Raw genomic sequence first — 144,179 nt, 5'->3', positions numbered from 1 at the left:
TCCACATCTCCTCCTAACCCCCGGACCGATTTAAACCAGAATTGGTACATACATCACTTACTGTCTGGAAAGAATCGCTGCTGGGGGCAGCAACCACCAATCAAAGTGACGAATTGTGACGTTAAAAAGGAAGTGTAGCCCACGACGCGTAGGTACCAAGAATTTATTCACCCAGTACCGGAGGGTGAGAGCAGTTAGAGACTAGTAACACGTGATTGCAAATCTTTACGATCCCGTTTCCTCACTGACAACCCCCACAAACTGATGTAGGGAAAAACCTTTATCGTTTGCTACATTCTCGCTGTTCACGCACTAAAAGTCCCGCATCAGGTATGACGTTTTAATTGTTACTTCTTTGCTACAAACTCTATTCGCAAGAGATTTCACAGACAGTATTCATCTATTTTGCTGAATGTGTTAACAAAATTACGTAACTGTATGACGTCTTAAACTTTGAGATGCGTGAAAACGAAACTGCAGGGCGAAATGCACTAGAGATACAGGTAAAGTATATCTATAAATATATGTGAAATATGTTAAATATAAGTAATACGCAGGTATGTGGACAAAGCAACGAGTAAAAAGCTCCTCCAAAATCCTTGGATCGACAACAAAGATACCTAGAATGAGATTTTCACTCTGCAGCGGAGTGTGCGCTGATATGAAACTTCCTGGCAGATTAAAACTGTGTGCCCGACCGAGACTCGAACTCGGGACCTTTGCCTTTCGCGGGCAAGTGCTCTACCACTGAGCTACCGAAGCACGACTCACGCCCAGTACCCACAGTTTACAAAGATACCTGTTGTCCTTACTACTTATTATCTAAAGAAAGACAGACACAGAAGGGGAAAGAGGAGATGGACACAGATAGGGGAAAGGAGGAGATGAACTGAGAGACTGGGAGAGGGAAACAGACAGAAAGGCAAAAGGAGGAGAAGGACAGACAGAGGGGATGAGAGGAAACGAACAGGGAAAAGGAAGAAGAGAAGATGGACAGAGGGAGGAGATGGACATAGAAATGGGGGGACATTGCGTTGGACAGTGAGAGGGGGGGAGAGGGGAGATGGGCTTAAATGGAATGAGGAGGAGACAAAGGAGGAGGAAAAAACTCCATCTCATTCTTCCCCTTCTCTCTGCCCATCTCCTTTACTTGCTCTGCCAATCTCCTTCTCTCCTCTTTCTCGTGCATTTCTTCCTGTCCTCCCTCTGTCCATCACACATAATGTCCTTCTCCTCCTTCTGTTCATATTCTCCTCTTTCATTTCTCTATTCCTCTCTGTCCTATTCTTCCCTCTCTCTGTCAAACTCCACCTCTTGTCTTTCTGTCCATTTCCCCTTCCCCATCTCTCTGTCCATATCCTCCTCTCCACTAACTGTCTCCATCTCCTCCTAGCTCCTTATCTTTCCATTTTATTACAACAGCCCAAATGTGAAGCAGCTGTTTCTTCTCTCCAAAAGCCAGTCGGAGTGGCCAAGCGGTTCTAGGCGCTACAGTCCGGAACCGCGCGACCGCCTCGGGCATGGATGTGTGTGATCTCCTTAGGTCAGTTAGGTTTAAGTAGTTATAGGGGACTGATGACCTGAGAAGTTAAGTCCCATAGTGCTCAGAGCCATTAGAACCATTTTTCTCTCCAAAATACTTCTTCCCAGATAATAAGTAGTATGTGTATCAAGTGCTGTTATCGATTCATGGATTTAGGAGGAGCTTATTACTAGTGGCTTTGCCCGCATACTCATGTATTACATATATTTGATATATTATGCACATAGTTATACATATGCTTTATCTGTATCTGTAGAATTTCGCCCTGCAGTTTCGTTTTCATGTATCACAAAGTTCACGTCATATCTTTTGAACTATATGTCACATAATTATATAATGCTGTGTGTACATTGAGCTGCGTAGATAGATACTGTCTGCAAATGTCTTACGAATAGAGTCTGCAGCAAAGAAGTATTAAATTTAAATGTCATGTATTATGGAACAGATTTTCACGGAACTCAGTGTTTATGCTATCATATCTCCTGAACTGTATATAGTACGATGACATAATTTTGCAGATTCGTGTCGGGAATACAATTAGTTCTACAGAAATAATAAATTAGAACGTTATGCCTGATGGGACTATTTTACTCAGTCAATAACGATAATGTAATAAGCGATAAACTTGTTTCCTTTCGTCATTTTGAGAGAACAGGCAGCGAGAAAAATTTTCGTAAAAGTTTGAAATTATGTGTAATGTTTGCTACAAGTCACTAAGAGCTCTCTTTCTCCAATACTGAATGAATAAATGCGGAGTATTTGGATGTCATGGGCTACACTTACTTTTCATTAGCCACCCGCACTCCCACTCTTTCGATAGACGGGTGGCTCTAGCCTCCACAACGATTCTTTCCAGACAGTAAACGATACGTATATCTATTTTGGTTGAAATCGGTCCAGTGGTTTAGGAGCAGTTACTGATGAAAAAAAATTCCCAAGAGTTGTGCGAGATAAACGAAGGTTAGCAGGCGCTTTTCTATATCTGACAGATGACGTCTGTTGAGACTTCGTGCCTGCTGCGTGAGAGTGGCGCTCGTGGAGACACTACGAGGATGCAAATAAGGTTTGCTTATACGCGCTGTAACGGCCGTGAGCGTTTGTTACGTGTGACATTGGTCGTAATGAGTTGATATTACTCAAGAATGCCTTTAAGGCGACGAAGACGCAATTAACTTGTTGCAACCAAACGTTCTCGTCATCACCGCTGCCAGCAATCACGTACAGTGGCTACATTCCGATCAGTCTTTCTGCAGTATCTCGGAGAAACATCAGTTTCTTGTAGCCCTATAACACGATCACGTTCAAACTCAGTGAATTTTTAATAACGGTGTCTTTGTCGCCTTGAAGGCATTTGTAACTAACATCTACTCAACACATCCAATCTCAAAAGTAGCTAACGGTCAATAACATTACGGCGGGTATTTAACCCTTTCATACCCGTATTTTTTCTGGAGGAGGAAAACTTTTTCTTTTTGTTGTAATGCTCTTAAGTACTCCCTCTTCAGGTCACTAGTGGCCCATCGGGACCATCCGACCGCCATGTCATCCTCAGGTGAGGATGCGGATAGGTGGGGCGTGTGGTCAGCACATTGCTCTCCTGGTCGTTATGATGGTTTTCTTTGACCAGAGTCGCTACCATTCGCTCGAGTAGCTCCTCAATTAGCATCACGCGGCTGAGTGCACCCCGAAAAATGGCAACAGTGCATGGCGGCCCGAATGGTCACCCATCCAAGTGACGACCACGCCCAACAGCGCTTAACTTCGGTAATCTGACGGGAACCGGTGTAGCCACTGCGACGAGGCCGTTTGCCCGTAATTCTTTTAGGTAACTTTTTAATGATTTTTGATGCAAGATTTATACTAAAATGCGTACCCGTTTTCAAAATATACTTTATATTTGGCTTCTTTTTATGGACAAAAATAACTAAGTATTTGAAGTACTCACTGTTGTAATAAATTAGCTGATCATTCGATATTTACCACGAAAAATAACAATATTTATGTCCATTTATACAGTGGAATATGGCTACCCAACCATTTCCGTGTATACTGGCGGTCACAAGCTGCTGCACAGAGCTACATTGACTTGTTGACATTTTTATAGAAAAGCCTAACAGTTTGTAGCAGTTGTAAATGATAGAAAGATGGAACATTCACCAATGTGTACATGAGTTTTCCAGTGTGGAAAAATATTTCTGCTGCAGCTAAATGAAAATAAAATTTTCCATACACAACTGCAGCCAGAGGGCCTGAAAGGTTTAAAGTAGACCTGATTTGCACCTTCATAGTGGCGCCACTAGCGCCACTTTTATGCGACTGGCACGAAATCTGAATGGACAATTTCTTCCAGATGTAGAAACACGCGGTGTGTTTTAAATCTGCATCTATGATTCCAAATGGCATCGTTAAGTATTACTGGGTTCTTTGAGCTTCCGGGTGCATCAATGATGATGTTTACATCGCTTCGCGTAGTTCCGAGTTTGGCTAAGGAATTTCATTGGCGTTCGTGTTCCTGATTCGTCGTTTGTTTGATGTACAGAACAAAAAAGCGTCATGAGTTGCGCTACTGCATTTGTTTGTGAACAACGTGTTGTGTGTTTTGTTTTGTTCTGTGTATAGTAAAAGTCTTGGCTATGTAACACACTTTACATACTTCCTCAAGAGGGAGGGGAAGAAATACGGTAAGTTTACAATGCGGTTAAAATGGTTCAAATGGCTCTCAGCACTATGGGACTTAACTTCTGAGGTCATCAGTTCCCTAGAACTTAGAACTACTTAAACCTAACTAACCTAAGGACATCATACACATCCATGTCTGAGGCAGGATTCGAACCTGCGACCGTAGCGGTCACACGGTTCCAGAGTGTAGCGCCTAGAACCGCTCTATCACTCCGGCCGGCACAATGTAGTAGTAGCATTTTTTCCAGTAATTATTATGAATTTCTTATAGCGCCATTTTGAGTCATTTATGCATTAGTATGTATGAGGTATGTGAAAATGAATTTGTATCATAAAAGTGTATTGTGCTTGTTCTAATACAGGGTGAGGTGGAAGGGACGGGTGTTTTAAGAACAGGTAGCATTCGTACTCAAGTAATAGGAGTGGGGGAAATGATGTGGTCACGTGTTTGGTGGCTCCTGCCATTTTGTCTTGTCTAGATCATGGGGCCGTGGACTATGCAATATCGTGTGTTTGCTTACGATAATTTTGTACGTGATAATGAGTCTATTGTTGTAGCTGAGTGTAAGTTTCGTCGCCACTTCAGTCTTGCGAGACATGATAGTGTTCCCACTAGTAACACCATTTCCTGTTGGGATGAATCATTTCATTTACGAAGAATAGTGATGAGTAGAAAATCGCCAGGGCCTCCTCGCTCAGTACACAGTGTAGAGAATGTCGAAAGAGTTCGGAAAGCCACACTCCGTAGTCCTGGTAGATCTGGTAGGTGACATTCTGCTGAACAGTGCCTCAGTAACCGCTCAGTAATGTGCATTTTGCATATTGATCTAGGATTTTATCCCTATGAAATGGCTACGGTGCAACAATTTATCCCTAGAGATTATGTACAGTGGCTAAATTTTGCTCGAGATACAGAGGCCATACTTGAGCAAAATGACAACATTATTTTGTTTATGAGTGATGAAGCACATTTTCATTTGAACGGCATGGTAAATTAGCACAACAGTCGTTATCAGGCCAGTGAAAATCCAAAACTATTCCTTCAGAGACCATTACATAGTCCCATTGTGGCTGTTTGATATGCTGCAATCGATACAGATGTTATTGGTCCATACTTTTTCCAGGAAGATGTCGGGAACACTGTAACTGTAACTCCGGAACGTTACAGGTAGATCATCACTGAATTTTTCCTACCTGAACTAACAAGGAAACGTATTCCTGTCCAACAAGTGTGATTTCAACAGGACACACTGCAAGAATGTCAATGGAAGTTATTTGGGCTGTTTTCCGTAGTCGCGCCATTTACCGTTTTGGTGACAGTAGTTGGGCTCCTCTTTCCCTGGACCTGTCCATGTGCGACTACTTTTCGCGCAGTTACCTCAAATCACGTGTATACAAGCATAAACCATGTACACTAGAAGGACTGAAGGAACCAGTTCATGTGAAAGTCGTTCAGGTTGACAAAGCGATGTTGAAGAAAGTGAAAGCCAACTCCCAAGAGCAGCTTGAGAAGTGCATCACTGAAAATCTGAGAGACGTTGTTTCCAAACATTAATTTTGTAAATGGCAACATCATTTGACTATTATTCGGTAAATAAAAAAAATTTGAAGCGCAAATAAAGATATATTGTTTTTTTAAACATCCATCCCTTATGCCTCACTCGTTCTAATATTTCGTAGTTTTCATTGTTGCATCATATTTTCTTTGTAGGTTAAACATGAACAACGTGAAGCTCTATGGGACAATTAAATTCTTCTTCTGTGTGGCGATGGATCTGAAATATCAGACGACGAAATTATTTCGGATGATAAGATTGACACTGACGCATCAGTGCAACAACCATTGCCTCAAAAGACAGAAGTTGAATTGGACGGTTTAGATGATTCTCTTACTGATGATTTAACTCCCCTAGCTGTATCGCTTGAAACGTTAGGGGCAGTAAATGCAGACTGCTCAAGTTATACGTGGGTATGCAAGGACCTGCAGGCTATGGATGTTAAGTGTGCTGTGCAGTTTTAAGATCCACGAGATGAAGAACAGACTCCCTTCCAATATTTTGAAAGTTTTATTGATGAGACTATGACTGACAATTTAGTTACACAGAATAATCTATACTCAAGGCAAGTGTTAGGCCAAAGATGTACTGGGGAAATGAGGAGAGCTGTAATCAGATAGCTGACATGATGCCATTCTGTCTATTCTATAAGTTGAGGAGGAATCTGTATCTGAAGGACAATGCAAATATGTTACCCAGGGATCAACTAAAGAAACATTTTCTCAAAACTGAAGTTCAAGACTATAATAGCACTGATGAATTTATTATTCCTCTAAAATCACATACTTCTATGCAACAGTATAAAAAATCAAAGCCACACAGATGGAGCATAAAAATATTTGCTTGAGCTGGTGTAAGTAGCTACATACATGATTTTGAACTGTATGTTGTGAAGACAACAAACACTTCAAGTAATTCTGAGCTAGAAATGAGAGGAAATGCAGTGATGTGGCTGATTGAGAACTTGTCTAGGCATGCCAATTTCAAAGTCAGACAACTGGTTTACTTATCTCAGTCTAGCAGTAAAGCTCAGAAATGAAGGAATACATATTGCGGGAACCATCAGAAACAACAGACTGGGTGGATAACAACTGAAAAATGATGTAGAGATGAGAAAGAAGGCAGAGTAACCTGTGATTACAGGGTAGATGAAAAAAAATTATAGTTTTCAAATTGTTTGACAATAAGTTGTCCACCTGACTTCTACTTCTAAAGGCAAGGAACCTGTGTCAAATGTGGAATGTTGGACTCAAAGAAACAGATTGTATGTAGAAGTTCCATGTCCCAACATTGTGCAGGAGTATAATATGCACACGGGAGGGGTGGACCTCCATTATATACTGGTCCAGGTACACCAAATAAACATAAAATGCAAGAGGTATTATCTGAAAACCATTTTCCATTTCATAGCTATGGCTTATGTGAATACTTGGCTGCTTTACAGGAAACATTGTGGTCACAAAAATGAGAAAAATACACCACGCCTGAAGTTTTGAGCAGATGCAGCAAGTGCCTTGCTGAAGAAAAGGGTTGGTACATGAGCAAGAAAGAGAGACCATCCACCCACAGGCTCTCAAAGACCATTCCCTCCCAAAAGAAAATTTATAGCAATTCGCCCAGTTGCTGACATTCGCTTTGACAAAGTGGGACACTGGCCAGAGCATTTAGATTCAGAATCTAGATGTAGGCTTTGTATAATGGCTTATGCAAGAGTCAAATGCTCCAAATGGAACGCTGCATTGTATTTTAACAAACAAAACAACTGTTTCAGAAATTTTCATTGTAAATAAATCAGTAATAAATCAATTTGTAGCATGATTTTGCGTTAAAAATAAATGAGGTTCAAAGAAACGTGCGTTGGATTCCTTAACTAAACAATTCTGAGCAGAACCTCCTCATTCATTAACATATCAAACCACCTAATTTTAAACATTCGTCTGTAGCACCACATCTCAAAGCTTCGATTCTCTTTTGTTCTATGTCACCCTTATATATATGTTTGAAGCATGGATTAGACATAGTGCATCCTGTAAAGTATGGGATGAAATACCAATATACTCATGAGCCAGAACTGCCATTGCCCAACTACTGCCAGTTACATAACAGCGTGACTTGCACTGACTGAGTTCTTAATGCGTGTTGGTCGCGATTCTAACACTGAGTTTAACATGTAAATTTTATCTCTGTTATACAGAGGCAGTTGCAAGGGCAACAGAATGTCTTTGAGCTAGCACATTGAGTGGAACGCCGGGGAACACCCCCCCCCCCCCCCGCCCTAAGTGGATACTACACAATGATCTTGCTAAAAGCCGAGAGGCTTAGTACACCATACTATGGTACATATTAAGTCCACATTAAAAAGAAAGAATCTAAATTACAAACTCATATATTTACACTAATTACCTTAAACCTAAGTGAGAATTATGGTGAATTTCAGTGACAGTGATGTCATTTGGAATCATTATTTTATTTTTTAACCAATAGCTGCAAAAGAACTTATGCAATTCAAATGGCATATGTACAACATGCACAGTAAATATTCATTACAAATTTTTTTTTTCATAATTTTTTTTTCTAAACGCGATGCACAAAGGTTTAAATAGATACCCCCATTTTTAATTGCTGCTTCGTATTCTGCAGAAAAAATACATCAGTTTTGCCTGCGACATTTTTCTTTTCGTTTTGCGACAGATGCTGTCATCGGAAAAATCAAAATGGTTAGAAAATCGTATGTTTCAAAATTCTATCCAATTAAACTTGAGTGAACTGAACCCCCTCCCCACCCCCCCTCCCCGCACATCCACCTTCCGAGGTTAGGACGGAGATCAAAAGTTTTAATGGGAAATGTTGTATTCTCCCCCGACAAAACGAAAAGGAACTGATCAACGCACTACTGTGGCCGAGTAGCAAACAACGACTTACTATGACAGCCAGTGCAGTTCCATTAGAAGTTTAGAAATAATTGCCTGTCATACCCACGCATCGTGGAGGTGAAGAGTTAATTGCAATGTCACAAACAGCATTTTGAAACATACAATTTTCTACCCATTTTGATTTTTACCATTACAGCGCCGATTACTGTTGCATAGCGAAAAAATGCTTCAGACAAAACTTTATTTTTTCCCTTCATAATCTGGAATAATAAATGGAAGTTCCCAATGAGATTGTTATCATTGGATGTATCCCTCCGGGACGAACAGATTTTAATTGCAAATTTTGGGTCCAATGTGTTGAGATTTTTCAAAGTCTTCAGATAAAGTGAACACCCTGTATGCACACATCGAATCGAAACAATTTGTAGTTAAAATTTATTCGTCACGGAGGGCGACATCCAATGATGCCGAACTCGACCGCCCACCCCAAAATCATTTTATTACGCTTAATAAGTGCAACTGACCCTGCCGAATGGCGCAAAGCTATTATACTTGAATCTTTGAAGTTCCCAGACAGCTCTCATTTTTTCTCTGTGAATCCTTTTTAGTTCTTCAGTTCACTTTATGCCTGGTCTGGTGGTGATTTCGTTTCCTGATAGTACTTCCTCTTCGCAGTTTCTTTCTTGTCTGTACGAGTTTCTGCGGAGAATGTCTTATACGAGGTTTTCTTAAGACCTTTTCAATCTGATGGATCCGTGGTACGGGTTTCAGGTGTTTTACATAAGTATGAATGGGAAATTCCTAAAAGCACCTGAGTCACCAGAGTGATCTGTTTGAATTAGTGCTGGATTGGAACTGTCTGAGGGTAGATACACACCTGAGTGCTAAAACGGTCCTAATGTAGCCCTTCTATCATAGTGTTCCATGTTACAAGGTCTTAGACGTGAGTGGAAGATGGAAGCTCATTCATTGACTCAGGTACCTTTTAACACGTTTTCTTGTAGCATGCTTTGCCTGGACCGATTTCCCGTTGTCTTATAAGCTGGTGTCTAAGGTTATGTCTACGCTCGTATTAGTGGAAAATTAATAGTGCTTTTATTAATATTTATGTCGGTAAGCGCTGATTGTTGTACAGTGGTCAGCATGAGTGGAGGGGGAATACAAATCATGTCCAGAATACACAAGGAAAACGGAAAAATCCAGATGAATATAAAAGGGATATATCAAAACAGCTCGCCTCAGAGAAGAAGAATATTCTGACTGTGGTGGTGTTGGAAGAAGAGCGCGAATGACCCTTTTCCTTGAGCGAATGTGCAGTTAACAACGGACTGTACGTCCCTGAACAGACCTAATTAATCCTTTATAGAATTTAACTAATTTCATACGTTGGCTTCCAAAAATGGACAAGATGTACATCAACAGAGGATCACTGATGTATGTGAATTGGGCAAGAACCGGCCAAGAAAAGAAGAAACCATACGCAAATAAAAAAGTTTCAGATATTACGTGCTAGTACATTAAATAAAAGCAGAGGCTTGTAGAGAGGCCTATTTCAGGCTTTTTGACATATCTGGTAGCAGAATAAGACGTTTACGAAATCACTTGTTGGAAGTAAAATCTCACAAGCCTAAGCAAGGTCATCATCCTTCTTCTTTAAAAGTGGAGGGAATTGATCTTTTCCAAGTAGAGGCACATATAAGCTATTTCAGGCAGTTACACTTAACCTGCAACAGAACTTCCTGTTGCAAAAATATACAGCCTTTTTAAAGAAACGTATAAGAGTTCAAAAATTAAATATGAGTTCTATTTTCGCTATTTCAACGAAAATTTCAGTATCGTTTTTTGCAGGCCATAGCTGGACACTTGCTATGAATGTGAGGAGAAGAAAAATAAGCTGAGAAATAGCATTGATAAATGATAATTCAAAAAGAGTATTTGCTGAGGAGTTAACGGTTCTTCAAAATAAATCTAAAAAATTTCCAAAGACTTCACAAGTGAATGAACAAAAATCTAAACAGTGTGATGAGAATCAGTGTCTTGTTTGTGATTACATGAAAAATCTTGAACTGCCAAATATTCATTTTCAGGGAATTTTTATGTGAGACAACTTATCATAAACGATTTCTGCGTGCCTAACATGAACACGTCTAGCTCCCTACTACGTATACGACAAAGGAGAAGTCGAGAAAGGGCCAAACGAGGTTACATCCTTTTTGCTTGACGACATCAATGATAATGTCAAGTCTGATGTCCAGGAGCTTCATATTTTTGCAGATAACTGTCCAAAACAAAATAAGAACCACACCTTGTCGCATTCCTGCTTAGCCCCCAGAGACTCTGGCCGATTCGCCTTGTGACTGTCCCGTCGGAGGTTCGAGTCCTAGCCGGCCGGAGTGGCCGTGCGCTTCTAGGCGCTACAGTCTGGAACCGAGCGACCGCTACGGTCGCAGGTTCGAATCCTGCCTCGGGCATGTGTGTGATGTCCTCAGGTTAGTTAGGTTTAATTAGTTCTAAGTTCTAGGAGACTGATGACCTCAGAAGTTAAGTCGCATAGTGCTCAGAGCCATTTTGTTCGAGTCCTCCCTCGGGCTGGGTGTGTGTGTTTGGCCTTAGGATAATTTAGGTTAAGTAATGTGTAAGCTTAGGGACTGATGACCTTAGCAGTTAAGTCCCATAAGATTTCACACACATTTGAACTTGGCCTTGTGACTGGAAGTTCAGAGTTAAAAAGGGTCCAATAGAAAGAAAAGACAGTATTTATACAGTGATGAATATCTGTGGTCTCACTTGTAATTGATCTCAGAAGGTCGAGAAACTGTAACGGTGGTTGGCATACTTCCTGACATTAAAATCTTGGGGCAAATGTACTATGATCAATCAGTGAACTCACTTGAGACCAGTAACGCTCCTCATTATGAAAGAGAACATTTCAACAGATCCAAGTTCCATTATTTTGAGCCCTGCAGTGAGTTGAAAAGCGTTGTGAAAGCACCAGATGCAATCAATACCGACACATGTTTGCATTTCACAAAACGTTACGATTGAATCCTTCATTACAGAAAGCCTACCCATCTGGTAAGATACTGCTTAAGAAAGTCAGTCTGGATGATATTCAAAAGCTGTACCGCAGTTTTCCACAAGAGAACTCTGACGTATATGAAGAAATTTTACAATGGCCCACAGTGTCTGGTGAATACTATGATTTCGATGACTGGTCACTGCAAGACCATTATTAGCATATTGTTATTATTATTACTATTATTATTGTTACTGGACGGCAGTTTGTTCTCTTCCACGCTGTGCAACAAAATCAAATGATCGGCGCCCTGTAATGCCACTTTCGTGCTCAGCGATGTTGCGGACAGCAAGATGTCGACACATCCGAAAAATAGGCCACAGATCAGAAACTCCAGTGAGCTATAACGATCCTTTGTCGCCTCCTCGGTGGAGGTTAGAACCGCGATACCCAGCGTTGAAGGCATGCGGTTTTGTTATGAGTGGCCGAGGGAAACATTTCAGACACCTTCCTGTCAGGAAGGTCGCAGTTCGTAGTAATAGATGGCAAATCATCGAGTAAAACTGAAGTGATATCAGGTGTTCCCCAGGGAAGCGCCCAGGGACCTCTGCTGTTCCTGATCTATATAAATGACCTGGGTGACAATCTGAGTAGTTCTCTTGGTTGTTCGCAGATGATGCTGTAATTTACCGTCTAGTAAGGTCATCGGAAGACCAGTATCAGTTGCAAAGCGATTTAGAAAAGATTGCTGTATGGTGTGGCAGGTGGCAGTTGGTGCCAAATAACGAAAAGTGTGATGTGATCCACATGAGTTCCAAAAGAAATCCGTTGGAATTCGATTATTCGATAAATAGTACAATTCTCAAGGCTATCAATTCAACTAAGTACCTGGGTGTAAAAATTACGAACAACTTCAGTTGGAAAGGCAACATAGATAATATTGTGGGGAAGGCGTGCCAAAGGTTCCGTTTCATTGGCAGGACACTTAGAAGATGCACCAAGTCCACTAAAGAGACAGCTTACACTACACTCGTTCGTCCTCTGTTAGAATATTGCTGCGCGATTTGGGATCCTTACCTGGTGGGATTGACGGAGGACATCGAAAGGGTGCAAAAGAGGGGAGCTCGTTTTTTATTATCACGTAATAGGGGAAGAGTGTGGCAGGTATGATACGCGAGTTGGGATGGAAGTCATTAAAGCAAAGACGTTTTTCGTCGCGGCGAGATCTATTTACGAAATTTCCGTCACCAACTTTCTCTTCCGAATGCGAAAATATTTTGTTGAGCCCAACCTACATAGGTAGGAATGATTATCAAAATAAAATAAGAGAAATCAGAGCTCGAACAGAAAGGTTTAGGTGTTCGTTTTTCCCGCGCGCTGTTCGGTATTGGAATGGTAGGGAGATAGTATGATTATGGTTCGACGAACCCTCTGCCAAGCACTTAAATGTGAATTGCAAAGTAATCATGTAGATGTAGATGTAGATGTAGATGGAGACACATCGTCGCTCAGAATTGACACCAAGAAAACTCGAGGGGTGGCATAATGGGAGTCAGTGATATGACCCCTTCCCTTAACGAGTTGATTACCACACATTTCGCTGTCGGAAACGACAGTTTTTAGTGCAGAGAGCAACAGGTAACGTTCTTGACAACTTTAGACACTGTTGCCATCCCCTGAGCATTTCAACCCTGCTCTAAGAAAACTGGGTTTTCAACCTCATTGAAAGTGATATGACCCGTTTGGAGTGTAGTGCGACTGCAATTTTTGCTCTGGTATTCAGGGTGGTATCGCTAGGGACCGTTCAAACCAATCGACGAAATTTGAACATGATCCGAAGCAGCAAAAGGGTTTTATTCTTTCTCAGTGTTTCTTTTTCGCACCCTAGATCACGATGTGACTGAATAAAACGGCAAAAAGTCCCCGTTCGGAAACATCCTCGGTGTCACACACGCATCTTTGTTGGGGATATTAAAACTGTACCTGTCGGAAACTGGCACCCATTTAGTCCAGCAGTTGCTCTAGCGCCTAAAGGTAGGTAAGCCCCACTTATGGAGTGTCAAAGTAGTTGCCTAACCATCAGGTGTATGACACAACACAAATGAATTTTATTTTATCATTGAAACCCCAGGTATACTGCAACATGGCGCCAATAATTAAACTGAGACGGATGCAATTTCATTCCGCTAGATCGAATCACACACACATCAATTTTTCTTATGCTGTGAGAATGTTCATTGCTATTTTCATGAGTTTTGTAAATAAGTATTGTTTTATTTTATTATTTTTTGAAAATGTATTGTCCATTGTAAATGACTGTTAATCAACGTATCTGCATCTCAAGAATGCCATCGACCAACTGCGACTGCCTCAAATATTATGCCCAGCGCGCACACAATACAACGATAATTCAAAAACCTTCTATGTGTGCATTATAACCTTCAGTAAGTGATACTAGTTCTGAAACCTTGGATGCTTCTGCAGTTTACTGAAATCATATTGACCTTTTCTATTTATGATCTGCGACGACGAACATTCTCTGAGGACATTATGGCTAACTTATCAGGCAAATCGTCCTCGATCCCCAGGGAAGGTACTTCTAACCTAAAAGAAGCCCATGTACACGCTACACTTACTCCGTATACTAGTAGCGGCCTCACGCATGTAGAGCGCGACTGACCAATTAAGGAGAACCCTATAGTTCTGCCCACGACAGTGGAGGTCCAGAAGTTCGCATTCAATACCATCGAAAAGTCGTCTGAGCGTCTAGTCCAGACCTACCACTCTGCTCAAAACCAGAGGACCGTGACCAACGCTATTTTTTTTTTTTTTTTTTTTTTTTTTTTTTTTTTTTTTTTTTTGCCATCAGTGTTCTGACGACTGATGCAACCCGCCACGAATTCGTCTCCTGTGGCAGCCTCTTCATCTCAGAGTAATTCTTAAAACCTATTTCCTTAATATTTGCTGGTTCTATTCCAATCTCCATCTTCTCCTACAGTTTTTGACCTCTCCAGCTCCTTCTAGTACCATGGAAGTCATTCCCTGGTGTCTTAACAGATGTCCTAACATCCTGTCCCTTATTCTTGTCAGTGTTTTCCACATACACTTTTTCTCCCCGATTCTGCGAAGAACCTACTCATTTCTTACCTTATCAGTCCATCTAATTTTAAACATTCGTCTGTACCACCATATCTCAGATGCTTCGATTCTCTTCTGCTCCGGTTTTTTCTCAGCCCATGTTTCACTACCATACAGTGCTATGCTGCAGAAGTACATTCTCAGAAGTTTCTTCCTCAAATTAATTATGGCCTGTATTTGATTCATCTTATCATTGATATCCTTTCACCTTGAATTTTAGCTCCACTCCTGAACCTTTCTTTTATTTCCATGATTGCTTCTTCGGTATACAGATTGAAAATTTGGGGTGAAAGACTACATCCGTGTCTTACACGCTTTTCAATCCGAGCACTTGGTTATTGGTGGTCCACTCTTATTATTCTCACTTGGTTCTTCTACATATTGTATATTGACCGTCTGTCCCCATTTTTCTTAGAATTTCGAACATCTAGCACCGTTTTACATCGTCGAGCACTTTTTCCAGATCGACAGACCCTATGAACGTGCCTTGAGTTTTATTTACTCTTGGTTCCATTACCAATCGCAACGTCATAATTGCCTCTCTGGTGCCTTTACCGTTCCTAAAGCCAAACTGATCGTCATCTAACACATCCTTGATTTTCTTTTCCATTCTTCTGTATATTGTTCTTGTAAGCAACTTTGATGCATGAGCTGTTAAGCTGATTGTGCGATGATTCTGGCACTTGTCAGTCTTGCAGTCTTCGGAATTGTGCGGATGATATTTTTCCGAAAGTCAGCTAGTATGTCGCTAGACCTATACATTCTACACGACTATATGAATAGTTCTTTTGTTGCTACTTCCCCCAATGATTTAATAAATTCTGATGGAATGTCATCTACCCCTTCTGCCCTATTTGATCTTAAGTCCTCCAAAACTCTCTTAAATTCCGGTTGTAATTATGGATCTCCTACATCTTCTAAATCGGCTCCTGTTTCATCTTCTATCACATCAGACAAAACTTGCCCCTCATAGATGCCTTCACTGTACTCTTTCCACGAGTGCACTCTCTCCTCTGCAATTAACAGTGGAATTCCCGTTGCACTGTTAATGTTACCATCCTTGCTTTCAATTTCACCGAAAGTTGTCCTGACTTTCCTGACCATGCTGACCATGTCCTTCCGACAGTCATTTCTTTTCCGATTTCTTCACATTTTTCATGAAGCCATATAGTCTTAGATTCCCTGTACTTCTTATTTATTTCATTCGTCAGCGACTTGTATTTCTGTATTCCTAAATTTCTGTATTCCGAAATTTCTGTATTCCTAAATTTCTGTATTCCTATATTTCCCTGAACATTTTTGTACTTTCTGAAGCATTCTTCTTTTACCCATGGTTTCTTCGCAGCTACCTTCTTTGTGAATATGTTTTTCTTTCCAATTTCTGTGACTGCTGTTTTTAGAGATGTCCCTTCTTCTTCAACTGCACTGCCTACTGAGCTATTCCTTATTGCTGTATCTATAGCCTTAGACTACTACAAGCGTGTGCCGTCATTCCTTGATACTTCCGTATCCCACTTCTTTGCGTATTGATTCTTCCTGTCTAATCTCTTAAACTTCAGCCTACTCTTCATCATTACTACTTTGTGACCTGAGTCTATACCTGCTTCTGGGTACCCCTTACAATTCAGTATCTGATTTTGGAATTTCTGTCTGACCATTATGTAAACTAACTGAAATATTTCCATATCACCTCCTCCTCTTGTGATTCTTGAACAGAGTATTCGCTATTACTAACTGAAATTTATTACAGAGCTCAATTAGACTTTTTCCTTTCTCATTCCTTGTCCCGAGCCCATATTCTGTGTAATGTTTTATTCTACTTGTTCCAGTACAACTATATTCCAGTTCCCCATTACTATTATATTTTCATCTCCCTTTACGTCCTGTATTACCCTTTCAATATCCTCATATACTTTCTCTATCTCGTCACCTTCAGCTTGCGACGTCGGCATGCATACCTGAACTATCATTGTCAATGTTGGTTCCCGCCGATTCTGATAAGAGCAATCTTATCACTGAACTGTTCACAGTAAACACCCTCTGCCCTTCCTTCCTCCTCATAACGAATTCTACTCTAGTTACACCATTTTCTGCTGCCGTTGATATTACCCTACACTCATCTGACCAGAAATCCTGGTCCTTTCTCCATTTCACTTTACTGATCCCTACTATATCTAGATTGAGCCTTTGCATTTTCCTTTTCAGATTTTCTAGCTTCCCTACCACATTCACGCTTCTGACATGCCACGCCCTGACTCGTAGAACGTTATCCTTTCGCTGGTCATTCAGTCTTTTTCTCATGGTCACCTCCCCCTTGGCAGTCCCCTTCCAGATATCCGACTGGGGGCTATTCCAGAATCTTTTGCCACTGGAGAGATCATCATGACACTTTTCCAATTCCAGGCCACATATACTTTGGGTACAAGCTATGTGTATCTAGTGCAGTGGTTTCCATTGCCTTCTGCAACCTCATGCCGTTGACCATTGCTGATTGTTCCGCCTTTAGGGGCAATTTCCCACCCCAAGGACAAGAGAGTGCCCTGTCCGTCTGCCCACTCCTCCACCCTCTTTGACAAGGCCGTTGGCAGAATGATGGTGATTTCTTACGTCGGAAGTCTTCCTCCGCCAGTGCTGATTATCAATCGAAATTTAACCGGTGGCTGGTGTCGAACCTGGGACCGAGGACGTTTTCATTACTAATCGCAGACGGCACGCCTAGACGACGAGTGAAAACCCAACCATGCCTACGATGTTACATGTAAACAGCCTGCATCCAGCATGCGGTGCCAGTTGTCTTCACCAAATCATCCATCCGCGGAAAGGAGACAAAGATGTCCTCAGAACCCAAGCGGCAGGCGTCATTCGTGCCGACATGTTCCACTGCATGCAGCCGGTTGCAACCACTGGGCTCAATAGTCACCGGCAGCGCCTCCTCCACATCACGGACTAAACCCTCAAGGCAAACATACCGAGTGCACACTAGCAATCTTTCCCGCGTTGCCTGCTATTTCTTTGAGGGGCTCCATCATCCGCCTAACATTGGAGCTCCCTATGACAAGCAGAGCCACCCTGGATCGATGACCTTAGCAGTCTGGTCCATTCCATCCCACAAACCAACCAACCTCTGCACTTGTTCGTACTGGGCAGGAACATCGGTTGCTGGCCCAACAGGAGAGGCAACCCATGCTGGTTCAGAGTTATTATCACCTCGTATCTCTTGCTAAGACGTAGAGAGCCAGCGGCGCGGCCTGGTCCCTCTTTCACCTGCCGTCCAGTGACACACGAAACCACCACTGTCCGCCACCAACTCTCGAATGGGGACGGATCGGTCAGATGTTGAATATCAAAAGATGCAGGGACACCTGGGTCATCAGGGGATTCCGACGGCAGCGAAGGTGTCGCAGGTTTTGTCACCATCGCCCCGATGTCGCCGCAACTTTGAACATTAGCCAAAAGCACGTGGACGTTAGCCAGCGCAACTTCCAGCTATTTAAGGACAGCAGCCGATTCTCCTTGTGTCCGCTCACGACAAAAAAAGTCCCTAATCTTATCGTAGTGTGTAAAAAATGGATACAAGGTCTCAAACCACGCGGTTTAGCCGCACGGTCAGAGGCGCCTTGCCACAGATCGCGCGGCTCCCCCCTTCGGAGGTTCGAGTTCTCCCTTGTGTGTGTGTTTTCTTAGCGTAAGTTACTTTAAGTTAGATTAAGTGCTGTGTAAGCCAAGGGACCAGTGACCTCAGCAGTTTGGTCCCATAGGAACTTACCACAAATTTCCAAGGTCTCAAATGGCGCTACTGAGTTTGGAACGTACGCATAATATAACGAGGAGAATAAAGCAACAATAAAAACTATTCTGCAGATTTGTCCTTATACCCTGTTTCTTAAACAGAAACAAATTTCTCTACTGAAGTGGATGTATCTATAGTTACCTGTTACTAGAAACTCTGTTTACCCAAAAGCTACTGCACGAGATAAGTATGCCAACGAGAAGGCACTGATCGAAACTGTATGCTGTGTAGCAGCATGAGATTTGAACTTAGTGGCGTGACGTGGAGCTTCTGGCGTCGGGAAAATTACACTAGGAAACCGGTTTACATAAGGATATCCACCAAGATTCACGCAAAAACAAAAACTTAAAGCAATCTGCTAAACACTAGTGTACACAGTAGAAAACAATCTTTTGCAGACGCACGTGAAAAAGAAAAAACAGAAACTAAAACAAATTACTGTGTGTCAGACAATTGCTGCAAGCTACGTTACGTCTCAGTGACACATCACGCGAAAGTTACTTAAGTTTTGCGCACCAGTACATTAAATATATAGTCTCGGTGACAGGATACTTCCGTCACGCAGAGCTTCCTTTTTGCTCCTTCATTGTCTTCTATATCTACGAAACCCACAAAGTATAGAGAAGGGTTTCTAAAATTGGAGTAAAATTAAAGTGTTTCGTTATTTCGTAAAATTTTTAAATGTTATTCTGTAGTTGATCGTATTATGGGGTGCTGCATGTCTATAAACACCGCCCCGTAATTTTCTGTTCCGCAAAATAGTTGTCATTTGCTGTGTTAAATTCAGAATTGGTACGTGTAGCAATTACCTGATCTAAACCTAATTTAAGCAGGTATTAAATATGACTCGATGGCAACCAGTAATCTGTTGACAGTCATTCTCTCCAACAGTTTATACACATGGCAGTGTAATGATGTGGGTCTATAATTTTTCAGGATCACCGTGAAAAGTTTATGCATAAGGTTTGAAAAAGGCTGTCACTAGGCTTTTCCTCCAAGATTTTGGTAATTTGTCTGATTTCGTGCATTTGTTCAAGGACTTCACCACCCATTTCCTTGCTGTGTTACCAAATGTTTTAATTTGATTATCTCCATGTCGTCAAGCGTATTAACTTTACCACTTTTTCGCTTATTTATTAGTTTGTCGAGACCCTCTATGTCAAATGGTTTTGACAGATCTTTTCTCTTGTTCAGCTCGCTTCTCGAATTTCTTTTTCCGATTTATGACGTTTGTGTTATCACTTTCGTTGGGTCATAGGCGTTTAAGGTGTTTTGTTCTGCATTAAGGATCAGAAATTTTATCCAGCCTTCCTTCTGTCAGGAATACTAGAGACGGTATTTTGAGCTTTTGTGATGGTTACTTGGCTGAAGGGATCTTGTTCACAGAGATCATAAGATTCCTGTAGCTGCTTTGGGAGCAGGTCCTGGTATGTACACTGATCAGCCAGAACATTATAACCACCTGCTTAATAGCCGGTATGTCCAGCTTTGGCGTGGATAACGGCAACGAGTCGTCGCATGAAGCCGTGAGGCTTTGGTAGGTTGCTGGACGGAGTTGTCACCGCATCTGGACAGACAAGTCACCTAATACCCGTAAACTGAAGGGACGGGGGCGATGAGCTCTGACGCCACGTTCAATCACATCCCAGATGTGTTCGATCGATTTCAGAGCTAGCAAACTGGGGGCGCAGCACACCAGTTGGAACTCACCACTGCGTTCCTCGAGCCACTCCATCGCACACCTGGTGTTGTAACATGATGCATTATCTCGTTGAAAAACACCACTGGCATCAGGAAGGGATGTACGTCGACTGCAACCAGTATACGACACTCATTGGCCGTCATGGTGCCTTGCAAGAGCTCCACTGGACCCATGAATGTCCTCGTGAATGTTTCCCAGAGCATAATGTAGCCGCCGCCAACTCGTTTCCGTCTCGCAGTACATATGTCAAGTGGCTGTTCCCCTGGAAGACGACGGATTCGCACCCTCCCGTCGGCTTGATGAAGAAGGTCCCGGGACTCAAAAGACCCAGCAACGCTCTGTCCAACGACCAGTACCGAACGTCAAGTGTTCACATCTGCCATAGTTGCCGATGCCATGGTGTTCATATGCACATGCAGAAGTCGTCGTCTGCAGAGGCCCCTTCGTTCGGTGCATTGTGTGTTCAGACAAACGTTTTTTCTGCCCGGCATTAATGTCTGATGTTACACTGAAGAGTCAAAGAAACCGGTGCACCTGCCTAATATCGTGTAGGGCCCCCCTCCCCCGCCAGCACGCAGAAGTGCTGCAACGCGATGTGGCATGGTCTCGACTAATATCTGAAGTGCTGCTGGACGGAACTGACACCATGAATCCTGCAGGGCTATCCATAAATATGTAAGAGTGCGAAGGGGTGGAGATCTCTTCTGAAAAGCACGTTACAAGGCATGCCAGATATGCTCAACAACTTTCACTCTAGGGAGTCTGGTTGCCAGCAGGATTGTTTATACTCAGAACAGTGTTCCTGGAGCCACTCTGAAGCAATTCTGGACGTGTGGGGTGTTACATCGCTCTGCTGAAATTGCCCAAGTCCGCCGGAATGCACAATTGATATGAATGGAATCAGATGATCAGACAGGATACTTACGTATGTATAACCTGTCAGAGTCAGGAGTCCCATGTCACTCCAACTGCACAGGACCTACACCATTACAGAGCCTCCACCAGTTTGAACAGTCCCCTGATGACATGCAGGGTCCATGGATGTATTGTAAGTAGGCTGTTTATGTTTTCTTATTGGCAACGTTACGTAGCGCTCTGTATGAGAATCACTGGCTGTGCTGTGTGCAGTCTGTGGCTAGTTTGCATTGTTGTAATACTCGCCATTGTAGTGTTGGGCAGCTGGCTGTGAACAGCGCGTAGCGTTGCGCAGTTGGAGGTGAGCCGCCAGCAGTGGTGGATGTGGGGAAAGAGATGGCGGAGTTTTGAAATTTGTCATGAACTGCTATATATATATTATGACTATTAAGGTAAATACATTGTTTGTTCTCTATTAAAATCTTTCATTTGCTAACTATGCCTATCAGTAGTTAGTGCCTTCAGTAGCTTGACTCTGTTATTTAGCTATTGAACGCACTGGGTGTGACCGGCTGCAGATAGTAGCACATGTCGGAACGAATGACGCCTGCCGCTTGGGTTCTGAGGCCATCCTTGGTTCCTTCCGGCGGCTGGCTGATTTGGTGAAGACAACCAGCATCGCACGCGGAGTGCAAGCTGAGCTTAATATCTGCAGCATAGTGCCCAGAGTCGATCGCGGTCCTCTGGTTTGGAGCCGTGTGGAGGGTCTAAACCAGAGGCTCAGACGACTCTGCGACTATAATGGTTGCAAATTCATCGACCTCCGTTATTGGGTGGAGAACTGTAGGGCCCCCCTAGACAGGTCAGGCGTGCACTACACGCCGGAAGCAGCTACTAGGGTAGCAGAGTACGTGTGGCGTGCACACGGGGGTTTTTTAGGTTAGAGGGACCCCCCCTTGGGCGAAACGATAAAATACCTGACGGCTTACCAGAGAGGACATTATCATCGTTGATAAAGAACGTCCGTCCTCAGAGACCAAAAACAGGAAAAGTCAACGTAATATTGGTAAACTGCAGGAGTGTCCAGGGCAAGGTTCCTGAATTAGTATCTCTTATTGAAGGAAATAGTGCGCATATAGTATTAGGAACGGAAAGTTGGTTAAAACCGGAAGTGAACAGTAACGAAATCCTAGACACAGAATGGAATATATACCGCAAGGATAGGATAAACGCCAATGGTGGAGGAGTATTTATAGCAGTAAAGAATTCAATAATATCCAGTGAAGTTATTAGCGAATGCGAATGTGAAATAATCTGGGTTAAGTTAAGTATCAAAGGTGGGTCAGATATGATAGTCGGATGCTTCTATAGACCACCTGCATCAGCAACCGTAGTAGTTGAGCGCCTCAGAGAGAACCTGCAGAACGTCGTGAAGAAGTTTCGTGATCATACTATTGTAATAGGGGGAGACTTCAATCTACCAGGTATAGAATGGGATAGTCACACAATCAGAACTGGAGCCAGGGACAGAGACTCTTGTGACATTATCCTGACTGCCTTGTCCGAGAATTACTTCGAGCAGATAGTTAGAGAACCAACTCGTGAAGCTAACGTTTTAGACCTCATAGCAACAAATAGACCGGAACTTTTCGACTCCGTGAATGTAGAAGAGGGTATCAGTGATCATAAGTCAGTGGTTGCATCAATGACTACAAGTGTAATAAGAAATGCCAAGAAAGGAAGGAAAATATATTTGCTTAACAAGAGTGATAGGGCACAAATCGCAGAATATCTGAGTGACCACCATCAAACGTTCATTTCTGAGGAAGAGGATGTGGAACAAAAATGGAAAAAATTCAGAAACATCGTCCAGTACGCCTTAGATAAGTTCGTACCGACTAAGGTCCAAAGCGAGGGGAAAGATCCACCGTGGTATAACAATCATGTACGAAAGGTACTACGGAAACAAAGAAAGCTTCATCATAGGTTTAAGAGTAGTCGAATCATAGCTGATAAGGAAAAGCTGAACGAAGCGAAAAAGAGCGTAAAGAGAGCAATGAGAGAAGCATTCAACGAATTCGAACATAAAACATTGGCAAACAATCTAAACAAGAACCCTAAAAAGTTTTGGTCATATGTAAAATCGGTAAGCGGATCTAAATCCCCTATTCAGTCACTCGTTGACCACGATGGCACCGAAACAGAGGACGACCGAAGAAAGGCAGAAATACTGAATTCAGTGTTCCGAAACTGTTTCACTGCGGAAAATCGTAACACGGTCCCTGACTTCAGCCGTCGCACGGACGCCAAAATGGAAAATATTGAAATAAACGATATCGGAATTGAAAAACAACTGCTATCACTTAGTAGCGGAAAAGCATCCGGACCAGACGAGATACCCTTAAGATTCTACAGTGATTATGCTAAAGAACTTGCCCCCTTTCTATCAGCAATTTATCGTAGATCGCTGGAAGAACGTAAAGTACCTAGCGACTGGAAGAAAGCGCAGGTCGTTCCCATTTTCAAGAAGGGTCATAAATCAGATGCGAATAATTATAGGCCTATTTCGCTTACGTCAATCTGTTGTAGAATAATGGAACATGTTTTGTGTTCTCGTATTATGACGTTCTTAGATAATACAAATCTCCTTCATCATAACCAACATGGATTCCGCAAACAGAGATCATGTGAAACTCAGCTCGCCCTATTTGCCCAAGAAATTCACAGTGCCGTAGACACTGGCGAGCAGATTGATGCCGTATTCCTGGACTTCAGGAAGGCATTTGATACGGTTCCGCACTTACGTTTAGTGAAAAAAATACGAGCTTACGGAATATCGGACCAGGTTTGTGATTGGATTCAGGATTTCCTAGAAGAAAGAACACAACATGTCATTCTTAACGGTTCAAAATCTGCAGATGTAGAGGTAATTTCGGGAGTACCGCAGGGAAGCGTGATAGGACCTTTATTGTTTACAATATACATAAATGACTTAGTTGACAACATCGGTAGCTCCGTGAGGCTATTTGCAGATGACACGGTTGTCTACAAGAAAGTAGCAACATCAGAAGACTCGTACGTACTCCAGGAGGACCTGCAGAGGATTAATGCATGGTGCGACAGCTGGCAGCTTTCCCTAAACGTAGATAAATGTAATATAATGCGCATACATAGGGGCAGAAATCCATTCCAGTACGATTATGCCATAGGTGGTAAATCATTGGAAGCGGTAACGACCGTAAAATACTTAGGAGTTACTATCCGGAGCGATCTGAAGTGGAATGATCACATAAAACAAATAGTGGGAAAAGCAGGCGCCAGGTTGAGATTCATAGGAAGAATTCTAAGAAAATGTGACTCATCGACGAAAGAAGTAGCTTACAAAACGCTTGTTCGTCCGATTCTTGAGTATTGCTCATCAGTATGGGACCCTTACCAGGTTGGATTAATAGAAGAGATAGACATGATCCAGCGAAAAGCAGCGCGATTCGTCATGGGGACATTTAGTCAGCGCGAGAGCGTTACGGAGATGCTGAACAAGCTCCAGTGGCGGACACTTCAAGAAAGGCGTTACGCAATACGGAGAGGTTTATTATCGAAATTACGAGAGAGCACATTCCGGGAAGAGATGGGCAACATATTACTACCGCCCACATATATCTCGCGTAATGATCACAACGAAAAGATCCGAGAAATTAGAGCAAATACGGAGACTTACAAGCAGTCGTTCTTCCCACGCACAATTCGTGAATGGAACAGGGAAGGGGGGATCAGATAGTGGTACAATAAGTACCCTCCGCCACACACCGTAAGGTGGCTCGCGGAGTATAGATGTAGATGTAGATGTAGATGTAGCTGGCAGTAGTGGCGCTTGCTTTATTACAGTAGCTCGAGTAACCAAGATTTTTGTGAGGTAAGTGATTTGTGAAACGTGTAGGTTAATGTTGGTCAGGGCCATTCTTTTGTATGGATTTTTGAAAGTCAGATTGCGTTGCGCTAAAAATACTGTGTGTCAAGATAAGCACAGTCTCGTATATAATTCTTCAAAAGGGGACGTTTCATATGGGTGGTGTCTATTTTGGTCACGATTTGAGTTGTAAGAATAGCCTTGTCGTGTCCAGTTATTGTTTCTGTCGTCACGTAATTGTGACGTATGTGACCTGTAGTGATTGTTTTCCTGTTTTCCCATCCGGCGACTGTCTGTGTCAATTTCTAATTCTTGTAGGAGTCCCTGAAAAGCTTCAATGTCGTCTTTGCAACGTCCTGCCAAAATAATATTTCTTAAATGTTCAGGCAATTTCATTAAGCAAATGCGGATGAGTTCTGAGGGGCTGTGTGGGTTTGACAGGTACTGATTCTTGCGCAACATGTCTTCAAAATATTTCACAAGACTGGAAAATTCGGATTGTTCGAAATGTTTCATCATTATGATGCCACGTTTTAGTCGGTCTTGTGTAGCTTGAGACCAATATGCTGAGAGGAAGGCATGATAAAATTCTCCTTCACTGTGACAATCGTGAATGACCGATCGCATTCTTACAGCTGGTTCATTCTCTAAGTAGCCACACATAAATTCTAATCTGTGCTGTAATGACCAGTTGGGAGGAAAACAATGAGAGAATTGATGAAGCCATGCTCGTGGATGAATGTCGTTGCCAGAATTCTTAAATGTTTTGAATTTACGTGTAGTAATGAACAGCTTATAGTCAAAATCATCGTGTCGGCGAGTCGCATATCGGTCATTGTTAGGTCGTGTCGGCGGTTCCATCTCAAAATTCGGTGCACATTGCCAATTTCTTTCATAACTTCCGAAATGCCCTGTGTTATTATTTTTCGGCTTTTCCGTATTTCTAAGTCCCTCTTCACGTGTTGGAGCGCGAGTGTCCTCTGAAATTTGTAATTTTTGTATTACTTGTGCCAACTGATCTTGTACTTCCCGGATTTCTCTTTTGTACTGTATATAGATTTGATTTTGATTGAATTTCCTAATTTGTTCGCACTCTTCTGTGTCATTAAAGACTACCGGTTTTGTGTCATTCAGATTATCATCTACCTTCGTAGATAAATTAGTGAACTGATCCGAAAGTTCGGCTACTTTCTCCGATAGTGTAGTTATTTCCTCAGTGTGTTTCTCTGAACCAAGTTTCAGAGTATCTACTGTGTCCTTTAAGTTTTCCTGAGTTTTTGCAAGTTACTTAACCGAATCGGTAGATGCAACTGAGTCAAATTTAGCTTGCAAGGTCTCATGATTTTCATGAACAATAGTTTGCAGTTCTTTTAGGGCTGCTTCGTGATTCTGTAATGCATTTTCATGCCGCGAAAAAATAGGTTGAAAATGCTCAAAAATTTGAGTTTTTACGTCATTACAGACTTTTCGACATTTCGATTCAATGTTATGTAATTCAGTAGTTAAATCTTCACGTGTTTGTTCAAGAGTTTGTTCCAATGAGTCTAACTTTTGAAGCTGTTGCTGTGTTTGTCTCTGATTTTGTTCCATCGTGTGTAACGTTTGAAGTTTTTGTCCCATTTGTTTCTGATTTTGTTCGAGCGTTGTGTCTAACTTTTGAAGATTTTGTTCCATTGTGTCTAACATTTGTAGCCTTTGTCCCATTTGTTGCATTAACTGTAATAACAGTGCACTGGTGTCTGAAACATGTTCCTCAGTGCTTTTCGGCAGTGAAGTTGCACCGGCAACATTCACATTTTGACAAGCAGAAAAAGTGTCTTGACTTATTTGAGACAACAGTGAGGACCCAAAACCTGAGTCTACAGTAGTTGCAATATTGTGGTCTGTCATTTCGGATTCCTGATGCGAGCTGTTGCCGACCGATCGATCGATAATGCTTCCCTGTTCACTACTTGTTTCACTGTCTACACCATTATTTGCCGCCCGCTCCATTTCCCTATGCACTATTACCAAATTACTACTTTGAATGTCTGTTACTTCATTACACAGTGGTGCTGATAAGCTACGCTCGTCGTCACTATTATTTCTCTGTTTACTTTGGAGCCTAGTGTTACGTTTTTCACACGCCATTATTGTCACAATATTTCACACGATAACACAGAAAAGCACAATTTGAAGAGCAAAAGTAAGAGAACACATTAACATAGCACTGAAAATAATATCTAGTTAATTGCAAGCGCAGCTGCGAAATACTTGCTGCAAATCTACATGCATGCCACAACTGTTTTACCGTACAACAATGAAAAACTACAACTACAAAGGAAATTCTCTCTATAATTACGCGCTAGCAATAAACAAAAGCTACACTAATTACACAAACTACAAGAAAATATCAGAAGATTCCAGTGAGGTATCCTCGGCTAAGGGTCGACATATGAAACGTCCCCTTTTGAAGAATTATATACGAGACTGTGCTTATCTTGACACACAATATTTTTAGCGCAACGCAATCTGACTTTCAAAAATCCCTACAAAAGAATGGCCCTGACTAACATTAACCTATACGTTTCACAAATCACTTACCTCACAAAAATCTTGGTTACTCGAGCTACTGCAATAAAGCGAGCGCCACTACTGCCAGCTAAATAAAAGAGTCAAACTACTGAAGGCACTAACTACTGATAGGCATAGTTAGCAAATGAAAGATTTTAATAGAGAACAAACAATGTATTTGCCTTAATAGTCATAATATATATAGCAGTTCATGACAAATTTCAAAACTCCGCCATCTCTTTCCCCACATCCACCACTGCTGGCGGCTCACCTCCAACTGCGCAACGCTACGCGCTGTTCACAGCCAGCTGCCCAACACTACAATGGCGAGTATTACAACAATGCAAACTAGCCACAGACTGCACACAGCACAGCCAGTGATTCTCATACAGAGCGCTACGTAACGATGCCAATAAGAAAACATAAACAGCCTACTTACAGTATGAGGTTGTCTCCATAGCCGTACATCCTCTCGATACAATTTGAAACGAGACTCGTCCAACCGGGCAACATGTTTACAGTCATCAACAGTCCAATGTCGGTGTTGACGAGCACAGATGAGGAGTAAAGCTTTGTGTCCTGCAGTCATCAAGGGTACACGAGTGGGCCTTCGGCTCTGAAAGCCGATATCGATGATGTTTCGTTGAATGGTTCACACGTTGGCACTTGTTGATGGCCCGGCACTGAAGTCTGCAGCAATTTGCCGAAGGGTTCCACTTCTGTCACGTTGAACATTAGTTGTTGGCCCCGTTCTTGCAGGATCTTTTTCCAGCCGCAGCGATTTCGGAGATCTGATGTTTTATCGGATTTTTGATTTTCACGGTGTACTCGTGAAATGGTCGTACGGGAAAATCACCACTTCATCACCACCTAGGAGATGCTTTGTCCCAACGCTCGTGCGCCGACTATAGCAACACGTTCAAGCTCACTTAAATCTTGATAACCTGTCATTGTAGGAGCAGTAACCGATCTAACAGCTGCGCTAAACATTTGTTGTCTCGTATAGGCATTGCTGATTGCAGTGCCGTATTCTGCTTGTTTACATATCTCTATACTGGAATACGCGTGCCTATACCAGTTTCTTTGGCGCTTCAGTGTAGTTCAGCCACGGTTCGCTGCCTGTCCTATTTTAACAGTCTGCCCACCCTTGGACGTCCAACCTCTCTAATGACGGCTGGCCACCCAACCCCACGACGTCTGGACATGGTTTCACTTTGGTTTCGCCACGTGTTGGAGACACCACAGCATCTACATCTGCATCTACATCTGCATCTACATGTACATCTACATGGATACTCTGCAAATCACATTTAAGTGCCTGGCAGAGGGTTCATCAAACCACCTTCACAATTCTCTATTATTCGAATCTCGTACAGAGCACGGAAAGAATGAACACCTGTATCTTTCTGTACGAGCTCTGATTTCCCTTATTTTATCGTGCTGATCGTTTCTCCCTATGTAGGTCGGTGTCAACAAAATATTTTCACATTCGGAGGAGAAAGTTGGTGACTGGAATTTCGTGAGAAAATCCCGTCGCAACGAAAAACGCCTTTCTTTTAACGATTTCCAGCCCAAATCCTGTATCATTTCTGTGACACTCTCTCCCATATTTCGCTATAATATAGAACGTGCTGCCTTTCTTTGAGCTTTTTCTATGTACTCCGTCAGTCCTATCTGGTAAGGATCCCACACCGCGCAGCAGTATTCTAAAAGAGGACGGACAAACGCAGTCTCCTTAGTAGGTCTGCTACATTTTCGAAGTGTCCTGCCAATAAAATGCAGTCTTTGGCTAGCGTTGCCAATAAGGGAGATGCAACAAGAAGAAGAATATTTTGAGCAATGGGAAAGGTTGCAGGAACTCGACTTAACCATTCAGTTAATTTTATTCATTTCGGGCGTTTTGTCTTTGTCTCGTTTTTACATTTCCATTTGAACAGCAAAAAAAGTCAGAAGAGCTAATAGGATGATTTAATGGTAATTTAATTACAAAATAGAAATCTTGGAGATATAACTGCCACTGTTATCACATAAAACGAAAATAGTGAATGGTACCGTAAGACGTTATCATGACTGGTAAAAAATATGACCTGACTGACTGTACTTATATTTATTATGCTCAAAATAATAAATTGTACTTTGTTCCACACAATGTAATGTACAAAAAAGAAAAAAAACGACATTTCATCCAGGAGACTACTATCACTGGATAGCAGTGAAAAAACTTTGTTTCATGCTCGCCGCAGCAAATGCTTTTCGAGGGATTTTTTTATTTTATATTATATTTTTTTGCTAAATATCCGACGTGTTCTGTTTAAAGCCACTGATCAGTTTTAGCAGTGCATTAAATGGTTGAGTGCACTTCTTTAGTATACACGGCTAAATAGGCTACAGAAGTCAGTGTATCACCAATGGTCAAGTTGGCCGTACTTTCCCTATACAGAGCTGTACCTCCACACACGGACAGTAGGCTCACTGATTCTACGTACACTGTATGTGTGTCTAACTGCCACTGTCTCCTGGACGGGTTTACAACGATAGTACGTTGATGATTACAATGTTCTGTCTGATGAGTGCAGTTTGTCCTGAACTGTCGGAGAATGACAACCAGCAAAGAAAATTTTAATGGCTTCTGCAGAAACATCATACTCCTTCGGTACGGCGCTTTATTGAGATTATATATGCGCCCACATTTAACCTTTTTTTATCAACAAATAGTTTCTTTGGTACATAATTTGGCGGTTTTATGTGTTTGGGAATGCTATGCACACTGATTTCCAAAATTGTTCGGCTGCTTGTTCGTTCACAAAAAGGAAATCATGATTGTACCCTTGTCGCCACCTCTCATTGTTAAAGGATAGGGGACGTTTGCTATCGTGGAAGACGAGCTTGTGATAAGTTGCTGTGCAGTCTAGTACATCTTCCCTGTTTGTATTATCTTGTTGATTCCCTACACATGACCGTCGCTTGTAGCACTGTATGCGCTCAGGTTGTTAGGTTTTTTAGTGCGAATATTTCTCTAGATGCTTACATAAAGACATAACTGCGCAGGTAAACTGTACTGTGATGAGTTTAGTACTTTTTTGTTCTCGCTGCCTGACTAAGCAAATTTGGATGTCCAGCTTCACACAAATTGCGCTTTTATACTATGTATGTGGTCTGTGCGCTATCAGTTTCATTCTTGGTCTTTCGGAGTGTCAGTGTTGGGTGCCTCTATGATTTCTGTAACGCGTACTAGATGAACTTCTCTTGTCTGATTTAGATCGTGCAATCACTTACACGATATAAGGCCTTCTACACCGATGGAAAAAACCAGCAAAACCAAAAGATAATTAATGTAGAGTAATGCACTTTTGGGAATACATTTGTCGAGGTAACGTATGTAAGTGATTGCGGGTTAATGTAAGCGCGAGATAAGCCATTGGTACATTAATATGAATGCAAGCACACAGACTTGCGTGCACTGTGCTGTGCAGGTGACTGTTGTCAGTTTGTGGTTGGAGTTTCATGTCTGTTGCACTTGGCCTCTCAATACAGGGGCGGTTAATGGGCTTTGCGGATGACGCTCGGAGATGTCGTCTGATGGTGCACCATGTATGCTCGATTGGAGACATATGTGATGATCGGGCAGGCCAAGGCAACATATCGATACTCTGTAGAGCATGTTGGGTTACAACAGCGGTGTGTAGGCGAGCGTTATCCTGTTGGAAAACACCCCTGGGATGCTGTTCGTGAATGGCAACACAACAGGTCGAATCACCAGATTGACGTACAATTTCGCAGTCAGAGTGCGTGAGAAAATCACGAGGGTACTCCATCTGTCATACAAGATCACATCCCAGACCATAACTCCAGGGACAAATCCAGTATGTCTAGCACGTAGACATGTCGGTTTCAGGGCCTCAACTGGACTCCTGGTAACCAACACATGGTCATCACTGGCACCGGAACAGAACCAGGTTTTATCAGAAAACACATTAGACCTCCACCCTGCCCTCCAATGACTGTCGCTTAATCCTACTCAAGTCGAAAATGGCGTCGGTTTGGGGTCAGTGGAATGCACGCTATAGAGCGAGTGCTTCGGAGCCGTCATTGAAGTAACCGACTTGTAACAGTTCGTTGTGTCACTGTGGACCCAACTGCAGCTCAATTTGCTGCTGCAGCTGCAGTACGATGCGCCAGAGCCATACACCGAACACGATGGGCTACCCTCTCGGTAGTGCCACGTGGTCGTCCGGAGCCCGACTTCTTGCAACTGTACATTCTCGCTACCACTGCTGCCAGCAATCATGTATAGTGGCTGCATTCCTGCAACGTCCTCCTCCAATACCGCAGAGTGAACATCCAGCCTCTTGACGTCCTTTTGCATGACCTCGTTAAATCTCTGTGAAGTGTCGACGATGACGTCAACTCGCCTCGTCCAATCTCAAAGGTAACTAACACTCACGACCGCTACAGCGTGTATTTAAAGCAAATCTTATTTGCATCGTTATAGTGGTACTACTAGCGCTACTCTCACGCGATTGGCTTGAAGTTTTAATGGGCATCGTCTTTCAGATGTAGAAACTCGCCTACCAACTTTCGTTTGTGTCGCAAAATTCGCTCTTGGTGTTGCAATTTTTTCCCATCAGTGTAGATTTACAGAAGTATCATAAAGACTGGTTCTGATGAGGAATTTTGAGATTTACATTTAGCAAACATATGAATGCCTTAAAAGACAAATACTCTGATGCTTTTGGCTTTGGAAGGTTCTGGAGAAAAGTAGCTTATAGTTTCAAGGGTACGTTCGTTAACTATGTAAATTAGTCGTATTTTTATTGGTAGAGAGTTTTCTCTTGTCCCCACGAATTAAATTGAGGCATATGATGTAATTTGTTCACTAAATAGGGCCCTGGCAATATTGTGACAGTTGACACGGAACAGGATTGCTAGAAACAATGGCTGTGGCCGTGGATAATACCCTACCATGTGTGTCAGCCGCATACCGAGAGCAACGGTATGGAGCGTCAGCTCCTCGCATGAGAATAAAGAATGCATACGGCTACCCAAACGATGGCTCAGACCATCGAGCAAGCTTTGAGTCTGCGGTGATGCCTCCCCCTGTTGATACTAATGCCGCAATGAAATAAATATCCTGATGCTGTTGGATTTGGAAGGTTTGGCTGATAAGTCTAGAGATAATCTGAGGTACGAGACGACGCTATTACGTCTAGAGCGCCTGAAGCATCTGAAGCATGGTCGACTGGGTATAAGGTTTGGCTGATAAGTCTAGAGATCATCGTCGTACGGGACGACGCTATAACGTCTAGAGCGTCTGAAGCATTGAAGCATGGTGAGCTGGGTGTAAGTTTGGGCGTGATTGTCTGTTCCAGAGACGCATGATGTGCTCGTGCTGCAGGCATTCATCAGGCCCAACCTGTGTGATAGCGCATTGCGATATACTATATGGAATTCTGGGCCGAAGGCGTCACGCAGAATCAAACCTTCCATTGCAGGATGGTCAACTCTATGAACTGAATTTTAGAGTGAAACTATTATTACTTACATTCTCCCTTCATGATGGGTCTCCGTGTTCTAACATTGGTACCGCCATTAATCGTTGATAACTTTGGGAGTCACATCTTTGTAGACATAAAGCTGTTGGAACAGCCTAGAAAGAAGCAAGGGTTGGTGAAGAAACAGTCGAAAGGCAGTAGTGTTAATATATGCAGGCATTCATGCTTAGTTGCTACTTCAGTTATGTTTATCATGCAGATAGGAGTAAATATTGGAAACTGAACGTTTGTTGTTATTTTCGACCGGACATGTTCTATCAGTTTGTATTAGACATCATCAGTGGTTTTCATGTCCCTTATTATTTCCGCAGTCCAACGGCTCGGGTGTAAACACTAGATGAACACAGTACAAGTTTAAAATTAAATATGTGCCACAGTTTGGCGTTTCACTGAACATATCGTTGTTCGCTGTACATTGCATTTGACCTTGCTGCTGGAGTTAACCCACACGAAGCGTTCAAAAATGTAATCCAATGAAGTTCTTAGTTTTGATGCACAGTTAATCGGAAACTTAAAATGTGTTAATCTAAGGCTTATGCAAAGCCAATGAGTACACTGAATCAATAGGTAACTTAAAAGCTAGTGATGATGGTGAATACGATGAAGAGAAGTTCAGTTGGAAACAATAACAAACCCTCAGTTGCAAAAAATACGTGATATTTATTCTTTTCAACACTGATGAGCCAAAACATTATGACCACCTGCTTAATAGCTTGCTTATCGCTTTTTGGCGCGAAATACCTCACTGACTCTGCTCGTCAGGGATCCGACTGTTTGTTGGTGGGTTGGTGGAGGTATGTGGCGTTAGCTGTACACGAACTGGTTATGTAACTCATATAAAAAGCAGGCCGCTGACTTCTGTACGCGGTGATGGCGCCCGATAGCGACCCAGATGGGTTCCACTGGATTTACATCAGGCGAATTTCGTCGCCGGGACATCAGCGTTAAGTTCACAATAGTGCTCCTAAAACCACTGTAGCACGGTTCTGGCTCAGAGACAAGGGCAGTTATACTGCTGAAAGATGACATCACCGTCGGGAAAGACATCAAACATGAAGGGACGCAGGTGGTTCGCAGCCCTCAGTATGTCTTCGATTACTACCACAGGTCCCATGCAAGCACATAGCATAATACTGCTCCCACCAGCCTTCAGCCGCGGCTCGCTGCACGTTTCGAGCCGTCGTTCACCTCGATGACGGCGGTTTGGAGACGACCATCGACCTAGTGTAGCAAAAATGTGACTCACCCGAAGAGACGACACGTTTCCATTGATCGATGGTCGAATCCCAATGGTCCCGTGTCCACTGCAATCGTAATTGACGACGTCGGTGGATCAACATTTTAACACGTAGTCGTGGTCTGCTGCGGAGTTCCGCGTTCATGCTCTTTGTACGTGTGGAGATGCCACAGATCACCTTCTATTCTGCTTTGCACAGCAGACAAGGCCTCCGAACCCCACGTTCTGTGAAGAGTCGTAGACGTCCAGCCTTTCAGCGCCTAATGGTAGTTTCACAGTCCTTCTACCTCCTTCCGTAAATGCTCACGACAGTAGCACGTGAACATTCGACCAGCTTTGCCATTTTAGAGATACTCGTTCACAGACTCTGCGTAGTAATAATTTGCCCTGTGGCAGCGTCTCTTATCTCAAAGGATTTTCCCATTTGCAGCGCATATATATTCGCTAGGCTGATCCCCCGTCCACCTTTCGTCCGCTTGCATACTTTTGTTGTCGCGTCACGTGCACGCAACGGCATCAAACGGCATTCAACGTCGCGGGTACAGCGGTCATAATGTTTTGGGTTATCAGTCTACATTATAGCTTAAAGTCTGTTAATACTTCGTTCTCTTGATAGCTGTGACCTTTTAAGTTCTTCGTTCGTAAACCAGTGAGATGTGGGACACGTGTGCACTTACCTTCGAGATAGTGTGCTAAGTAGCTTCTGTTTAAAGTGGTGTCATACGTTGACAGTGGCTTCTTCGTCATGTTCTTCTGGAGAATTATAGGATTTGTGTTTATGCTAACCATAATTTCTGCGTTTCACACTGCTCATTTCCTGCTACGCCTTCAACTTGTTTTTCACGTTCTAGAGTCATTATTTTGCTAAACGGTGGAGCTAGATTTAGTATGTTCTTACCGTGTATTCCACCTATAGTAACTTTACAGTCTATTCAGCCGAATAGAAGTTGGCACTCCGGTGTGTACTAACAATGTTTAGAACCTCGGTAACCGCCATACTTTAATTCAGCGGAACTATTTCGCGGAGTTATGAACGGCTGTTGTGTTGGTACTGCGGCTTCGGCGAGGATTCCTGTTCCTTGCTTTGTATCTTAAGCCAACTTAACACTTTCAACGTAGACGGTATCATGTGGTAGGCATCCTAATTCCAATGAAATCAAAAGTAATCTGCAAAAGCTGGACTGCAATGTATCCAATCGTATTAGTGGGTTCATTTACTGATGTCGTCCTATATGACACGAGTCTGTTAGGCTCAGGCTGGTGATTCGTTAAATGGAAATTTTTGTTGATGCGTTTGTACCTTTATGCATGGGAGAAATGCTTTGTGTGTATTCATTTCAGAGAAAATAAATTTCGTTGCTATGAACGAACCCACAAGTCTGTCTTATTGACAATGCATAGCAATTTCCAAAATGCTACGACAGAACAGTACACACAGAAATATCAGTCGACAAAGTAGTAAGTACCCGACTGCATTAACGAGAAATCTCGTGGAATAGTTGCCACTGAAACTGATATGTGGAAATTCTGATGATAAATAACGTGAACTTCATAGACAGCAAAATGTTCATTTTAATTTCATGATGGCCTTCCGCCATCAAAGAAATCTGAAGGCAATCTAGTCTGTCAGTTGGACCTTAGCATGGGAGCAACGAGCGAAGGTCGTCAAATAAAAAACACAGAACAATCAGGCGCGTGTTCCGCTACGTGGAATATCAACATTCTAAATGTAGTGTAGATATAAAAATAAACAAATAAGTAAATATGTGGAATAAAGTACGCTGTATGAAATTATATGCAATCAATTATAATGCAATTTTTAACTTAACAAGGCATTGTGAACGAATGGAATTTTTTGAGCGTTGCACTATTATTTAATCTTATGACTAAAATCTGTCACACATGTTTCACATTTGCAGAAAGGTAATCATCTTACACGAGTCGATGGATACATGAATCACCTCTAACGACTTTGTATTTCAACTATTGACTCAAATAGTATGCAGAAGCACAGTGAGAGTAAATTAATAGAGATTTACATCGATCAGTTTGCCTCCACATGAAACTTGGTTAGCGAGGAATAAATCTGAATTAACATAATTGGAATTTTAACGTTCCATTGATTTGGACGACACTATAGAAGGATTAGTAATTCTAATGTCCGCCTCGATAGCTGAGGTGTCAGCGTGACGGAGTGCCCTCCTACGGGCCCGGCTTCGATTCCCGGCTAGTTCGGGGATTTTCTCCGCTCAGTGACGGGGTGTTGTGCTGTTTTCATCATTATTTCATCCCCATACGGTGCTCAGGTCGCCCAATGTGGCGTCGAATGTAATAGGACCTGCACCTTTTTTTTTTTGTTCGATTTCGTTCGGTGCATCTGCTCGGGGCGAACGTCGTAAGACACGCGTTTAAGTTTGTCGGTGATCGGTTAACTCAGTTTTTTTATTACAGAGGGCAGCTAACCCTCTGAACGAACACGCTGAGCTACCGTGCCGGCACACCTAGGCGGCCGGACCTGCCCTGCAAGGGGCCTCCCGCCCAATAACGCCAAACGCTCATTTCCATTTCAATAATTCTGATGGTCAAAAAAGCTAAGATTAAGGTGAGACTTACTGAATTAATTATGGTAGAGGTAAAAAATAATATTATTGAAGACTAATCTCCCACCTGATCTAAAAATAAGGGCGAACATACGTTGTCGTCATCATCTCTCGTTAAGAGAAGCCGGTGAAAAGTATCAATGACACTGAAAGAAAGGGCTACGTAGGCCACCCACTTATGGTTTTCCCATGTACGTTTTGCAACCAAGGGGCCTGTCCGGACCATTGTAAACGACAGGAACGAGAATTGTGTATTCTGTGCCGCGTTCCCACGATTCACACGGAGCTGTTATCCGCCTTTGAGATCTTCGTCCACGAAATCTGCAATGTTGGGTCGTTGAGATCTCGCCGAGATGAAGTCAGAAACCAGACTTGTGGAGAAAGTTTCAGTTCGTTGATTCGCTACCGGCAACCAAGACATGTTATGAGGCATCACCTGATAATACAGTCCTAAACTAATTATCACAACAAGCTTCAATAGTTAGTCTAACACCGCCACGTCAGGAGACAGAGAACGGGTATACATTCGCGACCTGAAGTGAATAAAAGACCTGTAGAATTAATAATCAGATCGGTTTCTCTATCAGAAAGTATCTCAGTGTTTTTTAAAACTATGTAGTTTGCCGCATCTGCAGTGGACTCTCTTCATCCATCATAGCAATAATCAGGAAAATACTATAACCCTCTTTATTTATGTATTTATTTTCTGTGTTCACTTTACAGGATGTCCGTCCCATGTTTGATGGCAATAACAAGTTCATCATTTGATACCACACAATCCCCTTTGGCGCAGATTTGTTCCATTTTTTAATACTTCCGGAAGGGTTCGGAGTCCTGTAATTGTCTACCTGTGCTTTTAGTACTTCTTCCTTCATGGAGGACTTTATTTTAGAGGTACCAAAGCGACGTTCCTGGTTTTCTGTGCAGGAAAAGGCATGGTTTATTTACGATAGTTCTTCCGTTAGTGGGAGAAAACGACTTTATGTATCAGAGAACAGCTTCCGAAGTCTTTTTTAAAAACATTCTCATGTTAGCCTTAAAGGACTTCCAAGTTGTTGGATGAAGTATTAATTGGGGAAATGTGGCATCTTCAAACGGGAGAACTCAGTCACAAAGAGCCAAAGTAGCACATCAACATCTTATGTCGGTTTTATTGTTTTATAATGCATTCACGTAAGAGTAGTGATTATGAGAATTACATGATACACTGAGCACAGCCAGCTAAAGCAGACCATTTATGAGCATGCTCTGGCAATGCCTGATACTAATGGGATGCTAAGTTCGATTTTTCAGCGACCTATCATAACAGGTAAACAAGAACACGAACGTTGCATACTACACGGGCAAAATCAGAATATGTTAAACATACACACTTCGATTACGCTCGCTTGCTACAACAAAAAGACATGAGAGGCGATCGAGACAGACTAGCGCCTCACCAATATAAACCATGATTATGGTTACAGGCTTTCGTTGCCTCGGCAGCCGGCACACGAACAGCCACACAACGTAATGACCTTTTCAATCCAGCAGTGGATGCCGCTGGAGCACTGACACGTCACAAATGCGGCGTAGACCAATAAAACAATATCTTAAGCTACAATCAAGAAAGAATATCAGCTCCCTTCCTCTACATTCCCGGCATTCAATCATAGTACTTTTTTTTTGCTGCTGTTAAGAAACTATACCGTCAGCAGAGGAGAAAGCATATTAAAGCTGCACTGCCAAGTAGTATTGTATAACTTAATAAAGACCAGTGGTAATAGTAACTGAAACGTTGATAGGGTGTTTTATAAGACGGATCCATCTACAACGCAGAAGAATTTTACACTACTGGACATTAAAATTGCTACACCACAAAGATGACGTGCTACAGAAGCGAAATTTAACCGACATGAAGAAGATGCTGTGATATGCAAATGATTAGCTTTTCAGAGCATTCACACAACGTTGGTGCCGGTGGCGACACCTACAACGTGCTGACATGAGGAAAGTTTCCAACCGATTTCTCATACACAGGTAGCAGTTGACCGGCGTTGCCTGGTGAAACGTTGTTGTGATGCCTCGTGTAAGGAGGAGAAATGCGTACCATCACGTTTCAGACTTTGAGAAAGGGCGGATTGTAGCCTATCACGATTGCGGTTTATCGTATCGCGACATTGCTGCTCGCGTTGCTCGAGATCCAGTGACTGTTAGCAGAATATGGAATCGGTGGGTTCAGGAGAGTAATACGGAACGCCGTGCTGGATCCCAACGGCCTCATATCACTAGCAGTCGAAATGACAGGCATCTTATCCGCATAGCTGTAATGGATCGTGCAGCCATTCCTCAATCCCTGAGTCAACAGATGGGGACGTTTGCAAGCAACAACCATCTGCACGAACAGTTCGATGACGTATGCAGCGGCATGGACTATCAGCTCGGAGACCATGGTTGCGGTTACCCTTGACGCTGCATCACAGACAGGAGCGCCTGCGATGGTGTACTCAACGACGAACCTGGATGTACGAATGGCAAAACGTCATTTTTTCGGATGAATCCAGGTTCTGTTTACAGCATCATGATGGTCGCATCCGTGTTTGGCGACATTGCGGTGAACGCTCATTGGAAGCCTGTATTCGTCATCGCCATACTGGCGTGTCACCGGGCGTGATGGTATGGGGTGCCATTGGTTACACGTCTCAGTCATCTCTTGTTCGCAATGATGGCACTTTGAACAGTGGACACATTTCAGATGTGTTACGACCCGTGGCTCTACCTTTCACTCGATCCCTGCGAAACCCTACGTTTCAGCAGGATAATGCACGACCGCATGTTGCAGGTCCTGTACGGGCCTTTCTGGATACAGAAAATGTTCGACTGCTGCCCTGGCCAGCACATTCTCCAGATCTTCCACCAACTGAAAACGTCTGGTCAATGGTGGCCGAGCAACTGGCTCGTCACAATACGCCAGTCACTACTCTTGATGAACTGTGGTGTCGTGTTGAAGCTGCGTGGGCAGCTGTACCTGTACACGCCATCCAAGCTCTGTTTGACTCAATGCCCAGGCGTATCAAGGCCGTTACTACAGCCAGAGGTGGTTGTTCTGGGTACTGATTTCTCAGGATCTATGCGCCCAAATTGAGTGAAAATGTAATCACATGTCAGTTCTTGAATAATATATTTCTCCAATGAATACCCGTTTATCATTTCCATTTCTTCTTGGTGTAGCAATTTTAATGGGCAGTAATGTATGTAAATTGGTAATGCAAGTTTATAGTCTTACAGAAATTCGGGTCATAGGACAACTCTTTTCAACCAACAATACACCGATTACGATCTAAAATTTAGCATTGTCACTCGACAAAGAGCGCAGCATCACCTTATAATACAAATATTCAAAATGAAAATCTGTTCCTTGTTACGGCAGAAAATGAAACATCATGCAGTATCTGACCAAAAGTATCCGGACACCTATTAATAGGCATTAATATGGGTGTGTCCACAATTCACCTATATGACGGCTTTATCTCTGCTTGACATACTTTGAATGAGGTGTATTTATCCCTTAATTTCGGCCGGAACACACCAGGGAATTTTTTAGAACTCAGTGGAACAAGTCGGCATCGGAGATTTAAAATGCGGCTCAATGAATAGAAGTCAATGACATTTCAAGCATTTAGTATTTAAATCCGTGTCTCATGGCACTTTTTTTTTTTCTAACTCTTGCGGATATCGTAATTGTACGTGACCCCTTGGGCCAGGAATATCTTCATCGTCATACATCGCTAAATTTTTAGTTAATACTGGACGCACGTGCGCAGAGCAGTTAGAATGCAACTGTTCGAACATTGTAATCATGAAGTCATATCACGAAGGCTACCGACTTGTGCCGAAATGTACAGAGCAAAGCTAGCGAGCAAAGTGACGCTGCTACGCGGACAGAGGATAGTATCTGTTGTTTGTATTAAATCTTGTCGTTTTGTTGTTTTGACTACAAGAAAATATGTTTTAAAACCCTGAAGTTCAGAACAGTATTTTGTAAAACATGATTTTTTACTGTAAATTTTATCAAGTTTTCAAAAACTTGAACTGATGATTTCTTTGGCTGGAGATGGTGGGGTGGAGGGGGGAAGGGGCTGTATGGTTGATGAGGTGCGTTACAGCACCTACATTTTTTTAAATAAGCCCTGAGTTGTCGGAATGTCTGTGGAGAAATAGTAGCGCATTAATACTCAAGAGCCTGAACTAGAGAAGGAATGATGTTGCACGTTGGGGTCTGGGACTCTTTAAATCGTCGCAGACGTGTTGCAGTGGCTTCGACTCGGGATTCTGTACGGACCAGGCCATTCCCTACTGTTACTGTCCACAAAGCATTGCCTCGAAATGTTGCTTTATGACAGGGTGTTTTGTCATCCTGATACAAACAATTCTCGTCTCCGTAGTGTTCCTCTTTCTACTCAGTACACAACACTGCAGAACATGTTCATATATTTAAGCATTTAACTTTTTATTAAGGGCAATAAGGGGACCATACCTCAACCACGAAAAACACCCGCATACCGTAACACCACTTTCTCTGTACTTCACTGTTGGCCCTATATGTAATGGAGGTAACGTTCTGATGTTATTCATGAAACCGAAACACTTCCATAGGATTGACACTGGATACAGAGTAATTCATCACTCCAGATCACTCGTTTACAGCCTGCCACTGTCCATTGGCGTCGCCCTTTACACCACTACAATCCTCGCTTAGCACTGAGTAAAGAAATGTGTAGCTTATGAGTAGCTGCTCGACCTTCGCGCCCTGTTCTTTTTAACTCCCTGAGCAGAGTCCACAGTCTTTTTGCTAACTCGACTGCTGATAGTAACTTAGAGCTCACGATTTATTCCAGTGTACCTTATCTGATTCTCATCACTATACGAAATCAGGTTACCTTCCATTCAGAGGGTGTTGCACGCAGCGACTGTTATTTTTGATTTGTAAATAATAGAATTCAGCTATCAGTCGTCCTGTGGAATTTTTATTGGCAGATCTAGATTTCAGCTAGAAACTAGCCATTCTCAATGCACTATCAGTTTTGGTCAATGCATGTAATGCCTGTTGGTCGGGCTTTGTTCACAGTTCATTAAATACTATACGAAATATGCAGCGTAGGCACTAAACTGCACATTCTTCTTCGAGCACCGACCCTGTAAGTTTATTCCACATGATTCCGTAAGAATAACGTAGCTGTTCTCCCAAACATTCCCGCTTCAGTTACCTGAGATTTTCTAGCGCAGTTTCGTTATACACTATCCTGCTGTTCTAACACCGCGTCTCTGCACTCGTTCTATGACTGCCGTCCTTAAACGGCTACGTTCATTCTGTATTATGGCATTTAGCAATATATGGGGCGATTCCGTCATCAGGTTACCAAAAAATGGTTCAAATGGCTCTGAGCACTATGGGACTTAACTTCTAAGGTCATCAGTCCCCTAGAACTTAGAACTACTTAAACCTAACTAACCTAAGGACATCACACACACCCATGGCCAAGGTAGGATCCGAACCTGCTACCGTAGCGGTCGCGCGGTTCCAGATTGTAGCGCCTAGGACCGCTCGGTCACCCAAGGCTGGCTCATCATGTTACAAACTTTCAGGGATGATACTGAAGGGTAAATGTATAGTTTGACTTAAGAAACCAAAATCGGAAACGAAAAAGTCTGAAGTTATAAACGAAAATCGTTGTGATAATTCAGGAATAAATGTGCTGGTACTGTTGTTGTTAACATTATAGGGTATGCAATTTCACATGTTGTACTATGTATCAAAAGCAGGAAAATATGTCTACTAAATATGTGCTCTAAATTGCATACCTTAAGAGTTATGGACACTTGTTCAGTAGAAAAGATATGTTTCACAGAAGCGGAGTTGAACAGGTGCTCGCAGCTTTTAAGATATTCATTTTGGGAGCTCATGTTTACCATACTTGTTTTGGTCCGCACTAAAACCTCTGAAAGTTGTCTGTCCTAAAATCTTAACAACGACAGTTCCGGTACATCTATTCCACAGGCAGAGGTATCAGAACGATTTTGGATTATAACTTTCAACTTGGTCGTTTCCGGGTGGTAGACCCTTTACCTCTGAACGATACCTTTATCCTTCCCCATCATCCCTGAAAGTCTGTATCAACATCACGGAATTACCGTGTCTCTAAACGTTGTGACATACTACTGGTCTACCAGCACTTCCACACACCCATATTTTGATGGAACCACTGTTAAGGACAACGAGTGGAAATACTGTCCTAGTTGCCCTGCATATTCGGACTGTCATCCAGGGGCGATATGTACCTATAGCCAGCAGCATCATCGAAATGAGAAATAGTTTACTTCTATTGAAAACCTTAGCGTTGCTATCACGATTTCATTCAGAATGTCTGTCGTTACTTTCGTTTGTGTATAGCATTGCGTTTTATTACTCAAAACTTCTTCCTACTAAATCAGTTGTTTGTGTATAAACTCCGCGGGATCGCATTTTGATTATCAGTCGACATTTTGCTAAAACGTCGAATAGCCAGCCGCTGTGGCCGAGCAGTTCTAGGCGCTTCAGTCCGGAACCGCGCTGCTGCTACGGCCGCAGGTTCGAATCCTGCCTCTGGCATGGATGTCTGTGATGTCCTTAGGTTAGTTAGGCTTAAGTAACTTCCTGGCAGATTAAAACTGTGTGCCCGACGGAGACTCGAACTCGGGACCTTTGCCTTTCGCGGGCAAGTGCTCTACCAACTGAGCTACCGAAGCACGACTCACGCCCGGTACTCACAGCTTTACTTCTGCCAGTACCTCGTCTCCTACCTTCCAAACTTTACAGAAGCTCTCCTGCGAACCTTGCAGAACTAGCACTCCTGAAAGAAAGGATAATGCGGAGACATGGCTTAGCCACAGCCTGGGGGATGTTTCCAGAATGAGATTTTCACTCTGCAGCGGAATGTGCGCTGATATGAAACTTCCTGGCAGATTAAAACTGTGTGCCCGACCGAGACTCGAACTCGCTGCAGAGTGAAAATCTCATTCTGGAAACATCCCCCAGGCTGTGGCTAAGCCATGTCTCCGTATTATCCTTTCTTTCAGGAGTGCTAGTTCTGCAAGGTTCGCAGGAGAGCTTCTGTAAAGTTTGGAAGGTAGGAGACGAGGTACTGGCAGAAGTAAAGCTGTGAGTAGCGGCCGTGAGTCGTGCTTCGGTAGCTCAGTTGGTAGAGCACTTGCCCGCGAAAGGCAAAGGTCCCGAGTTCGAGTCTCGGTCGGGCACACAGTTTTAATCTGCCAGGAAGTTTCATATCAGCGCACACTCCGCTGCAGAGTGAAAATCTCATTCTAGGCTTAAGTAGTTCTAAGTCTAAGGGACTGATGACCTCAGATGTTAAGTCCCATAGCGCTTACAGCCATTTGAACCATTCTTTAAAATGTCGAATGCCTTTCGAGAATCTTGGAAGACTGAATTCAGCATTTGATCTGCGTCTGCTACTCGCAAAACATCGCGTGCGAGTTGTGTTTAACACTAGTGTACGTTCCTAATATGTGCAAATTTTTATTTGTAGCTTTCCAGTAGCGTCATAAAATCTGTGTTCAGAATATTTTCTAGAATCCTGGAATAGAAAAACGTTAGAGATATTGGTTTCTAGTGCATTGCATCGTTCTTTTACCCTTTTTACAAGCAGGGAGTGACCGCTTTTCTCCGGTCATGCGCTAATATTCGTTACTGTGAAAGTTCTACCTAAATACGGCCATCAGGATATTCAACGCAAAAAACTAATGCGAATTCTATCAGGCCAGTGCCTTGTTTGCTTTTTGTACTGTTAAACATTTTTCAGTACCAAGGGTGTCTATTTCAGTATCATCCATCTGTGCGTTTGTGCGATGGTCAAACAGCGGGACTCTAGTAGAATCCTTACGTGTAAATTTATTTTTCGTTGTTCAGACTAACTCATAAAAAGCTGATCAGTGCAATAGCGAAATCATGACACACGTCAATACGCACACGTCAATACACACACTGAAGGAAATAGTAAGAGTTACACTGCGAAGCACCAGTGCGATAGTCCTACAGGAAGACCAAGCGACAGTTTTAGCTTGTTATGGCCACGCGTATCGTACCACAAAAAGTATCATATTTCTTAGTGGGTCTTCGTTCACTGGGGCAGGAGTGCTGACTCTTGCACCAGATTGGAGTTTTTGAGAAGCACACTTGGATGTAATATAGTGATATGCATATCGACGGGCGCATTGCGTTTCCTTCGTTTCAGATGGGCTTTAGCGGGCTAGTGGACGTTTATAAAATCGTCACTCTCTCAGACTGCTTTCCACATGGTAACTTCACGTGATAAATGTGGATGTTTTTCGACTTAATTCTTGGCCTATAGCAAGTATGACCGGAAATTCACTTCAATGAGAAGCTTGTTATATCTCAATTTTTTTACACTCAGCTTATCTCACTTTAATTTTTTTTTTTAATTTCAAGTACAATATTATTTTTCTAATGTGGCTTTGAGATACTGTACAGAAAGCACATGAAGTCAGTTCATTTCAGTGTGTGAGCGCAGCCACCAGTACTCAATTTTTTATTTGATTCCTTAGCCGGCCAGAGTGGCCGAGCGGTTCTAGGCGCTACAGTCTGAAGTCGCGAGACCGCTACGGTTGCAGGTTCGAATCCTGTCTCGGGCATGGATGTATGTGATGTCCTTAGGTTAGTTAGGTTTAACTAGTTCTACGTTCTAGGGGACTGATGACCTCAGAAGTTAAGTCCCATAGTGCTCAGAGCCATTTGAACCATTTTTTTTAAATTCCTTATAATAACTGGAAATTTAGATTGCTTACACTGATAAACTTGCAAGTGGCACGGTATCCATATTAGAATTTTAAATGAAATCGCTCAACGAGCTCATGTAATGCATTGTACCTTGTATGTAAGGGACAAATTGTACTTGCATTTATCTCCTGCAAGTGATTTTCAGACCGTAAGGTAAGTTTGACGCTGATGGAGTTAGTCCAAGATCTTCAGGCGGCGGAGAAGAATGACCTAATTTATTAATATTGGTCATATAACAGAGATTTTCAATTGTTAAGCACTAGTGGGATATGGATATCAATACACATTTTTTAAGTTTACGTAATCTATTTAGATGCTTGTTCTTATGCTTCCAGATAGTGAATTTGTGTTTAATGTTCTGAAAGCCTTTACTGCCAAATGATTTCCGCCTCTCCCTGCCGGCCTGTTTTGTGTAAAATTGCTCTTCTCATCATTTTTGTGCTCAGACAGCATTATCGTTTAAAACTGTGTCTTTTATTTGCCGGTATATTTCTGGGCATTAATAATGATTTTAATCTTGCATGAATACGAGACTTGTACTTCACAGGATGGATGATTATGTACAACACATATGTTACATACTTTGCTAGTGCTGTGTGTGTCAGATGATGGGGTTTCTGCCTTGGAATATTTCGCGTAAATAAAATTCAAGTAGTGTGTCAACAGATTCTGTCATTGCGCCTGCTGAATCATGTATTAATTTCCCGCACAGTCAGTCGAAAGAGTGACATTGTGGCTATATATAGTAATATACTGACTATTATGTGTTTGTAGTCAATTCGTGAAGCAGCTGATGTTTTATGCAAAAACAAAGAGTTGATTTGTTTTTATCGTTTGAAAGTGCAGGTGATGGGTTTGTAACTGATGTGCTCTTTTGCTTCTCTTTTCGACTACTTGCAACATATCTTAATGCAAATAGACACTGCAACTTTCAAGCTGGATAACTCTGTCTTGCAGAAAGAAGACCTCTTCCAGTATGTGACGCCCAGCACTGTAGTAGTGATGCCATCATACTGAACGCAGCCTTGAAGAGAATTAGTCAAAAATAATTTCCACAACACAGACTCGCAGTCTCGTTCTGCGGCGACGCTTACCTTGCAGACAGACATAAAAGACATGAAATTGATTTGGCATCATCTTTTGCAACCTCATGAGGGTAAGTGCGGAATATTGTATTCAGGTTAAGAGATTCTATCAGCAACTGTTGAGGTTAATTCATTCATATTATTCCCGAAAAAAACTTGCAACATATTCAGGGCATTGCAGAGGTGTCGTTCGGGTCAAATATCATCTGTGTTTATGTTCAAGCGTGGTTTCTCGCGGTGTTTTCGTATTTTTTTCCAACCCCTATATCTATTTGAGCTGAGCTGAGCGGAAGCTGATGTAACGACACTCATCGCCGACAAAAAGAAATCGAATGCTCTCGTGGCCTAGTTTCAAAGATAGTCTTGCTTCCAGAGGGTCGATAACAGAAACAGTTCTCCGTTTGCTTAAATAAGCCGATCAGCTATCGATTTGAAAAAGTAGTGGAAGTAAAGCTGCATCCTTATATTTATGTTCCAAATCTTTTTATTGCTTGTGAAATGTTAGAGTTACGAGAGGTGTGTGCACGTGAAGAAACCTTAGACTTTTCCGATACACCGTGCGCTGTAAGTATGGCAAGCCAGGGTGTAAAAGGGAGTGGGAATATTCGTCGTTCGTCCTCTGAGTATCTGTACAGGGACTCGACGATGTCGCCACTCACGTAAGAAGCAATTGTACGTTTTAACTGCGTTTCAGAAGAGCGGCTATCAGAAGTGCCAGCCCACTCGGCCTCGAGACGCCTGCTGTGTAGGCTTCCCACCGCGCACAGGTATACATAAGGCCCGGCGCGCAGGCGCCCGCTGACACACTCCGCCCTGCGCCGCCGCCGCCATGACCGCCGCCGCGCTCTTCGCCTTCCTGCTGGCTGCGGCCGCCACCGCCGCCTCTGCAGCTCCCAGAGGACCGGAGCGGCTCATCACCAAACTGCGTGAGTTCCCCTTCTCACTCTCACCCACTCTCATACTGCACAAACTACTTAACTGTAATTACAGAAAGGAGCATTCTGTAACTGGAGAAGCCAATGATCTTGTTTCGTTATGTGCACAGTACAGACTAGATCACGTTTTCTGTACCTTTTATGACCAGTTTCGGCCGCAAAAGGCCATCTTCAGATTTGCAACTGAAATACAGAACGGTTGCTACCGCTGGCGTCAGCTCATATGCGTCGTTACAACTGAAATGGTCCTGTATTGAAAACCTGAAGATGGTTTAATAGGCCGAAACTTGTCATAAGACTGGCATAAAACATTACTTAAACTATCTTCTTCTTCCTTTCTTTCTAGGTTAAAACCTGTTTTATTCAATACCTCTCAGACTGCCCTCAGTTTGTCACTTCATCTTTTCCTTGGATGGCCAAGATTTCCTTTACCAGCTGGTGATTTATTTTTTATTATTTTCACAACCTTTCATTCATTCAGGCTGTTTAATTGTCCGCTTATTCACGTTTCTCTTACGTATCCACTCATTAGTGGAGTCCCCTTCACATCCTCTTATAATTCTATCACTTATCTCGCAACCCTCCAGTATCTTCCTTGTAATCCTTTGCAGAATTTTCATTTCCCTGGTTTCCAAAAGTCTCTTCGCTTTTTACGTTTCCGGCCTTACCTCAACTGTGTATATCATAACTGTTCTAACTGTTGCTTTGCATTTTCTTGCCTTCGCATCTTTTACTCGTACGCTTGTTTCTCCGGACAGTGTCATTTAAACACCCTGTAACAATGTTTGTTTTAGCTACTTGTTCTCCAACATCCTTTTTGACATTTCCTTTGCTGGACTGTTCAATACCAAGATATTTAAATATCGTTACTTGCTGAATAATTTTTCTTCACTTTCAGTTAGCCGGCCGGTGTGGCCAAGCGGTTCTAGGCGCTTCAGTCTCGAACCGCGCGACCACTACGGTCGCAAGTTGAATCCTGCCTCGGGCATGGAAGTGTGCGATGTCCTTAGGTTAGTTAGGTTTAAGTAGTTCTAAGTTCTAGGGGACTGATGACCTCAGCTGTTAACTCCCATAGTGCTCAGAGCCATTTGAACCATTCACTTTCAGTTTGCATCTAACTCGTTCCACAGATGTGGTTGGACATTTGATTTTATGAGTGGATATGATCATATTTACGTTTTTGTCTGCCACATTAAGTGTATGTAAAAGTTTCTGGAGGGTATCTTCACTGTTTTCCAGCAGAACCGTATCGTCAGAATTCCAAATGATTTTCATTTCTGCGTCCCACTTTTCATAATGACTACCAGCCAATACCTTCTTTATCACCTTGTCGATAATTTTATATAAAGATGACTGGCTCAAAGAGTCACCTACTATAATACCGCCATTAGTTGTTCTGCAGCTAGTTAACCTGGGACCAGTTTGATTTAGACTATATTGCACATAAACAACCAATTCCTGTGGACTGGACTGGAGAACTCAGCATCTACTTAGATTCGCAATGAAGAAAATTATTTTAAATAGAGAAAAATTAGGATGCATTATGTTAAAGTTTCACCGATTCAACATTTTATTTAGCCATAATTACCTCTATATTTACACTAGTTTTCAAATTTAAGCTTCAAACTTGCAACGGCAACACAAATCCTTCATTCGATGAAACTCCGACAAGTTGTGATGACTTTGTCACTGAAGAGCGTTTGAAATTTCTAGGTAGTGACTCTGAACGTAGAAATTTAAACAATTCTATAGTTTTGTTTTGGACCTTCAGGTAACTCTATAGGAAAGTATTCGTTATTACATGTTCCTCGGCACTTTTACTTTAAATTTTACGTGTTTTATAATAAAATAGATTAGCCGTGACCGTAGGTAATACAAAATTTTTCTTGGGTGTATCTTTATCCATTTACACTATGTTATTCCCCAAGAAACCTTCCAGCGCCTGACTGAACGTTTGCTTTTGAGAGTGGAAGCTATCATCAACACCAAGGGTGAGCCAACACCATACTGAATTCCAGCATCACCGATGGAGAGCGGCACGAACTTGCAAGTCATTTTCAGCGAGGTGTCCGGATACTTTTGATCACATAGTGTATGTATCTCGTTGTGTGATTCATATACTATAGTCCGCTACACCACCTAATGTGGTTTTATGCAAAGATACTATGATTTCAGGTCATGTCAACACGAGGAGAATTTCGAAGGATGTTAACACATCTCCGGTCTTGTCTCTGAATAAAGGAGCTATAGTTGAAAGAAGGGCCTCATTTCTGCGCGCGAAGCGACTTAGTCTTTCGAGGTGTGGTATTTTCTTCCGGCAGTGTATATCCACATATATATCCCTTCGCTTTTTAAACAACTTATCGATTTCTGGATGTTCAATACACAACGTTAGCTTGTTTTATGCGGGGCTGTCGATCGGATATATGTCTAAAAACTTCCCTGTATTGTCATGGACATTGTAGAATGTGATAAATCTGCCATCTCAGTGGAACACGGTAAAAGTAATGATGCATTACACATGACAAACACTTCTTTCACTTGAATCTAATTGTTAGTTTTTGCGACATGCGTTGCAAAATATCTGCAATTAGGTGTCAAATATCTGAAGTGTCTGACGTACGCACAGATACAAAAATGACTATCAAGTACAATCAACACATGGCTAATACCTTTTTACACTACATGACAATCGAGGTCTATGTATGAAATTAAAATAAAACAAAGTAAAAGTTACGTTTGATGGATACAAGGATCACATACGGCGATTTAAATGTTCTAGTACTTAATACATTCTTAGTTTCGTTTGCAAGATGTGCCGGGTGATCAAAAAGTCAGTATAAATTTGAAAACTTAATAAACCACGGAATAATGTAGATAGAGGGGTCAAAATTGACACACATGCTTGAAATGACATGGGGTTTTATTAGAACCAAAAAAAAAAAAACATCCCATATTGCTAGCCGCGTGAAAGATCTCTTGCGCGCGTCGTTTTGTGATGATCGTGTGCTCAGCCGCCACTTTCGTCATGCTTGGCCTCCCAGGTCCCCAGACCTCTGTCCGTGCGATTACTGGCTTTGGGGTTACCTGAAGTCGCAAGTGTATCGTGATCAACCGACATCTCTAGGGATACTGAAAGACAACAGCCGACGCCAATGCCTCTCGATAACTCCGGACATGTTTTACAGTGCTGTTAACAACATTATTCCTCGACTACAGCTATTGTTGAGGAATGATGGTGGACATATTGAGCATTTCCTGTAAAGAACATCATCTTTGCTTTGTCTTACTTTGTTATGCTAATTATTGCTATTCTGATCAGATGAAGCGCCATCTGTCGGACATTTTTTGAACATTTGTATTTTTTCTGGTTCTAATAAAACCCCATGTCATTCCAAGCATGTGTGTCAATTTGTACCTCTCTATCTACATTATTCCGTGATTTATTCAGTTTTCAAATTTATACTGACTTTTTGATCACCCGGTATTTCTAGAACTTCGCTTCGGCAACAGCTACACTGAGTCACCAGATCCTCTAGCTTGTAGCGTAAAATGGCAATGATAAGACCTTCAGAACAGCACGCGATTGCAGACGTTTTGCTTCACGGATGTTTGATGCTTGATTAACACGTTTTACAGTGAGTCTTAACCACGGATAAACTGTAATCTTGTAACAGTATTACATACCTTAATAGCTCATGGCTTGTTCCGCAAGCTACTGTACAGTGCGTAACGGAGAGTATTTCGCACCACTGTTAGCGATTTTCTGTTATTATATTCACGCACTGGGCGATGAAAAATTGTCTACCTACATTCCTCTGTAAGCGCCCTAATATCTCACTTTGTTCTCAAAATCCCTACGATGGAGGCATCGCATTTATCACATAGTCTTCCTTGAATACCGTTCCCCTAAATACAATCATCATTTTCTTAGGGCCTTTGTCCCATTGCAGCACAGGGTCAGCCTTGTTACTGTAGATTTGGCGATGTTAGTGCGGAGGATGGCCGGATGCCCTTCCTGTCGCCACGCCGACTCCCCCCTCCCCCCTCCCCCCTCCCCCCTCCCCCCTCCCCCCTCCCCCGCCCCCCTTGCGACGGAATTACTGTACCCCATCTGTCTGCGTCTAGTGTAAGCTGTGAACGTTTTCAAATGTCTGCGCCTCGTGTAACTGAGGTGAGACATGGGGACCATCCCGGTATTCACGTAGTAGGAAAACCGCCTAAAAATCACGTGCAGGCTGGCCGGCACATCTGCCCACGTCGTTAATCCGCCGGGTGGATTCGATCCGGGGCCGGCGCGCCTACCCGAGTCCAGAGAACAGCGCGTTAGCGCCCTTGGCTAACCTTTTTGGTCGTTTCTCTAAATACAATATCTGATCAAAAGTATTCGAACACCAACATTTATATGGAGTGTGCCCATACGATGGTTTGGGCACTGCTGGGAACATTTTCAATATGTGAATGTCACCCTCAAGAGCCGAAACTAGAGATGACAGTGATGCTGGACGCTTAAGTCTGGAGCCAAGTCGAAGTTCTGACTTAAGCCTTTCGTTGGGTTCAGGTAGGGACTCCGAGCAGTCCAGTCCGTTTTCAGGAATGTTTATGTACACAAATCATTGGCTCACAGACGTTGCTGTATGACGGAGTTTATTGTCATGTTGATACAAATAATCGTCGTCACTCATCTTTTTCTCTACTGTACGCAGTCACAATGATGTAAAATGAGATCCTTCCGCATTTAGCGTTTCCTTAAGCGGAATAAGGGGACTACACTCTAACCACAAAAAACATCTTTGTGCCATAACCCTGCCTCCTCCACGCTTGACTGCAGGCACCACACATTGTGGCAGGTAACGTTCACCAGACATACGCCAAGCCCACATCATTCCATCTCATTGCCACGGGTCATAGGGCGATTCATCACTCCAATTCAGCCGCTTCCAATCTTCGACCGTCCTGTGACGTGTGTCGCCTGGCACTGACTAAGGCAACTTTTGCTTACGAGGAGCCACTCAACCATTGTACTCAATTCTTTTTGAATAGCTGTCTACAATCGTTGTGCTACCTATACGCCTAGTAGCACTTTGCAACTCACGAGTGATTCCTTTCATCGAATTTAAGCGATCTCTACCATCATATTCCTCAATGCTCGATGATCCCCGTCCACCAGTACAAGACGTCTGCCGCGTCTCAGTGTCGCTTTGGTAGTTCCTTCGCGTCTTCACTTCACAGTCACTCCACCAACTGTCGACCTGGGCAGCTTAAAACTGGGTAAAATGTCTCTGATGTATTTGTTACTCAGATGACATCCAATGACTAGCCCACGTTGAAAGTCACTGAGCTCTCCAGACCGAACTGTTATGTTGCTACTGCTTTTCTACTGGCAACTCGTACTCCCCTCCTGTTTCTACTCTGGAGGGTCCAACTGCCGTGACATTTGGTACTCGGTCCCCGAGACATAGTGGTGTCCGGATACTTTTTATCAGATTATTCTCAACATGGTTTCAACAGAACACCGTCGCTCTTCCTCCAGAGATTGTGATGTAAATTTCCCTAGCAATTCTTTGCATTTTCGTATGGGTTGTGTCGACCTGCTAGGTTCTATCAGTGCATTTCTTAATTCTTTCAATGTCTGCTGCTATGCCTACTTAAAGGAGACGCCAAACACTGGAGCAATACTCTATAATTGGTCCCACAACCTTCTAGTACGCGATCACCTTCACAGATGCACTGCACATTCCAAGAACCCTACCAACAAATCTTTCTCTTTCTGTCCCTAATACTGAATTCACGCATTCATCCTGTTCCATAGCAATTTTTAGTATGAGCCTAAATATTTAAAAGACATTACGTACTCTGGACGTTTGCCACTGTTGTTGCAATCGGATACCATGGGTGTCACCCTCTCTGTTCATACTGCTGCTTTGATTCTTGTCCCGCAACACTCATCTGCAAAGTAGACTGTCACATCACTGAAACGGCTGCGTCTGCTTATTTTCAGCCTCCTGGTTCAAGACTTGCAGCAGGAATGATCCCAATCTGAATGAGTGCATCAGGCAGATGATTATGGAGACCGTCGGCAAATCAAAGAATGGTGAGTATAGAATTCCTCTTTACCTATAATTGCAGTTTATAAATTTGTCGTGTTTGTAATGGGAACTGTGTAATTGAAGCGGTATTTGATTTCCAACACATCTGGGAAAATTCTTTTATCCATTCCGCTTACTAACGTAATTTACCAAAACGTCGAAATTATCTCATTTTGCTAGTGCTAAATTTATTGGAAGTTACTGACACAAGGGTTCTTTTAGAGATAGTAATAGTATGTTATATGATCTGGAAGCTTACTATGTAGGAATGAGTTAAGCTTCCGAAACCTGGAGTATCTAACTGATGCATCTGATAACTAAGACGGTTAGAGTTGTAACTGCTGTTCTTGTTCACACAAAAGTTAAGTGCGATATATTCGTTAATGTTTCCCAAACAAGCTTTCAATTTTTTAAACTCTGCTGTGGTACTACAAGTTGGAAGCTTAACTTGATGAGACTCAATATAAAACAAGTGGCACACTGTAATTCGTACTTATCATAGGCATGCACACCAAAACGCCCCAAAGATGATATCTTTACATCTCTCAGCAAAATGTACAAGTGTGAGTTAAGAAAACTTTTATCTTCACAGTGGCTGAGGCACACGCCAGAGTCGCTCTTAAGACTGTAGAAAGTAACTTGGCCTTGTTTTTAGTGGGTGTGACATCAGTATAAATAACGCTCTCATAGATAGTTGAGGATAACCCAAACTGAAGCAAAACTTTCGAGCCATTTAAATCTTAAAGAGATGTAGTAGATATTTATAGAACCTTTTTTGAAATAGTTATCTATTCATTCCACGAACCGGTTTTGGAGCCTTTACAGGATTATCTTCAGATGGTTTTCCAGAAGTTAGATAGCTGTTTTAACCATAATGCTGCCTGCTGGCTTGCGACACTATGGGCGGCTTTTGTTGTTAGATCCCATCTGTCTGCTTCCATTGTGATGGCCAATCGCTATCACATCAGACACTTTTACTCAATATGTATGCAATATACACCGTGATTACGAAACTTTGCCAGCATCCAGCATGCTTTATACAACAGTTGTATAGCACGTGCTGTGGGACATAGGACGAACGTATCCGTTACGGCAGTGCGTCGTAATTTGGCATTAACGCACTGTGGCAGCAAAAGACGGTCGCCAGTGCCTTTGCGACAGCACGACATCACTTGCAGCGCCTCTTCTGGGCTTGGGATCATATCGACTGGACCCTACACGACTCGAAAACTGTGGCCTGGTCAGATGACTCCCGATTTCAGTTGGTAAGAGCTGATGGTAGGACCCCACGAAGCCATGGACTCCAGTTGTCAACAAGGTACTGTGGAAACTCGTGGTGGATCCATAATGGTGTGGGCTATGTTTACATGGAATGGACTGAATCCTCTGGATGTTTGGGTACTTGGAGACCGTTTGGAATCATTCATGGACTTTACGTTCCCAAACAACGATGGAATTCTTGTGGATGACAATGCGCCATGTCACTGGGGCACAGTATTTCGCGATTGGTTTGAAGAGCATTCTGAACAATTAGTACGAATGATTGGCCACTCACATCGCCGACGTGAATCCCATCGAACATTTATGGAACGTAATCGAGAGGTCAGTTCGTGCACAAAATCCTGCACCGGCATCAATTTCGAAACTACTGCCGGCTAACGAGGTAGTATGGTTCAATGGTTCTGCATGGGACTTCCGTCGACTTATTGAGTCCATGTCACGTCGACTTGCTGCACTACTCCGGACAAGAGGAGGTCCGATACGACGTTTGTCACCCCAGTGTATGTCAGTCTTACAGAAATCATCTTTGAACTAGCAGCTTTTATAGCCAATATAGGTGGCGTCTTCAGCCATCTACCAATTCACCTCTTACGCTTTCTTGTTTTGATCTTCCTTCTCGTGGTTATAAATATTTAAAAAATTCAGGCTATAAATTGCGTCTCGCTGTAACTACTGCCTCCGTTTTCCCCACATAGTATTCAGCTGCCTGCGGAATAGACAAGGTAAGTCGTTTACATTGGTTGCATGAGTTACAAATAGACCCTCATTCTTTCCGTACATTGTCCGTGATTGGAATGAGGAGAATGACTAGAGGAACACAGCTGTGAAGAGAGGGACCAACGCGGTCAGCCGTTGCGACACCAGCGCCACACCAGCAGTGGAGCGCTCGCTGGCCTCAGCTCTCAAGGCTAACCGCCTCACCAGGCGACTCGTACAGCTGGTCCCATCGAGTTTTACGTCTGTTTTCATCAATATCCTCTACGGTATGTAATGGAAACGCATAGTCCTACAAATCTAAGTTTGTGCCTGAGGGGCCGAACTGCATCTTCGAAATATCTGAAGAACATTATGCCTAGGACTTAGTTCCTCACTCTGTCGGGTTCCTTCTAAACAAAACTTTTATAACAGTAAACTCGACAATGTAATGCGTGTCACTTAGTATTGCGCCCACTTCGAAAACGATTTTATTGGTAAGTACCGACGTCCAATGTACACTGGTGTGCAAAAGAAGTAACTTTCGCAGATGTGTCACTGACAAGTATCACAGCTCTATAAAACTTGCAACAGACATAGAAAGAACTGTCCCAGTATAGTACAAAAGATAACTGAAGGAAATGGGCAGTGAGATGAATAGGAAATGACGCTCTTATTCAAAGAGACAGTAACCTCAATTCTGCGTTTTAATTGTTTAGTCTGCAGTTCTGTTTTCTTTAGTGTGGATAGGGATTATTACTGTTGCGTTCATATGCGAGCTGAGTTGGCGACTCTCCGCTCAAAGCTCCAGGCTTCGATCGTAAAGATTGAGGCTGTTGCCAATGGGCATCGCTGTAAGCACTGCAAGCACTGAAGATGACTCCTCGCCCGCGGTTTAGAAGTGTGGCAGGCAACGAAAGATTTTTTTGTGGGGAGGGGGCGGGGAAGGAGGAGGGGGGGATCGAAAGACTTTTGTGCAAGGGGGGGGGGGAAGCGAAAGACCTCCCTGCTTCGTCTAACCAACAGGTTTCAGGCGCTGTCTGGAGCTGATAGACATCCTGAGCTAGATGCAATCGCTCGCCCTGTTCCAGAGAAAGTCACTCGGCCTGCAAGACCTGGAAATTCACTGAGGGGTGGGATTACTGATGGTTGGGAGTTCCAATATCAGGCGTGTAATGAGGTCCCTTAGGGATACGGCTGCCAAGGAGGGAAAACAATCCCGTGTGCACTCTGTGCGCATGCCGGGAGGAGGCATTTCAGATGTGGAGCGAGTCCGTCTGGAAGCCTTGAAGAGCACAGGGTGAATCCAGCTGCAGGTGGTGGCTCATGACGATATCAGTGATGTGTATCGCTTTGGACCGGAAGAGGTTCTGTCTGGTTTCGGGCGGTTAGCTGAAGTGGTCAAGGCTGCCAGCCTCGCTTGCCAAATGAGGCAGAGCTCAGCACTGTCGACAAAATATATTGCGCATCTTTGGTACAGAGCCGAGTAGAGGACTGAATCAGAGCCTTATGCTATTCTGCGACCGTGTAGTAGGCTACAGATTTCTTGACTTGCACCATAGAGTGGTGGTGTTACGGGGTCCGCTTCATACTTCAGGGGCCCACTACACTACACACACGAGGCTGCTAGGGATACCGGGTCTGTGTGGTGGGGACTTGGCGGCTTTTTTGAAGTTAGAGGGTCTCGGGAAACCACAGAAATGCCATCAGTCTAAAAGGGTGCAGGGCAAATACAGGAAAAGGGTAGTCATAATAACAGTCGGTGCCGTAACTGTAAATTATCGCAGCTGCCTTGGGAAAGAACCAGTGGTCCAAGCACTAATACAAACCACAGCAGGTACCGAAATCTGGCTAAAGATTGAAATAATTTCAGTCGAAATTTTTACGAAGGACCTAACGGCATCAGGAAAGATAGATTAAATACGGCTGGAGCCGGCGTGTATGTTTCTGCTCTATCCTCTAGCGAAATTGAAACAGTTAGTTCCCGCGAGTTTGTTCGAGTAGAGGTTACACTTGACAACCGTAATAAATTAATAATTGGTTCCTTTTACCATCACCCAGACTCAGATGTCCCGTTGCTGAACAGTTCAAAGAAAACCTGATTATCATCTCAAACAGGTACTCCGTTAATACAGTTATAGTCGGTGGTGACTTCAATCCACGCTCGATATGTTGGCGAAACAACACGTTCGTAGCCGGTTGTAGGTAAAACACGGTCAGAAATTCTTCAATAAAATTCGTCAGGGTATCAGACCGCATCGTCATAATTTAAAATGCGCCAACGTTTCGGCCAGCGTTGCAGCTAGCCTTCATCAGGGCCTTACGATAACTGCTAAATGAACACACTTGGTTCCTTAAATAATTGCACGAGAAAACCGTGTCGTTACTTGATTGGTTGTGCGTGTGGATTAGTCTACATAGGTGAGACGGGACGTCCGATTAGCACAAGGCTCTCGGAACATGAAAGATATATCCGCCTGAAACAACACACTAAGTTAGCAGTGGTGGAACACCGAGACGAGTGCGGGAAACCAATATTTTTTCAAGAAGCCCGCGTCCTGGCCTCTCACTTTCAAAAGAAAGATTAGATAGGCGATAGAAATAGCCAAAAGACCCGCCAACATGAATAAAGAGGATGGGTACAAGCTTCCGAGGTCTTGGCTGCCTGCAATAGCAGGGCTACGGAGCGGCGGCAGACCCGTGGCGGCCCATGCAGACACGCGGAGAGCCGCAGTAGTGGTCGCGAGCACACAAAGCAATGGCACGCCGCAGCCGGCTTCTGGACAGCATGGAAACAGTGTGACGTCACAGCCATCACCTGTTCGCTATTCGTCCGTCTCCTCCAAGGGGGTGGATTGCTATAAAGACCAATAGAAAACAGCTATTTCAGCCAATGACAGATAATAAAGGAAACACCAATAAAGCATACCTTTCACCCCTCCTCCTCCTCCTTTTACAGCCAATCAAGTAACGACACGGTTTTCTCGTGCAGCTATTTAAGGAACCAAGTGTGTTCATTTAGCAGTTAACGTAAGGCCCTGATGAAGGCTAGCTGCAACGCTGGCCGAAACGTTGGCGCATTTTAAATTATGACGATGCGGTCTGATACCCTGAAGAATTTTATTGAAGAAGACAACGGCCGCGGAAGCCTACGCTTACATGGACAGAAATTGTATTAAAAGTTTTGTCTGAAAATAAAATTCTGAGCAAATAGGGAGCATCATGACGGATACAGAGATTAGTGATCGTAAGGCTGATGTAACAAGACTGCCCATCGAAATCCACCATAAGTAAACGCAAAATACATCTGTTTAAAAAGGCAGATAAATATTCGCTTTACCACTTCCCGAGGGACTGTCTCCACTCATTTGTAACTATGTAAGCTCGAAACTTAGCACGCACTTCAATGCGAGATGCTTTTAATAGCTCCCACGACGAAACTCTGTCTCGAAATCTGTCAGAAAATCCAAAGAGATTCTGGTCGTATGCAAAATACACCAGTTGCAATACATAGTTAATACATTCAATGCGCGACACCAGTGGTAATATTACCGGTGACAGTGCCACTAAAGTGGAGATATTAAAAATAGTTTTCCAAAATTCCTTCACGAAAGAAAACGAAGTAAATATTACAGAATTTTGATGAGGAACACCTGCCTACATGAGTATCTTAGAAGTAGATATCCACGGTGCAGCGAAGCAGCTTAAGCCACTGAATAGAGCAACTCTTCCAGTCGACATAGTATAGTAACTAGGTTCTTTCAGAAGTGCTGACTCAATACTTAGCAATCATATACAACCGCTCGCTCGACGAAAGAACAGTGCCAAAACACTGGAAAGTTACACACGTCACACCAACACTCAAGAAGGGAAATAGGAGTACGAAAAGAAATCCGTTGCATTTCGTCACACGATTAATAACATACTCTTAAAGGCTGTCGATTCAACTAAACATCTAGGAATTAGAATTACGATCAACTTAAGTTGGAACGATCACACAGATGATGTTATGTAAAGGCAAACCAAAGACTGCTTTTAATTGCTAGAAAACTTAGAAGATGCAAAAGATCTACTAAAGATACTGACAGCTCGCTTGTCCGTCTTCTGATAGAGTATTACTGTCCGTTATGGGATCCTTACCGGATAGAATTGCCTAAGGACATCGGAAAAGTCCAATGAATGACAGCTAGTTTTTCGTTATCGCGAAATAGGGGAGAGAGTGTCAAAGATATGATAAGCGAGCTGGGGTGGCTCTCGTTAAAACAAAGGCGTTTTTCTTTGCGACGTGATCTTTTCGCCAAATTTCAATCATAAAATTTCTCTTCTGAATTTGAAAATATTTTGCTGTCGCCAATCTACATGGGGAGAAATAGGAGAAATCAGAGCTCGTACAGGATGTTTAAGTCTTCTGTTCCTTCTGTGCGTTGTTCGACAAGTAGTCTGAAGGTGATTCGAAGAAACTTGTAATGGGCACTTAAATGTGAATTTCAAGGTAGTTATACAGATACATCAAAAAAAGTTTTGCATCACCTCGATTCCGAGAGTTCCGGAACCTGTACAGAAGAGATCAACATAAACATCATTTCCGCCCTTTTTATTGCTCATGAAAACCACACATTGTATGTTGTACCACCGTACAGCGAGACCTTCAGAGGTGGTGGTCCAGAGTGCTGTACACACCGGTACCTCTAATACCCAGTAGCACGTCCTCTAGCATTGATGCATACCTGTATTCGTCGTGGCATACTATCAACAAGTTCATCAAGGCACTTTTGGTCCAGATTGTCCCACTCCTCAACGGAGATTCGGCATAGATCCCTCAGAGTGGTTGATGGGTCACATCGTCATTAAACAGCCCTTTTCAATCTATCCCAGGCATGTCTGATAGCGTTCATGTCTGGAGAACATGCTGGCCACTCTAGTCGAGCGATTTCGTTATCGTGAAAGAAGTCAGTCACAAGATGTTCACGATTGGGGAGAGAATCGTCGTCGATGAAGACGAATGTCTCGCCAATATGCGCCGATATGGTTGCACTATCGGTCGGAGGATGGCACTCACGTATTGTACAGCCGTTACGGCGCATTCCATGTCCACCATGGGCTTACGTCGGCCCCACGTAATACCACCCCAAAACAGCAGGGAACCCCCACCATGCTGCACTCTCTGGGCAGTGTGTCTAAGGCGTTCAGCCTGTCTGGGTTGCCTCCAAATACGTCTCCGACGTTTGTCTGGTTGAAGGCATATGCGACACTCATCGGTGAAGAGAACGTGAAGCTCATCCTGAGCGATTCATTCGGCATGTTGTTGGACCCATCTGTACCAGCTGCATTGTGTCGTGATTGCAGAAATGGACCTCGCCATGGACGTCAGGAGTGAAGTTGCGCATCATGCAGCCTATTGCATACATTGAGTCGTAACACGACGTCCTGTGCCTGCACGAAAAGCATTTTTCAACATGGTGGCGCTGCTGTCAGTGTCCCTCCGCAGATAGCGGTCATCCACTGCAGTAGTAGCCCTTGGGCGGCCTGAGCGAGGCATGTCATCGACAGTTCCTGTCTCTCTGTATCTCCTCCATGTCCGAACAACATCGCTTTGGTTCACTCCGAGACGTCTGGACACTTCCCTTGTTGAGAGCCCTTCCTGGCACAAAGCAACAACGCAGACGCGATCGAACCGCGGATTTGACTGTCTAGGCGTGGTTGAACTACAGAAAACACAAGCCGTGTACCTCCTTCCTTGTGGAATGACTGGAACTGATCGGCTGTCGGACGCCCTCCGTCTAATAGGCGCTGCTCATTCATGGTTGTTTACATCTTTGTGCGGGTTTAGTGACCTCTCTGAACAGTCAAAGGGACTGTGTCTGATACAATACCCACAGTCAACGTCTATCTTCAGACGTTCTGCAAACCGGGGTGATGAAAAACATTTTTTTATGTGTGTAGAATTGATAAACGTGCCTATATGATTACACATGCTTCATATGTTTGTCAGATCTATCCCATAAAAGTTTGTCTGAAAACGGTTCTGTGACATTAGGAGAATGATTACGAAAGTACAAGAGAATATAAATGATTGTGCGGTATTCGAAGATTTGGATGTCAGTACGCCCTTGGAACACTTCGGCCCTCTACATGAAACTGGTCAAATTCAACAGTGTTCCTGGGTGTACTGCGTGTTCCAATCTCTCGCCAAATGAGACCCTTTACTCAGACGGAATCATCTCTCATCCGACAAGAGCACACGACCCCGTGTCTCGCTGGTCCATTCCCTGTGCTCCTGGCACCATCGCAATCGTTGCCGCCGATGTGCAGGAGCCAACGGAACACAAAATACTTGCCGTCGTGCAAAGAGACCACCACCATCAGTCGCATGCCCGTGTGGAGCGTGAGACTGCGTGCCTTGCAGTCCCAATAAATGCAATTGCAGCAGCGCCCGCTGTTACACATGGGTCCCTTCTTGCCTGTTGCACGTTGTAGCGGTCTCCTGCTGATGTAACTGACCGTGTTAGCTCACCTCCTTACCTTCGGGCAGCAGTGCCTGTGGTTCAGAACCCTCCCCAAGCACCAGAAAGAGTGCTGTGAGCAATGTCGAACTCGTCACGCTTTGTTCAAATGGTTCAAATGGCTCTAAGCACTATGGGACTTAACATGTGAGGTCATCAGTCCCCTAGACTGAGAACTATTTAAACCTAACTAACCTAAGGACATCACACACATCCATGTCCAAGGCAGCATTAGAACCTGCAACCGTAGCAGCCGCGTGGTTCCGGACTGAAGAGCCTAGAATCGCTCGACCATAGCGGCCGGCGTCACGCTTTGTACTCCTTCCAGTTTCCCGATGGTTCTCTCCTGTGTAAAGTCATAAAGATGGTGCGTACGGGCAGTGCTGTAATGGAGAACACCACCATAGTGCACCATCGCTCATTGACACGTGTTGTATTCTTCCGTTCCCTCAACTTTCTCGTGTTGCGTGCCCAGCCACATCTGGCGCTACAGTCATTCTGGCTTCACGCAATGTGAAGTCGTGTCGTGTTTGCATGACTGGAAGAACTCAGGGAACATGTTCTCGCACTAACATTCATTTCAACAGAGCTCTTAGTATATTATTTTGCGTTATCTAACTCATTATTGAATTTTGGGCAGAATTGTATTTGTATTTCCACATTTCCAAAATCGCGTTACGTGGTCGTAATGAAGTCCATGACTGCAGTCAACAGTACTTACTTAGAAACAGAAGTACCGCCACATCGCCAAGATTTCTATTATACCAAGTAAAGTACAATAATCTCCCATTGAATACCCCGATACACGCTTCCTAGAATTTTACATCAATCACCAAGTATTCACCTTTATTTCTCTGTCGGGCGTGGATTTCGGGGGACTTCTCTATCACCAGGTACTCACTGTTACTGAAGTTCCCATTATGTACTTTGGAGTATTATACTATTATAATCAGGTATTCAGTACTACTGGTCTTCCCATTAGGCGATTCGTAGGATTATATTCTATCTGATCAAAAGTATCCGCACACCCTTGTATTAAGGAATTGGCCACTAGATGTCACGAAAGATAGACTAGCATAAAACGAGGCGGGGAGTGCTGCATCGTCAGTACAAAAGCAGTAACAGCAGAACCGGCCGGTCAAGAGAGCTCAGTTCGAACGTAGACTACTCATTGGATGTCACCCGAGTAAAAAATCCTTCAGGGACATTTCAGCCATTCTAAAGCTACCCAAGTCGACCGTTGGTGATGTGACTGTGAAGTGGAAACGTGAAGGAACAACAACAACCCAGGAACTTGTGTACGGACAATCACTGCCGAGAATTGCGGAGGGTGGTTGTAAAAAATCGCGTGAAATCAGAGAAATGGCTCAGTCGTGAGTTCCAGAGTCCTACCAGCAGTCCACGTAGCACAATGACTGTGCATAGGAAGTTAAAAAGAATGGGTAGAATGGTTGGGCAGCTCCTCATAAACCACACGCTTCTGCTGTCAGTGCAAGCGACGCCTGAAATGATGTAAAGAGCGACACCACTCGGCAGCTAATGACTGGAAAGTTTGGGTTTGGCGAACGCCATGAGAAACTTACCTACCATCATGTGTGGTGCCGTCAGAGAAGTACAGAGGAGGTTGCGTTGCGATGATTGGGTCTTTATCGGGGTTATAGTGTGGTCCCCTTGTTTCGCTTAAGAAAACAGCAAATGAAGGATATAAGTACATTTTACAGCGTTGTATACTGCGTACAGTAGACGAACTTACCGGAACGATGATTGTATCAGCATGACAATGCAATCTATCGTAAAGCAGCATCCTTGAGGCAATGGTATGTGCACAATAACACTCCTGAAATGGAGCGGCCTGCCCTGAATCCCTACCTGAACCTGATGGAGCACCTTTGCGACTACGCTCCACATCCTAGCGACCATCGTCGCTACCTACACTGTCATCGACCCTTGGGAAAGAATGGGCTGCCAATCCTCATTGGTAGCGTTCCCAACAGATCTCAAGCCGTCATAAAGGCGAAGGGTGGTCCCACCCCACACTGATATTTACTAATATCTTTCCGGGTACTTTCGGTCAGGCAGTGTATCTCCTTCAGACATCTGATGATGAAAATATTATCCTCAGAAACGTACGCTGGGAGGTTCAATAAGAATGATTCGTTACCATATTTGTGTTTTTCAATTGGTGTTCGTACCAGTCACTGTTAGGCCTTAATTTAAACTGTTTCTCATTTACTATTCTCTGTTACAATAATGATGAGAGATAGGGAGAAAGACATGACTGCTTAAAAGTACAGGGTGACAATTATTGAACTATATGAAATAAAATCGTCGTAACTTCTAAACGGTTTGCGTTATCACGTTGAAACTGGACGGTTGGCCGCGGGGTATGATGGGAATTAGTATGCGCATGTATGGTTCGGTTTAGGCACGAAGCCCACTTTCATTTAGATAGGTTCGTCAGTAAGCAAAATTGGTGCATTTGGGGGACTGAGCGTCCTCAACGAGTGACTGCGTGGTGTGCAATGCCCAGTCATAGGATGGTAGGTTCCATATTCCTTGATGGCACTGTCACTATCAAACGGTACATGAAGGTATTGGAAAATTATTTCCTCCCCATCATCCAAAATGACCCTGATTTGGACAAGATGTGGTTCATGCAAGACGGAGCTCGACCCTATCGAAGCAGGAGAGTTGTTGATGTCCTAGAAGAGCACTTTAGGAACCGCATTCTGGCCCTGGTACAGCCAGAGGCCACTGACTCTGGCCTCGATTGGCCGCCATATTCTCCGTATCCGAACACATCCGACTCTCTTCTTGTGGTGTTATATTAAACTCAAGGTGTACAGCAATAACCTCAAAACCTTTGCCCAGCTGAAAACAGCCATTAAGGATGTCATCGACAGCATCGATGTTCCGACACTCCATCGGGTCATGCAGAATTTCGACATTCGTCTGCGCCACGACATCGCCAATGATGGCAGGCGCGTCGAACATGTCGTGACCTAAATCCGAATATTTGTAATGACGTTTACATGTTAAATAAAGTGTCTGCACACCGTAGTTTGTAGCTAATTTTACGTTTTTTTCATGTAGTTCAATAATTGTCACCCTGTAAGAAGGTAAGGTAGATGGTAGCCAGCATGTGCCTCGGCTGTTCCCGGTAAGCGGGCTGTTTCGAACCAGTGCGACTGAGCGTTCGGATACGCGAACGATTCGCTTGCACTGGCGGTGGCGCGGTGGCCCAGTCCGCGACGCGACAGGTGAGTGGGTCAGGGAGACCGCGTGGCGGACAGCGAAAGTACCCGCAAACCGTGCCGAATCCAGGCCGCAGGTATCGCGTGGTGGCAAGGCGAAAGTGAAATGGAGAAAGCAATAAAAATGTGACAAAGAGGTGCGGCTAGGCTGCCAAACGATCTAAAATAGCTGCAAGAGACTTAGTTCTGGGAACATGAAACACTTGTTCTTCTTTTCCTTGAAAATTGCAATCGTAAGCTGTTCTTACTAAAGTGCTGCTTTGAGTGTATACAGGGTGGTCCATTGATCGTGACTGGGCCCAATATCTCACGAAATAAGGGTCAAACGAAAAAACTACAAAGAACGAAACTTGTCTAGCTTGAAGGGGGAAACCAGATGGCGCTATGGTTGGCCCCATAGATGGCGCTGCCATAGGTCAAACGGATATCAACTCCGTTTTTTAAAATAGGAGCCCCCATTTTTATTACATATTCGTGTAGTACGCAAAGAAATATGAATGTTTTAACTGAACCACTTTCTTCGCTTTGTGATAGATGGCGCTGTAATAGTCACAAACATGTGGCTCACAAATTTAGACGAACAGTTGGTAACAGGTAGGTTTTTTAAATTAAAATACAGAACGTAGGTACGTTTGAACATTTTATTTCGGTTGTTCCAATGTGATACCTGTACCTTTGTGAACTTATCATTTCTCAGAACGCATGCTGTTACAGTGTGATTACCTGTAAATACCACATTAATGCAATAAATGCTGAAAATGATGTCCGTCAACCTCAATGTATTTGGCAATACCTGTGACAACATTCCTCTCAACAGTTTGTAGTTCGCCTACCGTAATGTTCCCACATGCATTGACAATGCGCTGACGCATGTTGTCAGGCGTTGTCGGTGGAACACGATCGCAAATATCCTTCAACTTTCCCCACGTAAAGAAATCCGGGGACGACAGATCCGGTGAACGTGCGAACGACCAATCCACCTGTCATGAAATATGTTATTCAGTACCGCTTCACCTGCACGAGAGCTATGTGCCGGACATCCATCTTGTTGGAAGTACATCGCCATTCTGCCATGCAGTGAAACATCTTGCAGTAACGTCGGTAGAACATTACGTAGGAAATCAGCATACATTGCACCATTTATATTGCCATCGATAAAATGGGGACCAATTATCCTTCCTCCCATAATGTCGCACTATACATTAACCTGCCAAGGTCGCTGATGGTCCACTTGTCGCGGCCATCGTGATTTTTCCGTTGCCCAATGGTGCATATTATGCCGGTTTACGTTACCGCTATTGGTGAGTGACGCTTCGTCGCTAAATAGAACGCGTGCAAAAAATCTGTCATCGTCCCGTAATTTCTCTTGTCCCCAGAGGCAGAACTGTACACGACGTTCAAAGTCTTCGCCATGCAATTCCTGGTGCACAGAAATATGGTACGGGTGCAATCGATGTTGATGTAGCATTCTCAACACCGACGTTTTTGAGATTCCCTATTCTCGCGCAATTTGTCTGCTAGTGATGTGCGGATTAGCCGCGACAGCAGCTAAAACACCTGCTTGGGCATCATCATTTGTTGCAGGTCGTGGTTGACGTTTGACTTCATGTTTCCTTAAATAACGTAACTATGCGGCGAACGGTCCGGACACTTGGATGATGTCGTCCAGGATACCGAGCAGCATACATAGCAAGCGCCTGTTGGACATTTTGATCACAATAGCGATACACCAACACGATATCGACCTTTTCCGCAATTGGTGAACGGTCCGTTTTAACACGGTACCGTCTGCACAGGCGGTATGTTACGTGATACCACGTACTTATACGTTCGTCACTATTACAGCGCCATCTATCACAAAGCGAACAAAGTGGTCCAACTAAAACATTCATATTTCTTTACGTATTACATGAATATGTAATAACAAATGGGGGTTCCTATTAAAAAAAACGCAGTTGATATCCGTTTGACCTATGGCAGCGCCATCTAGCAGGCCAGCCATAGCGCCATCTGGTTTCCCCCTTCAAGCTAGACAAGTTTCGTTCTTTGTAGTTTTTTCGTTTGACGCTTACCTACCACCCTGTATATTACGATGACTGTTTCTAATCCGACGTCATTGGATTTGAGTGCTGAGAAGAATAGCTTGCTCGTGTCGTCATGTGTTATGCTGCTTAAAGCATTGTAAGTTGCAGAGTTAAAGGACAGAAAAGTGAAGCAGCAATTGACAAGAGAGTGAGTGTGGCAGCCTATTCGCTATGTTATTCCATCTTTAAAGTAAGTTCGTGGTACATTGAGCTAAAAAGGACACCAACGAGAATTTTGGAGAAGAAATTGAAGTTCACAGAGATTAAACAAAAACTTTCAGGTTTGCCGATGATACTGTAGTTGTGTCAGAGACAGAAAGGGATTTGGACACTCAGTTAGATGGAATGGAGAGTCTTGAGACGGTGTTTTCAGGTGAAAATCGAGAAAATTAAAACAAGAGAAAAAGAGTGTAACTGACTTAAATCACGAGTTTATGGAGGAATTAGATGAAGAAAAAGACATTAAAAGAAGTAGACGAGTTTTGCTATTGCGAAGGAAAATAACTGATGATGGCAGAAGGAGATTTAAAACGTAAACCGATCACAGCAAGAAATAGTTTTCTCACAAATAGACATGTATCATCAACCAATACAAATTTAAATCATAGGAAGTGTTTCCTGAAAGTCTTTGTGGAGTGTGATCTCGTATGTCAGTAAAAGGTGGAAGACAAACCGAATAGCCATGAAGAGTATAGAAGTCTTTGAAATGTGGTGCCACAAAACAGTACAGAAGTTTATATAGGTGGGTCAGTAACTAACAAAGAAGTACTAAATGTGATTGGTATGAAACGGACTTTATCATACAATTTGACTAAAAGAAGGAGTAGGTCAAGAGAACAAATCCTGACGCATCAGGCAATAGTTAACTTGTTAATGGAGGGGAGCGAATTGTAGAGAGAGACACCAAAGCTTGGATACTGTAAGCAGATTCGAACGGGTATAGGTCGCAATAGTTACGTAGGTAATGAGGTTCGCACAGGATAACTAACGCGAAGTGCTGCATCAAGTCGGTCTTTCGACTGAGGACCACAACAAGGGACTGTCCATTTACAACGTACTTATTCTTGTTTAATAGATTTTAGATTCTTGTTTCGTTGCATTGTGGCATTTAGTGTGGTAACACACGAACCAAATAAATCATCTTCTGCTGGAAGAAATAAGTTTACGATGATATGTTGTCCACATTTAAACTTGAGTGTCCCTCTGTTACAGTACCAATAATTTTTTTTAGTCAGGCATTGCCTAGTCCGAAGAATATTTTGGGGACTAAACATGAAATTTTTAATACTTCCAGTAAAAGGATACTATTGCTTCCGATCTGCTTGACGCGCTCTTCCTTTACTGACATTTTGGTCCCTATACAGTCGTGGGTCAACAGCTCTCTGACACTCTAAAGCCAATGTATTGCTATTGCATATTACGGACAAAATACGCCAGTGGAAAAGTGCTCCTATCGGAGCACAAGAAATGCAAATATGACGGTGCCTATTTAAAAGACTCTGACTGAAAAGTGGGGTGCCAGCTGCCTCATTTTAGCTTCCTGCGCACCTTTAAAAATTTTCCCAAAACACTTGCCATGCAAATATATTCGCTCTCTTTCTAAAATGCAGCTTCCTCTAAATCTCACAAGTTCCCTGAACTGTAACTCGCTCACACTCATTAGCCCATCGCTGTAAGTCGCACATACCCATCCACCCCCACTGGCCCAGTCTCACTTACTCAGCTCAGTTCGCTGTCATTAACTCATTGCGTCTCTCTGTCACTATCTCCTCACTGTCTCCTCTCACTGTCGCTATCTCCCTCTTGCTCTCTCTTACTGACACCGTTTCATTCATTCCTTCTCATTTCTGCTGTCTCTTCTCACTTTCACCACCTCATCTCTCTTCCTCGTTGTCACTGTCATAGACTGTCATTATCATTCACTCTCAACAATATCCACTTTCTCCTTTTCTTTATTCCTCTCCCACTGGCACGGTCTCCTTCATTCTTTTCCTGGAATTGCTCTGTCACTGTCACCTATGTTCCACTGTCATTGTGCTTTCTCTTTCTCTTAGATTTCCACTGCCTCCCTCGCTCTTTCTATACCCCAACCATTGTCAGAATATTTTCCAGTATTTATTACTTCTGCTTCTTTCCCACAGCTACAGTCTTTTACTCTCTTAGCATAAAAAAAACGCAAACTAGTTTGTGTGCCAAAATTTTTGCGAAGTTTTTAAAGGAGTTGAGGAAGATAGAACGAAGCAGGTGGAACCCCACTTTTCAGTCAGAGTCTTTTCAATAAACAAGCACATATTTGTGTTTTTTGTTCAAAAATGGTTCAAATGGCTCTGAGTACTATGGGACTTAACATCTGTGGTCATCAGTCCCCTAGTACGTAGAACTACTTAAACCTAACTAACATAAGGACATCACACACATCCATGTCCGAGGCAGGATTCGAACCTGCGACCGGAGCAGTCACGCGGTTCCAGACTGAAGCGCCTAGAACCACACGGCCACGACGGCCGGCTGTGTTTTTTATGCTCTTATACGAAAATACTTCTCCTGGTTGCCTTACACGAAACGTATTGGTCAGTAAAATATTGATAATTTACTTATGTGAAACCGAAACAACGCAAAACTAATTTTACGCCTCAGACAGGATTTATCGTGCAAAAAATTTTTGCTTGTTTCAGTACTTCAATATGGGGTTCCCAGAATCCATATGATCATAACGGGGACACTTTACAACCTGTTTCTCCGTGCTGTGTTTTCGCTTAACACCGTATTTTAGTCACATATTTTACATGTGCAAGTAGGATACCTTTGAACCTTTGTATCTCGGATAAATGTTTCAGTTTTTCAAAGCTGGTCAAGCCGAGAGCTTAGAAATATACACTAAAATGTACAGTAATTTTGTGTAAATTACCGTCCCACAACTACATGGAATGAATCATGAATATTTATGACCGAAGGCGATTTTTATTACATTTTCTGTGCAGTTTTATTCTTCATAAACCAAACATTTTTGTTTGGATTCCTGTTGATACTGTATATAGCAGTTACACCCAAGCTTGTGGTTTCTGATTTGCGACTTTTTTTTCCTTCTACCTCTATAAGAGATACTATTTTTCCTCTTGATTTCATCCAAATATGTTCGGTATGTTGCTGAGCCTTCGTCATTAGACATGCGTTAAAGCGTCTAGCTACAGTGAAATGAATACCAAATTTAAACAGCTAACACGTCGACACAGTCGAGTTTATCTGGAACCTCCTGTGGTGAGACATTTCGTGTAAAGCCGCTAGCTCGCCGGTGGACTCCGAGCACGAGGTGAAAGCCTCGAGCGGTCTCCCAGCTGTGGATGGTCGCGGGCCCATGGCCACCAGTGTGGCTGAGAGCATTGCCTGCGTTGCGGTGGAGCACCACGCAGACGTGTCAAGGCGAACGTGTTCTCTGCGTTGCCACACAAAGTGGAGACTCCCTAACTCCACACAGCACAGTTTACAGCGCATACAAAGTATCGCAGTCATTTCTCGCTTCAGGAAGCTATCATCTTGTGAGCTGAGATGACTGACACATTTTGTACAAACAAAAGAATGTTTCAGGTGTTGGCTGGCAAACGGTAGGTGACAAGAGTCTGTAATTGTCTCTTACAGCTTAGCCAGTGCATACTATACGACATTAAGGCAAAACAGTGGTAGACGTTAAATATCTGTCAGGGTGCTTTCAGATCGCAATGCCCAGTTGGTAGTATAAGAACTGCTCTCATTTGGATTTAAAGCGTTCACGTAGTTTCCAGGTTAGTAAGTGAGTTCGTTACTGCAGATATCTGTTAATTAGTTGTACTCACCAGCCAGAAGCTGTACATATAAACATAAAGGCCTAATATCTCCTCGGAATAGTGGACCCTGCTTCTTGAAATGATTAGGAACATTTTGTACAGATGTTATCTCCTGCAAATAAAATGTTAGTCGCAGCTGCTGTAGTCATATCGGGGAGAAATCAGTTTCGTAGCCTGTCAGAGAATATGGAGGTATTTTAGAATATGACAAAACGTTGCGAAGAAATATTTGTGACAGAAGCTACGATAAGGTTAGTTACCTGCGTAGAACGCTTGACATCGTCACGTCGTCTAGGATCGACGTTTGGAAACGGAATCAGCAAATGAGAATCGAAAGAATGAGATATGACTCAAAGGAATTACAGACATTGGCTGTAAGCGGGAATTGATTGAAACTATGGGGGTAGTTGTCTGCCCCTGGTAGATGAATGGTCAGGGCGATGGACTGTCATACGTAACGGCCAAGGTTCGATTTCGAGCTGGGTCGGAGATTTTATCCGCTTAGGGACTGGGTGTTGTGTCGTCCTTCTCATCCTCATTCCATCCCCATCGACACTCAAGTCACCGAAGTGGCGTCCACTCGAAAGACTTGCGCCAGGCGACCGGTCTACCCTACGGGAAGGCCCTAGCCACACGGAATTTTAATGGAGAAGTTGAAAATTTGTGGCAAACCGGGAGTCGAACCCAGGTCTCCTGCCTTACTAGGCAGGTACTCTGACCACGAAGGCATGTGGACTCGTGACCACTCCAAATGCACTGACTACCAAAATTCTCAATTTAACCACACTACTAGCGTAATGTCCCTTGCCCATGATCCATAGAGAGAGAAATGAGAACCTCTGACCCCTGTCACGAGCTTCCTGCGAGTGTGTCTCCATTTATACTCAGCAGGCGTCGAGTTCGCCTGCGAATCCGGCAACAGCTCTTTCCAGAGCGAGAATGTTAACAATGAATGCCTGTTGACATAAAATTGTTAATAGTAATTAAAATACAGATATTGAACCTAGGGATTTTGTGTCCTGCGTCAGACTTAGTGGACGACTCCCACTCCTATCAAATACGATAGCAGTTTCTCAATAGCAGCGCCACCTCGCTAGGTAGACATAAATCTAAGTCTACAAGATGTCCCAGCTTCCGCAGTATAATGAAACTGATCTGCAATTTTACTCGGGCATTCTCTCACCCTTTACATTGTTACTCTGTGAGTTCCTGGGTGCAACGTGTTTGTAAGATTGCCGCTTCTGCGTTTACGTGGCAGAAGAACTCTAGCAGACCCAACTGTGCATACTATTTCCATATTTTTGTAGCCCTGAAGAAAAACATTCGTGCTCCTCGATTTGATTCGGACGAAGAGATGGGCGCCTGGGTACAATCGTGGTTGAGAAGGCAACAGCAAACATTTTTTCGTAAAGGCGTTGACTGTCTTCACTCACAGTGGCGCAAATGTATTAACAGTTACGGTGATAACTTTTGTATTAATGAATAGTTAACTTACTGTTTTCCCATATGTGTCTCATTTGACAGCTCCTTATAGAAGCTCTTGGTGTACTTAGAACCTCATTCTACTCTTCTACTTAAGATAAATCCACTGCGGTAACAGAAATCGTCCGATAGCGATCTGGACGTATCCGCGTAGAGTTGTCAGTCCTAACAGACAAGCAACACTGACTGAAATAACCACAGAAATCTATGTTGAACATACGACGATCGTATCCGTTAGGGCAGTGGGGCGAAATGTGGCGTTATCGGGCTGCGGTAGCACACGACCGACGCGAATGGTTCGAATGGTTCAAATGGCTCTAAGCACTATGGGACTTAACATCTGAGGTCATCAGTCCCCTAGACGTAGAACTACTTAAACCTAACTAACCTGAGGACATGACACACATCCATGCCCGAGGCAGGATTCGAATCTGCGGCCGTAGCAGCAGCGCGGTTCCGGAGTGAAGCGCCTAGAACCGCTCGGTCACAGCGGCCGGCCCGACGTGAGTGCTTTTGTTAACATCACAACATCCCCTTGCAACGCCACTCCCAGGCTCGTGACCATATCGGTTGGTCCTAGACGACTGGAAAATGGTGGACAGGTCAGATGATTCCCGATTTCAGTTAGTAAGAGCTGATGGTAGAGTTGGAGTTTGGCGTAGTACCCCCAAAGCCATGGACACCATTGTCAACAAGCCACTGTGCAAGCAGGTGGTGTTCACATGGAGTAGAATGAGCCTTCTGGTTCAACTGAACCGATCATTGATTGGAAACGGCTGCTTTGCAGACCATTTACAGCCATTCCTAGAGTTCATGTTCCCAGAAAACGATGGAATTTCTATGTATGACAATGCACCATCTCACAGGGCCACAACTGTTCGCGAGTGATTTGAAGAACATTCTGGACAATTCGAGCGAATGAATTGGCCACCCATATCGCCCGACATGAAGTCGAAAGCGAGTGATGCTGTAGGTGATTAAGGGTATGAAGAGGCTAAACATCAAAGGTCATCAGTACGAAATCTCTGTGTACCTCATCTGGCTGCTCATAGAGTTAAACCTATGTGCATGTGTGGAAACGCGCCCGTAACGTTTGCGTAACGTGTTTCATAGCGGGACTTTGGTATCAGATAGGTATTCACCTAGTGGGATGTGGCAAACCGCCTAAAAACCACACCGGGGCTTGGCGGATTACCAGCCCTCGTCGTTCATCTGCGAGTAGGCTTCTATGCGAGTCATTATCGCCTTACCGAGTCCCGGTTTACATGGGCGGACATCCGGGCTGATAAAAGACAGTGACCTGCTCTCCTTTTCTAACAGTGTACAGTGCACACAATGGAACAGTAGTAGGAAATATTTCATTATCTGGTGTCTCATTCGTTTTCAGCAGCTTCAGTATCTTCGTAACACAATATTAACAACATGCATAGTGTGGAGATCAAACGATTATACCCCACAAGCGCTCTAGCTGCTCAAGTGCACCTTTAAACGTGTTAATCTCAAATTTAGTCTTTCTTATTGTTGTCCCTAGTTCTAGAGGATTTTTTTTTTCTACCCAGAATGGGATTTTCCGCACGACTAAAATATTCTACGATTTTCTGAAAGATCTTTTGCTAAGGGCTGATCGTGCGAACGTAGACGTTCCATTTCATGTTTAGGATTCCCTAACTCTGTGCTCAGTTTCATTTAGATCTTAATCACGAGGTTCGTCGGTAATCCTGTGAGGCAGACTTTCAGCTCCTATAAAGTGCAGGTAGCGAGTTCGAATCTCGCCTGGGACATAACTGGGGCACATAAACGTGCCGTTGCTGAGTGTATACTTGCTTGCTGAATATTTACTCATTTTTTATAGGAATGCGTCTTCGAATGAAGTGCCCAGTGTAATGCAAGCGTGAATGAAAAATTTTCCACTATTATTTGAATTTTTTACATTGTAACTGGCCTATTTCAAACCGTGTATCATTTTTAAGCGAACACTGTACATATAGCTTTGTACATAACCATTTTGCGTTCACGCGGGGTGCAATGCTCACTTGCGATTGACCTAACAAACGTAACTGGTCAATTGCAAATATAAATAATAACTTCACAGCCCGCTTTCATGGGGACTATGAGAAGTATAATATTCTCAAAACAGGAGATCCACCCGACGGATGGCGACATAAATCCGGCCCGCCTCATTCGTGATTCTCATATGCTTGGAAATGTTCCTTACACGTGGCACCTCTGCGATTATTGTTCGACACCGAAACTGTTCCTGTCTACGGAGCTTTCTGATCATGAGATGGAGAGTGGTGAGCACACACGATATTCTTACTTTGCTCTCTAATGCCGTAGGTATTCCTGAACTGGGTGCCCCTGCCACTGACCCGTTCCTGGTACGAGAGATGCTGCTGGAGTACCAGCAGGGCGACGTGGAGGGCAAGGTGCTGATCAAGAACTCTCTCGTCCACGGCCTCAGCGACGTCATCGTCAAAGACGTCAGGTACGTGAAAAATTCATTCGCACTTTCGTTACGACAAAAGGTTTCCATTTACATTTCCTCGTGAAAACAAATCTACTGCATCGAAGGCTTGGCATATTTCTAGTGAAACACATGTCATCTTCTCAGTCACTTCCTTTTTACGTAATTTACAGACAACCTCCACTTTTTCTTTCGTCTGTCAGGCCCCATTTTCTTTTATCTATATTTTATAATGAACGATAGTGTTACTCTGTCCGAACCTTGCTGACCTTACTCCACTGTCTCTTGATTTCCACTAAGGAACACATATTTAACCAATAACTCCGACATATTTTCTTATAAATATTCTAGTTTTGAATTATGTTGTCATCTTCAGATACGTCACAGCTGCTTGTAGCCCATAGACGTCCTCTCGACTTACAAACATGAGAGGCTGTCAGACGACAATCTAAAACGATTAAGGGTATTGTTCTTAGTAAAAACAATTGCACAATGTTAAGCCTGCTATCTTAGGAGAAAAAGGTTTTTGATCCACAGCCCACCGAACACGTCAGACGTGTTCAGTGCAAATGTTCACAAATGCAATGAGCGGAGAACGCTACTCATGATGATGGTCGCTAGATGTGCCCCTTCAGCAGTCATTCGGCACTAGTACCACAGAGCATACACTATTTGATCAAACTTAACCGGACACCTATTAGTGGACATAAGCATGCGCTGCATCCACTCTTCGTCTTCATAGCGTCTTGAATTCGGTTGGTGACTCGACTTTCAGAGGGGTGTCTGAATTTCTCAGGAGAAATGGCAGCCCATTGATCCTCAAGAGCCGCATCTGAAGGTAGTGTTTCGGGAGCTGGGATATATAGCCAAGTCGACGTTGTAACTCGTCCCAAAGGTGTTCTATTGGGTTCAGGTCGGGACTCTGCTAACAAATAAATAACCATTGTTTGCAAACTGTATCTCTACGGTAAGAAGCAAAAAATGTTGTAAATTTCGTTTTCATGTCCATATGCATTTCTCGTTTCCTTAAGCGCAATTAGGGGAACCACACATTAACCAGGAAAAACATCCACATATTGTAACACCATCTCCTACGCACGTCACTGTTGGCAGCAGACATTATGGTGGGTAAGACTATCCTGACATTCGCCAAACCCAAATCCTACATCTACATCTACATGGATATTCTGCAAATCACATTTAAGTGCCTGGCAGAGGGTTCATCGAACCCCTTCACAGTTCTCTATTACTTGAATCTCTTACAGCGCGCGGAAAGAGCGAACACCTGTATCTTTCCGTATGAGCTCTTATATCCCTTATTTTATCATCGTGATCGTTTCTCCCTATATAGACCGGTGTCAACAAAATATTTTCGCATTCGGAGGAAAAAGTTGGTGATCGGAATTTCGTGAGAAGATTCCGTCGCAACGAAAAACGCCTATGTTTTAATGATGTCCACCTCAAATCCTGTATAGTTTCGGTGACACTCTCTCCCCTATTTCGCGATAATACAAAATGTGCTGCCGTTCTTTAAACTTTTTCCATGTACTCCGTCAATCCTATTTGGTAAGGATCCCACACCGCGTAGCAGTATTCTAAAAGAGGACGGACAAGCTTAGTGTAGGCAGTCTCCTTAGTAGATCTGTTACATTTTCTAAGTGTCCCGCCAATAAAACGCAGCTTTGGCTAGCCTTCCCCACAACATTTTCTTTGCGTTCCTTCAATTTAAGTTGTTCGTAATTGTAATTCCTAAGTATTTATTTGAATTTACGGACTTTACATTTGATTGATTTATCGTGGAACCGAAGTTTAACGGATTCCTTTCAGCACTCATGTGGATGACCTCACACTTTTCGTTATTTAGGGTCAACTGCCAGTTTTCGCACCATACTATATCGTTTTGAAATTTGTGTTGATCTTCTGATGCCCTTTTTAGTCCATAAACCTTCGCACTTTCGTTACGACAAAAGGTTTCCATTTACATTTCCTCGTGAAAACAAATCTACTGCATCGAAGGCTTGGCATATTTCTAGTGAAACACATGTCATCTTCTCAGTCATTTCCTTTTTACGTAATTTACAGACAACCTCCGCTTTTTCTTTCGTCTGTCACCTTCATCTGCAAACAACCTAAGACGGCTGCTCAGAATGTCTCCCAAATCGTTTATATAGATAAGGAACAGCAAAGGCCTATAACACTACCTTGGGGAACGCCAGATATCACTTCTGTGTTACTCGATTACTTTCCGTCAATTACTTCGAACCGTGACCTCTCCGACAGGAAATGACGAATCCAGTCATATAACTGACACGGTGTATGGGTGCAGAGTCTCACGGCGATAACATTGAATAAAATGTTCTCGGGTTTCCAACCCCGTCAATTGCATAAAACTACACGAGCTTTCGGCCAAGCACTCCTTCGCCATTGTCAAGTGGTGTTACTGCCAGTGGGCTGTTGGTGAGCCCTTATATACGCTAGCTGCCGGCTGTGACGTCACTGGTGCCACTGACATTGACATATATGGGCATGTTTTGAGTCGGCGTTCGATTTGCCCTCTTCAACCACGCGATCGCTGGATTCCACGCAGCCCTGAGCTGCAAGCCACCGTCTCTATTTAGGGTGTTTGCGGTAACTTTTACTTCAATAGCTTCCTTTATTAAACTGTCCCAATTAAGCAATTGACGCGGTTGGAAACCCCAGAACATTTTATTCAGCTGAGACGATATTCGATAAGCGCGCAATTTCGCTATAAGCCGCTTGTGTGGTACTGTGTCAAAAGCCTTCCGGAAATCCAGAGTTCGGAATCAATCTGAAATCTCTTGCCAATAGCACTGAACACTGCATGCGCTTAAAGAGCTAGTTGTGTTTCCACAAGAACGATGTTTTCTAAGTCCCTGTTGACTGTGTGTCAATAGACCGTTCTCTTCGAGGTAAACCATCCTACCATTCGACTGCCATAGGACGCAGGGTTTTTCATCGTTCCATATCACTCATATCCAGTCATCTGCTGTCCAGTGGCATCGGTCTTTACGCCGCATCAAGCATCGCTTAGCGACAACTACAGAAATGTATTGCGTGTGAGAATCTGTTCGATCACTGAACCGCATTCTTTTTAACTGCCTACGAGCAGTAATTGTGCTATCTGAACTGCTAGTAGCACTTTGGAACTCACGGGTTATTCCTTACCCTGATTTAATGCAATTTTTACAGCCATCCTCCTCAGTGCTCGGTATCTCCCCGTCCGTCAGTACATGAGATCTGTCTGGCGTTGCTTTGGCTCTAGTTCTTCCTTCGTGTTACTGCTTCCTAGTCACTTCACCAACTCGGCGTCTTTAGAAGGGGCGGCATGTACCCGATGGATTTTTACTCGGATGACATTCAGTGACCACTGCACGTTCCAATCCATTCAGCGCTCCTGGCCGAAGCATTGTGTTGTTACTGCTTCTCTACTGACAACAGTTTCCTTTTGTACTGGATTGTGTGACTCTCGTGACGTATTACTTATGAGGATCTGGACAGCTTTAATCAAACAGTACAGTAACGGTACACCATAGTAGCACCTGTCTTGCGCCTCTGTTCCTTCCATTGCAAAGCAGCACAAATCGGCCATAGACGGGCATCGTAGCCCTTGGCCAAATTTTTAACCCTTAATCTATAATTACGATTTGTCGTCAACATCTATAAATAAACCAACTACCAACATTTTACAAGCTCTCTCTTAGTTTGGTGTATCACCAGCCCTACCGTCGCAGCTCGTCCGTTGCAATATGTACCTAGGCCATTCGTCCAAATTCTCATCTTCAGCTGTCTTCCCTCACAGCAACCATCACTTAACTTATCTCAAAGACACAGTAGTATTTTACGCAGAGGTGTCGTAAAGTCGCCAGTTTACAGCTAAGCACTTCGAGGTAATACTGCTGTATTAAGTACTGCAGTTTCAACGGAGTTATGTTTATCTGAGTAACTGCATATTCGTCAGTTTCCTTGTAATTTGGTATTTCAACGCCATGATGCTGTAAAGTGTCTCAAAAACAAAAACTCATTTCGTGGTTTATGATTCGCTATCTTAAAGAGAGTATTCGCCAAATGTGGAAAGAAGTAACGTAAGTGCTAACCAAAGACGCTTCTTTTAATGGTCGTGCTGAAAACCTGTTTCCCTGGAGAGCGTAATAGGCGAGAGTTGTGCCTGCGAGTGATGACCTTGCAGTCACCAGCCATGACCTGGACGTAAATGAGCACATCACGAAGTAGTACAGGCTTGGGTTGGACTGCAGCCTTTACACTTTTTGCAGAAGTGTTATTATCACAGTCAAGATAGCATAAAGTTGACATTTTTATGATGTTACTCGGAAGAAAGAACGCGACCAACACCTCGTTATACGTCTGGCACTGAACGTATTTCGTTTGAAACAACAATACCCTTTCGTTTACGTAAAGCATTTCGTATGGCATTTATCACAGCACACTTAAAACAGTAGAACAATTCTGCAAAATTTATCTCTCCTTCAGATCTTTATACTGTGTCAGAAAGAGTGTCCCACCGGACAAAAAGTTTATACTATTACACCTTTTCCTGACGTTTGGGGACCCATCGTTGCAGGTTCACTTTGCAACACGTGAAACAAAACACTTGCTTGTATACATATGATGACGTGCTGAGAAATAGTGCCTGTGTTCACGATTTTTTAGGTCTCCATCACTTTCTGCAATTAGCGCTATATCATAGGAAAGTTGCAGCATGTCTACCTTATCTCGGTAAATTGTTACCCATATGTTTACTTTCTCTCTCATCCTGTCGATTGCCTTCTGTATATACAGATTAAATAAGTATGGGGATAGGTAACAACTTTGTCGTAGCCATTTTTGAATGCTAGCTGTTTCTTCTTTATTACTACAGCGAACTATTCCAATTTCTCGTATGTAGATTCTGTAAATTAGTTTTCTCTCTCTAATGCTTATTCCCGATTGGTAAAGGACACTGACTAATACATTCCAGTTGACATTGTCGAATACTTCCTCAAGATCTGCAAACGCTTTGAATGTATTCTTACTGTTATTCAGCTGTTTCTCTATCACTTGCCACAGGGCCAATATTGCTTCTCTTGTTCCCATAGCTTTTCCAAATTCGTACAGGTCTTCAGATACGTATCCCTGTATTTGTTATCCTGACAATACTGTCGGTGACCACTTTCGATGCATTGCATATTTTCGATACATGACACACCAGGCTCAATTTTCAGTGTTGTTCACTCGTCCTTGCATCTGGTTTTTTGCGTAGTGGTACCATTATGTATTTAACAACGTCTTCTGGTAACTATACGGACCAGTAAATATCATACACCAGCCACAAAGTGCCATCTTCGCTTTGTTACCCAGCTTTTTAAATAATTCTCCTTGTATACCATTAACACCCGGATCCTTCCTTTCTCTAAGATCCTGCAGTGCTTTCTCATAATCCTCTTTCCCATAATCCTCTTTCTTAATAGAAGCTCCTACATCATCCAGCTCTACTCTTTCTTCCTTTTCGATAGTCAGATTGCTGTTATCACCTCTGCATAACTGATCTAGCCATTCCTTCCATCGTTACACTATAATTTCCTCATCATATAGTAACGTTCGATCTTTGTCCTTAATGCTCACTCTTTTTCCCTTTCTTGTTTCGAAGAACTTCTTTACATCTCTGCAAGTCATGTCAGTTCATCCTGTCTTCATCCTATCGTCTATATATTCACAAATTTCTTTTAAATGCTTTTTTTATCTTGTTTTGCCCTCTTATTAATCTTGTTGCTTAAGCTCTTACATTTCTGCATTCCTTCTTCAGCCTTCGAGTTTTTTTACTGTCATCTATCTTTTATTATATTCACGACTTCCTGACTTATCCACTCTTTCTTATTCTCCCATTTCTTTTTCCCCAAATCACCTCTGCTGATTTTAAAATGCATTTTTTTTATTTTACTCCATTTCTTTTCTACCCCTTTTCTGGTATCCTCAACGGTATCGTTTGTTCGTACTGTATACTGATTTTTGGCAGATTCATCTTAAAGCTTAGATACCTCTCACCGTTTTCATCTTTAATCCTTTGAGTTTCTGCTACCCTTCATCTGATTATTGAAGCTTATCTTACCACTATGTCTATTTGTGCCCTTCGTGTATCCCCTGGGGCTTTCCACATATGTCTCCTCCTCGGATATTGCTGGAATGTAGTATTTGTTACGATTAATTTATATCGCACACAGAACTCTACAAATCTCTCTACTTTCTCATCTCTTTGTCTCAAGCCGTATGTACCAATTGTATTTCCTTCAGTTCTTTCTACTACTGTTGCATTTCGATCTCCAAATAAAATAAGGTTCCCTTCGCCCTTTATTTTCTCTTTCATTTCACTTAGCTCCTTATAAAAATTTTCCACCACTTCATCTTCCTCCTCTGTTGTTGGAATATAGACTTGAATTATCAGAGTATCCTTTCATTTAGTTTCAGTTCTTACTTTAATTAGTCGTGGCTTGTATTGCACGAATCCCTTGACTCTGCTTCCCAGTTTCTTATGTAAGATTATGCCCATTCCACCATGTATCCTGGTGTATTGTCTGCTGTGCCAGAATGGATTACTCGATAATTCCCATGTGGTCATTTGGTCATGTTGTGATCTCGGAGGGGTGTGACACTGACACATGCCTGAATAAAACTCCAAAAGGTACCACTAAGAAACCCCCCCCCCACTTCGATAACATCCTCAGTGCCACCTGAATGTCATTGCTGAGTACTTCAAAAATGCACCTCTACAGAGACACTGTGACAAGAATCCTAGGCGTCTTCAAGCAGGCTATGGGACTGCTCTGGTACCTGCTAGTAGGCAGGGGGAATCAGATGGGTGACATGGGGTCGCCTTCCTGCAGGCACGTCTGTCTCTCATCACAATTTGTCTCTGTACACGCACAGTTTTTAGGAAGACGGGTGGCACTGAGAGGGTTGTGGAACTCTGAGGTCTTAGAGGCGCCCTATGCTGTTTTACTCTAATGTGTCAATGTTGAACACCTCTGAGACCACGTCAAGGTAGTTGTGAAACAAACACCCTTTGCTGCTTCAGATCGCGTTCAAATATCGTAAACTGCTTTTTATCGGTTCCTAGTGGTTCCACCCTGAGCACCATGCCAAAAACTCCGGTCGCACTGCCCTCCATAGGGGTGAGATAACGTTCAAGGGGATTGCTGCTCTACAATTTACTTAGAGAAAGGTTATGTCGTCCGGAGGGTGCCGGCAGTGCGGCAGTGTCAAGAGTTGTTAAGAACCTCGTCCTGTTGCACATCACACTGCAAACTGTCGTCTCGAAGCGCGAAATGTGCGGTAACAAACGCCCCAACAAAAGGGGTGTTTATTGACGATCTTTATCACCACCTGAGGGCTTTTCGTGTCGATTCTTCGTAGCAGGGTGCCCGTAATACTTTCCTCGGACACCCGTGAGAGATCTGCGTTTTTTCAACGCCGGGTGTCGCTGTTCTTACCTCCATCTCATAGACCTCAAAAGAAGGGATAAAATGTGGGCAAGAGGGTGAGACACGTCCACTATGGCGCTGGACAGAATTGTGCTGAAATATGGTGTCATTGTGACATCATTAACCCACAAAATACCTCACATAGACTTCTGAACGCCGGCCTTTCTTCCACATGAGTCGATACCTTGTTGTTTGAAGCGTCGCTAAGCCTGATGGTGACATCGCAGGGCACCACGCTTTTGCAGCATCACAGAGCAATGTTGTTGGCACCTTTGAGTCAAGGTTAAAGCTTCTACGTCGCAGTGTGTGTTGTCAGTGCTAAAAGCACCAATAAACGCCTTTTATTTGTTTTTCTCTTATCAATACAACGCTTGTATTCAATAGCGACTTCAGAATGGAGGAGATAACCTATTCCTTGCAAGTCACAGCAAACAGTGTATCCGCTACCAAAAGTACGGGACACCAGCCTCTCCTGCAAGCAGGCAGAGAAGTCCGATTTGCTGGTTCAAGGACAAATGATATTACTGCCATTGCCCAGAAGGTTGCTCTTCCCTCAACTTCTCCCATCACCCCTCCTCCTGTCCCACGTATTATTTCTTCAAATACAAGAATAAATTACATAACATCTCTCATTATTGTAATCCTATCAAGCACTTTACTTCTGTATGAGATCTTTCTTCAGTCATTTGACCATTTCAGATCTTTCCTCAATCGTTTGTCCATTAATTTAATCTTTATAGTCTTATTTCACACTGTCAGTAAAGTTGTTTATCCACTGCACAAAAACAAACTTATGCTTATCTGTATGCCTTCTTGCCCAGAACCGGCTGCTATGCAAACAACACCTACTACCGAATAAATAGTGGCGTTAGCTCGTACCATTGAAGCACAAGATTAAGCCTTTTGTTTGTTTTGTTACAGGATGAACCTGAATGATGGCGGAAAATTCCGTTTTGAGGCCGACGTGATATTCAAGCGTTTACTTCTCGAGGGAGAGTACAAAGGACAAGGCAAAATCATCACCTTCCCTATTGATGGCAAGGGTGTCTTCAACAACTCGATGAGTAAGTATCTCGCTCCATTCACAAACAAATCGCTCACATACAGGGTGCAACAGTTGGAACTGTAGATATTTTAATTGGTGGCTGAGAACAACTTTACATCAGTATTTACCATACTTTCAAATTAATAATTACAGATATTAAGAGTAGTATGTTTTTGGGTAGGTTAGTACCTCCAAGTACACGTGCCAAGAGCAAGGCATTAATTCTTATTTTGCGCATTAATACTTATTTTGCCTTGGGCAGGTGGTCAGGTATTGAAGTGTGGATACGTGGACACAAAATGGTTAACCTACAATGACAAGGGTAGTCCTCTTAGTGATGCAGTACAACTGCGCAGGAAACATCAGGCAGCAAATTATGTAACGTGTTTGTGGGAAGACTTCAGTGCAGAGAAAAAACAGCCAACATGCTGATGTGTGTTAATATTAAGGTACCACATATAAAATACCTGCATCTATACACGTTACACCCTGGTTATTCCAAATAAGACTCAAAAATACACACAATTAGGTTGTTGGTAGAAAGAAAGAGTCTGAAGACAGTGGCTAGGGACAGATACTCTGTTATGATCTAATGAACACCTGAGCAGCCGGCTGCTGTGGCCGAGCGGTTCTAGACGCTTCAGTCCGGAACCACATTGCTGCTACGGTCGCAGGTTCGAATCCTGCCTCAGGCATACCTGTAGATGTGTGTGATGTCCTTAGGTTAGTTAGGTTTAAGCAGTTCTAAGTCTAGGGGACTGATGACCTCGGATGTTAAGTCCCATAGTGCTTAGAGCCATTTGAATCATTTGAACACCTAAGCAGGATTATAAGTTCTTATGTAGAGACAACTTGAAGAGGATATGCAGCTGTTGACGGGAAAGTAGAGCTCATGTCGTTCTTGAATCTTAACGTTCGAGTGAGCAGATATCCTATTGTTAAAAAATGTTCAAATGTGTGTGAAATCTTATGGGACTTAACTGCTAAGGTCATCAGTCCCTAAGCTTACACACTACTTAACCTAAATTATCCTAAGGACAAACACACACATCCATGCCCGAGGGAGGACTCGAACCTCCGCCGGGACCAGCCGCACGTGTCAGACTAAAGTAGCTGGGTGTGTTCTTTGAAAGTCCATACTGATAGAATCTATGAGGTTGGGTAGGTATTGAGAAGTGGAAATGGAAAACGTTCTAAGTGCCATTTCTTTTTTTTTTTTTGTGTGTTCTCGGTAGTCTGTTGGATGTCTCTAGATTTGTTCCAAGTGTCAAATTATGGAGAAAATGTTTCAAACATTCGTTGCAAGTTGACGCACGGTGCTTATACCAAGCAGTGCTTCCCAATGGAGTTCCAAATGCGACACGTCATTAGCTACTCTAATTATCCAGAGACGGTTTGAAGATATAACACGTAAGTTTATGGTAATGGGTACAGTATTTTGAGCTGTGATAGAGGTTTTGCAGTTATAGAGAAACGAAGACCTTTGTTCTGCGAGATGTACACAAAATTATTGACTGAAGGCTATACAGCCACTCCAAGAAATTCCACTACAAAAAAGTGACTCTTCGATTTCACTGTTATCAATATAGGCTTGTGGTATTTCCAAATCCAATCTGATCAAAGTGTCACATACTTATCCATCCCAAATAGCTATATAAAAATCTTGATTTTAATGCAGGAAAATGGAAAAATATCGATCTACTGAAAAGAGGAAAGACCATGGCATATGTATACCATACCGTACTTCATCTGAAAGACCAGCCATGTTTATCAACTGCAGAACAGAAAGACCTGTTGACGATGTTGCCATCTCTCCCTCCACCGCACAAGGAGTTTTACGACAACATCTGATACCAAGAATGGAGTCCTGTATATGATAGAGGTCTATTGAGAGGTTTTTTTGTGAATTTAATTTTGTTACACTCTTACGAAAATATTAAAGGCGTATTTCTGTACCTGTATTATCATAAATAAAACGTAGTTATGAGATAAGTTTGGTGAAAAATCAAGACCTCTTGCAACTATATCTTTCTCTGTGTGTTATTGATTTATCAGTTTCTATCGCTTGGTTCCTGGGTATAGGTACAGGTCATGTAGGCTTTTGGCAGTAACATAGATAGTTATTACGGCAGAAATTAATGGAGTCTCGTATGGAATGGGCAGCACACTTCTCACAGAGCATTTGTTAAGAATAGTCAAAGTTGTTATGAAATTAATGTAGAGAAGTAGAAACAAGAGCAATGGCTTGCTTAAAATCAAAACTGGGAATGTAAAAGTAGCACAAAAGGTTAACATGTGCTCCTACGTTAAAACCATAATTACACATCATGGCCAAAAGAAGGAACCCATCAGAGGCAAATTAGCCTCTGGTAATATTTCAAGCAGTTTACATTACTTCACAATGTACAGAGCTTCGCACTCCTCTGGTGTTAGTGCATTTCTACAGTGAAAAAGCCTACTTTTGGCTATGACATTTGTACATGTCGGAAGATTTTAAAGTTTGACATGTGCTGAAGCCAGATCTTTTGCACTGCCACTTGAAAATGGTCCAAAGGCTGAAACTTCAATTGTGAAATAAATAATTTCTGTAGTCAATGGGGAATATTATATCCTTCAAGAAATTCTACATGATTGTGAACCCTGACCATAAGAAGTTACCTTTGGATGTATTTGATTTACAGATAAGAAAAATAGTTTATCTTCATTTTTTATCATTTATTAACACATTACATAATTGTGTTTGGGGAAAAAGAAATATTCTCCCAACAGAGGTCTGTATTGTAAGAATTATGCCTGGTGTTGATTTAGAATTTCATATAAACTTATTTGAATAATTACATATTTTAATGATTTTTTTCTCATGCTATATAGGTAATCATTTATTTTGCTTGCATTACTAAAGCTTTTCCCAGAATATAATGCAAAACATTCTTAATATCTTGATTAAAGCTTCCCTCTGCAAAGATTTAAAATTAATATTCAAAGATGTCAGATTCATGAGACATAAATAATCCATCATAATATGTTGAACATATTTTGGGTAATATATTGTAATTTAACTATCAATAAAAATTATATTCCAGAAGTCATTTTATTGCATTATATTTTCAAAGAAATTAATCAGGCTAATGTGTCTGGGAATAATATAATTTCACATTAACAATGCAGCAATACGATATTTTACAATGTTTACTCAGTTTAATGTTTTTCCCTCGAGTAAAATCCAGCAAGAGACTAGACTGCATCATATTCATGGAAAATGTTTCATATAAAGTAATAATTTCATTATATCCCCATATACACCAACTTCATCAACGTATCCAAAATGAAGTTTTCACTCAGCAGCAGAGTGTACACTGATATGAAACTCTCTGGAAGATTAAAACTGTGTGTTAAACCAAGACTCAAACTCGGGACCCTTGCCTTTTGTTGGAGAGTGCCTTACCGATTGGGCTAACCAAACCCGACTCACGACCCACCCTCACATCTTTACTTCCACCATCACCTCATCTCTTACATTCCAAACTTCACGTAAGCACTACTGCAAAACTTGGAAGACTAGTATTCCTGGAAGAATAGGTATTGTGGAGACGTGGCTTCGCCACAGGGTACTTTGTATTTTGTGGGAAAGTGAAAGTCCAAAAGGTAGAAGGTGAGGTACCAGCGGAAGTAAAAGTGTGAGGGAGGCTCGTGAGTCGTGCTTGGAGAGCTCAGTCAATAGACCACATGCCACTGAAAGCCAAAGGTCCTGAGTTCGAGTCTCGGTCCGACACACAATTTTAATCTGCCAGGGAGTTTCTTCATCAATGTTAATACTTTTTTTCATTGTGACATCTTTGCTGATTTTGAACTGACTGCTTCTATATGCCTTACAGCATGTCATGTCCTATGGTTTACTCTTCACGTGGTGTTGTGTTTTTGTAGTCTTTCTTTATGCGTTCTGTCAGATACACTTTTAGTTCTTAGTTCATTTTATCATTAATTATTTATACCTATCCCATTTGAACACTTAATTTGTTAAGTTTCCTTTTACCACAAATGACAATCGATCATCTGAGCAACGTTGTCATTAAGAAAGAAATATCCCAAGCATTGTCAGGAAATATATAATTATTAGTCACCTCTCCATAATAATTTTATTGGTTGAGTAAAATTTGTTTTAGGCGTTTGAGACTATTGCTGCTAATGTGATGTTTTAATGCACCCTTCAGGGAACCTCTTAAAGATACTCTATAACCAAATGAATAACTCTCACCTCTTCAATCAGTCAGAGATCTAATGTGCTCACCACGTTTTTGAAGAAGAAGCAAATAACAATTGGATTTATTCTTCATTTATTATTAGTCACATGAGAAATCAGACTGATGTAAACACTCTATTCTGTATGCATTCAGCCAACATGTATGTCGCAATAACTGTTTGCTGTTGAGATATTTTATTCACATCACCAATCGATCATAGGAAATAAGTTTGAAGCTATCTTGTGAACTAATACTACTTTCTGACTTGCAGCTGATGTTGTGGGCACGTTCAACGTGACTGGAGAGTACTACCAAAAGGCTGGACGTCCATTCTTGAAACTGACTCGCTTCTCCTTCCTGCCAGAGGTGGGCACCATGAAGATGTACGCCTCTAACCTCTTCGCAGGGAACGACGAGCTCAGTGAGTAATTTATGCAACTACTAAAGTAGCCGGCATTAACAAATTTCGACTAAAACAGTGTCCACATATGCCTCCTACCATTATATCGTTATTTGTAAGTCTGATAAGCGTTGTTAAAGTGGCAAACTATTACAATACAGTTTTGAAGGACTCTGGTTTAGCGATGGATAGGAAGAGATACTGGGTGATCGGTATTAAGCACTGAATGAAAATTCTTATAACCAGAACAGCAGTGTTGATGATTGACTTTCATTGATATCAACTCAGCAATTATCACTGTGATGTAAACTAACTGTAAGAGAAATGAATCAATATACTTGTATCAGAAATTTTAAATCATAGACGTGAACTATTAAGCAATCAGAATTGTGAAGATATCTGGCTTAGAAACAGATAGGAAGAGAGAGAGGATGATCGGTATTAGTCACTGAATGAAAATTCTTAGAATCCGCATAGCAGTTAATGGTTCGCTTTTACTGACATCAATTGCAACCAAAAAAGTCGCAGCAATATGCAGGGCGAGTCACTTACTATTACCACCAAGAATAATTCCAAATGTATGATAGGAGCCGAAACGTTTGTGGAACAACAGCTGCATGGGACAATATGGGCCATAATATGCCATTGGTTTTCTGTTGCTAGGTGGGGTCGCTTCAGAGATATGGAGGCCAACTTTTTTTTAATGGGTTGCTATAGTTTGGTACTTATTTGCTGATAACGACTATTGAGACGAATCCAATTATGTGTAACAGTAAGATCTTTGAAGGACTACGAAGGTCACAAAGGTGGCATGAACGTCCATATACGGAAGTTGTTCGAGGTGATGACCATTGGTATTAATGCAGTGCTGCAATCTTCTTCTCATGGATTGACTGGTATTCATTATCACATCGGTATTTATGGAAGCACATGATCTGACAATTCTCTCCCGCTTATCTTCAGGTGTAGTTGGAACGTCTTTATAAACAATGTCTTTTACGAATCCCCACAAGAAAATATCCAGAGGCGTCAAGTCTGGAGAACGAGCCGGCCACGACACATCTCCTCCGCGTCCAATCCAACAATTAGAGACTTATCTTTGCAACTCATTCCTAGCCATCAGCGAAAAATGTGGCGGGCACTCATCGTGTTGATACTACATTCTGTTCCTTGTTCCTAAAGGTATTTCTTCCAATGACAGACAATGTTTCTTGCATGAATGTGGCGTACTTCGTACCATTACGATTTCCTTCGACGAAATAGGGGTCTATAATTCTGTCCTCCAGAATCCCACGCCATACATTCACTGACCACTGTGTTTGGTGTGCAACTTGCCGCTGCCAACATGAATTTTCAGTTGGCCAATAATGCATGTTATACGAATTAACATTTTCATGGTTCGTGAATGTAGCCTCGTCAGCAAATAAAATCAAATTAATAAATGTGTCATCCATTTGAATATGAAGTTGAGCCTCTCGGCAGAATTCAATGCGACGCATACAATCCGTACCAGTTAATTCTTGGTGGAGACTGATATGGTAAGGATGATATTTATGGCGATGTAGAACACGAATGACACTGCTCTGGCTCATGCCAGATTCCCTTGTGATTTGACGCTAACTAACACAAGGATCACGAACAACAGTGACAAGAGTACCAACTTCCATTTCCCCGTTAGTAACTTTCCCTTGCTGTATATGTTTCCGATGCGTTAAAGATCCAGTTGTTCTCAATTTATCATATACACATTTAAATGTACGACGTGTATGGTGAGTACGTTGAGGATACCTTTCAGCGTATAAGTCTCTAGCTCTTACTGAATTCCGTTGGCATTCTCTGCAGATGACAAGCATATCGACTTGTTCTTCGAAGGGATACATCATTCACATTCGTTTGAATCGACGAAACTGGTCTTACCGTCCCTATTAGTATTGTATTACGAAACCGTCGAATGGTGTTTAGTTGTCAATGGCACGTTAGATTGATACGTCGTATTCGGAGAATATTTATTATTCGTGCGATGTACGAGAGAGAATTGTCAGAGCATGTGCTTCGATAAGTGACGAAGTGATACGGAATACCACTAAATCCATGATAAGAAGATTGCAGCACTGAACTGATTGCAATTGTCATCACTTCGAACACCTTCTGTAAATGGACGTTCATGCCACGTTTTTGACCTCCGTTGACCTTCGTTGACCTTCAAAGACCTTACTGTTACATATCATTGGATTCATCTCCATAGCCGCTATCAGAAAATAAGTACCAAACTATAGCATCCATTAAAACAATTGTTGCCCTTCATATCTCCGTCGAGACCCCATGTAGCAACAAAAACCCAACGTCATATAATGGCCCCTGTTGTCTCACGCAACATTTGTCCCACAAACTTTTCAGCTACTATCATACTTTCTGAGCTATTCTAGGTGGCAATATTTAGTGATTCTCCCTGTAGACTAGAAAAAGGTGAAGTCGTTCTGTATGAAAGGAAATATTCGATAAATGTTTTAAAGAAACTGAAAGGAAAATTTTCTCTTTTACCAATTTCTGAAAACGAAAAAGAAAGACACTTAAGTAATTGAAATATCAGTTAGCTATAATAGCCTTTTTGAAAATGCTGAAGATAAAAATCAGATGGGAAAATACAGCATATATATATATATATATATATATATATATATATATATATATATATATATATATATATACTCCTGGAAATTGAAATAAGAACACCGTGAATTCATTGTCCCAGCAAGGGGAAACTTTATTGACACATTCCTGGGGTCACATACATCACATGATCACACTGACAGAACCACAGGCACATAGACACAGGCAACAGAGCATGCACAATGTCGGCACTAGTACAGTGTATATCCACCTTTCGCAGCAATGCAGGCTGCTATTCTCCCATGGAGACGATCGTAGAGATGCTGGATGTAGTCCTGTGGAACGGCTTGCCATGCCATTTCCACCTGGCGCCTCAGTTGGACCAGCGTTCGTGCTGGACGTGCAGACCGCGTGAGACGACGCTTCATCCAGTCCCAAACATGCTCAATGGGGGACAGATCCGGAGATCTTGCTGGCCAGGGTAGTTGACTTACACCTTCTAGAGCACGTTGGGTGGCACGGGATGCATGCGGACGTGCATTGTCCTGTTGGAACAGCAAGTTCCCTTGCCGGTCTAGGAATGGTAGAACGATGGGTTCGATGACGGTTTGGATGTACCGTGCACTATTCAGTGTCCCCTCGACGATCACCAGTGGTGTACGGCCAGTGTAGGAGATCGCTCCCCACACCATGATGCCGGGTGTTGGCCCTGTGTGCCTCGGTCGTATGCAGTCCTGATTGTGGCGCTCACCTGCACGGCGCCAAACACGCATACGACCATCATTGGCACCAAGGCAGAAGCGACTCTCATCGCTGAAGACGACACGTCTCCATTCGTCCCTCCATTCACGCCTGTCGCGACACCACTGGAGGCGGGCTGCACGATGTTGGGGCGTGAGCGGAAGACGGCCTAACGGTGTGCGGGACCGTAGCCCAGCTTCATGGAGACGGTTGCGAATGGTCCTTGCCGATACCCCAGGAGCAACAGTGTCCCTAATTTGCTGGGAAGTGGCGGTGCGGTCCCCTACGGCACTGCGTAGGATCCTACCTACGGTCTTGGCGTGCATCCGTGCGTCGCTGCGGTCCGGTCCCAGGTCGACGGGCACGTGCACCTTCCGCCGACCACTGGCGACAACATCGATGTACTGTGGAGACCTCACGCCCCACGTGTTGAGCAATTCAGCGGTACGACCACCCGGCCTCCCACATGTCCACTATACGCCCTCGCTCAAAGTCCGTCAACTGCACATACGGTTCACGTCCACGCTGTCGCGGCATGCTACCAGTGTTAAAGACTGCGATGGATCTCCGTATGCCACGGCAAACTGGCTGACACTGACGGCGGCGGTGCACAAATGCTGCGCAGCTAGCGCCATTCGACGGCCAACACCGCGGTTCCTGGTGTGTCCGTTGTGCCGTGCGTGTGATCATTGCTTGTACAGCCCTCTCGCAGTGTCCGGAGCAAGTATGGTGGGTCTGGGTCTGACACACCGGTGTCAATGTGTTCTTTTTTCCATTTCCAGGAGTGTATAATCTATCTGATACCTTCTAGTATCTCCAGGATTCTTCCATGTATACTACCTTCTTTTATGATTCTTGAACCAAGTGTTAGCTATGATTAAGTTATGCTCTGTGCAAAATTCTACCACACAGCTTTCTCTTTCATTTCTCTCCCCCAATCCATATTCACCCACTATGTTTCCTTCTCTCCTTTTTCCTACTCTTGAATTCCAGTCACCCATGACTATTAAATTTTCGTTTCCCTTCACTACCTGAAGAATTTCTTTTATCTCATCATACATTTCATCAATTTCTTCATCATCTGCAGAGCTTGTTGGCATATAAACTTGTACTACTGAAGTAGGCATGGGCTTCATGTCTGTCTTGGCCACAATAATGCGTTCACTATGCTGTTTGTAGTAGCTTACCCACACTCCTATTTCTTTATTCGTTATTAAACCTACTCCTGCATTACCCCTACTTGATTTTGTATTTATAACCCTGTATTCGCCTGACCAAAAGTCTTGTTCCTCCTGCCACCGAACTACACTAATTCCCACTATATCTAACTTCAACCTATCCATTTCCCTTTTTAAATTTTCTAACCTACTTGCCCGATTAAGGGATCTGACATTCCACAGTCAGATCCGTAGAACGCCAGTTTTCTTTCTCCTGATAATATATATACATATGGAAGAGTATTCAAGAGAGTAGTCGATGGAATCACTGTGGAAACTAATAGCCAAAATAAAATAGCTGCTATGAGCATACTCTCTTTCACATTCTAAAGGTGGCAGGGGTAAAATACAGGCGGCGAAATGCTATTTACAATTTGTACAGAAAGCAGATGGCAGTTGAGTCGAGGGGCATGAAAGGGAAGCAGTGATAGTGGTTGGGAAGGGAGTGAGACAGGGTTGTAGCTTCTCCCCGATGTTATTCAATCTGTATATTGAGCAAGCAGTAAAGGAAACAAAAGAAAAATTTGGAGTAGGTATTAAAATCTATGGAGAAGAAATAAAAACTTTGAGGTTCGCCGATGACATTGTAATTCTGTCAGAGACAGCAAAGGACCTGGAAGAGCAGTTGAACGGAATGGACAGTGTCTTGAAAGGAGGGTATAAGATGAACATAAACAAAAGCAAAACGAGGATAATGGAATGTAGTCGAATTAAATCGGGTGATGCTTAGGGAATTAGATTAGGAAATGAGACACTTAAAGTAGTAAAGGAATTTTGCTATTTGGGGAGCAAAATAACTGATGATGGTCAAAGTAGAGAGGATATAAAATGTAGATTGGCAATGGCAAGGAAAGCGTTTCTGAAGAAGAGAAATTTGTTAACATCGAGTATTGATTTAAGTGTCAGGAAGTCTTTTCTGAAAGTATTTGTATGGAGTGTAGCCATGTATGGAAGTGAAACATGGACGATAAATAGTTTAGACAAGAAGAGAATAGAAGCTTTCGGAATGTGGTGCTACAGAAGAATGCTGAAGATTAGATGGGTAGATCACATAACTAATGAGGAGGTATTGAATAGAATTGGGGAGGAGAGGAGTTTGTGGCACAACTTGACTAGAAGAAGGGATCGCTTGGTAGGACATGTTCTGAGCCATCAAGGGATCACCATTTTAGTACTGGAGGGCAGTGTGTAGGGTAAAAATCGTAGAGGGAGACCAAGAGATGAATACACTAAGCAGATTCAGAAGGATGTAGGCTGCAGAAGGTACTGGGAGATGAAGAACCTTGCACAGGATAGAGTAGCATGGAGAGCTGCATGAAACCAGTCTCTGGACTCAAGACTACAACAACAACAACATGAGTACATGTATGATTTTGCCAAAACAAAATTAGCTACATACTTTAGAAGGATAATTTCTGATACTGGAGACACAGAAATCAGTAAACTGGAATTTTCTTGATAATTAAATTTGTTGCTGTTCTACATTATAATAGTTTGTGGTATTTTTCTCTCATGCCAAAACTTATTCATTGTCTAGACAAAAATGTGTGATATTATGACTGAGAGTCAACTATGAAAGTCTCATAGACATCTTGTTAAACGATTATGATTAACTGTAACAGTTTCATCTGACCCCTCCTCATTCACTTATTCTCTTGAAAAACTCAATGTAAAAGGTGAACTTTATTCTGAGAATGACAATGGAATTCAAAAAATACCGTTTCGAAATTAGCATATCTACATTATGTCTTATTCAATGTAACTTGGCCTATGAAACATAAAGCCTTGTAGCTATTTGCTAGTATGAAAAGGGATATTAAAAGTCTGGAAGGAAAGTCAAATGAATCTGAAAGCTAATAAAAAATGTTTTGTCTTTAATAATTTCTCCTACATCACAGACAAGCTGTTGAACAGAAGCAACTAATTCAACACAATTTTTTACTGGTCAGTATGTATCCAAGGACAGTTTATAATGAAATGTATGCAAAAATCATATAAATTATATCCTCCAATCATAATATTTCTTAAAAATGTTTAGATTATATTTTCAACGATTTTTAGTGCGAACTGAACACCAAACAGAAAGTTACAGTTCCTCTTTCAGCTATCTCAGCTTGCTGTTGCAATGTAACACTCAAGTAGCACATTACATGATTTTCAAATGTGGAGAAACAGCCAGGATGTTCACCTACTGTACAGTACAGGGTGATTCATCATTATATGTTAACCCATAATGTGAAAACTTCTGGGAGTAAATAATTGGGAATACTAGTTCTCTCAAAACATCATTTTAGACCTGACTTTGTAATGTTCCCCTATTTGCTCATTCTGTGGATCTCGTCATTGCAGTTCAGCATGCAATACTGAAATACCCTTCATAATAAACAAATTAGAGTTGAAACTACTCTGTAGCATTGAAAAAATCACAACCATGGAGACAACATGACACATGATTCCAACTCTTCTTGCAAATTTACCACTTCCCAGCTGGTAATTTCAAGCAGCTTTTATATTTTGTTATTATCATTAACCTGTGAATACAATGAAGTAATAAATTAAGTTATCTAGAGTACAGTCACTGATGTTTCTGGCCATTTTAATGCCTTACCACTCCCAGTACAGTTGAGAATGAATTATGACATCCAGCAGCACTGATTTATAAAACATTTTTAGCGACACATCAATCCTGCTAAATTGTGGTGTAAACCTGTAGTTAAAATGATTACATTTCATGACGTGTAGCTGGTGACGTTTAATAATCATCATGGTACTTGACACAAATAAAGGATGACATGGAATACCATAACGATAATAAATAATAAATCTAACAAGGAAGTTAAGAATGATTTTCAGAATAACCAAACTTCACACACTTGCAGAAAACAAAATGAAATGTATTCTACAACATAGTCAAAGGTTACTTTGTCTTAAATAATTAAACTTTGTGAAAAAATTAAATGACATAAACATTAGATTATAAATTGAATCAGAATAACATAGAGAACAAGGTGAACACTTTTTAAAGTGTGGGAACACTACCAGCTATAGGATTAAATCATATTAGAAATTGAGCTACAGAACTGTAAATGATGTCATTATCATACAAAAGTTTCTACTTTACAAAGTAGTAAGGAACATTAGAGTTTAACACCAGACTGATTATGAGGTCATTAGAGACAGAAAGAATGGGAAGAATTGGAAGGACACTAGAAGGTCTCTTAGGACCTATCCTCATATATGCCACACTTAATTTATGATCATTCTAAACAAATTTGAATAACCAGACATGAATTTGAACTGGTGTTACCTGAATGTGTGTCAAGTGAGTTAACCAATGCACCTCCTCACCCAGTCAAGAAAAATTCAAGGTCCTCAAGAAACAAATATAAGAACAGATTAAGAGAAAGTAAAGAATCATGAGAATAAATAAATTGCATGAAAGTGAATATTACAGTAATTTGGGAGTTCGTTGTCTGCAAATTACAGATACTTTAAGTAACCTTTTTCTTGTCAGTGACAGATTCTGTTACATCAGATACATCTTTAAGGTAATCTGAAGTTTCTGAAAAGAATATTCCAAAATAAGTTGCATAAAATTCATATATGTATTACATCTTCCAAGAACTATTTGATATTATAAATTCGTTTAAAACAATTTTTCAAGGACAAAACATGTAACTGACAAAATAGTTAAATCTTGTAGATCTGAAATTTGTAACATATTTAATACTTGTACTGTTAACATCTTCATAAATCTAGTCTACCAATTAGGTATATAACATATTCTCAGAAAGAAAGACTATTTTCAAACATCTCTTGATTCATATTAAGTATTTTTTAAGGCCAGTACAAAATGGTTTAGAAGTTTTGATGCTCATTCTCATTGAGTTCATGATGTACCACTCAAACCAAACTGATATTTTCCCATTTAGGTTGTTTTTTATTTTAATTTTTTCTTTGCTTCACAACTGGTTTGAGCTTTTTAAGCCATTATGAAGAACTTAGCTACAAAAAGGAGATGTAAATATAAAAATGCTAGCTTAGATTTGTGTTAGTTTGCAGACGTATCTGTTCTTGATGTTTTGATTATTTGTGCATATCAGGAGTTATGCAGTGTGTATATATATTACCCACTTTATGTACACAAACAAACTACTAAAACGTTAAGAGCAGTTAAATTCGTAAGCCAAAACGAATGAAGCACATAATGTGAACATACTGTCATTTTTATACATGAGGTGCCTTTTTCTAATTGAACGCAAGATAAAGCTAAAAAAAGTCTAAAGCAATTGTGAAACACAGAATAATTTGAAATAAGAACAGTCTAAGTGGGAAAATGCAGCATTCACATAGTAAATTTAAAGCTATGGTACCCACAATTAAGAAGGTGTTATACCAAGCTATCTCTATTAGGCTTAACATGTTAGAAGTCTATTATTTTCACAAGTGATAAGCTAAGTAATAAATAAATACTGCTGCTCTTTCTGAAGGACAATTTTTGAAGTATTAACAGATAGTTGAAGATAAAAAGAATGTCGTTACATTTTGGCGGGAGTAAATTCTTTCAACATTTCTGTGGTTATTACGCAGCATCATAACCAATCATTATAATCCAAGAAATAGCTTGTACTCAGTATTTTGGATCTCAGTATATTACAGCCTGTATTAGAAAATCCATACTCTGGTCTAATTTCAGATGTATTTCCAAAACACATGATGCCTCTTATAGTAGCTTTAGAACTGATGTAATTTTTGTTTATGAATGTGCTACACAACAGAACGTTACAAAACTATTTTGTGGAGAGACGTCAGTTATAAATATTATATTTTTAAAATATAGAAGAACCAATTGCTGGAACTTGCAGGTCTGTTTCCTTTGATGGAGTAAAAGGAACCTTAATAACAAATGGCATTCCAGACAATGACATCAAGAGTTTCACAGTAGCTCATAAAGGGCAGAGACACATAAACAGCGAACCTCTTGTGAGATTTATAATGGAGTTTCAGACGAAATACAAAACTTTCTGTAGTTTAACTTCTTCTGCTCCTCTTTTCGTATCACCATATGAGCTGTTTATACGAATATGTAGATCTTTTTCGTAATGTATTTTATTATGGTTACTGCTATGTATGCAATTTTATGTACCAATTTTTCATAATTTAAAATCATGTTTTGGGTTGAAATAAAATGTGCATACTCGACGCCTTCCCACACGCCACAGATTTTTCTTGGTGGTACCTAAGAAATAAACGTTGTTCGCGAATATTTAGAAGGAACTTCTCGCGTAATTCCTTGGGCAAAACAACAGCAAAAAATGTATTACGTGGGAAGTATCTCCTAATTGTGGTGGTAGTAAGATGGAGACCTTGTATAAGATGTATACCATGTATCTTTACCATAATGTATTGCTCACTGATGAGAAAACAAATACACTGGTAAGTCAAAACATTATGACCACTGACCACCGCGACGTTGGATGCCGCCTGATGGCGTTGCGGGCACGTTACGGGGAAACGAATCTATGTAAAAGGAGCAGATGCGGACGAGGGATCCCTAGCGAAGATATGGACTGCAAATGGGGAAATCCATTGAGATAGGCGACTTTGACATAGGCCAGATGATTATTACGCAGAGCGTGTGAACGAATATCTCCTAAACGGTGAATGTGGTCGAATGTTCACGTGCTACTGTCGTGAGCATCTACGGAAAGAGTTAGAAGGACAGTGAAATTATCACTAGGTGCTAAATGGTTGGACTACATGAATCCTCACAGAACGGGGAATCTGCTCTATAAAGTATGACAGATGATGATTTGTGGTATCTATGCATGCACAAGTGTTTCGGAGCATACCGGTCATAGTACACTGTTGAACATGGAGCTCTGTAGCAGACCACACCTACGCGCTCACATGTTGACCCAACGATATCGTCAGTTACGGCTGCAGTGAACACAGGACCATAGGGATTCGACTGTCGACCAATAGAAATGTGTCGGCTGTTCGGGTGAATCGCATGTTTGCTACACTACATCGATGGTTGTCTCCTCAGAGGCCATCATCGAGGGGAAAGGTGGTTCGAAACGTGCAGCGCACGACGGGCAAAGGCAAAAGCAGTGTTACGCTGTGGGAGACATTCTTCTGCGCTTGCACGGGACCTGTGGTGGTAATCGAAGACACTCTGACAGTTGCGAACCACCTGCATCCCTTCTGGCTTGACATCTTTCCCGATGGCTATGTCATCTTTCAGAAGCATAATTGTCCTCGTCTTGCAGCCAGAAACGTGCTGCAATGGTTAGTAGAGCATTGTAGTGAACTCTCGTTGATGTCTCGGCAATCAAATTCGCCTTATGTAATTTCTGTGGAACCCATTTGGGTCGCTATCAGACGCCATCACCGCGTACGCAAATCAGTGACACGTTATTTTCGCGAATTACGTGGTTTGTGCGTGGATATCTACTGCCACTCTCCTTTGCAGACCTACCAACAAACTGATGATCCCTTACACGCAGAATTAGTGATGCATTTTGTTCCAAGGATGGACATACCAACTACTAAGCAGGTGGTCACAATGTTTTGGCTCATCAGTGTAGACAAGATGACCTCATAATCTCTCAGGACACCCAACCATGAAAAGGTGATAACCTTCATTGTACGATTGTTGCCAATCATTAACACTCGGCCGGATGGAGTGGCCGAGCGGTTCTATTCGCTACAGTCTGGGACTGCGCGACCGCTACGGTCGCAGGTTCGAATCCTGCCTCAGGCATGGATGTGTGTGATGTCCTTAGGTTAGTTAGGTTCTAGGGGACTGATGACCTCAGTGGTTAAGTCCCATAGTGCTCAGAGCCATTTGAACCATCGACACTCGTTTCTACCCAAAGTAAGGTGTGGAGTTATGCACGACCACGTGATCGGCCTATATATTCCATGATATGAACGGACCAGTTTACTAAACTCTACTTGTACTACTGGAAAGTGTGCCCTTCAGCACATCGCCACGATTTTTAGTTCACAAATTATGGTTCCCCAGAACAGTTTCATTGATTGTCGATTTTTCCAAAAAAAACCTTTCCCGAAGACAGTGTATTGAGCATGGATGTCCAGCACATTCGTTTTCCTAGTCTCTTGATCATAATTCATTAGACTTCTGTTTATAGGGACACATGATTAGTGTGGTGTTCACTAGTCTTATTAATGACACCAAGGATTCTGAGAAGTATATCCATAACGCTTTTGTAGCCGTTAGACAGTACATGGGTCTCACGTAACTTCACAAAGGGTAATGACACCGCTATGCATACGTTCCTGTTTTGGTGGTGACTCCAAGAATATCTTTTGATGTTGAAATTGTAGATCTCGTACTGCAGTTGTATTTCATTCAGTAATAACGCAATGTAAGATACATTCAGATTAACATTTTGGTTTTGATCCTATAGTCAAGTTACGAGGCTTATTCCAATGTTTAGAAACAATCCAGCGTAATTCAAGTATACATTCCTATGAAATCAATTTTTTTAGTTATGATTGCTTAATAATGAAAAATATTTCTCCAAACTGACAATTTTTTGTGGCTCTTACTACATCCTCCGTTTTATTAGTTTACTTTTTATTGCTTCTGGGTAATTTCTGAGCTGAAGAACTTTAAATTATTCAAGTGACTGAACTTGCAGTTTCCTTAGAAGCGGAACACTGCGTGGAATGGACGGATGTTGGGAAGATGGAATTATGCTTCATTCATAAACGGCTGAATTAAGACTGCCACATTGGATGAACTCTTTTGATAGGAATTCTTGGCATTCGTCTAGCGTGTACGTTTTCTAAAAGTTCGCCGGCCGCGGTGGCCGAGCGGCTCTAGGCTCTTCATCCGGAACCGCCCGACTGCCTCGGGCATGGATGTGTGTGATGTCCTTAGGTTAGTTAGGTTTAAGTAGTTCTAAGTTCTAGGGGACTGATGACCTCAGATGTTAAGTTCCATAGTGCTCAGAGCCATTTGAACCATTTTTCTAACAGTTCACAAGCCAATACCGGAGCGCTACTATTGTAAGAGGGACTGATGACACATGATGTCAGTACCAACGTCACGCACTTCAATACAATTCGCTACACAGAACTCCAGAACCGAGGGAGGTGGCGCGATCGTAACCCATTGGGTTTGTATTAAGGAGGTCAGTGGTTCTTATTACCTTCCGTACAGCCAGTTTAATATTTTCCAATGAAAGGGGACGGCCGATTTTCTTGCGCGTCCTTCCTTAATGCGAGTTCGCTCTTCGTCTCTAATCATCTCGTCGTCCATGAGGTGTTAAACTCTAGTCCCACTTCCTTCCGCCAATACAGTAGATGACGAAGTAACAGCCAGAAAGCCGTTGTCTAGTTTTCTCTGCCATTGACGTTCTGTGTTAGAAACTTAAACGTTAATGAAACAACGTGTTGCCATCTAGGATCTAAACAAAGGTTACATTTAGAATGCTTCCCAGAATCTGAGTGTATGTTGTGACACATTCATTTAAAGCAAACTCTAAGTAAATATAATGTTATTAAGTATAAAGTTCGACTTCTTTAATTATGTTGTCATAATCAGCAAACAGCAACTATTTGAGATCCAATGCTGGGTAAAGACTAGATACTTCCTTGCATAATGGTCATCAGCAGTATGCATCAAAAGTCACCCTGCATGTTCCCTAATTCAATGTGCCCACCATCCACTAGATCATGATCGCGTTATTTTGTTAACTCCTGAGACTCAGCAAAGAACTTCCGTCGTCTACCATTCATCTGTCTGACAACCTGTCGCGTCCTTTTCCATTTTATTTTCATTACAGTCACAGTTACGTGTTCCACACCGTTCTGTTTGCTGAGCCATTTGTTTCTTTCTCTGTCTCTCATAGTAGTATTCAGCATGCGCCTTCCCATTGCCAAATGGGAAACCCTCCCTAGGTTCTCTTTGTTTTCTGTTATAAGGGTTCATGTTTCACTGCCATAAGAGAAAACCGGTGACGTCCACTGGTAATAAATTTTCCACGCACAGAAAGTGTAGTCTTGAATACTCCATTTGGTGTAACAAAATCAGTCCAGGCCATTTTCACTGTGCTGTTTGCCACTGAAACCAGAGTGAAACCCCTGGCAATAAAAACTGATCTCTTGTATGTCATCTCCTCAAACTAATAGGAAAAATTATTTTTCACAAATGAATCTATTTGTTTAACAAATTCATTTAAATATAAAAGTAAGCTTTCCCCTTAATTTCAGCAGACACCGTACATAAGATTGTAATTGTCCGTGGTGTGCACTATGCGTTCAACTGCGAAGTTGTGTTTGTCCATTGCTGAACTGTCACAATGCATGTGTCTTAATGGATTAATAAATTAATAGCGTTCCACATTCCATTCGCATACGTAAGAGTAGGACAGAGGACAACTATCCCAACACCACCACTCTTGATGTAGATGGCTGTGAACACATCTTTGAAATTTATGTTTATAAAAAAAAGCTTCTCTGTTATTACCTCACAGTTTTTCATCAACTGAGCACATGCGACCCAGGAACCGAGAGAGAGGTCCTGGAAGCTGCAACGCTAAGAAAAATTGTTTCTTGGTCCTTTAGCTATTCAGTACTTGTGAGAAATAATTCCCATACACTTACATTTTCAATCTCTCAGCGATATAGCGATATAGCTCTCCCATACCCCCCCCCCCCCCCCACCCCTTATAAATATTTCTATCAAAGTAGCAAGCACTTCAATTTCCTCGATGAACACAGCGATACCTACAACGATGATGACTCGGTTCTTCTTCAGTTGTGTAGTACCACCACACAAAAACTATCAACAAATTGTTCTAATCTATGCTGGTCCCCTCATGGCCAGGGGACATCGTCTGGTAAGTAATTTTCAATGTTAATAAAATTCACCAACAGCCGTATACTTTAAGATATTTTATTTTATTCCGAAAGCAACAAGTTTTCGCATTTCGTTGTGCCATCTTCAGGCCCCATACGCTACTATCCAAATAAACCAACTTGTCGTATACTGCCATAAATCACCGCATATCGTGAATTCCAGTGGTTATACAGTTGCTCCATACGAAGACGTGACAGCAAGTGCTTGCTTTCGGAATAGAATGAAATATCTTGAAGTATACGGCTGTTGGTGAATTTTATTGACATTGAAAATTGTTCTGGTTGTCTGTATGTAAAATTTAGAACGTTACAGCAGTTTTCAGTTAATACCCAGCGAGCACTATCATCTTTAATACTACTACCATATAGATGTATAGACAAAACTGTCAGATATAAATCATCTTCTGGATGACTGAAGGCGTTCAAAACTAAATCAGGAAGGGCGTTACGTTCAAAGAAATGCGTAGCCATGTATCCAACTCTCAGTTTATTAAATGGCAGTCGCAATAATACAGTCTTTCGGTGGGCACTGCTACTGAGTTACATCAGTCAGCTCATGGTGAACCCACCGCTCAGAAAACTCAGTGTCCTAGCCCAAGACGTTTCGTATAGTCACCGCTGATGCCACTATTGCCAAAGTTTCTGATAAGGAACCCTTTGACAGTGAAATCGCAAAAGACTACTGATGTTTACGGCATTATACGCCCCACACATTGCCTATCGCGCAGCCATAATATTGACTGCTAAAGGCAAAATGGGAGGTATTGGAGGTATCCAATTGTGAACACAGCACAGGGCTACGGAGTGTAGTTGCTGCTTAGACGACGAGTAACGCACGACAGTGCTACAGTGCAAGTGCTTTTGATACAAAGCAGAGCAGTGGCAACGAAAAACAAAGCAAAAATTGCATTGTATCTACAACAACAGACCCCGAAGCTGACATTTCGGGAAAACGGAGCCCAGGGAATTTCGTAGGGTGAGAAAGAATGAAATATTAGGGTTCGTACAAGATGAGTCAGTGGAAAGTATACGCTCGACTGTGCGGACAATGTATGTGCGGACTACAATCGTGTGACGATACGTGCTTAACAAATAAAAGTGATATTGAAACAGGTGTCGAGCCATGTAGTTCAGCATCCTTGTTGGACACGAAGCCACAAACCCCATCTCCAGTGAAACGTAGTAAAGGACAAACATTGCCCAAGGAGCGGGCACTAAAGATAACTACGTACATGGAAGATCATTCTCAGCACAGTAAAATAAAAATTATGACCAGATTTAGATTTAGGATGCAGGAGTGTTTGCGCAGCAATCGCTGACACAGTGTTACTGAGGAGGAATAAGGGGAATCAGCCCGCATTCGCCGAAGAGATAGAAAGCCGCCTTAAAAACCATCCACAGCCTGGCCGGCACACCGGACCTCGATACCAATCTGTCCGACGGATTCGTGCTGTCCCGGGGACCGGCACGCCTTCCCGCTCTGGAAGCAGCAAATTAGCCCGCGCGGCTAGCCGGGCGGCCATGGTTGCCTGACTTCAAACCGTGCTACAGAGTTGCAAGATGTAAGATAGCGAAATTTCAAACAAAGCGTCAACATAACGATGCACAGCAAACTGCGGAATCGGCCCGAAAATTTGTAGCTGAGATAAATGAACGTTTCCCATCGTTCAGTAAGGAATTTGTTTTCAACTCTGACCAATTTGGATTTGAAGAGGAAATGTATATAAAAGGTACGCTGTAAATTTTGGGTACCAAAGGAGTTGTATCAACATCAGTTAATATCAACGCCTTAACGCCTTCGTATACAATTATTCCGACCGTTAATCTGGATGTTAAATCGGCTGGAAAGTGATTTATTGAGCTGCGAGGAGCTGGAGGTACTCTATCCCCTACGATTCTTCCTCGTGTGCGTCATCTTGCAAGGACAATAGGGAATGTTTACGTCACAGCAAGCAAGTTCGGGAAAACGGGCGTAACACAATTACAAGTATGGTATGAGCACTGCTTTTGACCAATAGGTGGTGAAAATGACTTGATTCTGCTTGATTCCTGGTCTGCGTGTAAAAATCATGATAGTCTAGAGCAAACTTTCCATCCTGAAAAGTGTGTGACATGACAACTCGTACCATCTGCACCACTGAACAAATCAGCTTCTGGATGTTCGTTTTTTCCGTACCTATAAAACATTATCGCACTACGTGCGGCTACGCTTTAAAGGATAACCATTTCCACGATAAGCCCCACGACAGACTGTTTCGCATTCGGTTGGATGCCATCACATTCCATCAGTACTCATCACCCCTTATACCATAATGATTCCACATGCATTCTTTAAAGGTGTATACCTAGCTGAACATCCTGCGCGGTTTCTGTCTTCGCAAGGTGTCCTGTCCATCTTCGATCTTGACGGTGCGCACCTTTGTGATCACTATGGCGTGGTAGTTTTCATTCGGTGTTCACGGTGCAAGTTAATGGTTCGTTTTGAACATTATTTGATTGTCGGTGACTTCCATTTTGTGAAGCGTAATATATACTACTGGGCATTAAAATTGCTACATCACGAAGATGACATTCTACAGACGCGAAATTTAACTGACAGAAAGAAGATTTTGTGATATGCAAATGATTACCTTTTCAGAGCATTCACACAAGGTTAACTCCGGTGGCGACACCTACAACGTGCTGACATGAGGAAAGTTTCCAACCGATTTCTCATACACAAACAGGAGTTGACCGGGGTTGCCAGGTGAAACATTGTTATGATGCCTCGTGTAAGGAGGAGAAATGCGTACCATCACGTTTCCGGCATTGATATAGGTCGGATTGTAGCCTGTCGCGATTGCGGTTTATCGTATCGCGACATTGCTGCTCGCGTTGGTCGAGATCCCATGACTGTTAGCAGACTATGGAATTGGTGGGTTCAGGAGGGTAATACGGAACGCCGTGCTGGATCCCAACGGCCTCGTATCACTAGCAGTCGAGATGACAGGCATCTTATCCCCATGGCTGTAACGGATCGTGCAGCCACGTCTCCATCCATGAATCAACAGATGGGGACGTTTGCAAGACAACAACCATCTGCACGAACAGTTCGACGACGTTTGCAGCAGTATGGACTATCACCTGGGGGACCATGGCTGTGGTTACCCTTGACGCTGCATCACAGACAGGAGCGCCTGCGATGGTGTACTCATCGACGAACCCGGGTGCACCAATGGCAAAACGTCGTTTTTTCGGATGAATCCAGGTTCTGTTTACAGAATCATGATGGTCGCATCCGTGTTTGGCGACATCACGGTGAACGCACATTGGAAACGTGTATTCGTCATCGGCATACTGGCGTATGGGGGTGCCACTGGTTACACGTCTCGGTCACCTCTTGTTCGCATTGACGGCACTTGGAACAGTGGACGTTACATTTCACATGTGTTACTACCTGTGGCTCTACCCTTCATTCGATCCCTGCGAAACCCTACATTTCAGCAGGATAATGCACGACCGCATGTTGCAGGTCCTGTACGGGCCTTTCTGGATACAGAAAACGTTCGACTGCTGCCCTGGCCAGCACATTCTCCAGATCTTCCACCAACTGAAAACGTCTGGTCAATGGTGGCCAAGCAACTGGCTCGTCACAATACGCCAGTCGCTACTCTTGATGAATTGTGGTATTGTGTTGAAGCTGCATTGGCAGCTGTACCTGTACACGCCATCCAAGCTCTGTTTGTCTCAATGCTCAGGCGTATCAAGGCCGTTATTACGGCCAGAGGTGGTTGTTCTGGGCACTGGTCTCTCAGGATCTATGCACCAAAATTGCGTGAAAATGTAATCACATGTCAGTTCTAGTGTAATATATTTGTCCAATGAATACCCGTTTATCATCTGCATTTCTTCTTGGTGTAGCAATTTTAATGGCCAGTAGTGTATATATCGCATAGAAAATTGATCTCAGCACTTCCCAGACATTTATTTTCTGTCGCCCTCCTAATACACTAGGTAAGTCATTAGCAGCATATATTTTACTGTTCTAACTGTTAACGTAACACTTTAATGAGTCTTACCAAAGACCGAACTTGTAGCTTCGCTCGCAAGGGGTTCCTTGTGAGACTTCTTTAACACAGAAAAAATTCCAAAAATTTTCTTTGGTCGTCGTGTTTAAGTTCGACTACCTTTTAAACCAAACTGACAATTACCGTAAAGGTTTTGATGAAGCAGGTCACGGGTTTCTCGTCGTTTGTAACTTTTCGCCGCGCGGGGTAGCCGTGCGGTCTGTGGGCGCCTTGCCACGGTTCGCGCGGTTTCCCCCGTCGGAGGCTCGAGTCCTTCCTGGGGTGTGGGCGTGTGTGTTGTCGTTAGTGTAAGTTAGTTTAAGTTAGATTAAGTAGTGTGTGAGCCTAGGGACCGATGACCTTAGCAGTTTGGTCCCTTAGGAACTTACCACAAATCAATGTATCTTTGCTTCAGACGGTGCAGTAACTGCTACTGCGAGCTTCGTACAGCCACAGCCACTTTTCTGTGTGTGTTCCAGACAAGGCGGCTCTGGCGTTCGCCAACGAGTTTTGGCCGGTGCTCTACAAGGAGTTGCTGCCCTACGCGGACGAGGCCTGGGACAAGGTGATGCGCAACGAGGGCAACAAGGTGCTCGCCGCCATCCCGTTCGACGTCCTCTTCCCTGACAAGTAGGCGGCCGCTGCCGGCGACGTCTGCACAGCCACAATCCCACCTCCAGACTGACGTCTTCTGTCTGGAGTCACCGCCACACAATCAGCAAAATGCTCGCACTGTCACAAAAACTCTACTCCCACATAGGAACGTCAGAGCCAGTCATATTGCTGTAAATGGGCGCACAGAGTCAAATCCAAAAGCCCTTCTGCAAGAGTTCTGTGAGCTCGGTAGTAACTTCAGTGTAACATATTTGTGACACCTTCTCATCCTAGAGGATTCATCCAACTATATGCATTGAGCCCTCAAATGCCACTGGCTTTTTATATCAGTGTAATGTATGAAAGTACGACGGAAGTTGTAATGACATATGCCAGTGATGTACGACTACCAAATTACATGGTGACGAGAATCGCAGCTTTTCATATGGTAATGGCACATTGTCACAGTAAACGGAAATTAACTTTGTCTGTTTAAACTAGCGCAGTTACAGAGCTGTATATTTGACCGCATATATAATTCTGTTATACTACCATTACACTATCAAGAAAAATCACACATGCAGCAGACATCTGTATCGTTGTAATCAGTAATAAAAGCACTTGCATCTAAAATGTTTTCATTAAAATTTCTTATTGTATAACACCTGCACCTGCCGCCAAGTTCTGTAACACTTGCCACTGATGTGGCGTTCGATCCGCACCCAGCCAGTTTGAATTATGGTGGTGGAAGATATTTCCGTGAGTATCTGGACCAGCATGCGGAGCAAAGGTGGTGCGTCACAGCCGTTGACCATCCGATTATGAGCAAGTACCCAGGGTTCTCATTTTTAGTACCAAGCCCGTGTACTCTCGCAATTCTGCCTTCTACTCCTTCCCCTGCTACAACTTTCCATTCACCCACAATTATCAGATTTTCATCTTCCTTTACACACTGAACAACCTTTTCAGTTTCCTCACACACGTTTTCTGCTTTTTTTTCTTTTTGTATACTCCGTCTCAGGCAAGAAACAATGTATTTCTTTCTGTTTAAACAGGCACGTTTCGACACCACTATGTCATCTTTTGTGGCTCTCGTTTTATTTCTGTAAAATATCATACAAAGCTCATTCTTGTTTTTCTGTTTCGGAATCAAAACCTATGACATGTGCAGTTTGTTTGATTAATTGTTACTGCTCGCCTGGAATTGCAAGAGTTGTGGAAATGTATTTTTACAGATCGGCTTCTTTTTATGCCTATTTATTGTTCTGACAGCACGTTAATGCAAATAAATTTGCCTATTTTTGAAATACTTCTTTGTTAAAGCAAACATTTACATTGCTATAATCACAGAGGAGCACTGTGTTATTCTCACCACTCTCTTTTTCATTGTTTTGTTTCTGTCCAGCGAAGTGTTAATTTTGGGTATTTGATGAAATCTATTGTGGTGTCTCTGCTGGAGAAAAACTTATGTGATGTAATGTGTGTGTGTGTGTGTGTGTGTGTGTGTGTGTGTGTGTGTGTGTGTGTGTTTGTGCATGGCATTAGAGAGAGAGAGAGAGAGAGAGAGAGAGAGAGAGAGAGAGAGAGAGCTAGAAAAAAGTGAGGGAAGAAAATTAAGAAGCATATTTTTTTATATTTGAGGGTTTTGAATAGTATGTTTTATTTGGGAAAGTATCTTTGTATAATTCATTGAGTGTTTCGAACAGTGTTTTGTTGAAGAGTGTTGTATTTTCAGTAAGGATTTCTCTCTTCGTGTTATTGCTTTGCGTAAGTGTTAGTTCTTCTCCAGTGTGAGTTTTTGATAGAGACTGTGACTTTCTCTGAACTTCTTGAGATCAGTCTCAGTGTTGCTTATGTGGTAGTTTTCTTCTGTGAGATGATCTGCAAAAGCAGGGAGTGTACTGTCACGTCTTAAGGCTCTGAGATATACAGAACATCTAGTTTTAAAATATTTGCATATTTGGCTTATGTTTGATGCCTGGCATTCCGTACAGGTCAAATGGTAAATTACAGCTTAGGAAAATTCCTCCGTGGCGATGTTGTTAGCATTTAGATTTTTCTCTACTGTGCAGTTTGTGCAGAATGATATTTGTAGATCTTGTTTCGTGAGAATCTTTCTCACCCGTTAGGTATTTTTGTTGCTGTACTTTAGTATGGCATGCTGCGTTCTTTGAAGAGTGTTCCTAGTTCCTTGTGTTCTCTGAATCTGTCGTGTTTTGTGTTCCTGGTTCTTTTTTGCGGCTTGTAATTTTTCGTGGTTTGTTCGTTTTTAATTTGCGTTTTATATTCTTGTTCGTGTAGTTATTATTTGTGTGCTGTACCAAATCTCTTCGGCTGTGTTGTGTACTGTGTTTAGTTCCTGTGTATAGTTGAAGATTTCCAGTAGAGTTCTTTTCAGCCTGTGTAGCACCTAAACTTGAAAGTTCGTGTGTCAGTGGGTGATTGGAATGGTTGTGAGTGGTTGTACTTGTGGCTACAGATTTCCTGAATGTTCCAAAATTATGTTTCTTGTTGATTCTGTGTGTGGTGATTTTTAGCAAAGTAAGTTGAATGACTATTTCTGTCTCACACTTAATTTCATTTTCGAGTGAACTACGTTTATGTCATTATTTAGTTATCTTATCTGTTGGGAAAAGTCAATGTAAACGTCTGCAGCACAAGTAGCAAAAATAAAACAGAAATTCTTTAGTTAGAACAAGAAATTCATTTCTTACATGCTGAAAAATGTCACCTCAGTGTTCAGTTACAAAAAGCACACCTTAGGTAATCTTATAAGAACATCAGTCCATTCTATAACATCATGCAAGAGATGCAATCACACACAGAAACACTAACGAATAATAAGAAAGAAACACAAAACAAAAAACTGAATCGCAATAGGAAATCCACCACACCAATGAGTAAAGAAGAGAGGATGTACCGTAAAACAAATTTCATGAGTGATCTCTCAATTTAACTGACAAATAAGTAGTATAAAAGAAGGAGAATTGCTTTACAAGTGGCCCAGACACAGCATAGACACAAATAGGCCATAAAAAACAACTGAAAACCTGATTGCAGAAACAGAATGCATAATAACACAAGAAGTATAGTTGGATAACTCAAATTTCAGTCTCAGTTTGACAAGGGAACTCATAGGAGAAGAGATGAAACACATAACCAACAAGAAAAAGACTTACATCAACTCAAAAACGAAAACAGCAGAATAAAACATATCCAGAAAAGCAAACAAAACACTACAGGAACATACAGAAATCATCACCAAAGCCGATAAGGAAAATACCCTAGTATATATGAGTGAAATAGAATACGTCAACAAAGCGAAAGAATTCATAGAAGGAAAAATCATTAAAATAAGTATACATGAGGAATGAAGGTTCGAATCCCGATCTTGGTACAAATTTTGAATCGTCACTGCATCATAGATCTTTGAAACTTGAAAAGGTCTGTGCAACCATGTAGTTTCATTTTACCATTAAATTAATCAATTATTCCACTATGAGGTAGCTAAGAATCATGTAGAATCTACAGTAATAATTTGTAGCAGTCAACCATAATTTTTTCTCTGCATACATGTCAGCAACATATTTTGAGAAACAATACTCTCATCACCAGATGGCAAAACATAGCTCGTGGTAAGACCATTGTCTCTCTAAACATGTTGTTGAGCTATGTGTAGGGCAAAAATTACGGTTGACTGTTATCAATAATTACTGTAAAAACATAAGCATTACCTCGCATCTGTAATGGATAATATCAAACATACTGGAAATTCTGAAAACTCACAAAATTACAGTCACAAAAGATCAAGCAGTATATATGACACTAAAGCATAGCAAAGCACCCAATCTATATAAACTACCAAAAATACACGAACATAACTGCCCAATTATACTGGTAAATAACTTAAAAATGCATCAATTTACGACCTAACTAGGCACACAGAGACACATCATTACAGAAATTGAACAATTTCTCATCAGTGGGAACATACAAAACATCAACGAACACATAGAAAAACAAAAGACAAACATAACACCTCAGCACACCTTACAAGTATATCCTATGACATCACATCCATGTACGTAAATATGCCAGGATGAGAAAAAACCAGCATTATTAAATAACAACTGTAGGAACAAGTGAACACTACAAATGCACATATAGATAAAATTAAAGTCACCCTAAATTTTATAACAGAACAAAACTACTTCAGTTTCAACAAGGAGTTCTGTTTACAAAAAGAAGGCCGACAGTGGGCTCTCCCATCAGTTGTATTTTTACAAATACATTTCTAAATTGCAGTGAAAATAAAATATTCAAAGCAATACAAGGTTATAAGCTGGTTCCATTATCTGGAGATCATTTGTTTCGTATTTGAAACATTCACCTGATGAAACAACTACACAGTATCATAAACAATGCCTACTCTCAGTGACACAGATAAAAACAGCAACGTAATCCAGTTGTAGAAATGGTCAAGAATAACGCTATGAATATGCTGAATAACTGTTTGTCATGCTATTAGTGATTAATAATTGTCAGCATAAATACTAATGCTACAGATATATGAATGAAAGAACATTGCTCTTTATGGAGATGAGCATATGAAACATTTCGACTGCTTTCGAAAAATTTGGAGTCAGTATCCAAGACCCAATATCCAGGTTTCCGGCTTCATAGATAGTCCAAGTCAACACAGCAACACAGGATACATCAGAAGCGGTGTGATTTACATTGCATTATTTCATAATGAGGAGCTGTTCAGATTAGATGTCTTTGTATCTCAGCAAATAAGCTCCCGCCGTTCCTGAGTGCTTAATTTTCATGAAACGCCTGAAAAGAGCAATAAAGGATGATACCGGTGGTGGTATTATGTTGGTGATAGCTATAGCGTGCTTGTCAGGAGTCCAGTTAGGTGACATTTTATGCCTGAAGAGAATAATGAGAATGGAAAGCAGTAACAAAAAGTCCAGAGGCTTACATTTTCATCCATACCTTTAAATGATTCGGACTTGCAGATAGTAATGGTAATCAACTTCTTTCACAAGATTTTAAACATATCTGGGACACTAAAGGAATTTGCTATAATCACTTAACCTTTTGCATACGATTTACATTTCAGTAGCTGTCATATAACAACTAAACACATCTTTATATAACAAATGTAAACAAAAATTTGTTGCAGATTATCCATAATATAGTAAACCGTAATTAATAAGTACATAACTCCTTAGGACAGTTATTGTATATGGGTTTCCAGTAGAGAAATAACTGCTTGTATCCAAGTAACTTCGAACATTTAATACCATTTCAGGGTTTGAGAGGCATTAATTTTATTAAGATGACGGCCACCTGTTAAATGTGTTCCTTTACTAGGCTGACTGTTTACACTTGATGGTGTGATATACTAGCTAAGAGCTTTTTTAGAGGTTGAACAAAATAGTTATGTAGCAACACAAGTTCTTTCTGACTTTCTTTCTACCCAAGCCTCAACTGGGGCCAAATTCTTTGAATGCCTTCTTATCAGGTTGGCCACGAAAAACAGAAGCAACTCATCTCATTTACATCTGAGGCTGAAGGTATTTTCTCACGTCACTTACTTGCGGCAGACGGCTAGATGATGTCACTGGCCGCTCAGGAAAAAGCTTTCATCATACAGTTTTAATAGGAAGAATATCCTGTCTTTGTCCTATAAAATGCGAGAGTCGCCGATTAAAATGAATGCTATGGATATGGATCCATGTAAAATTGTTCACAGTATTATTATTATTATTTTTTTTTTTTTTTGAAAATTACCTCACTTAGAGAGCCCATTCGTGAGGGCAGCATCTTAGATGTTGTAGTAACTAACAGATCCCCAGTTTTTTTGATCAATTAAAATAGAATAGGGTATTAGTGAAAATAAGGCATTTATAGAATCACTGCGTAGAGATGATAAAAAGTATGTTAACAAAGGCAGAAAAATATTTTTACTCTGCACCTGTGACAGTAATGTTACAGATCGTCTGTGCAGTCAACACCAACTGGAAATGTGGAAGATGAATGGATAAATTCAGTATCTATATTACAAAGTTGTTCCGAAATCAAAGAGAGCTTTATCACAGATTTAATCGATATCATGCTTACAAAACGAGCTTAAGAAGGGATGTGATAGAAACTGTAATACATCCCTCAAAAATAATAGTAATAAACATGACTGAAATTGCGAATTAATCATCCGAATGGTAGTTGTTCGGAAAGTGGGACACATCACAGTGACACAGCGGCAGCAAGAGTACAATGAAAACATGGATAAGTAGCATTTTTGATGCTGGATGAAATTAAAACTCCTACTTTCGAATAAAATACTGTTACCTGTATAGGCGCATAAGTTTTGGTGAAATCAGGCACAGAGGTCGTCGTTGAACAGCGGAAAAGTTCGCTAATGCTGGACCATAATAATAAGGGATGCAATGTAATATATGACTTACATGACAATGTAAATCATGTCGATTCAATAGCGCCCTGAAGGCAAGCGATCGTCACGTCACCAAATCATTCGCTTCCAACGTATTTAGATGATTGAGACGTAACGAAATGCCTGATACATAATTAGTAAAGGATTATTAAAGGGTGTTCATTAATTTAATAGTAAATGAAACAATAGTAAGTTCAAATAATAGTATAATTTGTAGCTAAATTACATACAAGAAAGTAACTCGTCTTTACATCGTGACAGTCAGGAGACAAAAGGTAACAAGAAGAAGACTAATCGTGTCTCATTTCTTCTTAAACGTAAGATGATCGTCATTCATGGATAGATATTAGGTTGGTTAGTTGGTTTGGGGAAGACCAGACAGCGTGGTCATCGGTCTCATCGGATTAGGGAAGGATAGGGAAGGAAGTCGGCCGTGCCCTTTCAGAGGAACCATCCCGGCATTTGCCTGGAGTGATTTAGGGAAATCACGGAAAACCTAAATCAGGATGGCCGGACACGGGATTGAACCGTCGTCCTTCCGAATGCGAGTCCAGTGTCTAACCACTGCGCCACCTCGCTCGGTGTGGATAGATATTATTTTACATCAAAGATATACGTTATATTTTAACATAACGCTTCAATTACTGATATAGGAATTTATTACAATGCCTCACTTAATGGCAGCAAACAACGTCTGATGCATGTCTGGGTGCGCCTCCAGTTAAATTATTCATGGGCTGATCATTAGATATCGTGTTTGTACAGATTAGTAGCAATTACGCAGTCACAGTTGACTGAGTATAAGGTTTCTGCCACAAACAAAGATTTAATTGTTGGTACATAACAGCTTACGTTTGATGTAAATAGTTTCAGAGAAACGAAAGATGTGATTGTCTTACGATGAGATTTAAGTAGCCAAGGTAATCATTACAGATTACTCAACGATTTAGAAAGGTAATTCCCCTCCCGCTTCCCCACTTCTATAGCTAACTTACAATAACATGACATGTTAGTATTTATAAAACACTCGAGGACAAAAACGCGCAGCAGCAAGAAGGAGCTGTGCGACATAAGCGAAAGTTGGGTAGGCGTGTTTCTGCATCTGAAAGATGATGTCTATTCATAGTTCGCGCCAGTCGCATAAGAATGGTGCTAGTAGCGCCACTGTAGGATGCAAATCAGGTTTGCTTTAAATACACGCTGTAACGGTCATGAGGGTTAGTTACCTCTGAGGTTTGAGGTGGTGAGTTGATGTTAGTCAAGAATGTCTTGAAGTCCCCAAAGAAGCCATTATCAACACCTCATTGAGTTTAAACGAGGTCGAGTAATAAGGCTACGAGAAGCTGAATGTTCCTTCTGCGAGACCGCAGAAAGACCTCGGAGGAACGCAGCTACTGTACATGACTGCTGGATGCGGTGGTCACGGAAGGTATTGTAGCAAGAAGACCGGTCTCCAGGCGGCCACGTGGCACTACTGAGAGTGAAGACCGTCGTGTTCGGTGTGTGACTCTGCCCCATCGTACAGCATCTGCAGCAGCAATCTGAGCAGCAGTTGGCACCTCAGTGACACAGTGAACTGTTACAAATCGGTTACTTCAAGGACACATCTGAGCCAGACATCCTGTTGCGTGCATTCCACTGACCCCAAACCACGACCACTTGCCACTTCAGTGGTGTCAAGCGAGGTCTCACTGGAATCAAAGTGGAGGTCTGTTGTGTTTTCTGTTAAAAGCAGATTCTGGCTCGGTGCCAACAATCGTGTGTTGATTAGAAAGAGGGAGGTTAAGGCCAGGCGCAACCAACGCGTCTGCGTGCTAGACACACTGGACCTACACCTGGAGCTATGGTCTGGGGTGCGATTTTGTATGACAGCATGAGCACTCTCGTTGTTATCCAAGAAGAAATTTGTGTATTCAACATTCTCAAGGTAACACCGGTTATTAATGTACCAGCATTTCTCATTTACAATGGTTTATCTCGCGCTTACATTAACATGCGATCTTGCAATGTTAATCACTTGAATATGTTACGTAGACAAATGTATTCCCAAAGTTTGATTACTACATATTAACTATTTTTTTGGTATTGCGAGTTTTGCCCGTCAAAGTAGTTTGCAGTCAAACCAAGTCCTCCTTTTATTGAGCTTACTCTCTATAGTTCCAGAGGTACTGTAAAAAAAAACATACAGGAATAAGACCTGCAACTAATCAATTAATGCTCATACATCAGAACAGACTGCTCACATACTGTAGAGTCTAGCCATTCAGATATGCAAATCTCTTCCTCTCCTTCACTAAACACAGACAGGGTAATCTCCATGTGATAGTATTATCTCTCTCTCTCTCTCTCTCATTTTTTTTTATTAGTCAGAAGTAGTGAAACATCTCATTCAGTTTATAAGTCATCGTATCTACCTCATTTATCACATGACGTGTAGGTCCTTTTTTTTACAGTACGCTGTCAATGCTGTATTCCTACATATACCACAGTGTCTTTTGCTTCATTCTGCTTATAACTAGTATTTATATACATATATGCATCAATAAATGTTTAAATAGCTTAGGCACTGCAGTACCTAGAAATCAATTCATTCCATATATACGGGGTGATTACAATTAAGCTGACTGTGGTGCGATGCCAAAGTGTAGGGTAGGCTGTATACATCGCAGCACGCTGAATCATATTAAGTGTGTTCTTTAATCGGTGCGCTCGTGGATAATGCTAAAACAATAATAGTCCCTCTTTCTGCAACGAGGTGAAAACATGGAATTGTAAGGAGTCAGCAAGTGGTGTAAGTTCAGAAAAAGGGGAAGAACGATCAAACACACGTTTATTAGGATATGGTCATATGTTACAACGTATCTCCAATATGCTGTCTCGACTCAGCAACATGCTGCATCCGTAACAGAGAATACTTGTCAGTTGATCGCAGCATCTTTGGCGTAATCAGAGCGATATGTTGTTGTACGCTATCTTTCAGATCAGGAAAAGTCCTTATATATCTCTGATAGACATGATCTTTGAGATATCCCCAGAAGTTACGTGGATTTAGGTCGGGGGATCTGAAAGGTGACACATCTTCAAATTACCGAGAGATCATGTGGTCGTAACCGAAGGTTTCCTGAAGCAAATCTTTCACCTGGCAAGTGATTGCGAAGATGGAATCCCATATTGCACGAAGAGGTCTTTTAACGTGCAGTTGCCACTGTACACCTAACAGGGCCAGCGAGGTATTGTCTCCTCAAAGAAAAACGGACCCATAGTAAAGGAACTTGTGAAACCACACCACACAGTCACGTAAACTGAGAGCAGTGGATGTTCCTGCACTACATATTGCGGAGTAGAACCCTACATGCGACAGTTCTGTGCATTCACAGCACCGTGCAGAGTAAAATGTGGCTCGTCTGTCCAAAGAATACTCACCAGCCCCATTTCATCCATTTCTACATGTGCTAGAAAACAAAGGCCAAACCACGGCGTTGCAGCCGATATTGGGCTTATTTTGATGCACATTCTACAGCTTGTAGGAATACCACTGTAAAATGCACAACAATATCTTTTGAACTGTTGACTATGCGAGAGACTTTTCGTGTGACACACCTCGAGTACTGGCTGCTGAATTTGAAGCATGTGCTCCACTGTTGGCTATAGCTACGGTAACTTCATCAACAACTGCTGTGGAAATGGGCCGACTCCCTTTCTCTGCTGTACCACCTAATTCACCTGCTTCTTCAAATTTCTTTCTAATGTTCTTTAGTACACTTATGCATTTATTGACATGGGGCCGCTTCACAGCTGTTTCTGTCGGCGAAATTCCCACAATGCAGCGCTGCTATTGCCGCTGTTCTTATAAAACAACTTTACCAGCGTGCACGGCCTTTCTTCTCAATAGTATTTGCTTTTCATATGGAAGACTTCAACCTTTTTAACCCTTTACACCAACAGTCACTTTACAAAAGGAACCAACGTGCGTCACCAACTGAGAAACAGCATACTGACGACAAAACAGGAAACTTATCAAATAGTGACTGCTTACAGTGCGTATTTTCACCTGGTGGCATAAAATGGAACTATTAATTTCTCAGCATTCTTCGCTAGCGCTCCGATTCGTGAACGTACTTAGAATATTACAGCATCCTGCAATGAATACAACCCGCACTGCAGTTTCAGAACACCATTAGCTTAATTATAACCACCCAGTATACAGTATAATTAGTAAGTTAGGATTAAATTTAAACAGATACCATCACCTTAAACTCTCCCCTTCTAATGAATTTCCAGGTACTGAGAGGATCAATCTCATAGTATTACTTCACTCCATACAGATTATTTGCTTGTATAAGGCACTAAAGTTGCTACTGACATCAGTGGTTAAATCAGTCCTTAGATCACAGTCAGTAATCACATTTAAGTACAGACATCACCCACAATATAAATAAGACCAATCAATTATGTAAGAAATTTTTAAGATCCTGGTGGATACAAAGTCTTTTAATTTTATTGGTTTTTGGATAGGCCAGGGTATAACTTCCTTCATGCAGAATTCTATTTTATAAGGTTCTGTGTACAGAGGTCACCATTTATATATTCTTTGGCGAAGAAGAGAAGATTTTCGATGAGTTTTTAGAAGAATACATTCTCCTACTTGGTATTTTTGTATTTTTGCATTTTCCAAAATCTTTCACCGTAGTAGATCCTTCTCAAACGTGCCTGCTCCGTGAGTGTGACTTAGACTTGTCTTATTTCTTCGTCCCAGAAACACTCATCTCTCTGAATATGTGGAAGTGTATCTATCCATTCATTTTTTTCTTTTGTCTTGCTTATGAGTTCAGCTGGAGTAAATTGTGCGTTGTGCAGTAGTAAATTGTTTAGAACCTGTACAAAACCCTCTTCATTCCATCCATTCTGTTTTATGACTGTGCACATATATTCATATGAACCTACTTAACTCACGAAAAATACTATTCTTTTCTGGATCAAATTGAGTTATTAGTATCTCTAACTTCATATTCATATAGAAATGTTTTCCAAAACCGCCAAGTTACGTAGAAAGGCGACAGGCTTGCCAACTGTCTGTGTGTAATCGTTTACTATTCTTGTAGCGATTGCACCTGATACTGTAGACTTTGTACCATACAGTTTAACATACTTTATGAAATTATCATACAGTACTACCAACTCCACATCCAGCTGAGAGTAAATCAAGCACTGTTTCAACAGGTCGTGAAGGCCCAACGGTACCGACCGGCCGCTATATCATTCTCGGCCCTTAGGCGTCACTGGTTGCAGATGTGGAGGGGTATGTCGTCAGCACAATGCTCTCATGACCAGTGCCAGTTTTCGTCAGAGGTGCCGCTACTTCTCAGTCAAGTAGCTCCTCAATAGGCCCCACAAGTGCTGAGTGCAACCCGGTAGCCAACAGCTCTCGACCGATGTTGACCGTGACCTGTCCAAGTGCCAGGCAAGCCCGGCAGTTCTTAGCTTCCGTGATCTGCCGGGAACCAGTGTTACCACTGCGAGAAGGCCGTTGGCAGCTGAGAGTAAAGGTCCTGCAACATCAACTGAAACACTCTGTACTGCTTTTGGTGGTATGATCGGATGTAACTCTGTAGAACAATATTTGTTTGTGGGTGTTTCTATTATATGCATGAGACATGTTTTAGCTGTATATTTGCCTTCTCATGTCAGAAAAACAGAGGAACAAACTGACCTTTCTTACACACTTAGATGCACTGTAACACCCCCACACCTCATGTGTATACCAAATGAAGGCATTTTCACATGACACTGGAATAAAAACACAGCATGTGTCAGATCGAGCATTGTATCTATAGAATAGACCATCATTTTACATTCTGTAAAGTTGATTTAATTTGTCTGTAGGATTTTATAAAAGCAGTGTCTTAGCTTACATCAATACTGGTCATTATTCTGCAAATCAGCCATGTTTCTGTAGATATCTAAATAATATTGTTGGTATTACAGTCTTTCATCAGTAGTACACAGTAGTCAGGAGTTTGTTCTGTAAATTCTGTGTGCTCTGGTAAACCATGTGATGAAAATGACAGAGCATCTGCCACTAATTTATCTTTTCCTGAGATATGTGCGACCTCAAATAGTACTCTTGTAAAAAGAATGTGCTAAACGTGGATGGAGTAGTTTGCATGACACGAGAAAGTTCAATGCCTGATGATCAGAGAAGATCTTGATGTCTTTTTTCATAAATACAACAATAAAACTTTTTAAAGGGCACAAACTATAGCTAGAGTTTCCAAGTCAGTAGTATAGAAGGCTTCCTCACATTCTGACATTGTGTGGCTAACAAAACTAACAATGAATATCTTGCTTGTTATTTTCATTAGTCACTAGTAAAACATCTTTGGTCGTATTGGGATGATGTAAAATATCGGAAATTACTAAACATCTTTTATTGTATCAAAGTTTCTTTTATAGTATCTTATTCACACTGATGGTTCATTTTTTTTTCAACAGACTTAACAAAGCTGTACTATATAAATGCTGATTAGTCAAGATCCAGCGAAAAAATGAACACAAACCAAAAACTGTCTGAAGCTGTTTTTTTGGTGATGGAACGTGGAAAATTCTTTATAGCCCTGATTTTGTGTGGGTCTGATGTTATTACAGCAGAAAATATTGTGGTCTAGAAACTTAATTTGGTCCTTCACAAATTTTGACTTCTGTAGACTTAACGTAACTACTGTTTCTGAAAAGTTGCATAATGTCATTCCCACCAAATCTACGTGCTCTTCCTGTATGTACGGCTATTAATAAATCATCAGTGTATAATGTGACTCTGTCTAGTAATTCAGGACCTAAGATAGTGTCCAAGCCAGTAATAAACACACTTGAATGTATATTTAAACGGAATGGCAGTACACAAAATGGGTAACTTCTTCCTCCAAAGATGAAAGCAGTATACTTCCTAGATTCCTTGGTGATGCTTACCTGCCAGTATGAAAAACTCAAATCTACACTGGTATGATTTTTAACTCCATGGGACTTCTGCATCTGATCATCTAAATTTTCAGGCTGAGTTCTTGCGGGAATAATTGTTGATGGCTCTCACATATAAAACTAAGCAAACGTTTCCACCAGGTTTTGCCTCAGCTAGCAGAGGGTAGCAGTATGATGACATCCAGGGTTCTATTATCCTCCACTCTAACATTTGCTTTGACATATTAGTGACTGGTACTGTCTTGGTCCAAGGGATGGAATAAGTATTATCACAATATGTTTCATAGGGTGAATTTACTTTTGATACTGGCATGTTTTAATAATACCTTTGTGTCTTCAAATGCATGGACATACTTTAACAGAAATTCTTTTAATTCTGCCTGTTGCAGAGTGTGAGTAATGGTAGACTGGACAATTTTATCTTTTATTCTATTTTCAATATTTTCAATCTGACAACAACAACATAGCATGCCTACTACTGGTGAGTTTGTATTTGTTTTAAGAAATTTTAATCTGAAGCTCTCGCAATCTTTACCACAGATCTATCTCATGAAGCATTTTGGGTTCCATTTCATTCGATTGCTCGATTTTCATCATAACACGTAAAGTGAATGAAATCACGTAGGTGAAATCAAATAATCCAGCTAAGTATCAGCACACAAATAATCAATATTTCTGAGCTAGAATGTTCAGGAAATACGACATTATAGAGATGAAACAACCAAGAAACACTGCGCCGTTATGTGCTCTCCCGACGCAGAGTCCGCCGTCCTGCACAAATCAAATTGACACTATTGTTGAAGCTAATTACTATAGAAATGGGAATTTCTGTCTACCAAGCAAAATTTGGCCCTGATTGGGAACGAAATTCCTTCGAAATCAGCCTACGCACAGACTAAGGAGATAACAATTTTGCCCTTATCTTTTTTTTTTTATGACTTAGTGGAAACAGGCAGTAAAATATATTTTTAAAAATTTGGTTCTTCCCGTTGGCTTTTCTGGCTTTATACAATTTTTGTTTGTTTGTATTTTTCTCTGCATTCTTTCGTAGTTCATTTGATCATTAGTTTTCAGTGGTCAGCAAATTAGTGATCATGAAACAAGTAGACGAAAAGTTACAACAGAGTTACGACAATGAAGTTCACACAATGTACATACAATTTACGAAAGTACTGACATAATGGCACCATTGTACTGTATCTCTCAAATAATAATAATAATAATAAATATGACACATTGCGAATGCAGCCTCCGAATGCTAGTTGTTCAAGAAGTGGGACACATCACATTGATAATAGCAGGAATAAATTGGATAAGTCGACAAAAATGTTGGCTCTATTGAGGCCGAACTTGAGTGTGACAGCGAAGCTATCTGGTCGCGCATAACAGGTCTAGGTGAACCAACTTAATTGTTGAGCATTCGATTCTGCTGTGACATTTCTACAGTCATTCAAAGAAAGTCTATGATCAGTAGCGCGTAAATACCCAGATCAAGCAATGTTAGTTGGACGTCACTTTAACCTACCGAGCATCGATTGAGACGTTAATACATTTATTGTAAGCTGTACAGGCAGACAGTTGTTCGAAGTACTTTTGAACACGTTTTCTGAAAATTGGCTTGAGCAACTAGTTCGGCAGCACACACTCATTAGTAATATCTTAGTTCCTGTAGCTACAAATGGGACGGTCCTTATCGACAACGTCGGTATAGAAACAGGGATTAGCAAGCACGATGCCATTATAGCAATTATCGTTACGAAATTTAATAAATCAGTTAAGAAGGCTGGAAGTATTTCTGCTAGAAAGAACAGATAATCAGTTACTAGTATCTCTCTTAGACGGTGAACTGATATCACCTAGTTCCAGTAAGATAGTCGTAGAGGAATTGTAGGCGAAGTTTAGATCGTGGTCTGGAGAATTATATGCCTAGTAAGTGGATTAAACACGGAAAAGACCTACCATGGTTTTATAACGAGAGTCGGAAAATACAGAGAAAGCAGAGGCTGTTGCACTCGCGATTTAAAAGAGAACGCTCAAATGACGACAAGTAGAGGTTAGTAGAGATTCGTGTGCGTGTGAAAAGATCAATACACGAAGCATACAACTACTGCCACCGTCATACCGTCGCAAAAGATCTGACGGATAACCTGAGAAAATCCTGGTCTTATATAAAACCGCTATGCGGGTCTAAGGCCTCCATCCAGATATTTGTTAACCAGTGTTGTGTGGCAGTTGAACACAGAAAAACGAAAGCGGAAGTTTTAAATTTCAAGAAATCGTTCACGCTGTACAGTCGGATAAATGTTTCGTCATTTCACCGTCGAACTGACCTCCATATGGATTACATAGTAATAAGCATCCCTGGCGAAGAGAAACAATTGAAAGAGTTGAAAAAAAATAATTCAGCAGGTCCGCATGGAATCCCAATTGGGTTTTTCGAAGAGTTCTCTACGGCATTGGCCTCTTACCTAACTTGCATTTATTGTGAATCTATCGCCCTGTGCAAAGTCCCAAGTGACTGAAAAAAGAGCAGACGATCCCTGTATGTGTGAAGGGAAAACGACCGGACATTCTGAATTACAGACCAATATTCCTAACTGCGATTTCAGCAGAATCCTTGAACGTATTTTCAGTTCGAATGCAATAAATTTTCTTGAAACCGAGGAGCTTATGTCCACGAATCAGCACGGTTTCAAAAAGCACCACTCATGCGAATTTCACCTTGTGCTTTTCTCACATGATAAACTGCGAACTATGGATGAAGGCAACACGCAGATTATGTTCTACACTTTCGGAAATCGTTTGACATGGTGCCCTATTGCAGGTTGTTAAAGAAGGTACGAGCAAATGGAACAGGTTCACAGATATGTAGTGGCTCGAAGGTTTCGTAAATTGTCCTCGACGGCGAGTGTTCATCAGACACAAAGATATCGTCAGGAGTGCCCCAGGGAAGTGTGATAGGACCACTGTTGTTCTCCAGATACACACAAATGATTTGGAGGACAGGGTGGGCAGCAATCTGCAGTTGTTTGCTGGTGATGCTGTGGTGTACGTTAAGGTGTCGAAGCTGAGTGTCTGTAAGACGATACGAGAAGACTTAGACTAAATTTCTAGTTGATGTGATGAATGGCAGCTTGCTATAAATAAGTTAATTCGGATGAGTAGAGAAACCAAAGCCGCAATATTCGGATACAGTATTACTTGTGTCCTGCTTGACACAGTCACGTCGCTTAAATACCTGGGCGTAACGTTGCAAAGCGATACGAAAAGGAACAGACAAATGAGGATTGTGTTAGCGAAGGCGAATGGTCGACGTCGGTTTATTGGGAGAATTCTGGGAATGTGTGGTTCATCTGTAAAGGAACCGCATATAGAGCGCTAGTGCGACCTATTCTTGAATACTGCCCGTGTCTTTGGTTTCCTTACCAGGTCGGATTAAAGGGATAAATGGAAGCAATTCAGAGGCGGGCTGCTGGATTTGTTATTGGTAGGTTCGAACAACACACAAGTGTTACAGAGGTGCTTCGCAGCCTGAGATGGGAATCCCTGGAAGGGATTGCTAGTGGAACGGGGAAGGAAATGTTGCAGTGGTACGCTCTGCCATTTGCCGTCCAGTGAATTGCGTAGTGTCTATGTAGATGTATATGTAGATGTAGGGATAGAAGAAGGATTTTTGATGTTTGTAGGATTAAAACTCCTACTGTCGACGACAACCCTATTACCTGCATATTTAAGTTCTGGTGAAATTGTGCGTAGAGCTCGTCACTGAAGAGCGGAAAATTTAGGTGATGCTGCACCATGATAATATGAGATGCAATGTAACAAATGATTTGCATTACCATAGGAATAGTAATCGGACTTCGAACAAAGGAATTTAGGTTGCAGGTTCGACGTCGAGCTACAGCTATCCCCCTGTCACCGGAGCAGCTAGAAACTGGAAGCTATCGCTAGAATTAATGGTTTTAGTTCGCAACTGGTAAGACGTTTGTACAATAAGAAAATAAATAAAAATAATGGTACGGCTTCCACATTAGGAGATTTAATAAATGACAAACCGATGGCAACAGCATCTATCCCGTTTGTAGGTAATGTTAGTTACAAATTAGGGCGTTTGCTTAGAGCCTATAACTTTAGAGTAGCCTTTTCCACCGGTAATAATCTGCACAAGAATTTAATCCACTCGTTGCAGATCCCAGATGATAAACTGTCTCAGTGTGGAGTGTATAAAATTACTTGCGGTGACTGTCCGAAATTTTACATAGGTCAGACAGGCTGAGCTCTCATGACTAGATATAAAGAGCACATCCCCGCTAGAAGCGGTGATGGCACGAGGGGTTCCACTTATGCAGAACACCTTATACAAATGGCTCATGCGCCGAGTCCTCCGTCTAATATCGAGTTGCTTCATGCTGAAGTTAAGGGTTCAAAATTGGACATCTTAGAGGAAATGCAGATTTTTAAACACCTGCAGTATGCCAAACACGATGTCCTTAACGATCAGCTCCAATTAAAAGCAGAAATTTCTTTGAAGGTTTCGGTCCCTTACTTAATTCTTCACATTAAGTAGCATGACGTGGAAGTTGGTTGATGCACGCGCACGATGTTGATTGTTCACAGATGGTTACGATGCCCCCCCCTCCCCCCCCCCCCCATTTTGGTATGTTTTCCCTCCTACTGTGATGAGGGTTTGGTTAGCCAAGAAGAACACCATTTGTATTTTCTTATTGCTGCGCGCTTTTAGGAGGTATTTTATGTATCTTCGTTGGCTTCTATGTAATTATAAGATCATGGAGCCAAGGTATCTTATAAATCTTTAACCTCTTCTCATTACGGCCTGGTCGGCCGCTTAGTATTATGGCGATATAGCGACTATGGTTGTTTCTGCTGCAGATATTATTAGAGCCATTTTATCCGTTAGCAATAACGTCCTTAGCATAGCTATCTTTTTAGTTTAGTTGAATTTCTACCTAATTTAGGGCCTCCATATTAGCTTGTGGCTGAATTACCATCCGTGCACAAAGTTTGTCGTGCGGTGCTATTAAATATGTCCTAATTCCCGCATCATCGCTTTTATCATTTGCTCAATTTGTTATTTGTGTGACAACTTTTGGCAATCAGTTAGGTCCCGACCCGTGTTAGCTTTGTAATCCCGCTCCCATGCATAAGAGGAGCGTTTCCTGGCCGCGCGCATGCGCAGTGATTTCGATAGCCGCACATGTGAGCAGCCTGCGGTGCCTCAGTTCGGTGGAGAGCCTGTGACCATCGTACGTTGGCTGGGGCGAGGCAGCTCACACAGGGTTAAGATAAGTAACACTGACTTGGTACATATGTACTGTGTACTTGTAAAAAAAATTTATGGGGTCCTGCCGCTGTAGGTGTTGATTTTAGCCGTTGACTATGCCTATTTAGACAAGCTGTTTTATATTTGTTCTGATGAAGGCGTGGTTACCCACGCTGAAAGCTTGGTAAACACCAGGTAGTTGGTGCAATTGAGGCGGATTTTTCGTAATTATTTCGATACTTACATTTGCTGACGCGCTGCAATGGTGAAAGGAAAAAGAAGACTTATCGTGTCTCATTTATTTTTAAACGTAAGATGGCCATATTTCCTTAATAGATATTACTTTACATCAGAGATATAATTTTTATTTTAACACAACGATTCGGTTACTGATGATAAGATTTATAACAAAACGATCAATGAAATCGAAAGTAAAACACTCCTGACCGGTCCTAAGAACTTTCATTTCAGTAAACGCATAAAAAATCATCTCTTCACTCTGTCAATGATAAAAGCCTACTGACAGCTGGCTCAAATAATGAATTCCGTGTTTCAAAATTCTTTCACTACAGAAGATTATAAAACCTCCTTTCAGTCATAGCAAGAACGCCAAAATGGCAGACACTGAAAAAAGAGATTTCCGGATGTCAGATCAACTAAACACGCTCAAATGAATACTTGGTGATCTGCAAATTGGTTCAAATGGCTGTGAGCACTATGGGACTTAACATCTGAGGTCATCAGTCCCCTAGAACTTAGAACTACTTAAACCTAACTAAACTACGGACATCACACACATCCATGTCCGACATGTCCGAGGCAGTATTCGAACCTGCGACCGTAGCGGTCGCTTGGTTCCAGACTGAAGTGCCTAGAACCTCTCGGTCACAGCGGCCGGTGATGATCTACATGAGACGTTTTACACAAATTGTGTGAAAGAACTTGCTCCTGCTCTAGCGGCTTCCCGTATCACGCTGGAGGGTGCCAAGTGATTGGAAAAAGGGGCAGGTCAGTCAGAACGGATCGTCGTACAGATAGACATAATTATGGAACTTTATCGCTGACAATCTGTAATAGCATAACCATAAACATTGTGTAATCGCGTACTGTTATCGTTTTGCGGAAGAAAAGTCTCTTCTTTTGGAATCAACATGGAATTAGATGTCTCTTGTGAAACTCAGCTCGCTCATTTCACCCGCACCATTTAGAGGGCAGAAGAAACCCGTGCCCATGTTCACGACATGCTCCTTGACTTCCAGATTCCATTCGGTACAGGTAGGCACTGATACAAAGTGAATAACATACGAGCTTGGCGAATAATGAACCACGTTTGTGATCGGTTTCAGAACTACCTAGCATTAAATCAAATAGTCGATCTTAATGGCGTGAACTCGTCAGACATAAAAGTAACTTCGGGACTAAACCAGTTCGCTGCGTGTACAAAATAATGATCTGGAGGAAAACCCCGAAACTCCGTGAATCCACCCCGAATGATGCTGTTGTATATAGACACGTTACAGAGCCAGGAAAGTGCAGAAAAATGCAGGAAGGCCTCCAGAGGGCTGACAATACGTGTGTGGACTGGCAGTTGAGTCTCTACTTGCGCATAAGTATGAGGAAACAACCATTACTGTTCGATGAGAGTAATGGCAATAAGCCACTGGAAACTGTAGCAACGACACACCTTCAGGACCATGCGGAGAGTCGACTAGATGTAAATGCAGATGTGGAATTCCCCATCCACAGCTGCAGCTGTACGGAATGTGATGGATACATGGTGTACCAAAAACATTTTCCGCTCGTTTACAATGTGAAATGACCGAGTGAAGAAAGATTTTTTATTCGTTTGATCTTCGTGGTCATTATGCACAATATACATTATTTTAAGTCCTGCGTTTCTGGTGTCAAAACGTGCAATCCGAATTTTGAAAGTAATCTAGAGCGCCTTTCTTTTGATTTCCCCCGTTGGCGTTGTTTGAGTTATTCTGTGACGCACTCACGCTGACTATACAAACTGGTGAACTAGTGTGCAGCTTTTACTTACATATATATGTCTGACATTGCGTCTGTCGATGGGTGCAGTCTGACAGTTATGTTAGTCTTGAAGAATCAAGTTCGCCAGTAACTCTTTTTATTATTATTGCCGGTTTCCTGTCACTTTTTATCACAATTTGAGGCAACATCTCAGTGCTGCAAAAAGCATGTACATCTAATAATATTACAGATCCCATGATGATGACATACACTCCTGGAAATTGAAATAAGAACACCGTGAATTCATTGTCCCAGGAAGGGGAAACTTCATTGACACATTCCTGGGGTCAGATACATCACATGATCACACTGACAGAACCACAGGCACATAGACACAGGCAACAGAGCATGCACAATGTCGGCACTAGTACAGTGTATATCCACCTTTCGCAGCAATGCAGGCTGCTATTCTCCCATGGAGACGATCGTAGAGATGCTGGATGTAGTCCTGTGGAACGGCTTGACATGCCATTTCCACCTGGCGCCTCAGTTGGACCAGCGTTCGTGCTGGATGTGCAGACCGCGTGAGACGACGCTTCATCCAGTCCCAAACTTGCTCAATGGGGGACAGATCCAGAGATCTTGCTGGCCAGGGTAGTTGACTTACACCTTCTAGAGCACGTTGGGTGGCACGGGATACATGCGGACGTGCATTGTCCTGTTGGAACAGCAAGTTCCCTTGCCGGTCTAGGAATGGTAGAACGATGGGTTCGATGACGGTTTGGATGTACCGTGCACTATTCAGTGTCCCCTCGACGATCACCAGTGGTGTACGGCCAGTGTAGGAGATCGCTCCCCACACCATGATGCCGGGTGTTGGCCCTGTGTGCCTCGGTCGTATGCAGTCCTGATTGTGGCGCTCACCTGCACGGCGCCAAACACGCATACGACCATCATTGGCACCAAGGCAGAAGCGACTCTCATCGCTGAAGACGACACGTCTCCATTCGTCCCTCCATTCACGCCTGTCACGACACCACTGGAGGCGGGCTGCACGATGTTGGGGCGTGAGCGGAAGACGGCCTAACGGTGTGCGGGACCGTAGCCCAGCTTCATGGAGACGGTTGCGAATGGTCCTCGCCGATACCCCAGGAGCAACAGTGTCCCTAATTTGCTGGGAAGTGGCGGTGCGGTCCCCTACGGCACTGCGTAGGATCCTACGGTCTTGGCGTGCATCCGTGCGTCGCTGCGGTCCGGTCCCAGGTCGACGGGCACGTGCACCTTCCGCCGACCACTGGCGACAACATCGATATACTGTGGAGACCTCACGCCCCACGTGTTGAGCAATTCGGCGGTACGTCAACCCGGCCTCCCGCATGCCCACTATACGCCCTCGCTCAAAGTCCGTCAACTGCACATACGGTTCACGTCCACGCTGTCGCGGCATGCTACCAGTGTTAAAGACTGCGATGGAGCTCCGTATGCCACGGCAAACTGGCTGACACTGACGGCGGTGGTGCACAAATGCTGCGCAGCTAGCGCCATTCGACGGCCAACACCGCGGTTCCTGGTGTGTCCGCTGTGCCGTGCGTCTGATCATTGCTTGTACAGCCCTCTCGCAGTGTCCGGAGCAAGTATGGTGGGTCTGACACACCGGTGTCAATGTGTTCTTTTTTCCATTTCCAGGAGTGTAGATCTGTCGAAACCGGTAACAGTAATAAAAAAATTACTAGCGAACTTAGTAAACTTGATTCTTCAAGAATAATACTTTACTTATATTTTCTGTAACGTTTCCGCCTTTGCGCTGATCGAACTTGAAAATATTCGAGAACTGTTCAAATGAAGGGTCTGCAAGTTTTCGTCTTCGTCAGAGAATTACACTTCCTTAAGATCCTCCTGAAGCATGTGGAACTGCCGTATACTTTCTCCACTGCTAATTTACGTGTTCATTTCACTTTAGAGCGCCACGAAAATCTAGAGTTGGATACCTGACGGTTATGACTGATTACAGTGACAGACCAATCGACGTTCATCTATACACACATCGTGTTCAATAACCACCACCATGAAGGAGAGCCCTTAGGGCTGTGAAATGAGTCACATTACGCAACAACACGCACATGCAGCCTTCTTTTGCAAAGTATGATAACAACCAATTAAGACTACTTGTAATCTAATATTGACAATTGTGGGAAGACATTGATTGCAAGATATGGATGGAGCGGTGTTTGGGCTCGATGTTGTGCAAGGAAGGGCTTATTTATCAATAGCATATATTACCAAACAGGTATTATCACACAAAGCACAAATGACATCAACAGAAACGTCTGACAGTTAACATCACACAAATAGTATTAAGCTCAAAAGTAATTCCTACCTAAAATGGACACAGCACAAATAATATTAAATAAAATAACTTATCCTAAGCAGATACAGTGCATTCAAACTTTGATCTTGTTTATCCCTGGTGACATACAAGCATAGACCAATGAAAAAATGTAAACAATTCACAATATTCACAATTTCACTCCATAGTAACTTTATAATTGAGCAAACACAATAACACTGTACACAAAAAGAAAGAAATCAAAGAGCTGCGTTTGCTATTAAGAACTTCTAGCACTTATTACTTTTACAGACAACACGATGGTGCACAGCTATCAGATAGTGGAGCACAGTATAACACAGTAAAACTTATAGCTGTGTACAGCTGCTGACACACTCTCAGTGTTCCGGCATAACGACCAGCGCCGGCACGACGATCAAGAACGGAAGAGCAGAGAGGGCAGTGAGACGACGTCAGCCAACAGTACGTTGACGGACCCCTCTTATGGGACGACACCGAGGCAGGAGCGGCACCTACACCAAGAGAACATAAGCGCCGCCCCGCCCGGCCGCGGCCCGAGTTGAAGTCGAGCCGACTTACCAACGCTACAGCAGTGGCTTAGAAACTGTGCTGGTTCACTTGTATTACAAATTGTATATACTGAACAGTTTGCTTGTGTTTGTCTGTCGCGCCTTGCTTGCGACACGTCTATATCCCACAAAGTTAAGTATTGTAATCATTTCACGGTGTTGCACAGATATTAAATAAACATTCAAGACGGTATTACAAAAAGTAAGAGGCACACAAAACGTTAAATTCACATGTAATATTGCACATGTGGTAGTTTCTTTACCCATCAACATAATCACTCGAACATATCGTTCTTAATTTTAAGCTAGAATGACACTTAGGCTAGTGTCTTACTGGCACTAATCATTTTGCCTAGTCTGATCTCTTCTGAGAAAACAACTCTGTTCTGGTGCTTGTCGAAGGAGCAAGGAGCACTGCTGAATAATCTAAGTCACGTTATGAAATGCTCTTGATATATAATCTTGGTTGGCGCAAATTTTCAGTCTATTTTCAGTCACGAAACTGAAAACCCAAGCATAAAAATAATGAAAACTAACTTGGTTTGTGGCTTACAGAAAAAAATTCATTCACCTCACAGTCATAATCGTAGCTTCACACGTCCTGCTCCTCAATGGATGAAGATCAGACTGCTAATTTGTACACTACTGGCCATTAAAATTGCTACACCCGAAGATGACGTTCTACAGACGCGAAATTTAACCGACAGGAAGAAGATGCTGTGATATGCAAATGATTAGCTTTTCAGAGCATTCACACAAGGTTGGAGACGGTGGCGACACCTACAACGTGCTGACATGAGGAAAGTTTCCAACCGATTTCTCATACACAAACAGCAGTTGACCGGCATTGCCTGGTGAAACGTTGTTGTGATGCCTCGTGTAGGGAGGAGAAATGCGTACCATCACGTTTCAGACTTTGATAAAGGTCGGATTCTAGCCTGTCGCGATTGCGGTTTATCGTATCGCGACATTTCTGCTCGCGTTGGTCGAGATCCAATGACTGTTAGCAGAATATGGAATCGGTGGGTTCAGGAGGGTAACACGGGACGCCGTATCGGATCCCAACGGCCTCGTATCACTAGCAGTCGAGATGACAGGCGTCTTATCCGCATGGCTGTAACGGATCGTGCAGCCACGTCTCGATCCCTGAGTCAACAGATGGGAACGTTTGCAAGACAACAACCATCTGCACGAACAGTTCGACGACGTTTGCAGCAGTATGGACTATCAGCTCGGAGACCATGACTGCGGTTACCTTTGACGCTGCATCACAGACAGGAGCGCCGGCGATGGTGTACTCAACGACGAACCTGGGTGCACGAATGGCAAAACGTCGTTTTTTCGGATGAATCCAGGTTCTGTTTACAGCATCATGATGGTCGCAACCGTGTTTGGCGACATCGCGGTGAACGCACATTGGAAGCGTGTATTCGTCATCGCCTACTGGCGTATCACCCGGCGTGATGGTCTCGGTCACCTCTTGTTCGCGTTGACGGGACTTTGAACAGTGTACGCTACATTTCAGATGTGTTCCTGCCCGTGGCTTTACCCTTCACTCGATCCCTCCGAAACCCTACATTTCAGCAGGTTAATGCACGACCGCATGTTGCAGGTCCTGTACGGGCCTTTCTGGATACAGAAAGTGTTCGACTGCTGCCCTGGCCAGCACATTCTCCAGATCTCTCACCAACTGAAAACGTCTGGTCAATGGTGTCGGGCCAGCTGGCTCGTCACATCACGCCAGGCACTACTCTTAAAGAGCTGTGGTTTCGTGTTGAAGCTGCATGGGCAGCTCTGTTTGACTCAATGCCCAGGCGTATCAAGGCCGTTATTACGGCCAGAGGTGGTTGTCCTGGGTACTGATTTCTCAGGATCCATGCACGCAAATTGCGTGAAAATGTAATCACATGTCAGTTCTAGTATAATATACTTGTCCAATGAATACCCCTTTATCATCTCCATTTCTTCTTGGTGTAGCAATTTTAACGGCCAGTAGTGTGTTACACAACGCTGGTAAGTACCTAACTGCTGATTCTCCAAGTCAGAATGTGAATTTACCAACGACGCCTAAAAACGTTTTTCTTAAGCGACCGGAGTTCTGCTCGCGAATGCAGTGGCTGGAAAGCTGATACATAGCAGAAATCCTTGATAAGTAATGATGGTTAAAATAAGCAGCTGTGAACTAGCAAGGGAAATATCTTAAGATAATCATGGGATAAACATTCTATTTGCTAAATAATTAAACTGTAATGGCAATACCAAAAACGTACGCATAAGCACCTTGCACTACAGTTCATATTCATTAAGCACAGACGACTTTCTTTTGGTAAGATGATTTCAACACAGGTAAGGCATAGGAGGTGATATATTGGCTACTGGAGGGATGGGACGTCCTTTCTCCAAAACTACGCAGAGCAGTCATAATCGAATAAAGCGAAACATATGCTGAGAGCATTTTATTGAGGACAAACTCTACACATCCTTTTGAGGTCAGCAGTGGACTACAACTCTTACTGTAGAGACCAAACTATATTTCTGGTCATCAGGGAACTAATTTCGTCGTGTGTCTTGCCACAATTACGTTCCAGTTCAAAGCAGCTACTTCATAGTACAAGCGTGAAGAGTGGTTGCGCGAAGTATCAACGTGGACAGGTGTTGTAATTTGCTACTAAAATTATTCACGAAGCAGAAAGAATCGACACTAATGACAGAGAACGGTTGTATATTATAAACTAAATAAAATGATTACACGTAAATTACAGAGGGAGAGTTATTACACAAAGAGGAACAAGAATTCGTATATGTATCACAATGACTTAGGAATGACAAAAGCGCCAGAGAGATGGTTCCGTTGATGCACTAGATAATTAAAGACATGATCATACGATTATAGCACTGAAGAAATGCGTTCGGCACTGTAGAATACTGCAAGATTTTCGAAATACTCAGGAAGATAATACGTTTTAGGGAAGGACGGGCAAAACAGACAAGTACGAGAACCAAGAGGGAAACACTAGAATGGGAACACAAGAACGAAGGGTTCAGATTACAAAGATAATAAGACAGGAATGTGGTATTTCGCCCATGTTATACTCGAAGAAGCAATGGCGGAAATAAAAGAAAGATGCAAAGACTGGGATTAAAATAAAAGGTGAAAAGATATCAGTGATAAGATTCGCTGACGTCATTGGTGTCTTCGGAGTAAGCGAGGAAAAATCGCAGGCTGTACTAAATGGAATGACCAATCTCATGGGTATGAGTTTACGTCAGTACACCGAAGAAAGACGCAAGTAATAAGGAGGAGCAGGAGTGAGATTAAAGGTAAGACTTAACATCAAAATTGGGTCCATGAAGTAGATGAAGTTAAGGAATTCTGCTACCTATGAAGGAAAATAACACTTAACGGCCAAAGCATGGAGGATATAAAAAGCATATTAGTACCGGCAAAGAGTGCAGCCCTGTTCAAAAGAAGTTTGCTAGCATTAAAGGTAGTTCTTAATTTTAGGAAGAAATTTTTGCGAGTGTACATTTCGAGCACAGCGTTGTACGGACGACGAGATGAGGAAACAGGAGAATCGAAGCGAAAGGTGTTGAAAATTAGGTGTATTGGCAAAATGAGAAATGCGGAGGTTCTCCGCAGAATCGGCGCAGAGAAGAACATACGGGAAGGGTTGGCAAGAACGAACAGGCTGACCGTGTGATACGACTGTTATGAGACGAACTACAGCCCCTGACGTCTGATCCACCAGTCAGTCGCGGTTGGCCGCGGGACGGCCTAAACACCAAGGCGACAGATGTCGCTAGCGGCGGAGTGCGGCCTTAGTTTTTGCGTGTCTCTATCAACTACCACCAGTCACACAGAAGTGTGGTATCATTCAGCATGAGAAGGCAAAGGAGCCAAGCGTGATATCCCTCCGCGTCAACAACCAACACCACAGCGTCACTGTACAATGAGGTGACAAAAGTCATGGGATAGCGGTCTGCACTTATACAGGGTGTTACAAAAAGGTACCGCCAAACTTTCAGGAAATATTCCTCACACACATATAAAGAAAAGATGTTATGTGGACATGTGTCCGGAAACGCTTAATTTCAATGTTAGAGCTCATTTTAGTTTCGTCAGTATGTACTGTCCTTCCTCGATTCACCGCCAGTTGGCCCAATTGAAGGAAGGTAATGTTGACTTAGATGCTTGTGTTGACATGCGACTCATTGCTGTACAGCACTAGCATCAAGCACATCAGTACGTAGCATCAACAGGTTAGTGTTCATCACGAACGTAGTTTTGCAGTCAGTGCAATGTTTACAAATGCGGAGTTGGCAGATGCCCATTTGATGTACGGATTAGCACGGGCCAATAGCCGTGGCGCGGTACTTTTGTATCGAGACAGATTTCCAGAACGAAGGTGTCCCGACAGGAAGACGTTCGAAGCAATTGATCGGCGTCTTAGGGGCACGGAACATTCCAGCCTATGACTCGCGACTGGGGAAGACCTAGAACGACGAGGACACCTGCAAAGGACGAGGCAATTCTTCGTGCAGTTGACGATAACCCTAATGTCAGCGTCAGAGAAGTTGCTGCTGTACAAGGTAACGTTGACCACGTCACTGTATAGAGATTGCTACGGGAGAACCAGTTGTTTCCGTACCATGTACAGCGTGTGCAGGCACTATCAGCAGCTGATTGGCCTCCACGGGTACACTTCTGCGAATGGTTCATCCAACAATGTGTCAATCCTCATTTCAGTGCAAATGTTCTCTTTACGGATGAGGCTTCATTCCAACGTGATCAAATAGTAAATTTTCACAATCAACATGTATGGGCTGACGAGAATCCGCACGCAATTGTGAAATCACGTCATCAACACAGATTTTCTGTGAACGTTTGGGCAGGCATTGTTGGTGATGTCTTGATTGGGCCCCATGTTCTTCTACCTACGCTCAATGGAGCACGTTATCATGATTTCATACGGGATACTCTACCTGTGCTGCTATAACATGTGCCTTTACAAGTACGACACAACATGTGGTTCATGCACGATGGAGCTCCTGCACATTTCAGTCGAAGTGTTCGTACGCTTCTCAACAACAGATTCGGTGACCGATGGATTGGTAGAGGCGGATGAATTCCATGGCCTCCACGCTCTCCTGACCTCAACCCTCTTGACTTTCATTTATGGGGGCATTTGAAAGCTCTTGTCTACGCAACCCCGGTACCAAATGTGGAGACTCTTCGTTCTCGTATTGTGGACGGCTGTGATACAATACGCCATTCTCCAGAGCTGCATCAGCGCTTCAGGGATTCCATGTGACGGAGGGTGGATGCATGTATCCTCGCTAACGGAGGACATTTTGAACATTTCGTGTAACAAAGTATTTGAAGTCACTCTGGTACGTTCTGTTGCTGTGTGTTTCCATTCCATGATTAATGTGATTTGAAGAGAAGTAATAAAATGAGCTCTAACATAGAAATTAAGCGTTTCCGGACACATGTCCACATAACATATTTTCTTTCTTTGTGTGTGAGAAATGTTTCCTGAAAGTTTGGCCGTACCTTTTTGTAACACCCTGTATAAATAGTGGCAGTATCGCTTACACGAGGTATAAAAGGGCACTGCCTAGGTGGAGTTGTTGTATGTACTCAGTCTATTTATGTGAATAGCCTTGTGATACGATTACGGCCGCACGACGGGAATTAAAAGAATTTCAACACGGAATGGTAGTTGGATCCAGACACATGGGACATTCCATTCCAGAAATCGTTTGGGAATTCAATATTCCGAGATTCATATTTTCAAGAGCATACTGAGAATACCCAGTTTCAGGCATTAACGTTCATCACGGAAAACACAGTGGCCCACTGCCTCCACTTAACGATGTTTGCGTAGAGTTGTCATTGCTACCAGACATGCAACAGTGCGTGAAACAACAGGTGAAATCAATGTGGAACGTACGACGAACTTGTCCATTAGGTCAGGACGGCGGAATTTGCCGTTAATGGGTTATGGGAGTAGGCATCTACATCTACATCTACATTTATACTCCGCAAGCCACCCAACGGTGTGTGGCGGAGGGCACATTACGTGCCACTGTCATTACCTCCCTTTTCTGTTCCAGTCACGTACGGTTCGCGGGAAGAACGACTGCCGGAAAGCCTCCGTGCGCGCTCGCATCTCTCTAATTTTACATTCGTGATCTCCTCGGGAGGTATAAGTAGGGGGAAACAATATATTCGATACCTCATCCAGAAACGCACCCTCTCGAAACCTGGCGAGCAAGCTACACCGCGATCCAGAGCGCCTCTCTTGCAGAGTCTGCCACTTGAGTTTGCTAAACATCTCCGTAACGCTATCACGCTTACCAAATAACCCTGTGACGAAACGCGCCGCTCTTCTTTGGATCTTCTCTATCTCCTCCGTCAACCCGATCTGGTATGGATCCCACACTGTTGAGCAATACTCAAGTTTAGGTCGAACGAGTGTTTTGTAAGCCACTTCCTTTGTTGATGGACTACATTTTCTAAGGACTCTCCCAATGAATCTCAACCTGGTACCCGCCTTACCAACAATTAATTTTATATGATCATTCCACTTCAAATCGTTCCGCACGCATACTCCCAGATAACTGCTACCAGTGTTTGTTCCGCTATCATATAATCATACAATAAAGGATCCTTCTTTCTATGTATTCGCAATACATTACATTTGTCTATGTTAAGGGTCAGTTGCCACTCCCTGCACCAAGTGCCTATCCGCTGCAGATCTTCCTGCATTTCGCTACAATCTTCTAATGCTGCAACTTCTCTGTATACTACAGCATCATCCGCGAAAAGCCGCATGGAACTTCCGACACTATCTACTAGGTCATTTATATATATTGTGAAAAGCAATGGTCCCATAACACTCCCCTGTGGCACGCCAGAGGTTACTTTAACGTCTGTAGACGTCTCTCCATTGATAACAACATGCTGTGTTCTGTTTGCTAAAAACTCTTCAATCCAGCCACACAGCTGGTCTGATATTCCGTAGTCTCTTACTTTGTTTATCAGGTGACAGTGCGGAACTGTATCGAACGCCTTCCGGAAGTCAAGGAAAACAGCATCTACCTGGGATCCTGTATCTAATATTTTCTGGGTCTCATGAACAAATAAAGCGAGTTGGGTCTCACACGATCGCTATTTCCGGAATCCATGTTGATTCCTACAGAGTAGATTCTGGGTTTCCAAAAACGGCATGATACTCGAGCAAAAAACATGTTCTAAAATTCTACAACAGATCGACATCAGAGATATAGGTCTATAGTTTTGCGCATCTGCTCGACGACCCTTCTTGAAGACTGGGACTACCTGTGCTCTTTTCCAATCATTTGGAACCTTCCGTTCCTCTAGAGACTTGCGGTACACGGCTGTCAGAAGGGGGGCAAGTTCTTTCGCGTACTCTGTGTAGAAACGAATTGGTACCCCGTCACGTCCAGTGGACTTTCCTCTGTTGAGTGATTCCAGTTGCTTTTCTATTCCTTGGACACTTATTTTGATGTCAGCCATTTTTTCGTTTGTGCGAGGATTTAGAGAAGGAACTGTAGTGCGGTCTTCCTCCGTGAAACAGCTTTGGAAAAAGGTGTTTAGTATTTCAGCTTTACGCGTGTCATCCTCTGTTTCAATGCCATCATCATCCCGTAGTGTCTGGATACGCTGTTTCGAGCCACTTACTGATTTAACGTAAGACCAGAACTTCCTAGGATTTTCTGTTAAGTCGGTACATAGAATTCTACATTCTAATTCACTGATCGCTTCACGCATAGCCCTCCTTACGCTAACTTTGACATCGTTTAGGTTCTGTTTGTCTGGGAGGTTTTGGCTGCGTTTAAACTTGGAGTGAAGCTCTCTTTGCTTTCGCAGTAGTTTCCTAACTTTGTTGTTGAACCACGGTGGGTTTTTCCCGTCCCTCACAGTTTTACTCGGCACGTACCTGTCTAAAACGCATTTTACAATTGCCTTAAACTTTTACCATAAACACTCAATATTGTCAGTGTCGGAACAGAAATTTTCGTTTTGATCTGTTAGGTAGTCTGAAATCTGCCTTCTATTACTCTTGCTAAACAGATAAACCTTCCTCCCTTTTTTTATATTCCTATTAACTTCCATATTCAGGGATGCTGCAACGGCCTTATGATCACTGATTCCCTGTTCTGCACTTACAGAGTCGAAAAGTTCGGATCTGTTTGTTATCAGTAGGTCCAAGATGTTATCTCCACGAGTCGGTTCTCTGTTTAATTGCTCGGGGTAATTTTCGGATAGTGCACTTAGTGTAATGTAACTCGATGCTCTGTCCCTACCACCCGTCCTAAACATCTAAGTGTCCCAGTCTATATCTGGTAAATTGAAATCTCCACCTAAGACTATAATATGCTGAGGAAATTTATGTGCAATGTATTCCAAATTTTCTCTCAGTTGTTCTGCCACTAATGCTGCTGAGTCAGGAGGTCGGTAAAAGGAGCCAATTATTAACCTAGCTCGGTTGTTGAGTGTAACCTCCACCCATAATATTTCACAGGAACTATCCACTTCTACTACACTACAGGATAAACTACTACTAACAGCGACAAACACGCCACCACCGGTTGCATGCAATCTATCCTTTCTAAACACCGTCTGTGCCTTTGTAAAAATTTCGACTGAATTTATCTCTGGCTTCAGCCAGCTTTCTGTACCTATAACGATTTCAGGTTCGGTGCTTTCTATCAGCGATTGAAGTTCCGGTACTTTACCAATGCAGCTTCGAAAGTTTACAATTACAATATCGATTGCTGCTTGGTCCCCGCATGTCCTGACTTTGCCCCGCACACTTTGAGGCTGTTGCCCTTTCTATACTTGCCCGAGGCCATCTAACCTAAAAAACCGCTCAGTCCACGCCACACAACCCCTGCTACCCGTGTAGCCGCTTGCTGCGTGTAGTGGACTCCTGACCTATCCAGCGGAACCCGAAACCCCACCACCCTATGGCGCAAGTCGAGGAATCTGCAGCCCACACGGTCGCAGAACCGTCTCAGCCTCTGACTCAGACCCTCCCCTCGGCTCTGTACCAAAGGTCCGCAGACAACTGACGCTAGTGCATTTGCTGACGGTACGAAATCGCCTCCAGCGCATCTCCTGTGCTCGTGACCCTATCGGTTGGACTCCAGACGACTGAGTCCCAATTTCATTTGTTAAGAGTTGATGGTAGTGTTCGAGAGTGGCTCAGACCACACGAAGCTATGGACACAAGTTGTCATCAAGGCACTTTGGAAGCTGGTGGTGGCTCCATAATATCATGGGCTTTGTTTACATGGATTGAATGGGTCCTCTGGTCCAGCTGAACCGGAGTACCCTCCGTCTCTAGTGACCTCATTACTTGATGGGACATAAACCTTAATCTCTCTTCCTTCTTCCAGTTCATTTTCGTGTATAACTGCAGCACCATCTCAATACCACGCGCATTAATCGTTGGGTTGGTGGATAGGAACCTGTTCCACGACCACCACGGTCATCAGAGTGTAGACTTCTTTTCTTTGTAGGTGTACGGTGGAGTCTCTGGTGAATACCACTCCTGTAATATCAGAGAAGTACTTCATCGTGCAATTCACGTCACAATTGAAATACTAAACGCACAGCTGTACTTATCTAAATCTATGGATACATTCTAATCAAGTTGGAAGTCCAAGTTTTGAACACTTTTGTAACGACTTGCATGGATTTGCGCTCTTTTTGGGTTTATTAATGATATGTGACACATGAGTCCTCGTCCCATTCAACCCCTTATCTAACTTTGACGTTCCCAACGCATTTTTTATCTACGCTGTACGCGCAGTTCTCAGCAGATTTGTATCTTTGCAGACAAGTGAAAAAAGGAACAAATTGACAGTTTTTCTAACAACAATTTTTATACAGTGTGGTCCATTTATAGTGACCGGGCCAAATATCTCACGAAATAAGAATTAAATGATAAAACTACAAAGTACGAAACTCGTCTAGCTTGAAGGGGGAAACCAGATGGCGCTATTGTTGGCCCGCTAGATGGCGCTGCCATAGGTCAAACGGATATCAACTGCGTTTTTTAAAATAGGAAACCCCATTTTTTATTACATGTTCGTGTAGTACGTAAAGAAATATGAATGTTTTAGTTGGAACAGTGCCGTGTACCCTGAGGGATCTTTTCCGTCTCTTGTTAACATATTTCGTATAAAACTCTCTGTTCCCATCAACACAGTTTCTTTCAAATAAGCCACAGTTGGGCAAGTCTTACACAGTATGGGAAAAATGCAGACTGTCTATTAGGAATGTGTAAGTGAATTTTTATTTCCTTTTTTAAACAGATATAGTTTGTGATTTTTTTTTTTTTTTTTTTTTTTTTTTTTGGGATTCAGATGTTTCGGTATTACAACTCGCTACAACGACATTTTAGTAAACAAGGCTAGTATCTGTCGTGATTCCCTCTATTTGATAAGAATTTATTGTAGCGGAGACGTCTAAGCTTTCCATGAGCGCAGTCCGTTCAACCGTTTTACACTGATGGTTAGTGTGTTACATAACTAATTAGGGTAGAAAACGCGATCCGAAGAAGCTTCGACGTCTGTGTGCATTTCCCGACCTGGTGTCACTCATAAAAACTGAATAGTTTGCCATCCCGAGCTACTCTCTACGTCATGCCAAAGTTTTCTTAATATATTTGTTATAAATAAATTTTTGTGATGAAATGAATTTGTTCTCACCCTACTGTTTCCACCTCATGAATATTCAAACGCCACAGAAATGATTCTAAATCTTTCAAAGTAAAAGATCTATAGTGACTATTTGTCAAGTATCTACCATTATGAACAGAAAGCGAACGAATAACAGTTGCTGATATAATATTAGAAAATTAGAGAAAATTAGTAGGTTATATTAAAACATATTATAGTTATTATTGGGGGACAAATATTTTGATGATCAAAGAAATTGGGAATATATTAAAGTGTAAACATGAGGTGCTATTATAGACCGTGAAAATCTTGCGAAAATCGTTTAGAACATTAAAAACACCTGTCTTGTAAGACTACTAACAAGTCGTTAATTCAACGAAGATAACTATGAGTTTCCAGCAGGACAATATACTTCTCTTAAACGGCGACTCTTCAGATTAACTAACGAACATTCTGGCAATCATGAAAAAGTAGTCTGCCATAGTGTTTGCTCAGGACGAACCACGTACATTCACTGACGGAGTCTCACTATGAGGTACCTAAGATCATTCTTATCACAACCAGCATTCATGACCAAAAGTGTAAACTGCTCTAGCACAGTATTATATGTCAAGTAGTTGGTACGTGGCATTGCCCAAATATGTAGTTACTCCACTTTTCTATTAGTCCATCTCCTCCTTCTACCCCTCTCTGTCAATCTACTCTTCCCCTCTCTGTACATCTGCTCCTACTCCCTCCTATTCCATCTCCTGCTCTTACCTCTCTTCTTCCAAATGCTGCTCCCTCCTTTCTTTGTCCATCTCCTCGTCCACCCCGTCTCTGTCCATCTCCTCCTCCTCCTACCTCTCACCCCTCCCTGTTCATCTCCCCCTCTTCCCTTTCTCTGTCCATCTCCCCCTCCCACCTCTCCCTGTCCATTTGCCCCTCCCCTCTAATTATACACGTCTCTTCATTGCCCCTCGCTGTCCATCCATCTCCTCCTCGCACATTTTCTCCGCACGTTATGATGATCACCGCAGTAGGGCGCTGTTGTTTCTTATCACCATACTATTCCATTCCAGCTTGTCAAAAATTTGAGTATAAAATCTAACTCAAAACGTACCGGGGGTTTAGGAGGAACTTTTGACAACTGGCTTTGCCTGTGTATGCACGTGTCAGATATACAGGATGAGTCACAAACTATTGACACCAAGAATAACTCCGAAAGTACGATAGTTGCTGAAATGTTTGTAGGACAAAAGTTGCATAGGACAACGGAGCCATAATATGACGTTGGTTCTTTGTTGCTAGCTGGGGTCGATTCAGAGATAAGGCGGTCAACTTTGTTTTTAAATGGGATGCTATAGTTTGGTACTTGTTTTATGATGGCGGCTATCGAGAGGAATCCAATAATGTGTAGCAGTAAGGTCTTTGAAGGTCAACAAAGAAGGTCACAAAGGTGGCATGCACGTCCGTTTATAGAAGGTGTTCGAAGTGATGACCATTGGTATCAATGCAGTGCTGCAACCTTCTTGTCATGGATTGAGCGGTATTCCTTACCACATCAGCACTTATCGAAGCACATGCTCTGACAATTCTCTCTCGCATATCTTTAGGTGTAGTTGGAACGTCTTTATAAACAATGTCTTTTACGAATACCTACAAGAAAACATCCAGAGGAGTCAAGTCTGGCGAACAAGCCGGCCACGACACATCTCCTCCGCGTCCAATCCAACGATTTGGGAACTGTCTCTGCAACTCATTTCTAGCCACCGGCCAAAAATGTGCCGGACAGCCATCGTGTTGATACCACATTCTTTCCTTGTTCCTAAAGGTACTTCTTCCAATAACAGACCTAATGTTTCTTGCAGGAATGTGGTGCACTTCCTACCATTAAGATTTCTTCGATGAAATAGGGGCCAATAATTCTGTCCTCCAGAATCCCACGCCATATATTCACCGACCACGGTTTTTGGTGTGAAACTTGCCGCAGCCAACAAGGATTTTCAGTTGCCCAATAATGCATGTTACGCACATTAACATTTCCATGGTACGTGAATGTAGCCTCGTCAGTA

The 144,179-nt window shown here is 42.4% G+C and overlaps 1 protein-coding gene across 1 annotated transcript; it reads left to right on the top strand.

Annotated features, from left to right (window-relative positions):
• The first annotated feature begins 47,696 nt into the window (after positions 1–47,696).
• Positions 47,697–108,436, top strand: LOC126457579 (uncharacterized). The gene is made up of 6 exons (XM_050094006.1): positions 47,697–47,842; positions 53,853–53,945; positions 75,396–75,543; positions 83,937–84,079; positions 88,573–88,722; positions 107,689–108,436. Exons 1-6 carry the CDS (start codon positions 47,746–47,748, stop codon positions 107,841–107,843), a joined length of 786 nt encoding a protein of 261 aa, XP_049949963.1. The 5' UTR covers positions 47,697–47,745; the 3' UTR covers positions 107,844–108,436.
• Positions 108,437–144,179: the final 35,743 nt, after the last annotated feature.

Source organism: Schistocerca serialis, chromosome 2 (genome assembly GCF_023864345.2).
Source record: "Schistocerca serialis cubense isolate TAMUIC-IGC-003099 chromosome 2, iqSchSeri2.2, whole genome shotgun sequence".
Classification (NCBI taxonomy): domain Eukaryota; kingdom Metazoa; phylum Arthropoda; class Insecta; order Orthoptera; family Acrididae; genus Schistocerca; species Schistocerca serialis.
The sequence above is the reverse complement of the archived record's forward strand: the minus strand, read 5'-3'. Positions and strand labels throughout refer to the sequence as shown.

What these genes read in the sequence shown, in the direction of transcription:
- LOC126457579 (XM_050094006.1), top strand. Translation starts at nt 47,746, where the DNA reads ATGACCGCCGCCGCGCTCTTCGCCTTCCTGCTGGCTGCGGCCGCCACC. An exon ending in CGTCGGCAAATCAAAGAATG is followed by an intron (nt 53,946 to 75,395) that starts GTGAGTATAGAA and finishes CTAATGCCGTAG; the next exon opens with GTATTCCTGAACTGGGTGCC. An exon ending in CGCAGGGAACGACGAGCTCA is followed by an intron (nt 88,723 to 107,688) that starts GTGAGTAATTTA and finishes TGTGTGTTCCAG; the next exon opens with ACAAGGCGGCTCTGGCGTTC.